This window comes from Grampus griseus (genome assembly GCF_964374135.1).
Source record: "Grampus griseus genome assembly, chromosome: 9".
Lineage (NCBI taxonomy): Eukaryota > Metazoa > Chordata > Mammalia > Artiodactyla > Delphinidae > Grampus > Grampus griseus.
The window spans coordinates 50779771-50914776 of record NC_139003.1 but is presented as its reverse complement, the minus strand read 5'-3'; the positions used below and the strand labels follow the sequence as shown (position 1 = coordinate 50914776).

The 135006-nt window shown below is 37.0% G+C and overlaps 1 protein-coding gene across 2 annotated transcripts; it reads left to right on the top strand.

The window, feature by feature from the left end:
- Positions 1-22538: 22538 nt before the first annotated feature.
- PALS2 (protein associated with LIN7 2, MAGUK p55 family member) lies at positions 22539-131440 on the top strand. Of its 2 annotated transcripts, XM_082661519.1 has the most exons (13): positions 22539-22771; positions 76003-76121; positions 91187-91339; positions 95051-95203; positions 96232-96459; positions 106097-106138; positions 107616-107747; positions 109615-109714; positions 110051-110119; positions 112052-112213; positions 117467-117669; positions 118631-118759; positions 125054-131440. In XM_082661519.1, the coding sequence occupies exons 2-13, from the start codon at positions 76005-76007 to the stop codon at positions 125228-125230; spliced, it is 1665 nt and encodes a 554-aa protein (XP_082517645.1). In that variant the 5' UTR covers positions 22539-22771; positions 76003-76004; the 3' UTR covers positions 125231-131440. The 2 variants fall into 2 exon arrangements, with proteins under 2 accessions (XP_082517645.1, XP_082517644.1); XM_082661518.1 differs by lacking the exon at positions 106097-106138 and having other exon boundaries at positions 22659-22771.
- Positions 131441-135006: the final 3566 nt, after the last annotated feature.

Sequence of the window (135006 nt, the reverse complement as noted above, 5' to 3'; positions counted from 1 at the left end):
TTCATTCAGATGATCTTTATCTGAATACCTACTCTGTGCCAGGTATCAGGTATATGATCATTTGGATCATTTTCTCCTTCAAATAAAATGTATTAGAATCAAATACGTATTTTCATTTTTTGAGTAAGAATTAATATTCGTATGTCAAATCATATCATTAGCCTGTCTAGTACTACAGTCTGCCCCCAGCAGTATCTTCTAGCTGGGATTCTTGTAAGAAAGTTGAATCTCCCCATCCCAAAGCTTATTTAGCCCATTATGCAAGGCTGCACGCAACCATGAGGTCCTCGACTGACTTTCTACCTCAGGCTGTGGGTTAATGCTCTGTTTCATGAGATTTGACTACCCTTGTTATGGTGGTTTATATAACCACGGATGTTCCCTGGTAACTGCAAAGGAATCCGGCTCATTCAAAATTGCTATAATGTTAATTCCATGGACAGCTCACTAAATTCCATGGTAAGCATAAAATAGAATGTTTCTGTTTACCATTGTTATTTACGGCATGTGCCCTTTGATGTCATTACTTTTTTCTTTTATCCATCTTCCCTTTTTAATTTGATAAGTATTCATCCCTGTCCAGTTTCCACCTTTCAAAGATCAGATAGCCTAATTTAACACTTTATCATCATACATATTCTTGCTTATAATAACACAGTTTTTATTTCAAACATTATTAAATACTTTTCATTTGGCATTGTAGCGTTTCATACTGCATCCTTGTGAGATTACCACAAGCAAAGAGATTTTATACTTCTTTGCCCTGAGTCATATGGTTCATTTAGGTTAACTTGCTATATCAAAGATAGCTTAAAACATTATAAAAAAGAATTCTATGTCTGTCAAGATGACATTAATCACTACACTTTTATTCCCTGTTAACCAGTAGTTCCCAAACTCATGAGAATCACCTAGAGGGCTTGTTAAAACACAGATTGTTAAGTGGAAGCCACCCAGTGTCCATTGATGGATGAATGAATTAAAAAAATGTGGTACACCCATACAATGGAATATTATTCAGCCTTAAAAAGGAAGGAAATTCTGACACATAATACAACATGGATAAACCTTGAGGAAATTATGCTAAGTTAACTAAGCCAGTCACAAAAAGACAAATACTGTGTGATTCACTTATTTGAGGTACCTGGAGTAGCCCAATTCACAGAGACAGAAAGTAGGATGGTGGTTGCCAGGGGCTAAGGGAGGTGAAATGGAAAGTTGTTGTCTAATGAGTATAGAGCTTCTGTTTTTCAAGATGAAAAGAGTTCTGGAAATGGATGGTGGTGATGGTTGCACAACAACGTGAATGTATTTAACACTAGTGAATGGTACACTTAAAAATGGTTAAGATGGTAAGTTTAATATTATGCATATTTTATCCCAGTTAAAACACACACACACACAGTCCCAGATTGCCAGACTTTTGCAGAGATACTGATATCATAGGTTCAAGGTGGGGCCTGAGAGTCTGAATTTCTAACAAATCCTCAGGTGATTCTGATGCTACTGGTTTGGGGTCTATAACCTGAGAACTGCTGAGATACACAAAGTTAGTGACAGCTCTAGAAGTTCTATATAAAAAGGGTTTATGGGTAATAATCTGTTGTAAGAAAGATGAGGGGATTTGCCTTTCCAGTTTTCATAGTGAGCACACTGCCTTCAGATTGCATGTTTATTTGGAGAAGCTTTAATGGGAGAGCTGAAGAAAAAGAAACCTGCTGCCCACACCTCTGAGCCACCTCTTGATGACACAGCTGTACCTAGCTAATTGCTCAGGTCATCTCATAAATCCTAAGAGTAAAGGGGAAAATTAAAGAACTTGACATTTTTGCACTTAACAGATACGATCTCTTTCTTTAATTTTACAGTTTTTCTTTTAAATTGGAAAAGAGCAAGTAGGCATTTTTTAAAAGAATAGGAAAATATGAAACATTAATCAAGTGAAGAGCTATATGTTGAGTACCTGGGCAAATTAAGCATGAAGCAATGTGATAAGCTCTATCGAATTAAAATTCCTAATACTCCCTGGGGTGTGGTAGAACAGCAGTCTCATCAACTGCTATAGAAAGTGTATACCACAAATACCCTGGAAAGATTTGACCATATATGTCGAATATCCATATCCTTCCACCCAGTAATCCCACTTACAGAAATATATCCTAAAGAAATAAAAATGTAGAATATCAGAATACTTACCACAACATACCACTTGTGGGAGTATAAAATGTCTTAATTCTGATGGAAGGAAATTTGGCAATATCTAACAAAATTACACATGCATTTACCTTTGACACAGCAAGTTCTAAGTCCTATCTCAAAGGTACAGCAGCAAAAATATTAAAAGACATATGCACAACACAAGCCTATTAATTTCAGTATATTTACAACAGGAAATGTTTGGAAACAACCTAACTGTCCATCAATGGGGGACTGGTTAAAGAAACTAAGGAACATTCACACAATTGAATACTATGCAGAAGTAAAAAGAAATGAGGACTGTCTTGATATAGTATATTACATGGGGATCTCCAGGATATATAATATAAGTGAAAAAAGTAATATGCAAAACAAAAACAGAGTGCTACCCTTTGTGAGATAAAGGGGTGTGTGTATATATATTTCCCCCTTTTTTTGCAAAAATTAATAGAAGAATAAACCAAACACTAGTACAAATGATTAGTCATCAGGGAAAAACAAAAGTACAGTGGGATACCTACAAGAACAGATAATATTACTAAGACAGAAATTATCAGTGTTGGCAAAGATGAAGAACAAATAAAACTCATACACTGCTGGATGAAGTGTAAATTGGAACATCCACTTTTAGAAACTCTTTGGCAATATATACAAAAACCTGAACACACACATACCACGTGACCCAGGAATTCTACTATTGGGAATGTACCCATCAGAAATACATATGTGCACTAAGATGCATATATAGTATACCGTAATTTATTTATCCATTTTGCTGTTGATGGAGAAAAGGGTTTCTAGGTTTTAGCTCTAACAAATAATGCTTCTTGAACATTCTTGTATGTGTCTTTTAATATAATAGAATATGTTAACAGCAATGAAAAAGTGAATACTTCTACTGCACACAGCAACATGGATGGATCTCATAAATAAATATATTGTTGCATTATCTTATTTATATATAGTTCTACATATGGCAAAACTAACCTAGTATCTGAAGTCAGGAGAGTGGTCGTCTCTGGAGAGAAGAGTAACATAGGAGTGGAAAGGGCATAAGGGCAATTTCTGGGGTGCTAGAAATATTCTACACAGTGGGTGCATGGGTATATTCAGTTTATGAAAAATCATCAAGCTGTATGATCATGATGTGAATATTTCACTGTATGTATAGTACACTTTTTAAATGGTTTAAAAGCATAAAATTATTAAATCTAAAGGGAGGGAGGAAGCAGGGTGGAGGAGATGGCTGGAAAGCAAGACCTTTCTGAATCTATCTTGTTGTATAGTTTTGCCTTTGGAATCAAGGACATGTTTTACATATTCAAAAAATAAATTCAATGAAATAAGAAAAATGTATAGATGCATGTATTAAATGGAGGTAATTTAAACTATGTTTTCTCAGAGGTTAAATAAATTCTGAGATAGAAAGATATAGATAGATGATAGATGTAAATAGATATAGATATATTTTTAAGGGTACTCTATAGCAAGCTATTCTTTTAGGATTTAACGTAAGTCTGAAAATGGACAAAGCCAAGTCCTCTGAAATGCTAGAATGATAATTCTAGATTTGGTCTAACAGCTTGAAAAAAAGTGATGAATGCTAAAAGCTCAAAAGCTCAAGCTGTAGGGAAACAAAGAAGGAAGAGAGAAAAATGAACAGCTGGGAAAGCACTGGTTACTATCCAAAACAAAGAGATGTACTGCGGTTAGGCACATACTAACCTAATGGCCTTTGGAATTGACAAAAATGTGTTTGAGAAGCTGTAACATCAAGGCAGGTGGCTCTGTGAGCTAAGCAGTAAACTAAATGCCCAGACAGAGCCCCCATTCGCCTGGCCCTGGCTGAGTCAGTTCAGAACATTTAATACTGACAGCTGCAGCGCTGTGCAAAATGGTGAGTAAAAAACAAACAAACAAAATGGTCAAGTGGTTCATAACTGTTTTTTATTATGAACTTTAGCAGCTCCTTCCAACTACTTCATGCCCAAGATTTTCCCAAATGGTCCTAAGCTAATGGAGGTGGGAGAATAATTGGAGGAAGCCTAGAATCCTCATCTTGGGGAGAGGCAAGAAATATAATTGTGTATGCAGTAAGCAATCTGATTTTAATCTGTAAAGAATTCTGACCCCCAGTGGATCTTATGCCATAAATGGGGTCAGAAGTTTGAACATCTTTCTAGTTTGGGGGTTCACATATCGCTCTGTACCTTACTAATTTTGTGACCTCAGCCATCTCTTTAATCTTTTTGGACTTCAACTTTCCTCATCTGTAAAACGATAAGGAACCCTGTTGGGTTGTTCTAATATTAGATCAGATAAGGTACATGATGTATTCAGCACAGTGTCAGTATTTAAAACCAGCTAACATTACCATGTTACCACACTCTATCTTTTCCTCACGCATTACTAACTAGAAAAAAAGTGAGTGGAATGGATTAACGTTTGTTCACCACCTATTATGTGCTAGATGCCTCACTAAGCATTTAAATAGTATAGTATAATTTTTGTTTATTTTATTTAATCTTTGCAAAACTCTCAGGAGGTTACAAATAAGGCAGTGATGTTCACAGCTCCTATGTGGCAGCACAAGGATTTGAGTCCATAGTTCTCTGACTCCAGAAATTACTTCTCTGTGTCTACAAGAAAGTAACCATCAGGATGAAAAGAGAACCATATCAGGGGGATAGTCTGTGACTGCCAGGAAAGCATTGATTAGTCATTCATAAAATAGCTCAAACACACACTAAGAACTAAGCAAGGGGCTTACTCCCTCTTGGAATAGACAGAGACAGTTCTCTTTGGAAGATGGAGGCAGGCTGAACTGGACAAAGTGTGGGCAAGTTGAAGTTGGTGACCTACAGAACAGTGCCTGGTACAATAAGTGAGTGAATGAGGACATTTAATATGGAGAAAAGGTTCCTCAGTCACTATACGTCCTCTGGATGAAGCTGAGGTCAGAATTTAGGGGGCCAGGGAAAACAAGAGGACTTAGACCCATGAACATATATTCTAAACCAAAGCCAGGGATCATAGAATAAAATATTAAAATTGTCCTGAAAAGTCCAAGCAAGACTAACAGTTGCTGTAATTATAAAAAGTCAGTGAGCTCATGTTGATGTTGAGAGCTCAAGGCTGGACAGGGGTCATAGGTGGAGGAGGAGAATATGAGTAAGGCATAGACCGAGGAAGTTCAGACTGTGCAATGGAATGAACAGAGAGGGAGGAAAATATAGACTAAGCAGGAAAGCACAATTAGTTTTCATCTATGGATCCCAGGACAGTGGCTGTTGGCCTATAATTCTGGCTTTAGGTAATTAATGTAATAAGAGTAGGTATTGTTTCATGAAACTTTCAATGTATGTTCCGGATCACATTATAAAATGTATTTTTTACTATGGGCCATGAAATCTCCTGCTTTAGGGAATTTGGGACCTACTTGAAAATTATACTCCTGTTAACAGTAGTTAGGGAAATAAGCTACAACTGTTGATTAGGAAAGACCCATGGTCCAGATATGCCTCAAGGGGCAGCCTTACCTTGATAAAATCACCACGTTCCAAGGTCTATTTCACCATTCCATGGGCAAAGGAATTTGATTGTGCTGCCCATGAAGAGATGTCCAGTATCTTAGGACTGACTCATGTATAAATATGCAAAGAGAAATATGGCTACATGAAGCTATTTTGATTATCCCCTCCTGGTGGGAAAAATCTGCCTGGGTAGTTACATGAGAATGTGGCTTGGTGCACGTTGAATCAGAGTAACAGTAATTAGATTGATCATGTAAGTGGTAGTGATATCTGGGTGTGAAACTCTCTCTGGTAATAATAATTAAGAACAGCTAGCGTTTATTGAGAGCTTACTGCATGTCAGACATTGTACTCAATACTTTATATCTCATTTAATCCTCACCCTGAGATTTTTCACTGGGGAGATATACCTGCCAAGCAGATGGCATGTTGATGTCAATTAGTCAACCTACCCTTCTTCTGAACACTTGCTAACAAATTGTCTCTTTGACTCCACCTTACCAGACTGCTAATCTTGCTGGATAACACTGTTCCCACACTTGCCTAAACAACACTCCTGAAGTCCCTGCAAGGAGCACCAGTGGGCACACAAGCCCTAGAATAACATGGAGAATTTTCCAGAGAATCAATCTTCCTTGATTGTAAACAATTTCAAATATTTTATATGAAACAAACTGGGTATATTATGAAGCACAATACAAAATTTGAATGAATTTTAATTTCATCCTTAAAGTAAAAATCTTGAGATCTCTCTTTTAGGGTACTTGGTGGAAAAGTTTTAAAATCATAGTCCAAGGGCAGCACAAAGCAGCTGAATGGGCCTAAATTTCCTGAATTATAATCGCATATTTGCCACATTTCCTACTGCACTACCCAGCTCACCTTGACTGAATTGGGTGGTTTAAATTTCATGAGCCCCATATTGACAATTAGCTCTTAGTTTCTGTCTAATAGATAGCTAATTTTATCCAGTAATATTTTTTTCAAAATTAGAATGTATTTTCTTTCTCTGACTTAAAAAGGAATACAAATTTCTTGTAGAAAGTTTTGAAGATATAGAGACACATAAAGAGCAAATCTTTAAGTGCCTTGAACTCACCAATATGAAGGAAATAAGATTGTTAACATTTTAACAAACAAATATTTTTGAGTATCTGCTATGTGTCCAGCAACTCTTGTAAACTTTGGGGCTACACTGTGAATTAGACAAAGTCCTTGCCTTCAAAGACATTCTACTTCTTCATTCTTATAGATATAGATGATAGAGATAGAGATATAGAAATATACAAGTATATTTTTATAAGGCTGGGATACTACTCACATTCTTTTATTAGGTGATATTTTATTTAACAGTATGTTATAAACATGATTTTATTTTATTACACTTTCTACACCATAGTTGTTAAAAGCTGCCCAGTAACTTAGGGACACAAAATTTATTGTCTAATAAACCTCCAACTTATCGTTAGAGTTTAGGTTGTTTTCAATTTTTCTTTCTTATAAATATACAAAGATGAATATTTTTACAGACAAATTTTTGTGTATATCTATGATTATTTCCTTTGGATGAATTCTTTTCAGATCAACATGATCTTCTTTTTGGGTCAAAGATCATGCATGTTTTCATGACTTTTAATGCATTATCAGAAAGAGTTCTATCAGCCTATATGTTCAAAAGCAGTTTATGATAATGTCTATTTTCTCATACCTCAACAACATTATGTATTTATTGTTAAAATTTTTAAACCAATTTGTAGGTGAAAATTGGTTTCTTGTTTTAATATATATATTTTTTAAATTTCTCATGAGATCAAAAACTCATTGGCTTCTGCAGTTCATCTTTTGTGAATTGCCTTCTCCTGTCTATGCTTTGGCCATTTTTTTATTGGGGGTGGCTATTTTTTTTCCTCTCTTATTTGTAAGGTTTTTCGTTTTAAATAAAGTAGATAATGACTTTTTGTCTGCCACATATGGCACAGCTATTTTTCAGTTTATAACTTGCATTTTAATTTATTTACTGAGTTTTGATGTTGAAGAGTTTTAAAGTTTTATGTGGTCGATAATTTCATTTTATAACTTCTGGTTTGTAGCTTAGAAAGGCCTCTCCCACCTCAACACCTACTACCTTTTTAATTCTTTCTAATTCCAAAGGATAACATCACAAAATGTGTTGGACACATTCTGAATATCTCTCAGATTTGAGGGAAGAAATATGATCCTTCAATTTTCAGGAAAAAAAACTGGGGGGAAAGAAGGGTCATAGAGAGAGAAGAGGGGTAGGTAGTGCTTTGAGACATGCATGTTACTGTACCATTTTCTTCCCAGAAAGCAACTAGACTCTAATCCAGTGGTCTTGGGTAGGGCCCAAGAATTTGCATTTCTAACAAGTTCCAAGGTGAAGCTCATGGCTGCTCTAGTCTATAAAAATAGGTGAGAACACTGGAATTCCTTAATGTAACAACCAATTTGAATTGATTTACTTCATCCATTTTCTAATCTAATAACTTTCACTAATATGACACAATAAGATAAATTTAAGAGTCTAGAGAGCAAATTTTCTCTAGTGTACCTGTCCCCACTCAGCAGTCCCCACTCAAGACCTGGCCAAATGAGAAAGACTGTGTCCAGACATTGAATTTCCAGAAGGTCTCCATGGCTCCCTGAACACCTGAAATTCTCCTGAGGTCACTGGCCCACATCTGGTTCTGACTGAGCACTGGGAGAGGGTCCATTCTTTTCTGCCTCGGTAACTACTTTGTAAAAATCTCTGTGGTGGCAGGGGCTTCCCTGGTGGCACAGTGGTTGAGAGTCCGCCTGCCGATGCAGGGGACACGGGTTCATGCCCCGGTCCGGGAAGATCCCACGTGCCGCGGAGCGGCTGGGCCTGTGCGCCATGGCCGCTGAGCCTGCGCGTCCGGATCCTGTGCTCCGCAACGGGAGAGGCCACAGCAGTGAGAGACCCGTGTACTGCAAAAAAAAAAAAAAAAAAAAAAAAATCTCTGTGGTGAATGGGATGTCAAACTCTTCTCTGAGTTAAGAAAGTGGAGTTTTTTCCTTTTTAAGTAGCAAACCAAATTCCCATTTCTGAGATTTATATTTGTTTTAAAACAAAAATATTTTGCAAGTCAGACCTCAAAGCCGGCTAATACCACCATGCCTCTCATCCTCATCATCCTTGTATAAATGCAAGCTCCCGGGGGCTTAATCTTCAATCCTCCCTTCTCTGTGCTTCCTCTCCAAAGACTGCTTTGCCAGGGCTGCTCACTTTCCCCATCATTTCCACTATGTTTTTCTGAAATCCTTTGTTCTACCCCCAGATAAGCTCTTCTACATCCTTCCATGTTTTTCCCACAGCTGGGAGTCATCCCAGACCCATTCCTCATTCTCCACATCCAGACACAAAATCTAGAAGACCATGTCATCTCAACATCTCTCAAACCTGTCCATTCTTCTAATCCCTGTTGTTATTGCCTTAATTCAAACCCTTAGGATCTGTCCCCTGGAAAGGCTGCGTGGTACAGAAATGAATACACAAATGACTTGGTATCAGAGAGACTTGTTCTTGACTCACATCCACTGCTTATTAACGGCCTGACGCTGGAACAATAACTTGACATTTCTGAGGCTTCCTCCTCTTTAAGATGGGAATCGGCTCCGTCTCACAGGCATGCCTTGTGGGTTAATAAGATAGCGTATGTGAGAGTCTTAACATGCTGCTCCACCCACTAGGTCTTCAACAAACATGGGTTTCCTTCCCTACTCAATCTTTAGTTCTTTGATTTTGATCAGTGTTTGTTCATGGGTCCCCTGTTCTCCAAAAGAACATCCGCACTATCACCAGAGAAGCCTTCCTGAACCAGAAATCTGATTTTTTTTTTTTAAAGCAATTAGGGTCTTAGCATTGCTGGCAGGACAAAGCCACAGCAGAGGTGCTCCAGACACGGTCCTCCATCTGCCTTTACAGGCTCATCTCCTTTGTTTCCCCCTCTAGATGCTTCCTGAAGTGGGCACACTCTTCATAACACACCCAGCAGTTTCCTGACTTCCCAAGTCTGGTCCCCGTGGCAAGTATCCTTCTCTTTCCCCAACCCTGTTCACCTGACAGCTCCTTGCTATTTATTCCTTAAGCCCCACCTTAAGCATCTTAAGAAATTTTCTCTGAATTATTTACATAATTGATCTTACCTCCTTTTTTTAAATCACTACTATACTTCGTATAAAACGTGATTACACCCTTTATAACATGGTAGTATGTTAATTATTTGTATGTCCATTTTTCTTCCAGACTCTGAGGTCATTGAGAATTGAGATCACATACTAGGTATATTTATAGAGCCAACACCTAACAAATAGAACCATTAACTTCAACTCTTCTAGACCTCCTCACACTTTATATTGCATATATTAAAATGAACTCACATCACACAATTAATATAACTCTTTTGCTATGATATTTTGAAAGGATTTTATAATTTTGCTTTTAAAATTATTTAGCTACAGATGAGTGGTTTAATTCTCAAAGGGCAATGATTTCTAGGCAATCATTAAGCATAATCATAATTCTCCCAAAATGGGAAATCTGACCTAGAAATTACTTTTAAATATAATGAAATACTAAATTAATAATAATATTTTGCAGATATTTAATAAAATACTTATTTTACATTTTGTCATGTTTTTTCTTTTCATTTTTTTGGAACCAGTAGTGAACTTTTTCAGATCTCAAATATTTCCATACTGCTGAAAAATTTGTGGGCCAAAAGAACTGTTCTTATGCTACGTAATCAACACAGTACTTCTGCCAATACATACTAGGTATTAAATAAAGAGTAAGTATTTTGGTGAATTAATAAATAGCTCTGTGGCCTTTTTTGCTACCATTTAGTTAGCCTTTGCCATATGCCTGGCCCTGTGCTGTTATTCATATATATATTAACTCAATTGATGCTCACCATTATCTCCATTTTTATAGATGGAACCACCTGATCCCTAAGGATATCAAGGAACTTATCTACTCAGTGCCTTGATGGCAGAGCCAAGATTCACTCTAAGGCCATGTCTCAACCACTACACTGTATCATCTAAGGCCATGTTTCAACCACTATACTATATCAATCTGACTTACAGCTTCCTTGCCCATAAACTAAAGATAATTATATATTTCTCAAAATACACATATATTTTGAAAATGAAATGAAAAGCGAGTAGCATAGTACTTAGAACATAGTTACTATACAATAAATAATTTAAATAGTTTGCTAGGGACTGAAAATAATTCTCCTGAGATAACAGTAGGAGTGCTCAGAACTCCTATTATGTGCTCCCATAGCAGCTGGACTTTTCCTAAGGAGCACCTGTGTTGAATCTAATATATTTGCTTAATTGTCTCCCTGTCTAGACTATGAGCTCCATGAGGACAAGAACCACGCCTTCTTAGTCACCTTCATACTCAAGTTCCCAGCATATTATCTGACAGAAATATTAGCTACTTGAAATAAATATTAATTGAATTGGTTAATTTAGTAAGCACCTACTTGGTGCAGATAACTACCAGGAAAGGAGTAGAAATAGAGTTTTTTGCCAACAAGTAGCCTATACTCTAGTTGGGTTAAAAAAAATCATAGCACAGTATTTTCAAAGCAATATGTACTCATAATTTGTATAGTAGCATCTCATAAGACCTTGCTGCTTTTTCTATTCACAGAATCCCATAAAGGATGTAATATGAAAAACATTGTCATAATTCTGCTAATATTCTTGCTAATATTCTTTTAGCATACTAAGATATCGTTAAGATGTAAGAAGAGAACAAAAACACATGAAGCCCATAATGATATGCAAATGATATTGATCTAATCAGTCATGTTTGCTGTCATAAAGAAGTCCACATGATTACAAAATATTTCACATACTGTGTGAACATTATTATAGACTACATCATCATCATTAAACACCCATCTGTGTGAAACACCCTGCTAGGTACCATGTAAAATGCTTTAATTAAACAAGTACAATCTCTACACTTTGAGAATCAAATTTACTCAAATAATCCTCTCTTAAAAAAAGTTCTCTGATACTTTTAAAGTATTAAATTTAAGGAATAATTTAAGCAACTGGATCCTATTTTATTGACACTTTCATTAATTTTCATAAATTATCAAGGGTACAAGGTAAATCCTAAAGAATATGGATTCAATCAAGCTTTCATTTGTCATTTATTAATTTAAACTAGGTCTGGTTATTTATATTTATACTGATTTTTATATAGTCTTTATATATGAGGACTCAAGACTTTGTCATGGCTTTCAATTTTATTTCTAAATTTATCATTTGATTTTCAACTTATTTTATGGCATCCTTTTCTCCAAATAATGTCACGCAGTCACAGTTTTTAGTCTTTTGATACAGTTTCTGTCTTGCTGTAATGGTGTATTTTATTTTCATTCCTCATATGGTTTACTCTGTTAGATTTAAATCTTCAGTTCATCTGGAATTTATTTTTTGGAAGGTATTTTTTAAATGTTTTGCCAATTATCTTCACACCATTTTTTTTCAAACTTTATCAATTATAAGTAATAACTTTTGCATTCCCAAATTTCTATATATACGTGGATCTATTTCTTGACTCTTGGTTCCATTCATCTATCTATTCTTTCTCCAATGCTGTATGTTTAAATTACCATGGTCTTATATCTCAGTTTCTGGTATGACACATTTTTGATGCTATCATGAACAGGACATGCCCTTTTTCAGTTTAATTTTCTATCTTGTTATTATATCTGTGGAAAACCAATTGCATTTTATAAGTTTTGATCAGATTTGACTATCTTTCAAGCCTTTCCTTTTAGTTCTGTTAGCTCTTTTGTTGAATCTTTGGTCATTTTTTTTTAAATTAATTAATTTATTTATTTATTTTTGGCTGTGTTGGGTCTTCGTTTGTGCGAGGGCTTTCTCTAGTTGCAGCAAGTGGGGGCCACTCTTAATCGCGGTGCGCGGACCTCTCACTGTCGCGGCCTCTCTTGCTGCGGAGCACAGGCTCCAGACGTGCAGGCTCCGTAGTTATGGCTCACGGGCCTAGTTGTTCCGCGGCATGTGGGATCTTCCCAGACCAGGGCTCGAACCCGTGTACCCTGCATTGGCAGGCAGATTCTCAACCACTGTGCCACCAGGGAAGCCCTATCTTTGGTCATTTAAAGAGACAATTTCATCATCTGTAAATAATGATAACTTTGTGTCTCTCTTCCTGTATTAATACCAGATCTCTTTTCTTTTTTTTTTTCTCATCGCACTGGCTAGAACTTCCAGATAAATGTTTGACAATAGTAGATACAATGGAAAATTTATCTTCTTTGAGAGGAAAGATAATCTAATTAAAAGCATTCTTGGGCTTCCCTGGTGGCGCAGTGGTTGAGAGTCCGCCTGCCGATGCAGGGGACACGGGTTCGTGCCCCGGTCCGGGAAGATCCCACATGCCGCGGAGTGGCTGGGCCTGTGAGCCACGGCTGCTGAGCCTTTGCGTCCGGAGCCTGTGCTCCGCAACGGGAGAGGCTACAACAGTGAGAAGCCTGCGTAAAGCAAAAAAAAAAAAAAAAAAAGCATTCTTAGCTCTTAATTATGCACTAAAGATAATTAGCAAATGGCCATGTGCTCTTCTACAACTATTGTGAAAATAATAGTAGTCATAATACTCTCTAATACTCTAATACATAATACTCTCTTCTCTGAGCAAGCAACTGTATCAGGCATTTCATAGGTTTAATTCATAATCCTTAAAACATCCTGCAAGTTAGGCCTATTACACCCATTTTGCAGAAGAGGAAAGGAGAGTTCTCATCTACTGAATACCTTACCCAAGGTTACCCAGCTCATAAGTAGTGAATTCAGAAATATAACATAGAGCTTTCTGTTTCTAAACTCTTCTTTTGTACCATATTATCTGCATTATATAAATAGCATAATGACTTAATTTGAAATATGTAAATGGAAATATTTGATTGGGCAATTGGTGTAGGTTGCAATGATACACTTCAATATATTTTAAGTAAGTATTCAAGTTGTGAGAATTATATATTGACTTAGAATGAGATAAATTATAATCATCACTTCTTAGTTTTAAAAAAATTGAAATGAGTTAATCTGATAAGTGTTAAGTACACACAATTAATCAGTATCTTCATAATTATTTACCTAACTGTACCATATAAGCATATATTGATTGTATTGTGCCTTAACATTTAATAGATGCATAACTTCTCCCACAAACAGATTATGTATGTCAGAACTCTCAATAGAAACCCAACTCAAAAAGTGTCTTATGGATTTATGTAACCAGAAACACCCAGAAGTAAGGCTGACCTCAGGCATGACTAAATCTTCCTTTTCTGAGTTTCTCCAAGTGTTGATTTGAGGAAAGAAAAAAAATTATCTTTCTCTTTGCTGTAATCTATATTTTTTTAAATCCAAAATTTTCTTGATTTAGGTAATATGCCTACTTCTTGGACCAATCACTGAGAGGATGAAGTCCTCTGATTGGCCAGGCTTGGGTCACATGGCCACTCCTATGATTTGAGAGTGTGGGAAGCGTACCATGATTAGCAGCCCCACCAGAATCCAGTGCAATGAGTAGTGAGGGAGACATTTTCCCAAAGGAAGAGAGAGGAAGGAATACTGGTTAGATAAAAATAATAGGCATCCATCATCAATTGTAAGCTCTTCTAAATCAACCAAGTCTCTTTCACCTAGTTGTATTCCCTCATAGCAACATGCAAAGTGGTTATCCATGTAGATAGAAGACATTCATACAATGTAAATACAGACAGACAAAATACACATGCAAATTATTGAATAGATTCAGAGTCAGCCATGAACCTCTGCCAAAACAATTGCATTAGCATATATGACTTGATTATGTTTTCTCCCTAAGGTAAAGAAACATATGGTGTATGAATCAAAGCCTTTCCTGTGTCACCTGGTGGGTTCTCTGAAAGGTGGACTCTGAGACAGTTCAGTGTGTTCAGTACAGTAGGTATACTTGGATGAACACCTGTGAAAGGAAGGCAAGTAAGATTTGGCAGAGGGAGAAATCAATGTGGGACACAGGCCTGAATAACAGCCTCAGCTGTCCCCACGGTGGACTCTGGAGCTAAAATGGCCTCTCCGACTTGCTACCTGGGCTGAAGTGGCTGGGCCTTTACATGTCCCTGCTCCATCTGTCATTTAATGTGGACCAACCTGTGAAGGGTTTGGGGCACATCTTTGGGCATGTGGGTTTTCTGCAGCTGACGTGATCCCCAAAGGACTGACAGCTGGAGTTCTTCTGACAGCTCTCCTGCAGCTGGGGCAACAAGTCTTTCCTTAAAAGCAGATTTAGGGAGTGCATCTCTACAGCCATCATGTTTTCTAAGGAAATTGAAGTTAACTGACAATGAGGGAAAAAAACTAGAGTAATAATTTTTGCAATGCTCTACTGTAGATAATTTATATAAGTTGTCTTTTAAAAGTATTTCATTGACTCTTAATGTTATTCTTTCCTGGTAGGGAAGTGGATTTACACATAGTGAAGCTGAACTGATGCTCTCTATTCCTTTTTCACTTAGTAAGTCCCCGTGCTACAAAACTACGTCACTGCAATGTGCTGACAGCTAAATAATGACCGTGTGCTACTAAATGAGTAAAAGAAACTCTTTTCTTACTCTTTTAAAATGTATTTTTTATTTACTATTTTGTTTATCACTTTTTTATTTCTTGAAAGACAAGTTCAGAAAAAATGTGCACTTTTCTATAATATAGTTCTACTGTAACAAAAACTACAAACATAGCTTTTCCACAAATCCTACATTGTTAAAATATGCAGTAAGTTTGAAAATCATGGTGATGAGTCTGAGTTAAATAACATGTTATGGAGAACCCTTAATTGTGGTGACTTGCACTATAATTCATTCCGGTTGAATTGACCTGGGAGTTACAAAGCACTCTGTGGATGAAGTGTGGGAATGAGCAGGAGCTTTGCACTTGAACTGACTTGAACACTTCATAGTTCCGGAGCCTTGGGCAGGTTAATTTAACCCCTCTTCACTTGTTTCCTCATTTGTAAAGTGGCTATGAAAATAATGACTCAAATAGGATTTAAAGGACATAAAACACTGCCACATAGGCATGAGCGCAATAGATAATTGTTATTATTCATTATTATTACCAAAGCAGGATTTTTAAAAGACCTGGTCTTTCATATTTATAAACAGCTGATATTTTAAAGAGGAATGAAGTCCCTTTGCTCCGTACCATGAAGATGGCATCACTTTAGAATGGACCGTCAAGTTCTTGGATTTTTTTTTTTTAACAGAACAGTTTGCCCTGACTATCCCCGACACACACACACACACACACACACACACACACACACACACACACACACACACACACACACACACACACACCCTACTTCATCTTTATTCCCAGTCCCCTGATCATGTTTCATTCATTTGTGTAACAAAAGTGTCTTAAGGGCCTACTATGCACTCTCTCTTCACTTGGTTTTGCCCTCAAGTCTGCCCTCCAGTATTCTGGAGGAGCATCAGACTCAGAGAGTTTTACCCCTTGCTTCTGTGCTTAATGGCTATTCAGACACTCTTTTTTACTATAATGCCATAAGACTCCTCATAAAGACCTCTGCCCTCCAGGACTTCATGCCTCTCTGCCTATCCAATGAACCTAGATACCATATTGACACCATATATATTCACAATCTTTAAATTTTTTTCTGTTTTCATATATTTTATTTATTTTTTACATCTTTATTGGAGTATAATTGCTTTACAATGGTGTGTTAGTTTCTGCTTTGTAACAAAGTGAATCAGTTATACACATACGTATGTTCCCATCTCTCTTCCCTCTTGCGTCTCCCTCCCTCCCACCCTCCCTATCCCACCCCTCCAGGCAGTCACAAAGCACCTAGCTGATCTTCCTGTGCTATGCGGCTGCTTCCCACTAGCTATCTGTTTTACATTTGGTAGTGTATATATGTCCATGCCTCTCTCGCGCTTTGTCCCAGCTTACCCTTCCCCCTCCCCATTGTTTTCATATATTTTAAAATCTACTTTTGACGCCTGAGTAGAACTATTATTTTTTTTAGCTCGTATATAAATAGGAGAGCTGGAATTTGGAAGGCAGTTTGAAATGAGACTCCCAAAGGGTTAATTAGATATAGCAGCTGGCTGCTGTCTGTTAAACTCAAGTAGCTCAATTAGGGTCCCTGCCTGAAATCTGATTGCCCTTGGAAGAGCTTCTCAGCTGTAGCTTGTATATTCAAGAGCAAGAGTTCACTTCTAATTAGCAACATTTTTTTCCACTTAATTATCTTTAATTTTAGAAGTCCACCAACTAACAACTTTATCTGTTTCAATAAATGAGCCCCCACTATGAGTAGTATTTTGCCAAGCATTCCTGTACACAGCACCCTGGATTCATATCTGCAAGTAAGTAGGAGATGGGGCTGGCAGTTGTGGTGAAAAGAGTGTTAAGATAAATATTCAAAAACAAATGATGCTATTGTGAAGCAGAATAGATAAAGGACTGTAAGAGATAAAATGTTACCGGAATTCAAATGAAAACAGTTGCCTCTGTTTAAGGTGGAGCAGATAAATTGTAGTGGAAAAGGAGGATGTGAGATGGGCATAAAAGCTTGGATTTGGGCCAGCAGAGATAGGAAAGGCATTCCTGCCAAAACAGAGGGGGTGGAAATGTAAAGGTACAAGATATGACTGATGTGTAATATCCCCACATGGGGGCAGGGGAGTCTTGAAAATTGTTGTGCATGACCTTGTGAATAGAGTCCCATAGGCAGTGAGGAGGCAGGGATGATATGACTGACATCTGGCATTCAGATGCACATGGGACTGGGCAAGGAGACTTTCTGTAGGGCCAGAGGAAATGCACAAGAGAACCCACTCCTATGAATGACATTGAAAAGGCAAATTTCAAGGGACCTGGGTGCAGGCTGTATCTGCTAGGGAGAGGGTAAAAGAGGCACAAGGGAAACCTGCAGGAGGGATAGAGCAGGGGGGTAGAAGTAATACATTTTATTTTAGACGTTAATTTGAGCTGTGAATGGGTTATCCAGATGGAGATATTCAACAGGAAGTTGAAAACATGCCTCAGGGGAGAGTAGAACTGTAGATACAGATGTGGAAGCACTGAAGATAGAACCCTAAGGGTCCATGAGATTCTTGAGAGAAACAGTGGTCTCTTCTCTGTCTACACTTTCTCCCTCAAAAATCTCTTCCATTCTTAAGTGGAACATTTTCATTTAGGAAGTAGGAGAAGATGACACAAGTTAAGAGGGCAGAGAAGGAATAAACAGAGAAGTAGAAGGCGGTCCTGGGTCGTAAAGTGTCAGGGAAATAGAAGGAAAGGAGAGGTTTAAAAGGTGGAGAGGCTAACCTTCTCAGACGCTGCAGAGAAGTTGGATTGCTTGAACACTAAGCAAAGACGCACCCCACCACGATTCCATCATGACTGGTTAAGACTCCTGACATAGCATTTATCATGTGATAATTTAATTGTTTATTATTCTCCACCATTAGGTAAGAGTAATTTGGTATTGTTAATTATTTTATTACCAGCATTTACCACTGATAAATGAGTGAATGAATGAACAAACACAGGAATGAAAATGTCAGTTGTGGCAGCAGTAAAGCGTAGTTTCAGTTGAGAGGTGGGTGTGGAAGCCACATTCCAATGTCTAAAGTAAATGAATGGTGGAAAGGACAGGGAGATCAATCAAGATATACAGGCTGTTTTTAATTTTTGTAAGAAACAACAACAAGAAAAAAACCCCAAACATGCAAATTCTTACAACTGTTGGCTTTAATTGTGGTGACTGAAAAAAAATGAACTGCCCTTGTGTCAGGGAATGTTCTTTCTGGTGGGTAGGAGAAAGTGCTGCTAAGAATAACATTTCTGTTTATTTTGAGATTGTCTGTTAACCTAGTGGGACTTCAGAGAGATTTAGATTACAAGTAAGCCTCTGACAGATATCTATGAAAGCTAGATTAAAACAATAATACACAATCAACTGTGGTCCAAGGGCTTGTCAACCAGTGCCAGTTGGAATGCTCAGATAATTGGAAACAGTGCTCTTTAGGCAGCCAGGTGAGACTAATCTGGGGAAGCTTTAGGAAGGAGATAAATTTAAGTTGTTTTGAAAGGGGACTATCCTAGTCAATTGGCAAAGAGTCTTATAACACAGGATTAGGTATTTTAATTTGATTACTTGAGGTAATTTGGAGCCACCCCAATATTCTGAGAAGACTTGGTATAAAATATTGTTTTGAAGATGACTCATTTCAGTAGTTTTTAACTCTGGCTGTATATTAGAATTACCTGGAGAGCTTTGAAAAATCCTGGTGCCTAGCCTATGGGGCAGAACGGTGAAACCTAGAGTTGGGACCTGGATGTCAGTGTTTTTTTTAATGTTTTCTATTTTTTTTGTTTTGTTTGTTTAAATTCTCTGGATGATTCCAATAAACAGCCCAAAGTGAGAAGTACTGCTCTAAGTGTAGAGAAAACTGCAAGCAAGCAAGAGAGAGACTAGAATTAGAAAGGTTAGCAAGGAGGCTGGAAATTGGTATCTGACCTAGCTTTGTGAACGGAGATAAAAGGGGTGAAGCTAAATAAAGTATTCTGGAGGAAAGCTTGGTTGGACTTTGTGGTGTATGTCAGTTGCAATTTTTCATAAAGCTATATTCCAGGAACATCGCCGATCTTATTATGATGGATTAGTTGAAAAACAAACAGGTAGGACCTGCTAAGATTTGGGGCTTTTATTATTAGCAAAATTCTCAATTTCTGAAATGCCAAAGCAACTCAGAAGAGAGAGAGAGAAAAAAAAATCGTATTGAAAGGATAGAAGATTTTGTTTATATTTGAAGGCAGAAATAAAGCCAATGATAGATGCTCTGGAATTAAGAATCAAAATTCAGACTTTAAATTGAGTTACAGTTAGTAGAGAAATTGGTCTGTGGCAAAATTATGATCCTTTTAGAGTAACCTTGAAGAAAATGAAAAGCCAAACCATTAAGGACACTAAAAGAAGGATTCCCCATCGTTTTCAATCATAACATTCCACTTTCTTGGAACAAAGAATTTGTAAGAGGTATGGGAAATGGATGGGTAGTGTCTCAGAAATGATGACCTCTCAGAAAGGTGGGCTGGCAAGCAATGATGAGAATTCCAAAGTTCATATTAGATCCCTTTAAATTTATTCTGACATGTCCCACCTTTAAAGTTTAGAGGAAGGGCAGAATGTCATAAAGTGGCACTATTGTTTATAAAAGGTAGTGTTTTATAATATATTGTATTTGATAAAATATAGGCACTGAAAGAGAAACTTCACTGCCAAGAGCATCCTGAAAACAAGCAATTGAAGGCAGGTGTGGAGCAAAACCATTTTTTTCTGGCTCTGAGGATGAGTCTGAGTCTTACAAGCATGGTAAGTCTCCATGTAATAGCTGTCATTAATTAAAGAACAGACTTGGAACTGTAAATGAAAGGTAATTGTTCCTATATTCCTGCTCCCAAATGCTGGGTCCCTGGTACATACAGGGATAAGGGAGTTGGCTAGGACTGGTCCCAGCTGTAAGTCAGGGAGGACTACGTGTTGTGATTTGAGGGGCAGAGACTCCCCTATCTCTCCCTCCCCAAAGCTTCCTCAGTAAACTTCATCCTATTTTCAGGGACTGGGGGTGGAGTAGAAGGTTAGTACCTTGCTTCCAGAAGACCCTCGAGAAAATAAAAGTGTACTGTGAGGGATCAGGAACACACCAGAAATGACACTCATCCCCTCTCCTTCAGAGGAGCTCAGGGCATTCCCTGGGTAGGAGGGGGTGTCCTGAGGTTGACTGTCAGAAGGAAGAAGAGAATCGAAGTTGGCAGGTCTGGGTAGGGTGCAGCAGGGATGAGCCATCGGGTCTCCCGTGGGAAGCTAATGGGTCTGGGAAGCAAGGAGGAGGAAAAGGAAGACCTGAAAGTTTTGCTGATTCTCTGAGAGGAGAAACCTCATTCTTCCCTTCTGCATCCGCCTTGCCTCACTCTTGGGCATGGGGCACTCGCTACTTCATTTCATCCAGCTGGCCTGACTACAAGGTGGGGTGGGGCTCAACATGTGTCCACAGTTACTGTTTCCCTTAGTACATTCAGGTGTCCTTAAATGCTTCCAATTTCCCTTCCTCAGGTTTGCTGTTCCAGGAAAGAAGGTTCTAAATTAATAGGCTACAAACTCCCCCTGCATGTTGGTTTGCAAAATTAATGATCCTAACGGAAAAGTAAATTAATCTTTGATGCTTGGTTGAGGCTAAGAGAAAAATCACTGTTTTGGGGGCTGGGCCTTCTTAATACACCTCACCCAAAGTATTCTCTCCCTCCCTTCTGTGCTAACCACACTCACAGAGATTGGGTGGCCAGGGGCTGGGGGGGCCAGGGGGGCTGTGGGGGGGACGGACACAGTACAGCTTGAAACTCCGTCTCTGAATCCAAAGGGCCATGTTGCAAACATTTATCAAATGCCTGGTTTATGCAGAACAGTGCAACTGTGCCCAAGAGAAGCCAGGAAAGGCTGCATAGAGGAAGCCACCTGACGTGATGTTCCTCCCATGTCAAGTTTTACTTGCACTTTCTACATTCACGGTTTGAAAAGACTGCAGTATACATTTTGTAAAATGTAAAGAACATGTTCATAGTTTCTTCAGTTTTCGGAAGGACAGCTTTGCTAAGAGCCCCCATCACAGGTCTGAGGGGTCACAGATCTCTTGGGATTAGGTAGATGTTAAGGGAATCAGAAGTTCTCTGATTGTCTTGCTGTGTTCTAGCCAGAGCCTCTGCTGCACTGCATTGCTCAGTTTCTTTCAACTGAAAAATTAAATCTGCGCTCCTGTCAAAACGTATCATCTGTACACCTGGTCACTCATCCCAGGTCACCAAGCTCTCGGCAGAGTCGAGGTGGAAAGGATGGCAGTCCCCACTTCCGAAGTGTGGGAAGGCCAGATGTTTGGGAGGATCTGAACAACTGGTGTCCTGGGAGTGTCCAGCAAAGCCGGCCCCGGGAGTTCCACGGGAGACCCAGGGCTATGAAAAGAGCTAGTGTCCATCCATTTCCTAGCGTGTGAATCAGCCAGGTTGGGCCTTCGGGAGAAAATTCGTGAAGGACATCGTCAGAGCTATAGAACCTGCCAAATACACGTCAGAACCAGGGGTGTGAGTGTGAAGGGGGAGGGGGGAGATTTTCAGAGGCTTCTTTTCGAGGTCTATTTATCCTTTGTGCCCCACGACTAGTGGGCTCTTAGAACGTAACTCTTGGTAAGGGCCGGGAGGAGCCTCTTTCGAAAACGCCCAGGGGGGAGTATCTTGCTCATCAATAAATGCTGAATGACAACGGCAATTTCGGTCTGGAAGACCCGGCGCGGATTGGGTCTGGTGACCCTCTCGCGGGCGCGGCTCGGGGCCAGGACCGGGGAGACCCAGTAGAGGCGGCGGGGCGCGGGCGGCGAATCTGGCCGGGACGCCGCCGTCTGCGGGCGCTCGGAGGGGGCTCCACCTGGTCGCCGCGCCGCGGCCGGAGGGGCGGGGCCCGGCTTCCCCGAGGCGGCGGCGCCTCCTCGCTCCCGAGCGCGCACTCCCCGGCGTCCGGCGCACGCGCGAGGCCGGGAGAGAGCGCGCCGCGGCGGCGGCGGCGGCGGCGGCAGCGGGAGGGGGAGGAGGAGGAGGCGGAGGCGTTGGCGGAGGCGGAGGAGAAGGGCGGCTGAGGGGAGGCTGGCCGCGCGCGCGGTGGTGGCGGCGGCGCCGGCGACTTGAGCCGGGCGGAGTGGAGAGCGACAGAGGGGGCGGAGAGAGAGGGAGGCGGAGGGGAGTGAGAGCCGCATTTCCAGTTCCCAACTACGAGTCCGGAGTTTGTAGATGGGGCTGCTCGGCGGCGTCTGCGGCTGAGGAAGAGCAGCGGCGGCGGGAGGAGGGGAGCGACGGCGGCGCGGAGGAAGCCGAGGTGCGAGCCGGTGAGTTGCCGGGGCCCCCACGTCTCTCGGGTAACGGTCTAGCCGCGCGCCGAGCTGGCCGGGGGGCGCCCTGTTGCTTGCGGCTTCGCGCCACGCGGGGACCCCGGCCCGCCCCGCCTCCTCGGCACCTGGGCTCGGGCGGGCGGCGGGGGCTGTTCGGCTCGTCTCGCGCGGGAGGGGCGCGCTCTGCGGGGCCCCAGGTTCCCGGGCTGCGGGCGTGCGGGCTGGCCGGCCGAGCGCGGCAACGTGTCTGGCCCATGCTGCCGGCTGCCGCGCCCCGCTCTCCGCCCGCGCTCCCCGGCGCGGCCCGGGCGGGGGCAGGGCTGGGGCTGGGGGCGCGGGGCCCCCTCTGAGAGCCGGGCGCGGGCGCCTGCACCCTCTGCGGCGAGAGTGGCGTTAAAGCATGAATGGAGAGCCGCGCCGGGGACGGCGGTTGCCGTGACTGACACCTTCGGAGTCGGTGCCCAGTGGGGGCGACTCCGCCGGCCTCTGGCTGCCTCTCGAGCTCCGAGTTCTTGGGGGAGGAGGCTTTCGGCGAGTTCTGCTGCCACTTCCGAGGCACGAGACTCCAGTTGTTTGGCCAGAGTGGTTTTGGGCCGAGCACACGCTGCTCCGGAGGCGTTTGCGGCTGAGGCAGTGCTTTCCGATTCTGAGTACGTTGGTCTGGAACCAGAAAGGTGCTGGCTTTTTTTGTTTGTGGCTTTTTGGGTTTTTTTTTTTTTTTTTTTGGCTTTTTTGGCGGGGTGGAGGGCCAGGAGCGAGTCGATGGAGGGATCTGACGGTCGGCGTGATGACAGGATGTGGATTGGTTGGTGGGTGTTTTGGCAGAAGGACTTTTTAACACTTTCTTGGGAGTTTAGTCTCAATCTCCCCAGTTCCTTGGATTACGGCTCGAGATTACATCCATTCAACTTCCATCCGTTGGGGCACGTAAAAGGGGGGTGGGGGCAGGCAAGGAAGGTAATTGAAGGCTGATGGGGAAGCTCAGAAAATTCTCCGCATTACTTATAAACAGCTGGTTAAGGTCAAGCTAATCACGTTTTACTCTTTTTCCATGCCTTTGGGGATGGTTGGAATTTTACTTTGTGCTTCCTGTCTTGGTCTTCTTGTTATATGGCTCGGAACAGTGGAGGTGCGTTAAAATCGCTCTTCAATGGGAGTATGGTTTAGCAGCCATTCCTTCCAGTGAAATCTTTCAGATGGTCGTTGGGAAACTTCCGTATGCCGAATATTTTAGGAGAGGTAACACGCTGTTAACCAATGCGGAGATAGTTGCAGTACGCAGGTGTAACAACAGACCTCACGGTATTATTGTATCAGGCCTGATTATAGTCATGTCTTCTGAGGCCTGATTACAGTAAACAAAGAACTTTTGTGGATTGTGTCATTTTTGAGGTCATCTGTATCTGAAATCTATCATGTATTTAAATTCATGTTTAAATAGACGTTTGCACAATGTATTACTCTTTAAGGTCTATGCTGCTTTTAGTTTAGACTAGGGTTACATAATATACAAGTGGCAACATTTTTAATAGCTCTGTTTTTGTCCTATAGAGATTGCACACTCAATATCTTTATGCAAAAAAAAAAAAAAACGATTCCGGGATGTCTGTGTGTGTCATTTTCTAATTGATGCCACTCAGTTGCTTTTCCACTTGGAATTTCAAAATGAATTTTTTCTTTTTTTACATTCTAAATTATATGAACACTAGAAAAATTAGGGGCTTAAGCAAGTCTGGTAGCTCTATATAAGACAGCGTCATTTTTTGTTGTTCTGTAGGCCAACTGTTGGATTTTTTTTTTAAACGAATCATATTTTTCTTAAACATTCATGGGAGCAGTTTGCATTTTTCCTGAGTCTCATTTAAGGCTGAAATTGTTCCAGAAGACTACACAGCCTGCTCTCTTCCTCCTCCCCCCACCCCTCCTTTTTAGCTTGGGATAACCAAGAAAATCATAATTGTGAGACTCCATGTATGTTATCTATATTCTGCTTTTAAAACTGAAGTTGTTTGAGCATTTACCATCCCTTTATATACTTTACCATTTAATAATAGATGGTGAGCAGAAGACAACTGAGATTTTAATTAAATGCCCTTCACTTTTTTGACATCCAAGCTTTGTTAAAAGTAACATCAGAAAATTATTGCAAGTTACAAATAATACAGGGTTAGTGCCGGTCAAAGGCTACCTAATTATAAAAACACCAAGAAAATAAATATTAAAAGAGGCAAGAGGAGCCATTTGTACTTTTTATGTCACTCGCTGTATTATAAATTACCTAGTCCTAGGTGGTTTTTTAAAAAGAGTGTCTTGCAAATTAGACATTAGGTTTTTAGCACTGGTTATAATTTTCTTTAACAAGGTGGTTCATTTGGTAAGTGACTAAATTTGTATCAGAACATCACTTCAGGTAGACGTAGTTAACTTGCAAGGGATGTGCTCGTATTTATTTCTGGAGGATTGAACGCCTGCCCATTAGATAAAACAAATACTGGGCTGGGCTGAGGATATCATTAAATTATTCCTAAAAAATTATACTGAGAAAAAAGAACCTATAGATTCTTTCCTTCCAAAAATAGTGTTCACATTTATGATACCATAAGAGCAGAAAAGCATACGAGGTCTCTTCACTGATATGGTGCTAGTATTGAATTAAAGATTTGATTTCTTCATTGTAGTTACCGGATTCTGCATAGATTACTTTTGGTCAGTCTCACAGAAGCTGCGATCATTTCCCAACTCTTCCTGTTATTTGTATGTGAGACCACTGGGGGGAGACTTTACAATTTAGGTTGACCGTATCCCTCCCTCCCATACACCGCTACTAATAATCCCTGAGCACTTTGCCAAACTGCTGCAAATGCGTTGAGGAGGATGCCCTCAGAATCAAGTCTTGATCAAGGTGTCTAAATGACTTTTATTTCTTTAACTCACACCACACTCAAAAAGTACCTCTCTTTATAGATTGTGTTATTAACAGTCTACTTTTTGGTTACGTGGGCTAACTAAATACCTAACATAGTGAAAGATGAGATTCATGAATACGTTAGAGCTTTCAAAGATCTGACTTTACTGATATTAATCTTAGAAGCAGTGCAGGTTTAATTACTTGCTTTGCGTATATAGATATTAGTTGTCCGGAAAGATCTGGAGAGAACACCATCTTATGTGAGCTGTACTGTATCCAAACCTCTTAAAGCTGATTGTTCTCCTAATTTAAAAAGCTTTCAGAGGAAAGATATTGAAGCATCCTTTGTACCTAATTTTTATCACATAGGGGAAGTTCTTCCTTTATCTTAGTAATAGAGATAAGATCGAAACCCACAACTTTGTTGACTATTAAGCTGTAGCTATTCTCAAGAGGTACAATAAAGTCAAAGAAGTCTAGTTTCCAGTTTTCTCTTCTGACAATATTTAACTTCGTTAACGTCCAATTCAATAATAGTGAACTTAGCAAAGGATGTTATTTTTATAGTAGTTTAGAAAGGACTTAAGTTTTTAAGTTCTTCTTTAAGACCTTTGTGCAGCCTTGATCATAGTATATAGATTCATTCACAGTATAAGTAGTACAGAATTTGAAGTAGTTTCTACCATCTTTCCTAGTTTCTTCTTTTTTAAGATGGCTTTGCATTTTTTTCTTAAAACATTTCATAATCCTCCAGAAGAGATATTTTCTGCTTAGGAAATGCTCATTCCTAGCTAACCTCAACATTGTGTTTAATACTTGGGAAGTAATTTCTAAAGGTCTGTAAAGTTATCACTGATGCAAAGCAAAATGAGAATTAAAGACAATGTAGTGAGTTTTTCATAAAGCTGAAGTTATTTTCAAATCCTTTCCTCTACCTACTAGTTCCTATACATGGTCTGATTCCTACTTACTTTACCAACTTACGCTTTTTCCTCTTAGATCAATTACTCCATTACCACTTCTTTATCATTCCCCCTTGTTCACTATATTCCACCTACACTGCCCTTCTTTTTTTCCCTCAGAAATGTCATGGCTTGTTCCTGACTTAGGTCTGTTCCCTCTGCCTGGAATTCTCATCCTAAAGCATGACACAACTGGCTCCTCATCATTTCAGGTTTCAGTTCAATTACATTCTCAGATGAGCATTATTATCTAACCACCCTGTCAGAATGGCACCATCCTCATTTCCCTGTATCCCATTACTTAAATTTTTTTCTGCAAACTGTTTATCATATCTGAAATTGTATTTTTATTTTATTATCTGTATACTCTCACTATAATGCAAGGTCCATTATAACAGTGATTTTTTTCTCTTGTTTAACAGTATATGCCAAGAACTTAGACTTGTTCCTGGCACACAGCTGTCATTAAACATAAACCTTTTTTTAAAATTTGAGGTTCTATCCCTCCTGAGGCTTTGGTGTTAAAATGTTCCTTTATGAAATGATTTGAGTAGATGATAGTTGTAGTAAGTAGGCCACTTTTGGCTGTAAGTAATAGAAATCCATTCTAACTGGTATGAACAAAAAGTGAGATATACTGTAAAGATGCAGGAGTGCCTAAAGGAATCCAAGGGTTCGGACTCTGGGACTCCAGTGCCAGCTGGATACACTTCATCTCTTCTCTTTACTCTTCACTGTGCATTTGCTTCACGTCTTCTAATGCTGTAGAGGACCACTTCCTAGTCCTCGTAATAGATGGCCACCAGCAGCTCCTAAATGTTCCCTGCACCAGCCCAGACAACAGGAAACAGATTCATCCAGCACCCATCCCTCCCCTGTTCAGCAAACTATACCATGTTATTAGAACTTGCTTGTACTTGCCGTAATCATGTGAAATAGGATTGGGCAGTCAACCCAAATAGGTGCTGCAGTAATAATTCATTTTCACCCTTGACTACCCCCCCCAAAAGGCTGGTTTCCCCTCTTTTAAATTTTGCTGCTATATGTAGTTGGAAGATTTGAAAAGCACTGTCCTGGGTTTATATAAAAGAAATGTCCTTTTATGGAAGGAATTTACCATTTGGTTGAGGATAATATATACATGAAGGAAAGAAAGTGGCATGAACTGAGGAAAATATTTGCAACTTGTATAACAGACAAAAAGCTAACTTCCTTAATATATGAAGAGTACCTGCAAATTGATAAGAAAAAGACCAACCATAAAGTGGGCAAAGATCATGAACAGATAATTCACAGAAAAGGAAATTCAGATCGTTCTTAAACATATATATCAAGATATTCAACCTCACACACAATATAAATATCAAAAATTTAAACTCTGAGATACTATTTTCACCTATTAGATTGACAGATCAAAAAAGTTTGATAGTACATTTAAAAATTTTTTATTTTATGTCAGAGTATAGTTGATTAACAATGTTGTGTTAGTTTCAGGTGTACACAGATTCAGTTATACATATACATGTATCCCTTTTCAAATTCTTTTCCCATTTAGATTATTACAGAGTATTGAGCAGAGTTCCCTGTGCTATACAGTAGGTCCTTGGTTATCTGATAGTACTTTTTTTTTTTTTTTTTTTTTTTGCTGTACGCGGGCCTCTCACTGTTGTGGCCTCTCCCTTTGCGGAGCACAGGCTCCGGACACGCAGGCTCAGCGGCCATGGCTCACGGGCCCAGCCGCTCCGCTGCATGTGGAATCTTCCCGGACCGGGGCACGAACCCATGTCCCCTGCATCGGCAGGCGGACTCTCAACCACTGCGCCACCAGGGAAGCCCCTCTGATAGTACTTTTGAAGAGGAGAGAGACTAACAGATGTTCTCACGCATTGCTGGTGGAAGTATATACCAATAGAATTTGATGTGATTGAAATTTCTGAAGATTACTGAGGTAAAAAGAACTACCTGGGAATATGTATAAATTGGTGTAGCTTATGGGAGAGGAAAGAACTAACTTATTTACCTGAACACTAACTTGTGTTGCTTTATTTTTGGCTTTAATCATGAAATAAACCCAGGCTAAGGTAAAGCCAGCAAGATTCTAAAAAACAAGGGCTTCCCTGGATGCAGGGGACACGGATTTGTGCCCCGGTCCGGGAAGATCCCACATGCCGCGCAGCGGCTGGGCCCGTGAGCCATGGCCGCTGAGCCTGCGCATCCGGAGCCTCTGCTCCACAACCGGAGAGGCCATAACAGTGAGAGGCCCGTGTACCGCAAAAAAAAAAAAAAAAAAAAAGATTCCACACACACACACACCCCGCCCCCCAACACACACACAAAGGAGATTTTTTTTTAAGGATCATATTCAGTTCCCCTTCCCAGATCTCCTTTTCTTCTACTCTAGTACTGGTGAAGTTTGTGTCTAAATCACTGAGATTTCCATATACTTTGTATCTTTTCAGAGCCTTGTACTTTGTTAGCTACTTAGTAACACTTAAGTAAAGATTGAAGTGAACAGGGCTTAGCTTATTGGCTTTTTATAGCCACTTTATAATTTTATGCTTTTGGAAATCTTTTGTAAAAAATGATTTATAATTTCACTTAATATATGTACTTCAGATTTTATTACAATAAATGGTCATAGAACACTTTTATAAGTTTATTATATAATATATTAATGGAACTTTTACATGGTTACTTTGTTCTATGAAATATTGTTAGATCTTAGTTGGGTGGGAAAAATGTTGTGGAAAGATGGGGGAGGGCAGCTGAAATTCATGGACCTTTCTAGAAAAATTTGTGAGAAAGCGTGAGGAAGATGATTGAGCAGATCAGGGCCACATGCTTAGGAAAGGAAAAGTAAAGAGTGAGGGATTTATAGAAAGTCTGTGGTGGAACCCAGAGGGGCTACATCTTGGGAGAAGTTTTAACCTAGGAAAGTGCTGTTGATTTAGTTGATTGCATACTTTGAGGATACATTATATCCTTCATGAGACTTTAATTCTGTGGGTCTTTTGCCACGAATTGGCTCTGATACAGGGATTCTCTACCTGAGTGGGTATCAGAATCCTTTAGAGTTATCTCACACCAAAGGATTCTAACTTAGTAGGTCTGGAGTGGGGCCAGAGCATGTTTATATTTTTTAAACCCCCAAGAGCCAATATTTGTAAAATAATACATCCTATAAAATATTCTTTTTAACGACTGAATCAGTCAGCATAGCTTTTATGGTCCTTTACCATTTAGGTAACTAACCTCAGAAGGTCTGTCTCACCTTGGTCTCTACTTTAGCCAGATTGATAGCTCTACAAGCATCTAATTGATTTCAATTGCTTTGCTCACTTTCATGCTTTCCCCTTCTTTGCCCCCTTGTTTCTTCTCTGCTAATAAATGTTTAAGCTTGCCTCCCCCAAGAAGCTGTCTTTGGCTGGCCTCATCCACCATTTATCTTTTCAGTATAGGACAAATTATAACGTAACACTGACATAGCTGGTAGGTACACATTATATGAAGGGCTGATTCATGTGTTTTCACTCCTGAGTCTTGTGTATGTATTCCCCTGTTTTACTGTTTGAACATCCTTATTTTTTCCTCTTGCTACCAAGAGCTTGGAGCTTAGACAGAGTTGGCTTAGTATCGATAATGGCATCGACAATATATTTGAATCCTTACTATGTTTCAGGAGCTATGCTAAGTGTTCTCCACACATTATCTCATTTGCTTATCAACAGTTTTTTAAAAATCAAAAACCCTTTTCTGATTGAGTTAGTTTCCTGTGGCTGCTGTAACAAATTGCCACAAACTTGGTGGCTCAAAACAAAAGAAGTTTATTCTCTCACAGTTTTGGAGGCCAGACATCTGAAATCAGTATCATTGGGCCAAAACAGGGTGCTCCCTGCAAAAGCTCAAGAAAAGACTATGTCCCTTGCTTCTTCTACAGTTGCTGGTGGTGCCAGAATTCCTTGGCTTGTGGGTGCATCACTCCAGTCTTCAAGGGCAGAATTGCAAATCTCTCTCAGCTCTGTTCTTATCACATTTTCCTGTGTGGGAGAGAAGGAGAACTCTCTCCTTGCCTCTCTCTTATAAGGACACATATGAGGCCCCCCCTATTGTTCCAGGATAATCTCCCCATCACAGGATCCTTAATCACAGCTACAAAGATCCCTTTTGCAAATAATGTAACATTCACAGGTTCCAAGGACTAAGACATGGATATCTTTTGACTGGAACTCTGGGTCAACATTCTTATATAAACTTGTGTATTATCAGTGATCCTAACTTAGGAGCAAAAACTTAAAAGTTTGTGAAGGAATCTGAGTGTAGGATCCTTGTAGTGTTTTGTGACTCCTGGATTGTTTACAGCTGTCTTGCTTACACTTAATTATACAACAATTTGGATTTTTTGTTTTCTTGTTTTGTCACTTGCTTTCTTTGGGTTTTTCCAAAGCATTCAACTTGGTTTTCATATGAAGAATAATATAACTCTCATGGTCTTGTATCAAATACAACATATATATATATATATGATGTGTGTGTGCGCGCGCATGTGTATGTGTATAAAGAAATCCAATTTCGTACAGAAAAGAATGGCTCTCTAAGATATTGCAAGTTCATCTTCCAGTTGTAGCTCATTTAAATAGCTTCTCATCTGGTGATACGGTGAGAGCTATTGTCACAGTTACTTCCAGATTTTTGGAAGTTTTAGAAAATTTTAATACTATAATGACAGTTTATAAATTACTTTATTGCTGTTACCATCTTAATGCTTGAGTTACTTTTCATTAACTGTAACAAATATTATTTGGGGTTTTGCTTACTAGCAAAACATTTTCACTGTTTCTTATATAGTGAAATGATACAGTTTCTTGAAACTGGGTACTTTATTATTTTTTTACTCAGCAAGGCAAGATAGTTAGCGATATGGGTTGTAATTCCAGTTTTTCCAACTTCCAGCTCTTTTACTTTGTTCAGGACACAGAGCTCTGTGTGGTATAAACAATACGCTTGCTGGCAGAGATTCTGGTGTTACTACTAAACTCAATATACCTTATCTCTAAAATAGGGATTATAACATCTACTTTATAGGGTTGGTGTAAGATTTTAATTGGATAATATATGTAAAGTGTCTAGCACAGAGTCTGGTACAGTAAATATCAGTATCCTTTTCTTCTCTTACTGTTTGGTACAGTGTTACATGTACAGTGGATAATATTTGTTGAACAAATATGTCTTCAGTGCCTTTGCTTGATTCATACTTTCACTTTTTTCTTTCCAGTGTAAGAGCTATGTCTGTTAGTAAATATTTTTTAAAAGAACTTTGCTTTTAAAGTAGTCCAGTAAGTTATGTGCTGTTGACTAAAGTTAATAAGTCTTATTTTTATATGACATTTCAGTGTGTTTACAAAGGCAAGTTAAATATTGGGTGGAAAGATGACTATGTAACCTCAAAAATTCCTTCCAACGTAATCTAAAATTTTTATAAAATTCACACAATCCTGAGTTTTCCTCCTGCTTTCCCCCTAAAATCTAAAGAAGTAAGTAGTGTTTGAAAATGTAGCACTTTGTTTGGAATGAAGAAAATGACCATACTTATAATATGTTCATAATGGTCCATTTATCATATAATAGGAATTCTTTAGTATTTGGAATGAATGTTGCTGTCTTCAAGTGGATTTGTCTTTATTTTACCTTGAATATGTATTTTTATATACATACAATAAAATGTTTTACAGGAAGTTTCATTTTACATAAAACTATTTGCCTTTTTATTCATCTATTAAATATCCTGTCTGGGACTTTGGTATAAGAAACTTGGGTAGCTGAGTTAAAGAAATTTAATTCATTGAAGTTGCTTATTTTAGAAAGTAAATGATGGTCATGCGTAATTTTATATAAGTTGATTCAGATGGGTTTTTTTTTTGTTTGTTTGTTTTTGTTTTTTTGCGGTACGCAGGCCTTTCACTGCTGTGGCCTCTCCCGTTGCGGAGCACAGGCTCCAGACGCGCAGGCTCAGCGGCCATGGCTCACGGGCCTAGCCGCTCCGCGGCATGTGGGATCTTCCCGGACTGGGTCACGAACCCGTGTTCCCTGCATCGGCAGGCGGACTCTCAATCACTGCGTCACCAGGGAAGCCCTAAACCACGTTTTTAAGAAGGTTGGAACACTCTGGGAGGCACATGGGCAAAGCCATCACAGTATGTGCTTGCCATCCTTAGCACTGGGTTCTTGAGAAACCCAAGGTAGAGAAATTTTCCCTGAAGGAATTTAAACTGTTGTGGGGGAAATAGGATTAAGGAGTCTGAGATTGTGAATGAACCCTTAAAAACCTTATAAACTTTTAATGTCCTCCCAGTTAAAACATTAAATATATCAAACAAATTATCGATGACATTTTATGCAATTCCGTTTGGAGATCCCGGGTACTATACAACTAGTTTCCATTTACCACTACTTCCTTGAAAGAAATGTTTCAGGATTTCCAGTCTTGGGGTAGCGGGGGACAGGAAATGCTTCATAAATCCTAAGAAGCATTTTTTAGAAAATCTTATTCAGAGCCTTTCTTATTTTCACTTAAAGGTTACTAACTTCAACTTGTGTTTCTAACTGTTGTTTTAGAGATAGCATAACTTGGATATTTGAGGTAAAAGAATAAGCTTTTAGTAACCTTTATTTAACTCAGCTCGCTATAGCCAAGTGGGTATTTATAGTTCCTTTCGGTCCGTGGTAACTTCATGCCAGTTCATGTCAGAACGTGACATAGTGGGACACTGACTTGGCTCTGATTGTCCTTCCATTCTCATCTCTGTTCTCTCCTTCCCAACAGACTGTGATTCTAGATCAAAGGCTGGAAATTTGTTTTGTCTCTGTTTCTATCTCTTTTAGGAGTGCCCAGCAAATATCTTCTACTCTGCCATCTCTTTATTTCCCTTCCAAACCTGCAGTTCCCTCTCTTCCAAAATATCTCCAGAAACAACAGCTTAGAATTTGTTACACTCAAGTAGAAATCTTTACCAAAAGTAAATCTGTGTATATATGTATATACTGGAATTTCACATAATATGAAGGTTACTTTATATCGCTGTTTGAGGGAAGAAATGGTCTTTGTGTCCCCTCAGCCAAGCATTGTCCCATGATTTTAGGCAATGCTTGATATTTATTATTAAGCAAATTAGGAAACCTCAGAAATTAGCATATAAGTAGTGGTTTATCCTGTGCAGCAGACTGTAAGTTTTGAGATAGTTTAAGAAAAGAAATTCTTATCTGTAGGGAGGGACTTGCTGCTCATTTGATTGGATTAATTTTTGAGATATGTCCTAAGATGCTTTTAACTCTAAAACTTTGATTGTAAAAAAGCAAGAAGTGGGGGCTTCCCTGGTGGCGCAGTGGTTGAGAGTTCGCCTGCCAATGCAGGGCACACGGGTTTGTGCCCCGGTCCGGGAGGATCCCACATGCCGCGGAGCGGCTGGGCCCGTGATCCGCAACGGGAGAAGCCACAACAGTGAGAGGCCCGTGTACCAAAAAAAAAAAAAAAAGCAAGAAGGGGGCCATCAATTGATTAGGTATTGAATAGCCAAGAAAAAAAGAATATTGTTGGGTGAGGTAACATGAATGAAGGCATTTGGGGGGGAATGAGATAATGTGGTTGTAGGTATAGGAAGTAAAAAGATCAATGTAGTCAGGACAGAGTTTGTATTAGAGAGTAGAGGAGTTCAGTTGAATAGATGGAAGGCTAGATTTTTTTTTTTTTTTTTGCGGTATGCAGGCCTCTCACTGTTGTGGTGGTCTCTCCTGTTGCGGAGCACAGGCTCCGGACGCGCAGGTTCAGCGGCCATGGGTCACGGGCCCAGCCGCTCCGCGGCATGTGGGATCTTCCCAGACCTGGGCACGAACCCGCGTCCCCTGCATCGGCAGGCGGACTCTCAACCACAGCGCCACCAGGGAAGCGCCAGGCTAGATTTTTAAAAGAGAAATTTAAGCATTTCCAGATGGCAGAAAGCTCTCTTTTTCTAATACAGTATTGTCATTAAAATGATGTTTTAACGTGATCTGTGTGATAGTCTTATGCTGAGTGGATTACAGCAAAGAGGAGAATAGTAGTAGAAGACTTGGCAGTGGTAATTTAAAGGTGAAGCAACGAGAGCTTGGAAGACAGGTGGCAGAGAGAACGGGGAGTATAAGATGAATACAGGGAAATTGTGAATTCACTGTGGCTGATCAAATGGAATATAGAGGTATTTTTCAAGGTAGTTTTCAAAGGATTCCTAGGCAAAGGACAGTCCCTGGATTTTCAGGGTTTAGGGATCTTTTCCCAAGATAAGCCCTGTTCTTGTTTTAAAGGTTCATTTAGGTTCTTATTTTTAAGTAAGTTGTTACATTCCTTAGATTTAAACAGGCTGTTCTCAACTATATTTGACCCTTTTTATTATTATTAAAGGATAAAAAAGTTCTTTTGAGACCACTTACCTGGGTATTAACTAGTAAGTCAAATTATATTTGGACCAGCATGATATACTGTTAACTTTCAAAGGAAGGGTATTTACCATAATGATGATGGAGACGCTGTGTGCGTGTTGTCCTGGAGGGGAGGGACAGAGAAACTAAAAATTAGGAAAAAGGGAAACTTAGAAAAGCAAGACGCTGATAGTACTGATGAAGATGATAAGAATATTACACCAGGAATATTAAATTTTAAAAGCATTCAAATGCCTGAAAAACAATTAAAACAGTGTTAGAAGTTGTGGGGAAATATGAGAAGTATGTGATTTCAATTTTATTATCAGAAGGCATATATAAAGAATGGTCATGGGCCTTTCTCTCTGACATTTTCTTTTTTTTAATTTATCAAAAAACCATATAGTAAATACCTCTTGCAACCATGATGATACTTTCTCTAGAAAGCCAAATTATTATGAGACATTTACTGGGTGATCAAGAAAAGTGAGGTGATTTTGATGCTAGAAACGTCAAACTTTATTAGCTTGGTTTGCATTGTATTTCAGTGTATATTGTGTAATTGTGTATATTGTATTTCAGTGTGATCAAGGTATATTCTAAAATATACCACTGATTCTTTAAGGGGGGCAGTTTTGCTTCCCATGGGATATTTGGTAATATCTGAAGATTTTTGGTTGTCACAGTTTGGATAAAGGTGCTTATTAGCATCTAGTGCTTGGAGGCCAAGGATGCTACTAAACAATTCATAGGATGGTCCCCCATAACAAGGGACCAAAATGCCAGTAATGCCAAGATTGAGAAACCCTGGAATATGGAGTAGGCAAGTTCTTCCCGGGGAATTTTAGAGACCTGGTCAATTTATTATTTCCTTTTTTCTAGATTTGACCAGGTATTGCCTTCTGTTAACACACTTTCTTCCCACAGCTTACAATACACTTGATTGTCACTGTTTTCTTTATTGTGTTCTTATCCTACGGCTATATCTTGGATACTTTGATTAGACAAATATTTCCAAATACTTCGATCTGTCTTCTCTTAGGGTGACATTTTTCTGCTAGGACTATGTATCTTGTGTTTCCTTTTACTAATTTAATTCTTGAGGGATCACCCTATTTTCAAATTCTGAGGGCCTCGTGATGCGATTTCTTAAGTACTTTCTTTTGTAAGAAGGCTTTTTCATGTGCTTCAAGTCCCAGGTCTGGGTTGAGCTAGTTCTTAGAGTCCAGGTTTTTTTTTTTCTGATGATATTTGTATCCATTCTAATATTTTCGTGCAAGGTAATTTTTTTTCTGACAATATTTGAAACTGTTGTAATCTTCTATTATACAAGTTCATTTAAATGAAATGTTTAACTCCTAGAAAAACCATCTAGGAGTTATTTCTTTTAGAATAATTTTATCCCTGCTTATAGATAAAGATTACCCTACATAAAACAGTTGCATATGAAAAGGTATTTTAAAAGGTATTAGAATGGTTTCATAATGATAAGTGAAAAACATTAGGAACCGGTTTATTTTTTTCCTTAACATACCTCAATTTGATGTTCATCTAAACATATTGGCCATTACTGCACTTAAAATATAAGTGCAGTATGCCTGTGTGTACAGTTGACCGTTGAATAACATGGTGGGTGGTGGGGTGTAGGGGCTGATAGTCTGGATATTTATCATTGGTCCTCAGCACCTGTGGATTCAACCAACCATGGATCGTGTAGTACTGTAGTATTTACTATTGAAAAATATCCACGTGTAAGTGGACCCACACAGTTCAAACCCCCATTGCTCAAGGGTCAGCTGTACTAGCACTCTGTGTACAGGAAAGGAATAGGGAGGGAAAGCAAAAGTATAAAGAAATTATGTAGTAGTCAGGATGTGATGGATCCGTATTGTGTGTGTGTGTGTGTGTTGAAAATTTGTCATCTTTGAGAAGCGAAGTTCTGGAGTAAGTGCAGGGGGGTTTTTTTGTAGTAAATATTTTCTGTCTACTTGTAGTACACATCACTTATATCTTAATCTTCCATTTTCATCTGTGCAAATGTTTCATTAATTGACCTTCCGTCAGTCTAAAACTGATCTGCCTCACTGATAGATCACTTGTTAAAAAGAGGCTTTCATTGGCTTGTTAAGCGACATATTCTGGAACTGCACAACAGAACCATCCTACCCCACCACTTCAAATGTGCGTAGTTATTGTTTTGAGTCTTGACTCCTTCCTTGGGCTTCTTTCAGCCGTGGAGAGCACTGCAGTTGCAGCTGCTGCCTCACAAAAGAGGTTTCGGATCCTCACTGCATGAGCATACAACCAGCGTCAGTAAGTCTGTTTTAATTCAGGAGATACTTTGGCTAAGAAATATTTAAATGCTGGAAGGACTGCTCTTCTGAGTCTAGGAATTGTAGGGTAGTCTGATGCACTGCTTTTATCCTTGGTGTGCTGAGCAACCTAGTTTATCTAAAAGGAGAGATCTATGTTGACTGATGAGCAGGACAGCTGTCCCTCCCATTACTTGTTTATATAAATTTATTTTTAATTTTTTAAAAATATTAATGATAAAATAGTACAGAAGGATGAATGTACAATGAAAGTTTCAAATTTTCTGTTCCCAGTTTTACTTCATAGCGTTATTCGTTGATAATAGCTTCAGATTTAGTCATATCAGTAAAGTGTTTCTCAACAATTGCTCTTTGGCATCTTTGGCAGTACTGTGCTTTGTCTTGTGGGGTTGTGCTGAGCACCACTTAAAGTTTAGCGCCCCTGTTCTCTACCACAGCCATTGGAGCATCCAAGATGCCCTCACACATTTCCATGTGCTCCTGGGGAGGGGAGCGGTACTTACCCTGGGTGAGAGTTTTGTAAATTTTAAAATTATGCTGTGTGTCTTAGAAAACATGTGTCTATTTTTTCAACTTTACCCAGTAACTATTGACTCTACTATAAAAGAAGAATATTTGAGCAAACATGCACTTCTCAAGGGAGGCCCAGAAAAAAATCCACTTGGGAAGAACTGCGCTTACCTCTGATGGCTTAGATTACAACATTTATTCAATCTTACCTGCATTCCTTTATGATAGTATTACTCTTGTGTTTTCAATTACCTATCTCTTTTTTTTTTTTTCTCATGAGCTTTTTTTGTTATTTTCGAATTGTGAGCTCATGCTTGGCAGGGTTTTATTCAAGGGATTCTGTGCAGCCTGGTTAGGGGACACATTCCTCCAGGGAAGATTTGCTAAAGGTTTTCTTTGGCACCTGTGTAATTTCTCAGCTTGGGGTTTTCTGAACTAGGTAGGTATGTTGGAACCCTGAATCCTTGAGAGTAGGCTGTGGTTACAAATTCTCAGGTGGTATTTGCCCCCGAATACAGAGTTCAAGCTGAAAAAGGTTCATTTCCTCGTTGTCTTCCTTGGCCAACAGGGACAGCTTTGCTAGGCCACTCTTTTACCAGGTGGGGCTTAGTCCTGTAACATCCCTGATCTATATGGAGGGGTCTAATTGGCAGTTCTTCTTTTTGAACAGACCAAGGCCTAAACTGCTGCTTCTGAACTAGGTACTGAAATCTGCAAACACTCCATGCAGCCATGACTCAAGCACATGCTTACCAGTTTGTTTTTATCCTCTTCATGTTGGCGCATGAGGAGTTTCTTGAGGACTTACTCTTGTACTTGAGAGGATGTTTTTGGTACTTTGGTTAGCATTTCTAGGCATTTTGTGAGAGAATTACTTTAGATTTTCAAGTCCATCTTTTTGCTAGACATGCAAGCCTCTTCACCAGCTTTCTGACTTCTAGTATTTCCTAAAATTTCTGGTTTCTAATCTTTCATTTCTCTCCCATCTCACCTCTAGTACTGTTGGCGTTCTGTTCTTTTTAAAAAGCATGGATTCTGTCATGTCAGTGGGACCTCAGAAGGGAGACAGTGTAGGCATGTGTGCTCAGCCTTCCATTGTGTCTGGAAGCTTGTCACATAGTTTCTAGCTCTAAGCCCATCGATGCTAACTGACGTGAAGAAAAATAAATATCTGTAAATGCCTTTTCATTTAACTGTGACTTTTTTTTTTTTTTTTTTAAGTTTGAACTTAAAGAGCTTGATGTTTGGCTATAAAAGAGGTGAAAGGACCGGGATGGAGGATGAAGTTCAGGCCATTAACTGTGCAGTTGAGCAAGGCCTTCCTGGTGTGGGGATCTTACCATGAAGTGTAAATATATAGGGCAAAATTACATTACAACAATGAGAAACTACAATTTTTTTAATTACATGCAATAAATGTTAACTGCAGTATGTTTGGCATAATAATAAAAATTAGAGTTCAAAGATAAATAAGATGACATTTCTGCCCTCAGAGGACCCACTAATTTTGTGGTAGAGATAGACATGTAAATGCAAATACAGTCACTTCTCATTATTCATTTTTTGTGGTAGTTTTGTTCTGTAAGTTGTCTGTGAACACTGAATTAGGCAGTACTGAGTCATTGTTTCTAGGCTAAAAGAGGGTTAGGTTCCTACAAGCCTCTGATCACATTTTCATTAACTGGTCAATACATAACCTTGCTTTGTGTGTGTTTCTGTTTAAAGACACCTTGATATATATGTGTGTCTATATATATATATATATATATATATATATATATATATATAGTTGATTCATTAACATTGAATGCCCAACAGCACTATAATTTCATGCCTGAAGGAAGCTCATCAGACACTTGTATTTTCTCTGTAAGGCACATCACCCTACTTTGTGCTTAGGAACAATGGACAGCAGGTAAGCACTATGCTTGGGGGACATTTCAGACAGTGAAATCACCATGAAAAAGCACAAAAATTTGAAAAATGTGACACTCAATAGACTATGAAAAGGATACTTATTTTTGGTGTGAGAGCTGAAACAACAAGGCGCAGTGTTGCCTAATTGGACCTAAGCTGGGGATGCACACACTGGGCATATTGTTTTTGCTGCTCTGTGTCTGCCTATGACAACAAAAGCACTGTGAGTATTGACTTTGAGGCTTAAGGTAAATTTTAACAAGTGGGTGAATTCATAAATACAGAATCCGTAAATAATGAGGATCAACTGTACTATTCAATAAGTGCTGTATGTTCTATATCTTCTAGGATGGGTCAGGAAAGGCTTCATTTGAGACCATTAAGATAAAGTCACAGCAGTATGAAGCAATAAGTTTATGGATAGCAAATGGCTTGGTGTGGCTGGAATTAAAAGGGCCCCTTAAGGGGGAGCAAGAGAGGATGTTTGAACAGTTAAAGGGGGGAATATAAGGTCCTTATGCCTCATATGGCCCTTATGCCATGTTAAGTAATTGGAATTTTATAGGTGGTGGGGAGCCAGTGAATGATTTTAACCAGGAGGAAACATGGTCATATTTGTATTTTGGAAAGCTCACTCTGATGGTGGTATTGGGGGTAGATAAAGTAAGAAAAATAAGTAGAAGGTGTTAGAAGTTAAGGTGAGAGAGGATGAGAGTATGAACTAAGGAAGTGACAGTGGAGATAAAGAAAAAGGGGTGTGTTTGTAAGATATGCAAGACAACAGATTGAAAGGTCTTGGTGGCAGATTAGGTAGCAGGAATAAAGGAAATTGAACAGGTATACCTGGGCACCATTAATTGAGATAGGGAATACTGGAAGGTGACCAGCTTTAAGAAGTAATTTGATGAGTTTTGGGCATGTTGAGTTCATTGTGTCCGTGGGATATCTTTACAGAGATTAGGCAAGAAAATATCATCTTATTTGATAGAGCTTTGAGAAACATTAGCATATATTTGTTAATTGGTTGATGAATATCTGAATGCCTTCTGTGTGTCAAGGCACTGTCCAGTGCTGGAGGAGACAGAACAATGAGTGAATTTCTAGCAAGGGAGACAGACAGCAAGCAAAGATACTTTCAGATGAGCCCTAGGATGAAAACAAAACTGATAGGAGGGAGAATGACTGAGGATGTGTGTGAGGGAGAGGAGCTTCCTTAGACTGGGTGTTAGGGTTCACTTTCTGGGGCGGTGACATTTATACTGAAGCAAAAATAAAGAGATTAAGGATATGCATGTGGGTATCTGGGAAGATCATTTCAAGCAGAGAGAACAGAAGATGGTAAAGATGGGAGATGAGAAATGGGAAATAAACTGGGCATGTTTGAAGAACAGAAGGAAGGCCAGTGTGACTAGAGCGGACCACGGGGAGAGAGTTGTAGCAGATGAACTCAGAGGGACGCACAGGGTGCCAAGTCACGAAGGCTCTGTAGGTCATGGTCAGGAGTTCGGATGTTTTTCTAAGTGCAGTGGGAAGCCTTTGGACGGTTTTAGCGCAAGAGTAACAAAATCTGTTTATGTTTTAAATGATGGTTCTAGCCAATCTGGAGAATATTGTTGAGAACTAGAGTGAAAGCAGGGGAGCAGTTGAGTGACTACTGAAGTAAATGAGCAAGAGATGGTGGTGGCTTAGAGTAAAATGATAGCCGCCAGGGGTACAAGAGTTGGATTTTGAGTCAGTTACTTAAGATTATGTACTTTTCTTCTATTACCACCATCATGGCTGAATTTAAAAACCACTTTACCATTGGATCTGTTTTGAATTCTACGTATTTTTCTAAGTGCATGTAAAAAAATAAGTGTTATCTTGAAAAAACTACCAATGAAATTTACTCTAAAATAATCTAGTTTGGGGGATACTAAAAAAGATTCAGATTTGCATATTTAATACAATCTGGCAGTGATGCTATAGTTATATTTCATGTTTATTAGTGCTTATTGTATAAAAACACTTTCAGACAATTCTGTTGGTTCAATTATAATACTACATATTTTCTTATTAAAAAACCAATGGAGCCTTAAACTGCTTTATTAATTAGTGCTTAGGTCAGTAAAAATGTACTAAAAGCAGGGCTACTGCATTGTGAGAGCAAATTAGGAACAGCACTATTTGAGCTGTTTAAAAAAAAAAAAAACCTCTGTAGATCTAGCTTTTCTCAGGATGAGCTCTGTACTTTAACAAGGATGCTTCTGGACACAGCATGGAGCCAGGACCAGGGTGGAGAAAGATTAGAGATCAGTAGACCAGGTAAGAGGCTTTTAAAATAGTCTAGACAAGAGAAGATAAAAACTCTAAACCAAAGGTCAGAGCCTGGAAATTGTGATGAGGATGAATTTTTGAGACTTTTCTGTAGTAGAATGAGAAGGATTTGGAGGAGAATTTGATGTCTAGGTTAGGGAGAATTTTAAAAAATCAGATGATTCTGAGATTTTAAGCTTTGGAGAAAGGGTGGATGGTGATGTCGTGATAACAAGAGCTAGAATCTCTAGTTAGGGTGAGTGACTAGTTTTGAAAATGGTAAATTAAAGCACCATATTTGGGGTTCCCGGGGAAAGTACAATACATTAAGAAGGCAGTTGGGGAAAAGTGACTGCTATAACTAAGATTTGAAAATCATATTCAGATAGAAACTGGTTGAAGCCCTAGAAGTAAATATCATTCAAGGAAAGAGTGAAGATCTGAGGAACACCAACAGGAGTGACAGCCTGCCCTCAGGCAGAACGTGGACAGAATATGTGCTTGATTTTTCAGTTAGCTTGTTCCTAAACATAGTTAGGAAGTTTGAGGAGAGTGGTGGCTAGGGAAGCCAGATAGCGGAGGCTGAATGGGAAGGTGGAGAACTGAAGAAAAGATGCCCAGGGTGAACTACTCTTTAAAGAAGCTTAGTAGCTGTGATGGGCAAAAGGAGAGAGAGGAGGGTGTGACTTAAAAGTGAAATGGGGGGCTTCCCTGGTGGCACAAGTGGTTAAGAATCCCCCTGGCAGTGCAGGGGACATGGGGTTCTAGCCCTGGTCCGGGAAGATCCCACATGCCACCGAGCAACTAAGCCCGTGCGCCACAACTACCGAGCCTGAGCTCTAGAGCTCATGAGCCACAACTACTGAAGCCCACACACCTAGAGCCCGTGCTCCGCAACAAGAGAAGCCACCGCAATGAGAAGCCCGCGCACCGCAATGAAGAGTAGCCCCCGCTCGCCACAACTAGAGAAAAGCCTGCGTGCAGCAACGAAGACCCAATGCAGCCAAAAATAAATAAACTAAATAAATTTAAAAAAGTGAAATGGGGTTCAAAATGGAGATTTAAAATATCATTACTGAAAGATGAGGAAGATATTAAAACTTAAAAATGTGGGAGTTACAAATGAAAAAATACTGAAGTTACAGGAGAGGGATAACCCATGGGTCATGGTCCTACAGTGGGTGGGAGGGACTTGATTCATCACACAGACAGCAGCTTTGTAGAGGACTAGGGGCATATTTTCTTGTGAGATTTGAGGAAAAAAAGGTAAGGAACGGTGCTGATACAGTTGATTCTACAAGTGGAGGGGAATTTCAGTAAATCATAAATGATAGCCTCTTTTTCTTTCCCTTCTGACAAAATCATCTGCTGACTAGGGTAGTAAATGTTTGAAATAGAGAATGTGAGAGAACCAAGGGGCAAGTAATAGAAGTGTGAAGCAATATTTAGGACTTTGCTGATTTGGGGGGAAAATAAGGAAGTTTGAGCATATTGAAAAGCTGGGGATAAGAATAGGAAGGAGGGCACTGAAAGGAAGGAAAGAACTGTGGAAATCAGAAGTGAGGGGAGATGAAGACAAACTTGATTCCCAGATAATTTTGTCTAGGGCTATATTTATTGTAATGAGTGCAGATGAGCTGTAGCCAGGCTAGTGGGTGAATCTTTTCACTAAGTCTTACTGTAACTACACCATTAATGCAATTTTATCAAACCAAAGCATATGAAGGAAATTCTGTTAAAGCAGAAAACTGTCATTACAGAAAAGGACTTGTAAAAACTTTCTGCAATATTTGAAACAATATTTTTATGTAACCTTTTAAACATTTATGAGAGACACAAATTACCATATTTCTAGTTCATTTTGTTACCAGTGTTCTCAAAACATGGTATCCAGCTCCTTAACTGCTAGAACTGAAGGGCTGGCAAGGATATCCAGTTGTGTCTAGTGTTTATGCTTGCCATAAGGAAAATTGCAATGAGAAAAAGACTAAAATAGTACCAGGATTCAGTTGTCATTTTATGTAATTAGAATGTTCTTTCACCACTTTGAACATATTGCGTGTTCCTCAAGTTTCTTACAACCAGAAAGTCTTCCAAATAAGAAATGTGAGGTTAAAGCCTAAAATAATCTCTTCATTTTGGATAGGATATAGCTGCTCTCACCGAGGCAGGACTTCTTTGGGCTTTCTAAATTTCTAAAACTTTTAAAATAATTAGTAAGGCTATTCTATGCAGGGTTTCCATCTGGATATATAGAATGAAGTTTTCTAATATTGTAGATTATGTTTGACATTCCATACATGGACTTCCTATGTGGGGAGACTGTGTTCCCTGTCTTCTTAACCTGAGCATTGCTGCCCAGGAGACCTAGTTGAGTGGCATTATACCTTGGAGAAGAGAATGTTTCCTTCTTTTTCACTGTCAGTAATATATTATTGTGCTTATTTTTAATGCAGTGTCTTGTACTTACTTTTACATAATGTTTTGCTCAGTGCTTTAAAGGCTGATATAAGTAGAAGTGAACAACAGCCTGAGAGTGTTGAGTGAAATAAGAATATTGGAAATTGATAGCTAATTCTAGTAGCTTATAAAATGTTTTTACATTGAGAGATCTGTGTCATTTTAGTATAACAGTACTATAATCTGAATTGTATTTGATTACAAATCAGTGATTTTTGAGCCCCAGTTCCTAGTTGGAGTGGAATTAGTGGTATGTGAATTAAGGAAAATGATTTGGGTTAAAACTAGATAAACATGCCAGTAAATAGAAGAAGCAGTTTTATGATGAATTAAGTAAGATTGATTAAAAAGTTTCCTTTTGTTAAAGTTATATCTGTACACTTATGAATGCAGAGAAAATACATATCTTTTGAAAATTAAAAATATTCTTTATAGGTTTTTTAAATATTGATTTTAAATGTTATATTTTAATGGAATGTTTTACTAAAATACATTTCATATCATAATATATACAAAGAAGAATTTAATGAAGCATATCATCCAAAGATGACTTGGTGTTTCCAGGCTTTTTCACCTTCAAAGAAGAAGTCCTGTTTGTTTTTAACTCTGCAAGAACAGTTGTAATTCTGATATTTCTGTGTTCAAATTGGTTACTCTTTATACACAAGAGGCATATTTTTTGGTAGGTTTTCATATTAAAATTGTTAATGCATGTACAGATCAAAGACTGTTTTGCTCTTTATCTCTGTTTCTTGATGCCTAGAGGCTACAACTTTGAACTTTTTAGCTGATGCTTTTGTCACTGAGCTCCATATCATTTATGGTATGCTTATGTGGCTGATTTCTTGATTGTTCAGTTTTAACCGTTATGGAAGATGAGGATTTAGCTCTTTTTTCCACTCTACCCCTACTTTCTCTCTCTCTGTATATATATACACACACTTTTGATCCCTCAATTCTCCCAACATAATTATATTAATATTTTTATTAAATCAGTATTTATTAATTGACCCATTAGTAAATTGTAGTTACCTTTTCCATTCCTCTGTTTTTATTTTCTTGGAGTTAATAATTGTTTGCTGAGTTTTCCATATATACTGCTTATCAATAATTCAACCCCCAAAGTCTCTACTAGTTTTTTAATTCACCTTTCAGTATGTTTATCCAAGTTTATCAACTTGATTTTCTTGAAGAGGTTGCTCCTGGGACCTTCTCACTGTCCAGGATAGACTCATAATTCTCCGTACCTGATACACACTTGTCACCATCTTCCTGAGAGTCACTTTTACCTTTCTCATGGATTGCGTCTTCTAGTTCCTTTATCTCATATCTTCCCCTTTTCTATTTTGCCCCTTTGTTACATGCTCAGAGGGCAGCATGTCTTTTTTTTTTTTTTAATCTTTCTAAGAAAAAGTGTTTGTGGTAGATTAGTTTTATGAAACCTTATAAACAGGTCTGAAAATTAATTTTAACTGTCCTCACACGTGATTGATAGTTTGGCAGGGTAAAGAATTTTAGGGTGGAAATGTTTTTAGATGCATCAATTCATCGTCTTTTATTTTTAGATGTCATCATTGAAAAGTTCAAAAGGACTTTGATTCCTAATTCTTGACATGTGATTGTGGTTTTTTTCCTTTGTCTCTAGTGTTCTGAAATTTCACAATGATGTATCTTAGTATACCTCTGTTTTCATCTGTTTCACTGCGTGCTGTATGCCCCATTTAGTCTAGCAACTTACTGCTTTCAGTTCTGGAAAATATTAAGTGTTTCATTAATGTTTTTCTCCCTTCTGTTTTGTATATTCTTCTTTCTAAATAATTCCACTTATTTAGATGCCCTCTATTAGTCCTCTGACTTTTTTCTCTTCTTTCTTTCTACCTCTGTACTTTTCTACTTTTTTTGGTATTTCCCCAAATTTATCTTCCATGACTTATATTGCATTTTTTATTTCTACTTTTGCATTTTTATTTTAGAAGCTCTTTTGTTTCCCCTGGATGTTCCCCTCCTACAGCAGTCTTGTTCTAGTTTGATGAATACAATGTTTTCATATTCCTTTGAGGATTTTAATGATTGTTTCCTTCAGCCTTAAATAGTTTTATTATTACAAGTAGATTTTACCTGTTTATTCTGGTTTCTGTCACTCAGCGTCTGAGATCCCAAGGTTAATATCAGTAACTCATTCTTTTTTTTTTTTTTTTAATAAGCATGACTTTTAATGCATTTAACATTTATGTACCCTTAGGAACATAAAGAATCAGGTTTGTTTTTTTCCTTTCCTTAAAAAAATTTTAACCAAAAAAAAAAAAACCCAGTTAAAAACAAGTAAGAGTAGAAAGAGATATATAATGAGAAGTCAAATTTTCTACTTCAGATCTGTTTCCCACGTCAAGCACTATTAGTACTTTCTTATATGTTCTTACATAAATATAAACACACAAAAGCATATACAAATATGTAAGTGTGTGTATTACTCCTTCCCCACCTTCTTTTCTTAAACAAATGGGAGCCCGGTATACTCACTTTTTTTTTTTTTTAACTGTAGATGTTTCATTTCTGTAAACATGAATACAGCCCATTCTTTCCACAGGTATATATATTATAACTGAGCATACATACTATGAGTATATATATTATGACTTATTTAACCAGATTATTTCTCGTCTTTTGCTTTTATAAACAATGTGGCATTGAAAATCCTTGAAGATACATACTTTTTAATTTATGTAGAAGCTGCCCCAGTGTGTACCCCCAACTCTGTTACCAAACAGAGTTTTTGACCTCTGCATTTCTCCTGGGTTAACATTAGTATTTCACTTTTATTTTGATTAGCCATCCTCTATTTAGTTCCACTGATCTTCCCATTTCTACCTGAATGAGTACTACCCTGTTTTAATTAACACAGCTTTAAAATATATTTTAATGTCTGATAGGTTCAGTCTCCTTATACCTCTCTATAAAAGGGTCATTTAAAAAATATTTTTAGGACTTCCCTGGTGGCACAGTGGTTAAGAATCCACCTGCCAATGCAGGTGACACGGGTTCGAGCCCTGCTCCGGGAAGATCCCACATGCCGTGGAGCAGCTAAGCCTGTGCGCCACAACCACTGAGCCCGTGCTCTAGAGCCCATGAGCCATAACTACTGAGCCTGCGTGCCACAACCACTGAAGCCCACACGCCTAGAGCCCGTGCTCTGCAACAAGAGAAGCCACAACAATGAGAAGCCTGCGCACCACCACAAAGAGTAGCCCCCGCTACCTGCAACTAGAGAAAGCCCGTGTGCAGCAACGAAGACCCAATGTGGCTGAAAATAAATAATATAAATAAAAAATAAATTTTTAGGACATTTCACATTGCCTTAATGACAGATTGACCAGCACAATATAGTTATGCTCTCAGTATATAAATCCATCACAGACCTTGGAGATATTGCGGGTTTGGTTCCAGATCATCACAATAAAGCAAATACCACAAGGTGAGTCACATGGATTTTTTGGTTTCCCAGTGCATATAAAAGTTAGGTTTATACTATACTGCAGTCTAGTAAATGTGCAATGGCATTATGCCTGCATATCTTAATAAAGAAATACTTTATTGCTAAAACATGCTAACCATCATCTGAGCCTTCAGCAAGGTGTAATTTTCTTGCTGGTGGAGAGTCTTGCCTCGATGTTGATGGCTGCTGACTGATCACGGTGGCCGTGGCAGTTTCTTAAAATAAGACAGCCATGAAGTTTGCCCCATTGATGGACTCTGCCTTTCATGAACCATTTCTCTGTAGCGTGCAGTGCATTTGACAGCAGTTTACCCACAGTAGAAGTGCTTTCACAATTGGAGTCAGTCCTCTCAATCCCTGCCGCTGCTTTATCAACTAAGTTTATATAATATTTTAAATCCTTTGTTGTCATTTCAACAGCCTTCACAGAATCTTCACCGGGAGCAGATTCCATCTTAAGAAACCACTTTCTTTGCTCATCCTTAAGGAGCAACTCCTCATCCATTAAAGTTTTATATTTGTAACAGATAATGAAAAAGTTTGAAATTTTGCAGTTACCAAAATGCAACACAAAGTGCAGTAGCTCATTCTTTTTTTTTTTTTTTTTAATTTTATTTATTTATTTTTGGCTGCATTGGGTCTTCCTTGTTGTGCTCAGGCTTTATCTAGTTGCGGCGAGCGGGGGCTGCTCTTCGTTGTGGTGTGCAGGCTTCTCATTGCTGTGGCTTCTCTTGTTGCAGAGCACAGGCTCCAGTGGTTGCAGTACGCGGGCTCAGTAGTTGTGGCGCACGGGCTTAGTTGCTCCGCAGCATATGGGATCTTCCCGGACCAGGGCTCGAACCCGTGTCCCCTGCATTGGCAGGCGGATTCTTAACCACTGCGCCACCAGGGAAGTCCCAGTAGCTCATTCTTAACAGCAGAGAACTAAAACCATGGAACTCTGTTTGCATGTATGAGCTTCACTGTAGCCATTCTGTGACTGGATTGTTTGGGGGTAATGCCTGATCTTGATGTCTATGTCTTTCCACTTAGGCTGGTCATATTCTCTAGAGAAGACTCTTCATATCTGCCTGGAAGGTAAAGATGTGAAGGGTAAAGGCTTTTGATAGTCAAGAGGGAGAAGCAGGTGGAAGGTTTGTCTCATCATTCAGTAATCCTGTTTTCCATATGATTTCATTGTCCTTTGTCCAGTGACATTTCTTACGTTACTCTCTCCAGATCAACCCCTAGTTTTCAGTCCTGCATGGGTGAGGGTGAGGGGCAGCAAGTACCCTGCAAGGAGGGTGGGGTTGAATTATTGATAAGTAGTATATATGAAAAACTAAGCAAATAAATATTAACTTCAAGAAAATAAAAATACAGGAATGGAGAAAGGTAACTACGGTTTACTAAGGGATCAGCTAATGAATGCTGACCTAATATTATCTGAGTCTCCTCATTGTAGTTCCCCTCACTTCATGTACCTTGGGCTGCTAATTCCTCAGTCTTTGGAAGATTTTGTTTTGTAAATGAAATGATTTTCTGCTTTTCCTGTAGCTTGTTTAGAGTTTGACCTTTTGGGTCTGCTAAATCAGTTAATCCTTTATCCCTGTGTTTTTACAGCTTCCAAAGTCAATTTATCTCTAATTCTCCACATCTTTGTGCCTTTAAAAATAAAATAAAATTACACACACACATCTTTGTTATTACATTTTAGAGAGATTTTAGGTGAGAGCAAAAATAGATTAATTCAGTTTATTTTAACCTGGAAATACTGATATTTGTCCTCTTGAATAAAAATATTTGTTCATTTTACTTTTGTTTTTGTATTTAATATTCTTTCAAGCTTGACACTTAAATTTGTCAAATCCAAATATGCCAAAATGTTGGAGCCTGTCAGAGAGAAGGGTTTCTGCTTTCTAACCATGTTTATTTTTAATTTTTAATTATACCTTGGGTAAAAGGATCTGTGATGAACACCCTTCAGCTTTCCCTTCCGAAAGAAGATTGTTTGCTCTAAGAGCCACTACAGCCATCCATGCTTTGCTTCAATTTGAATTTTTCTTTAGACCTCTTCATTGTTAACACAAGAAATTAACAAGAGTTGGTTCCTTTGGCATACTGGTGCTATTTCAAACTCAAACTAATCCCCAGGTGACTTTGTATTTTACTTTGGTATGTGTCAAGTTGTTGATTATACAAACTTTTATCCCCAATCAGAGCTGAAAGCCAGATAATATAAAGGAAAAATAATTCAGAGCATTAGTTAAACACTTATTAAACATTTGTTGAGTACCTATTGTATACAAGGCTCTCTACTGGGAGCTATAAGGGAAGAGAAAGCTCTTGTTCTTGGAGAGGTTATCATTTAGCAAGGAGAAACAGGGAACAAGTATGAAATACTTAATGAATGCTGGAAAACCATTCTTTCTGCTTGTTTAACCAGATGTTAGTATTTAAAAATAATTAGGAAAATTAATTATGAATGTATGTATTCCCTTTGGATCTTGACTTCGTTTGTTAGACATTATAATCTTTTTTGGAATTACATAATGTAGAGTGACATAATTAAAATCTGTACCTGTTATCACTCTTCCTTCAGCATTTCTTGAATTCTTGATAAGATTACTTTAAGCAAAGAATATGAGAGAAAAAAGAAGGTCGGCAATTTGCAAAAAAAGGAAATGTTTTATATTTAATGTATTTTTTTTCTTCAGATTTCAATACATACATTTGATTCCATGACTGTTTGATCTTTCACAGTTCAGGGAGAAAGAGAGAATAAAATAGAGTGGTGAGAGAAGTATCTTAACCCACCGTTGATCTGTAGCATCCAGCATCCCTGACTTCAAAGAGTTTCTAATGGCCATTTCTGACTATTAATCTGGAGTTTGATTTCAGTCGTCTTTTGTTCTTGCAGGCATTTATTTTAGGCATTTATTTTAGTCATCTGCTGCTCCTGAGCATGTTAGTACTGGCAACTCATTTTCTTCCATCTTCCTGAACTTTGCAACTGCTTCCAAGTTTCACAAGGATATTTCTGATTCCATCACCGTGTCTGAACACTTGGCATGGCAGTAGAAATGATGAGAGATGGCTGGTGTTGACCAGTAGAAATTTGTGGCTACTCTTTCAGGGCTAAAATCATAATAAAGTCATACTGCATAGTGGCAAGACTGGGACTAGGAACTGCGTTTTCTCATGCCCAGTGTTCTCTCCAGTGACCAAACAGAATCGTTTCATGAGTTTTCTTCATATCTGCCGCTTGTTGAAATGCAAGCTCTCGGTGACAGAACTCATGTCTTCATATCCCTGTGCTTTTGGCCAGTCCCTTACAAAATGTTCTGATTTGTTACCCTTTCAGTCGCTTGGACATTTTCCTTCTTTCTGTTTAGGGAAAATATTGAGAGTGTTTTGTAGAGGGATCATATATGGGAAATAATCTGTGATTACAGCTGGGAAAGATGAGCATGGTTTGGAGCCAATCATTTACATTTACTATATGTAAATATGATGTACATATTTTTTTAAACTATTGACTTACCACTGGTCAGTCTCTTAAACTTTGGGGCCTCATTTTTTCTCATCTTTAAGATGTATAAAAGGGTATAAAACTTATACCCTCCAGCTTATGGCAATTTTTTAACACTGAAATGGGATAGAAAATGTAGGAAAATGTAATAACAGTGGTATGCAGGCTTGATTCAATGATGGAGGAGTTGTAAAGAGTAAGGGATTTAAGACTTTTATACTGACACCACTTGATGGCTTTGATTAAATTAGCATGTGTGGGTGTGTTATGAGCAGAAAAGCCTAAAAGAGCTTTTACAAAAGGGGCTCCTTAAAGCAGCAATAGTAAGAAATTCTTGCTCAGTCACTTAGTACAAATAGAAAAGATGGTCTATTTTGTTATTTTACAGTTGTGAGAGTAATACAGTATTATAAGAGAGAAGAGTCCTCTAGCCTGATAAATATTTATCAAGAATCAATGTAGAAATTCTTAGTCATCTTATACCAAATACCCTGGAGCTACATGCAGAAACTACAATTTTCATTGTGTGTGTGCATGGCTAACAGTGGAAGGTAAATTGTTTTCATTTATTCCCCCAGTGGCTTGGAGGCTTTGTTTTGAAATTTATAAAGGTCGTGATTAAGGTAAAAATGGGAAAAAAATATCCGATTTGTAGAATGAACATGTAAAAAATTAAGAGCAACTGTTAGTGAGTTTCATTCATTGTAATGCTTAACTCTAGGCATTAAAATAGTCTCATCACTTAAAGTGCTCTTGTTAAAATTATGAAAAGGTATTATTTAATGTGACATGGACTGAAATGGCTTACTAGGAAAGAAATCCATGATAAAAAATACAAACTAATACATAAGGCATGAGGTATTCAAGGGATGAAGTGTTCTATATAAGGAGCTTATCTTTGGAGAGACAAATCCATGACTTGAGAAATGAGGCTAAGCATTTTTGCCTAATAAAATCTTGTATATAAGCCTACTTAATTTTATTAGGTAAGGTGGTTTTCTTTAATCCTTATAAGTCTGTACAGAAACCTCTAGGAACCTTCATGATATTGACTTTCCAGATATACAGTTCATAGTTTGAGCAGTTCATTTGTTCAGTCATTGTTTTGTTACACAGGTATGCATAAATATATTAATTTGGTAACAACTTTAAGATATTACCAGATAGAGCCAAGAGCCCTTTTAACTAACCCTTCTTTCAATCTCTGCTCATTCCCCAGGGGTAATACCTGTTATACTTTGCTTTATATCTTTCCAGACCGATTCCTGTATATTTGCATATTTGTACCTGTGGAAAGTTTTGTGTGCTTCATTTCTCTCTATATGACACAATACTATCTTTATGACACTTGCTGTTTTCCACAGAAAAACGTGTTTTGGAGGGTTTTACATGTTAGTACATATAAAATCACACTCTTTTTTTTTTTTTTTTTTCGGTACGTGCGCCTCTCACTGTTGTGGCCTCTCCCGTTGCGGAGCACAGGCTCCGGACGTGCAGGCTCAGCGGCCATGGCTCACGGGCCCAGTGGCTCCGCGGCATGTGGGATCTTCCCAGACCCGGGCACGAACCCGTGTCCCCTGCATCGGCAGGCAGACTCTCAACCACTGCGCCACCAGGGAAGCCCAAAATCATGCTCTTTTAACGGTTGCAGATTATTCATAGGATGGGGATTTAGGCATTCCCCTGATGAGGAACATTGAGGCTATTTCTGTTTTGCCCATGTTTTCCAGTAACATGACAATGAGCATCCTAAAAAGTTGCCTCATTAGAAGCAATATTACCAATTATCGTGACGACCTTTCACTTGATGATAAGTTGTGATGATGAAGGTTTAGTAGAGTTAAAACTTTGATTTTTCTTTTTAATTAGAAACATTACTTGAATTCTGGTAATGGTGGCATGAAGAGGCTGGCAGTTCCCCTCTGCAGAAAGTAAATAGAAAACCGGACCGAATTGTCAAAAACATCCATTTAGGGGTATTGGAAATTGACCAAAGGTAGTTAAAAAAAACTTGATCTTGCACAACTGTTAGGGCTTGGGGTGAGAACAGTGTGAGTCTGTGGCCTTCTGGCCCGGGCCCTTCCCAGATACCTCCTCAGGCGTGCCCTGCTGTCCCCACCCGCCTCAGCTGATGAAAACTGAAGCTTTACCAGCTTGGGACTAGCTGAGAAACCCAGCAGCTTTGCTGCCAAAGAGGTGGCCGTGGGGGAGTAACTTGATTCAGGAAAGGGATGAGTGAGAGGGGACACAAAAACCTGTGGCTTTGCAAGTACAGAGTGGTGGGTTCGGATGGAAAGAGAGGGAGAAAACCTGCTGCCTTGCTAGCTCAACGCTGTGGACCTGGTTTAGGGTGAGCAGTGGACCAGAAGAAATTTAATACAGAAATCCCAGAAATGAGAGAACCATAGAAGGGCTGAGGTAAGTTCTCCATACAGCTCTGGTTGACTGGAAGCTACATGTGTGAAGGGGAGACCCAAAAAGTTCAACCCAAAGGAGACTAGAGAACTGGCTGCAGTGTTGAGTGCATTCCCCAGTCTATACACAAATCAACTGGCAGAGGCTGGACGTCTTACAGGCTTAAGATGTTTGAGCACAACCATTGCCCAGGTCATTGGCTGACCATTAAGCTATACAGACATAGGCACACCCACTGGGAAGCCAGGCTAAAATATAAAAGTAAGAATTAAAAAACTGAACAGAGATGTCCCAACTGCATACCATGTAGGGAAACTGATTCTTCAGTTCAAGTCCAGATAAATTACAAAAAAGACCCAGCATCTCTGAAAAATAAAATAAATTGAATTACCATAATATATTAAAGGTTCAATTTTCAAACAGAAATTGCTGGCCGTGGGAAAAAAAAAGAAAAAAGAAAACCTAGGAAAACGTGACATAATCATGAGAGTCGGTGGAAACTGACTGTGAGTGGGCTTGATGTAGGATTTAACAGAGACTTTGAATTGGCTGTTTTTAATATGTTCAAAGAATTAAAGGACAGTATATTAGCAACACTTAATAGAGAGTCCCAATAGAGAAACAAATTAGAAAAGAAGAATGAAATAGAAATTTAAAATTTCAAAGTACAATAATTGAAATGAATAGGATAGGATTTATTTATCCAATAAATCTGTTATTGGGTAGGCTCAATAACAGATTTGAGATGTCAGAGAAAACTTGAAGATCAATGAAAAGTACTCACTCCAAAGAAGAGAGAGAGAAAAAAAATATTGTGAAAAGTGGACAGAGCCTCAGAGACCTGTGGGACAATGTCAGACATTTCAACATAGATGTAATGAGAGTTCCAGAGAGAAAGGAAGGAGAGAAGGGACAGAAAAAATATTTGAAGAAATAGTGGCACCACACCCCCCACCCCCAGATTTGGTGGAAAATAATAAAAAGGGTTCCAGTAAGATGGAGTAAGCACACAATACCCCGTCTCTTCCACTGAATGCGGCCATAAACTGGACAGCATACAGGAGTAGCTATTTGCAGACTCTGAAAAGTCAGTAGTATCAGGCGGGTTAGAGAAGACAACCAGAAATTTAAGTACCATTGAATCAACGGTGAGTTTACTGTTCTTTTGTTTTGTTTTGCTTTGTTATCCTTGGACCTAACCCCAAACCTAGAGCATCAGAATGGACAGCTAGAACTCCAAAAACCTGTTGGTTCTGGTTTAAAGAGCAAGATGCTCAACAGGAGTGCAGAGATCAATCAGTCTGTGTCTGTCTCTGTCTGTCTCTCTCTCTCTCTCTCCCTCTCCCCCTCTCTCCCCTCTCCCCCTCTCCTCCCTACCCAGCCCCCAGGAAGTCCTTTGGCAGCAGTGTTGAAGCAGCTACAAGAGCTAACAGGAGCATAACTAAAACTCCAAAACAAGAAACCTTCCTCTTCAATTGGAGGATTGTAGTTCCTGTCGTTTTTTTGTGGGTTTTTTTTTTTTTCCCCTCTGTTCTCTGGGTGCCTGAACCAGGTCATGAGACCATTTATAGAAAGTACACTGCAGAATGGGTTAAATTATGCCCCAGATTTCTGGAGGGTCAGTAAAGAACATCCCAGAGAACCCAAAATGCCAGGCAGATTGCAGAGGAGCTTTGGAAAGAGACTTCTTAAAGTTGTTACGCACTCCTAGGCTCATCCTTGAGAGGTGCATATGTGGATCTGACCCTAAAGAACACATATCGATGTTTAGTACTGAAATACCAATAGACCACCAACTAAGTCCCAGACTGGCTAGTGGGTGATACATATATGGGACTGATCCAAATAACACTGTGGAAATTTTGAAGTTTACTGGTTTCTTATAAAGTTAAATATACACTTACCATGTGATCTAGCAATCCCATTCCTAGGTATTTACCTAAGAGAAATGAAAACAAGTTCACAAATAAGGGTGCAGATAAGCATGGACAACTAAACTAAAATGACATTGGTACCTTAGAGGGTCAGAATTTAGCTGAGTCAATTGCTTGCTGAAACAAAAATATCAACACTCTCCCTAAGATTTCAGCAAGACAGTCTTTGTTTGTTTGTTTATATATTTATTTATTTGGCTGCATTGGGTCTTCATTGCTGTGCGCGGGCTTTCTCTAGTTGCGGTGAGCGGGGGCTACTCTTCGTTGCGGTGCATGGGCTTCTCATTGTGGTGACTTCTCTTGTCGTGGAGCACGGGCTCTAGGCTCGCGGGCTTCAGTAGTTGTGCCCCATGGGCTCTAGAGCGCAGGCTCAGTAGTTGTGGCGCACGGGCTTAGTTGCTCCGTGGTATGTGGGATCTTCCTGGCCCAGGGCTTGAACCCACGTCCCCTGCATCGGCAGACGGATTCTTAACCACTGCGCCACCAGGGAAGTCCAGCAGAGTCTTATATTATTAAAAATGTACAACACACAGTCCAAAATTCCTTGGCGTATGGAGAACCTGGGAAACCTTAACTCAGATGGGCAGAGATAATCATGAGACACCAATACTGAGATGACAGAGATGTGGGAATCATCTGAGAAAGATTTAAAGCAGGTTTTATAAATATGCTACAACAATTAAGGGTGAGCTGTCTTGAAACAAATGGAAATATAGAATGTCTCAGTAAAGAAAGAGGAAAAAGAAAAACCAAATGGGAAATTTGGAACTGAAAAATATGGTACCAGAAAACTCACTCGACAAGCACAATAGCAGGATGGAGATGACAGTCCGTGAACTTCAAAGAAGATCAGTAGAAATTTATCCGAATTGAAAAACAAAGAAAAAATAGTTGAAAAAAAAATAATGAGAAGAGCTCGAGGGACCTATGGGATGATACCAGGTCTAACATTATGTTTCATCAGACGCCGAGAAGGAAAAAAGAAAGAATATGGTACAGAAACAAGTGTTTGAAGAAGTAGTGGCTGAAAACTTCCCAAACTTAGTGCAAGACATAAATTTGTCTTGTAGACTCAAGAGGTTCATTGAACCTTAAGTGGCATAAGTCCAGTGAAATCATGCCCAGAAACAACATAATGGAATTGCTGAAAACAAGACAAAGAAAAAAATACAGAAAACTAGTAATAGAGTAACTATTTGAATGAATGTGGATGTCTCATCAGAGACCATAGAGGCCAGAAGGAAGTGAAACAATATTTTAAACATACCAGGGGTGGGTGTAAATCCACTGAAACTATTCTCCAAGAACCTGCTGCTTTTTTTTTTTTTTTTTTTTTGGAGAGGACTTCTCTCTGAAAGCATTGCACATAATAGAAAATTGTTTCTAAGTAAGAGTGCCAGGAAGTTACACTAGCTGCTTTTGCAAGGCATTTACTTAGTTCATAGTAGGAAGATTGATAAGTTCATTTAAAATGGTAGTTCACTTTCCTTTCTGAATTAAACTTGTCATCAGAGGATGACAGTACAGAGTGGGTCAGTTAACATGATTAAATTAGGGGGAAAACCCAACTATGTTCATTAAAAAAAACCATTGTTTTTTAAGGTGGGAAAATTGTAATAAATTGCTGTTTTCAAGATTCATTTTTCACTGACACTTTAAATAATTAACAGTAGTCACGATGAGAGATGGTTGAAGAGATTGAATTGCAGAATGTTAGGTAAAGCAGAATATTTAGCATTTATATGTTTTTAGTAGATCAGTCATTTAAATTTATTGTATAACCTCATGAGTTATATCAATCTCATTTCTTTTTTACAGATAAGGAAATAAGTGTGTAGTTAAATTTTTCTTTAATGCTATACTGGAGAAAAAGATTAAAATTCAGAATTTAGCTCTGTTTTAATCACTTTTTGCTGCACATGTTCTCAGCATTTATATTGATATGTCTTTATGAGGCAATTCATTATTATTATAACAAATAATGAAGTGAGGACCTCTTAATGGAGATGTAATTGATACAACCTGTTTATAAAGGACAGTTTGACACTATCTGACAATTGAAAAATCACATATCCTTTGATCTAGCAGTTCTCCTCTTAGTATTTACTTACTTAGTCTGCTGTTCGATTTTTTTTAAATTTGACAATATTGTTTTTAACTGTCAGTAACTTTTTCTTCTCTGGTTGCTCCATTATCTCCCTCTTAGCGACCTGTTCCTTTATGAATTCAGTAGCCTCTCACATATCTTTGAGAATGCTAATAAAAATTAAAAATTTAAGTTCTATTCTCAGCACCATCTGTTTCCCCCGTAGTTTAGTTTGTTCAACTTTGTCCCTTGTCACTGATGTTTTCTTCAGATGTCTGGCAATCAGTAATGGTTGGTTTATATTTATAAATGAAGGACTAGGTTGATTAATCCAGAATATACCTCTGTGGAGGACTTCCTCTGTAGTTGTATAGGCTGTCCTCCCACCCCCCCCCCAGCCCTCTGTCTGAAATGGCGGGCTTCTCCTTCAGATACTCTAGGCAGAGAACTAGTGAGCAAGTTGGGAACCCTCAAATAGCTAAATTAAGAGGGAGGAGGAATCTACCCTGGCATTGGAACATATTGGTACAAGGCTGTAAGTTGCAAGAACAGAAGGGGAGAAGGCGGGGCCACCCCTAGAAGTGTTAGGCAGTGTGGTGAGGGGAATTTTTTGGTTATCAGAATACCTGAGGAACACTGCAGGCATTTGGTGGAGAACAATCCTATGCAAGAAGGATTATGCCAATAGTCTCCTGTTTGAGAAACACTGCTTTAGAGCATTCACTGTGGGATAGTCTCCCTTCCCTCTCCCCTCCTCATCTAGTGTCTGTTGTGAAGAACCAGATGCACCTCAGCCTCTCTGCTCTTTGTTTAGGCGCCACATCCATGTAAGGAACCCTTCCCATGCAAGACATGCGCCCCCTGTCTCTGGAAAGAAGTCTGTGGTACTTAGGCCAAAAAGTGTGCCCTTGTGTATGGGGTTCCTTAATTGCTATGAGTGGCTGCCCATCCACTCACTGTGCCTGCCCTTTTCTTTTTTTGGCTCCAGGCTTAGATTTTCTCTAGGAATGCTTTGGGAAATACAGCTCCATGTTTTGTTTCAAGGTTTTAAACATTGATCATAAATTCAAGATTTTCAGTAGGGTGAACTGTTTGGTTCTTTGCACTGGGTTGCCTTCCACTGGGTGTCTCCCATTTTATCGTCCCACCACTCCCATCAAAGAAACAGTTAACCTTTTACTCCTTTCCAGTATTCACTCAGTGTTAATAATGCACTAGAAGGTATTGTTGCAGGAGTTGCCATGTATTCTTTAGATGCAACAACCCTGTAAGAATAGGTAACTATTGCCGTTCCCCATTTAACAGATGAAGGAAACTGAATTGGAGAGGTTAAGTCACATACTCAGGCATTCAGGACTAGTTAAGTGGTAGTGTCCATGCTTTTAACCACTATGCTATGTCACTTAATTCTCTGATTCCTTCATAGTGTTCTTATCATCATGCTTTATTCATTTGTTTACACATTTTGGTCTACTCTGCTAGATGTAGTTTTTGGAGGAAAGATAGTGTGTCTCTATTTTCTTCCACATCAACCATCATGTCTGGCTTATAAGCACTCGGCTAATGTTGAGTAAGTTAGCTGAGCACATTTAAAGTTTAACTTTCTTCTTTGATTCAATATAACTAAACTAGAATTTCGAGATACTATTTTGAGAACTAAGGTATTGACTGCATATTGTCATTTTATAGAAAACAAGTGTTTTTATTGACCTAACGATTTAGATGAACTCTTGCTGTCAAATCAGTCGCGCGAGTCATGTGTCAAAATTTAATCATAGGGCTTTCCTGGTGGCGCAGTGGTTGAGAGTCCGCCTGCCGATGCAGGGGACATGGGTTCGTGCCCCGGTCCGGGAAGATCCCACATGCCGTGGAGTGGCTAGGCCCGTGAACCATGGCCGCTGAGCCTGCGCATCTGGAGCCTGTGCTCCGCAATGGGAGAGGCCACAACAGTGAAAGGCCCGTGTACCGCAAAAAAAAAAAGAAAAAAATTATAAAAAAACCTAACTTGATCCAAATTTTTTTTTATTTTTTATTTTATATTGAAGCATAGTTGATTAACAGTGTTGTGTTAGTTTCAGGCATACAGCAAAGTGATTCAGTTATACATATACATATATCTATGTCAAATTCTTTTCCCATTTAGGTTATTACAGAATATTGAGCAGAGTTCCCTGTGCTATTCAGTAGGTCCTTGTTGGTTATTTTAAATACAATAGTGTGTACATGTCAATCCTAAACTCCCAGTCTCACCCTTCTGCCCTGGTAACCATAAATTTGTTCTCTAAGTCTATGAGTCTGTTTGTTTTGTAAATAAATTCACTTGTATCATTTTTTTTAAGATTTCGCATATAAGTGATATCATATGATATTTGTCTTTCTCTGTCTGACTTACTTCACTTAGTAAAATAATCTCCAGGTCTACCCACGTTGCTGCAAATGGCATTATTTCATTCTTTTTAGTGGCTGAGTAATATTCCATAGTATATGTGTACCACATCTTCTTTATCCATTCATCTGTCAGTGGACAGTTAGATTGCTTCCATGTCTTGGCTGTTGTAAACAGTGCTGCAATAAACATTGGGGTGCATGTATCCTTTCAAAACAGTTTTCCTCTGCATATATGCCCAGGAGTGGGATTGCTGGATCATATGGTAGTTCTATTTTTAGTTTTTTAAGGAATCTTCATACTGTTCTCCATAGCAGCTGTACCAATTTGCATTCCCACCGACAGTGCAAGAGGATTCCCTTTTCTCCACACCCTCTCCAGCATTTATTGTTTGTAGACTTTTTGATGATGGCCGGTGTGACTGGTGTGAGGTGATAACCTCATTGTAGTTTTGATTTGCTTTTCTCTGATAATTAGTGATGTTGAGCATCTTTTCATGTGCCTGTTGGCCATCTGTATGTCATCTTTGGAGAAATATCTGTTTAGGTCTTCTGCCCATCTTTTGATTGGGTTGTTTGTTTTTTTGATATAGAGCTGCATGAGCTGTTTGTAAATTTTGAAGACTTATCTCTTGTTGGTAGCATTGTTGACAAATATTTTCTCCCATTCTGAGGGTGGTCTATTTGTCTTGTTTATAGTTTCCTTTGCTGTGTAAAAGCTTTTGAGCTTAATTAGGTCCCATTTGTTTATTTTTATTTCCATTACTTTAAGAGACAGCTCACAAAAGATATTGCTGTGATTTACATCGAAGAGTGTTTTGCCTGTGTTTTTCTCTAAGAGGGTTATAGTATCCAGTCTTACATTTAGGTCTAATCCATTTTGAGTTTATTTTTGTGTATGGTGTTAAAGAATGTTCTAATTTCATTTTTTTACATGTAGCTGTCCAGTTTTCCCAGCACCATCTATTGAAGAGACTGTCCTCTGTTGTATAGTCTTGCCTCCTTTGTCGTACGTTAATTGACCATAGGTGCATGGGTTTATTTCTGGGCTTTCTATCCAGTTCCATTGATTTATATTTCTGTTTTTGTGCCAGTACCATACTGTCTTGATTACTGTAGCTTTGTGGTATAGTCTGACATTACGGAGCCTAATTCCTCCAACTCCGTTTTTCTTACTCAAGATTGCTTTGGCTGTGCGGGGACTTTTGTGTCTCCATACAAATTAAAAAATTTTTTGTTCTAGTTCTGTGAAAAATGCCATTGGTAATTTGATAGGTGTTGCATTGAATCTGTAGATTGCCTTGGGTAATACAGTTATTTGGACGATATTGATTCTTCCAATCCAAGAACATAGTATCTCTTTCCATCTGTTTGTGTCATCTTTGATTACATCAGTGTCTTACAGTTTTCAGAGTATAGGTCTTCTGCCTCCTTAGGTCAGTTTATTCCTAGGTATTTTATTGTTTTTGATGCGATGGTAAATGGGAGTGTTTCTTTAATTTCTCTTTCTGATCTTTTGATGTTAGTGCATAGAAATGTAAGAGATTTCTGTGTATTAATTTTGTATCCTGCCACTTTACTGAATTCATTGATGAGCTCTAGTAGTTTTCTGGTACCGTCTTTAGGATTTTCTACGTATAATATCATGTCATCTGCAGACAGTGATGGTTTTACTTCTTCTTTTCCAATTTGGATTCCTTTTATTTTCCTTCTCTGATTGCTCTGGCTAGGACTTCCAAAGCAATGTTGAATAAAAGTGGTGAGAGTGGACATCCTTGTCTTGTTCCTGACCTTAGAGGAAATGCTTTCAGCTTTTCACCATTGAGTATAATGTTAGCTATAGGTTTGTTATATATGGCCTTTTATTATGTTTAGGTAAGTTCCCTCTATGCCCACTTTCTAGAGAGTTTTTATCATAAATGGGTGTTGAATTTTATCAAAAGCTTTTTCTACATCTATTGAGATGATCAGATGGTTTTTATTCTTTAATTTGTTAATGTGGTGTATCACACTGATTGATTTGTGGATACTGAAAAATCCTTGCATCCCTAGTATAAATCGCACTTGATCATGGTGTATGATCCTTTTAATCTATTGTTGGATTCTATTTGCTAGTAGTTTGTTGAGGATTTTTGCATCTATGTTCATCAGTGATATTGGCCTGTAATTTTCTTTTTTTTGTGGTATCTTTGTCTGGTTTTGGTATTAGGGTGATGGTGGCCTCATAGAATGAGTTTAGGAGTATTCCTTCCTCTGCAATATTTTGGAATAGGTTTGGAAGGATAGGTGGTAATTCTTCTTCTCTAAATATTTGGTAGAATTTGCCTATGAAGCCATCTGGTCCTGAACTTTTGTTTGTTGGGAGTTTTTTAATCACAGTTTCAATTTCAGTACTTGTGATTGGTCTGTTCATATTTTCTATTTATTCCTGGTTCAGTATTGGGAGATTACACCTTTCTAAGAATTTGTCCATTTCTTCCAGGTTGTCCATTTTATTGGCATATAGTTGCTTGTAGTAGTCTCTTATGATCCTTTGTATTTCTGTGGTGTCTGTTGTAACTTCTTTTTTTTCATTTCTAATTTTATCGATTTGAGGCTTCTCCCTTTTTTTTTTTGATGAGTCTGGTTAAAAGTTTATCAATTTTGTTTATCTTTTCAAAGAACCAGCTTTCAGTTTCACTGATCTTTTCTATTGTTTTTGTCTCTATTTCACTTATTTCTGCTCTGATTTTTATGATTTCTTTCCTTCTACTACCTTTGGTTTTGTTTGTTCTTTTTTCTCTAGTTGCTTTAGGTATAAGATTAGGTTGTTTATGTGTGATTTTTCTTGTTTCCTGAGGTAAGGTTGTACTGCTGTTAAGTTCCCTCTCAGAACTGGTTTTGCCGCATCCTATAGGTTTTTGGATCGTTGTGCTTTTGTTTTCATTTGTCTCCAGGTATTTTTTTATTTTTCTCTTTGATTTCTCTTTGATTTCTTCAGTGATCTATTAGTTGTTTAGTAGCATATTGTTTAGCCTCCACGTGTTTGTGTTTTTTACAGTTTTTTTCTTGTAGTTGATTTCTAATCTTACAGTATTTTGTTGGGAAAAGATGCTTGAACTGATTTCAGTTTTCTTAAATTTACTGAGGCTTGCTTTGTGGCCCAGCATATGATCAATCCAGGAGAATGTTCCATGTGCACTTGAGAAGAAGGTGTATACTGCTGATTTTGGATGGAATGCTGTTAAATATCAGTTAAGTCCATCTGGTCTAATGTGTCATTTCAGGCCTGTGTTTCCTTATTGATCTTCTGTCTGGATGATCTGTCCATTGATGAAAGTGGGGTGTTAAAGTCCCCCAGTGTTACTGTCGATTTCTCCCTTTATGGCTGTTAGCATTTGCCTTATATATTGAGGTGCTCCTATGTTGGGTGCATATATATTTACAATTGTTATATCTTCTTCTTGGATTGATCCGTTGCTAATTATGTAGCATCCTTCTTTGTCTCTTGTAACAGTCTTTATTTTAAAGTCTATTTTGTCTGATATGAGTATTGCTACTCCAGCTTTCTTCTGATTTCCATTTGTATGGATTACCTTTTTCCAACCCCTCACTTTCAGTCTGTATGTGTCCCTAGATCCGAAGTGGGTCTCTTGTAGACAGCCTGTATATGGGTCTTGTTTTTGTATCCATTCCATCAGTCTGTGTCTTTTGGTTGGAGCATTTAATTCATTTACATTTAAGGTATTTATCGATGTGTATGTTCCTGTTTCCATTTTCTTAATTGTTTTGGATTTGTTTTTGTAGGTCTCTTTTGTTCTCTTGTGATTTGATGACTAACTTTAGTGTTGTGTTTGGATTCCTTTTTTGTGTGTGTGTATCCATTGTAGATTTTTGGTTTGCAGTTACCATGATGTATTGATATAGCAGTCTATATATAAAAAAGATTCTTTTAAGTTGCTCATCTTTTAATTTCAAGTGCATTTCCAGTAGTCTGCATTTGTGCTCTCCTCTTCTCACAATTACTGGTTTTGATGGCATATTTGTGTTCAAATGTTTTCCTACCTTTACTTGATATTGCCTTTACTGGTGAGCTTTTCCATTTAATTTTATTGTTTCTAGTAGTGGCCTTTTCTTTTCTGATTAGCTAAGTTCCTTTAGCATTTGTTGCAAAGCTGGTTTGGTGGTGCTGAATTCTCTTAGCTTTTACTTGTCTGTAAAGCTTTTGATTTCTCCATCAAAACTGAATGAGAGCCTTGCTGTGTAGAGTATTCTTCATTATAGCTTCTTCCCTTGCATCACTTTAATATATTGTGCCTTGTTCTTTTGGTCTGCAGAGTTTCTGCTGAGAAATCAACTGATAACCTTATGGGAGTTCCCTTGTATGTTACTTGTTGGCTTTCCCTTATTGCTTTTAATATTTTCTCTCTGCTTTTACTTTTTGTCAGTGTGATTACTATGTGTGTTGGCATGTTCGTTGTTGGGTCTGTTGCCTGGGACCCTGCATTTCTTGGACTTGGATGACTTTTATTTCCCATGTTATGGAAGTTTTCAGCTATTATTTCTTCAAATATTTTCTTAGGTCCTTTCTCTCTCTCTTCTCATTCTGGGACCCCTATAATGTGAATGTTGGTGCATTCATTGTTTTCCCAAAGGTCTCCTATACTGTCTTCCTTTCTTTTCATTGTTTTTTCTTTATTTTGTTCCATGGCAGTGATTTCCATCATTCTGTCTTCCAGCTCACTTACCTGTTCTTCTGCCTCAGTCACTCTGCTATTGATTCCTTCTAGTGTATTTTTCATTTCAGTTATTGTATTGTTCATCTCTGTTTGTTTTTTAGTTCTTCTAGGTCTTGTTAAACATTTCTCGTATCTTCTCAATCTGTGCCTTCATTCTTTTCCCAAGATCTTGGATCGTCTTCACTGTCATTACTCTGAATTCTTTTTTTTGGTGGATTGTCTATCTCTACTTCACTTAATTGTTCTTCTGGGGTTTTAGCTTATTCCATCATCTGGGACATATTCCCCTGCTGTCTAATTTTGTCTAACTTCTTGTGCTTGCAGTTTCCGTTCTGCAGCCTGCCGGATTGTAGTTCTTCTTGCTTCTGCTGTCTGCCTTCATCTAGTGGATGAGGCTTCTTCTCTCTTGTTGCCAGTACCCCAGGCTGTGAAGACTGACATGGGGCTCAAGACTTTCACTCCTGTAGGAGAACTTCCCTGGTATAATTATTTTCCAGTTCACGTGTTGCCCACCCGGTGGGTGGCCTGCCATCTTGTTGTTGCTTTGTCTTTGGATGTAGGGTATCTTTTTTGGTAGGTTCCAGAGGTTTTTTTTGTTTTTGTTTTTGTCAATGGTTGTTCAGCAGTTAGTTGTGATTTTGGTGTTTTTGTAAGAAGGGGTGAGCCTTCTACTCTGCTGTCTTGCTGGCAAGTCAATCCAAATTTCAATTTCAATCCAGTTTTCTGTACCATTTCCTGGAAATGTATTTAAAAAATTTTTTTCTGCTGTATTGAAAATACATTAGAAGTAGTCCAAATGACTTAGATAATTCCTTTAAGTTTTTGCTTAAATATTTCCAAATGCACACAGAATAAGGTTTTGTTTTTCATTTTCTGAATCTGCAAATTATGCAGTATGGTTCTGTCAAAATAACTGTTATTCTATCTACAAAGTATAAGAGCAGAAATAATTTTTAACGTCTTATGAAAACTTAATTTACCTGTCATATTTTCATTGGGGATTTTAGTTCGTTGAATTAAATGGGAGTGAATATACCACACATGTGATTACAAAAGGATTTTTAATACTGAAATAGACTCTAGTCCTATATTAAAAACAGTTCATTTAAGTACTTATAGTTCTAAAACTGGGGAGAAATGCTTTTGTAAAACAACTCTAGAAAGCTTTTGGAACAGAATATATGTGAGTAAATACCATTCATTTTATTAAATTTGTCTTCTTACTGATCTATATTGTAGAAAGTTAGAAATGTATTTATATGTAAGAAATTCTGTAAAAGCTTGCCATTTTAGTAGACTAAGCATTGAAAGATACCACTTCTATCTTTGTTGCTTGTTATACAATTTGTGGAAAGTTAATAGCTTTAAGATTACTGCTTTGTAAACCATACCACATTTCACTGATTCCAAGTATTATACAGACATTTTATTTATAAATAACAATATATAATTTGAAAACTATTCTTCATTTTAGTAACAGAAATATGTTACATTTTTGTGACTGAAACTCTATTATTGAGGACTTGTGATGTACCAGACTGTGGGCTAGTTGCTGGGAATATAAGTTTGAACAAGACAGATAAGATTTCTGCACTCATCAGACCTAAGAGTTTAGAAAGAAAATCATACATTAAATAAATAACAAAATATTTAATTACAGGTTGATCAGAGTTATAAAGCATAGACTACTACAAAAGTGTATATTAGGAGAATTTATCCTAATTGGTGCTGCTAAGGACATAGAAATTCTGCTCCTGAAGGATGCGTATGAATTAGGTACACCAATGTGGTGGTAAGTTGCGGGGAGGACTTTGCATCAGGACAGGGGAAGGATTGGTGTGGCTAAAGCTACAAAGGGTAGTGCAGATTGTTTAACCTAGTAGTGCATTTTAAAGGCTCACTGGCCATAAAATTTACATTTTAATTAATTCCTTGTAGGTGAGATACATATCACTCATAAGAAATCTGTATATATGTAGGAGGCTCTTGTATAGTCTGGGCAAGAAATGATGATGACTAGGACTCATCTTATTTGATTCCAGAAATATTTAGGAGGTAGAATCTACTGCTTCTTTGCTCCAAGTTAGTTTCTATTCCTACCACTTACATACTTACAAATATTTTTGCTATTTTTTGGTCTGTTTTTCTTCCTCTTTCGCCATTCTCTTTATGCTTGTGGGTTTTCTTTTTTTAACCTTTATTAATACTTTGCTGCTGTTTTAATAGAGATTCTAAAGGGAAAGACTGTAAACTCAAGTAGTCAATCTACCATATTTAACTGAACCCTACCTCCCACTGATTTGAAATGTCACCTTTCGCATATATTAACTCCTATTTAGTTATTCAAGATTTCTCTGTTGCTGTGCCAGTACTGCATCAGTTTAATTTATAGTGTTTTTATACTTAATAGCACAGGCACCTCCTCTACAGTTACGCTTTTTTCCAGACGTATTGGTTGGTTTTACGTATTTTCTCTTTCAAGTAAATTTTAGAAAAACATTACCCCAAAATCCTGTTGGGATTTCTTTTTTTTTTTCTTTCTTTTTTAATTTATATTTATTTTTGCCTGCATTGGGTCTTCATTACTGTGCACAGGCTTTCTCTAGTTGCAGTGAGTGGGGCTACTGTTCATTGCAGCGCCCGGGCTTCTCATTGTGGTGGCCTCTCTTGTTGCAGAGCATGGGCTCTAGGCCCACAGGCTTCAGTAGTTGTGGCTTGCAGGCTCAGTAGTTGTTGCTTGCAGGCTCTAGAGTGCAGGCTCAGTAGTTGTGGCGCACCGGCTTAGTTGCTCTGTGGCATGTGGGTTTTTCCTGGACCAGGGATCGAACCTATGTCCCCTGCATTGGCAGGCAGAATCTGAACCACTGTGCCACCAGGGAAGTCCCCACCCATTTTTTGATTGGGTGTTTTTTGGGTTTTTTTAATATATTGAGCTGCATGAGCTGTTTGTATATTTTGGAGATTAATCCTTTGTCAGTTGCTTCGTTTGCAAATATTTTCTCCCATTCTGAGGGTTGTCTTTTCATCGTGTTTATGGTTTCCTTTGCTGTGCAAAAGCTTTTAAGTTTAATTAGGTCCCTTTTTTTTTTCGTTACTCTAGGAGGTGGGTCAAAAAAGATCTTGCTGTGATTCATGTCATAGAGTGTTCTGGCTATGTTTTCTGCTAAGAGTTTTATAGTGTCTGGTCTCACATTTAGGTCTTTAATCCATTTTGAGTTTATTTTTGTGTATGGTGTTAGGAAGTGTTCTAATTTCATTCTTTTACATGTAGCTGTCCAGTTTTCCCAGCACCACTTATTGAAGAGACTGTCTTTTCTCCATTGTATATCCTTGCCTCCTTTGTCATAGATTAGTTGACCATAGGTGCGTGGGTTTATCTCTGGGCTTTCCATTGATCTGTTCCGTTGATCTATATTTCTGTTTTTGTGCCAGTATCATATTGTCTTGATTACTGTAGTTTTGTAGTATAGTCTGAAGTCAGCGAGTCTGATTCCTCTAGCTCCATTTTTTTCCCTCAAGATTGCTTTGGCTCTTCAGGGTCTTTTGTGTCTCCATACAAATTTTAAGATTTTTTTGTTCTAGTTCTATAAAAAATGCCATTACTAATTTGATAAGGATTGCATTGAATCTGTAGATTGCTTTGGGGAGTATAGTCATTTTCACAATATTGATTCTTTTAATCCAAGAATATGGTATATTTCTCCATTTGTGTCATCTTTGATTTCTTCCATTAGAATCTTATAGGTTTCTGCATGCAGGTCTTTTTCCTCCTTAGTTAGGTTTATTCCTAGGTATTTTATTCTTTTTGTTGCAGTGGTAAATGGGATTGTTTCCTTAACTTCTCTTTCTGATCTTTCATTGTTAGTATATAGGAATGCAAGAGATTTCTGTGTATTAATTTTGTATTCTGTGACTTCACTAAGTTCATTGATTAGCTCTAGTAGTTTTCTGGTGGCATCTTTAGGATTTTCTATGTATAGTATCATGTCATGTGCAAACAGTGATAGTTTTACTTCTTCTTTTCCAATTTGGATTCCTTTGATTTCTTTTTCTTCTGATTGCAATGGCTAAGACTTTCAAAACTGTGTTGTATGATAGTGGTGAGAGTGGGCATCCTTGTCTTGTTCCTGATCTTAGAGGAAATGCTTTCAGTTTTTCACTATTGAGAATAATGTTTGCTGTGGGTTTGTCATACATGAGGCCTAATGTCTTTTTAAAATAGTAGATTTTTGAAAGCCTTTTTAATTTCTTCTATTATGATCTGTTTTAATTTCTACCTCTTCTTCCTAAATTTCAGTAATTGACATTTTCCTAGAAAATCTCTGCTCGACTGGATTTTACAATAACGTTGTTCACTGTGTTTTCTTTTGAATCTTCTTCATGCCTGCAGTTATTTTCTCATTGCATTCCTAAGGTTATTTGTGTCTTCTCTTTTCTTAATCAGACTAGCCAAGTATCAGTCTCTTTTTATTGGACCTTTGAAACAGCCAGCAGGGATTGATTAAATCTATGGGTTTTTTTCTTTTTTCTTCTTGGATTAATTTCTGCTTTCTGTTTTAATTCTTTCTATTTTTGAATTTCCCATTACCTTGTAAATTTTGTTCTTTCATGATCCATAGCATGTTTCTCATACTTTGCCCTTTTCTAGTGGGAAAATTCTTTAGTTTGATCCCTGATATTCCCACCCCCAACCCACCCTATGATTTAATCTTTTTCTTTCTTTTGCTCTTTCTTTTCTTTTGTTTTATTCCCCTGGTAAATAGTAAGTCTGTTTCTTTGGCAGTTAATATTTATTTGTTGAATTTGGTGAGTTGCATTCACGCTTTTAGTATTCATGTGTAGTGATCCTTGATGTGTAGTGATCATATTTGTAATTGAAGGGCCTAGATTAAATATATTAAATTTTCTTCAGTTTAAATAGGAACCCCATTTGTATGTCATTGAATCTGGCTTCTGATTAAAGAGTCCATCCTCCTGTAATTAAGGAGGAGGAGTGAAACTTGTAGGAAACTTACCTTCTGAGTTTTGGGACTTTCCTTTCTTCCTGGAATCTCTTGAGTAAATTGGGACACTTCCCTGCTTCTCTGGCTCCAGCTCAACTTTGCAAGGTTCCCACTACAGAGAGCTTCCTGTTTCATATATTAAGCTTTCACATACAAGAGTTGCCTTGTGGTAATCCGTGTCTGAGTGGTTATTATAGATTTAGTTAATGTTTTTTTAATTAATTTATTTTTTTGGCTACATTGGGTTTTCGCTGCTGCGCACGGGCTTTCTCTAGTTGCAGTGAGTGGGGCTACTTTTTACTGCAGTACGCGGGCTTATTGTTGTGGTGGCTTCTCTTGTTGCAGAGCATGGGCTCTAGGCACACGGGCTTCAGTAGTTGTGGTTTGTGGGCTCAGTAGTTGTGGCTCGCAGGCTCTAGAGTGCAGGCTCAGTAGTTGTGGTACATGGGCTTTGTTGCTCCATGGCATGTGGGATCTTCCTGGACCCAGGCTCGAACCCGTGTCCCCTGCATTGGCAGGCGGATTCTTAAACACTGCGCCCAGGCAAGTCCCAGATTTAGTTTATGTTTTAATATTTTATGACGTTAATTCTCTCTCACTGCTCTTTGTTGTAATTTTCTCATATTTACTTTTTTCAAATGCTTTTAGGATAATTTAGTTAAAAAGAACTGTTGTATTTTTTTTGATAGTTAATGTTATTAGATAACTAATTTATAAGCCAGTGAGTTGGCCTGTGAGGGGCAATTATTTCTTCACCCTGTCCGATAACATCCCAATAAACGAGGGAGATTGGGATTATGCCAGGTGTTCGAACGTTATTAATTTTATTCATGACAGAGTATGGAGTAAAGGTGTTAGGGCAGATCCTTGCATGTCTGGGAAGTTATGCTGATGTTTGACATCCTGGTGTAACCGGAGCACCAGGGTGGGTTGTTCCACACTCACCCACCCCCTCACCTAACCTCCTCACCAGTTCCTGTCTGCTTTTCCCACCTGTCAACTCTGCGACTCCCTAAATCCAAATAGTTTCCATTCAAAAGGGGAAGATATGGAAAATAGCAAGTCCCTTCACCCCAACTCTCACCTTTGGAATTAAATAGCCTGGAACGGGGCAAGTGAACTAAGTGAGGACTTTTTGACAGTAAACATTAAGAATAACATCTGAAATCAACTCCAGAAGAGTGCCACCAGGGGAAAATCAAGTCTTAGCACATGTTCTGAAACTGCCCGTAAGAAAGGGCTAGGGAATGATCCTCTAGGTATGAGCTCTAAGAGCTCTGGACTCAAAGGGGCTTCAGCTAGCCCACTCTGGGCCTGCAGAACCAGATGACCTGTGGGCTGCCTGGCAAGCACACTGCAGTCTGTCTGTCTCTGTCTCCCATGAGGTCCTTCAGTTCCATCGCAGAGTACTCCCCAGTGTGTTATACAGTTGAACCTTGAACAGCAGCACCCACCCTCCACACAGTGGAAAATCCCCTTATGGTGTCTCCCCAGTTCCATGTTGGTAAATTCAGCCAACAGCAGATGATTAGTACTGTAGTACATGTTTACTGACAATAGTCCACACATACGTGGACCTGAGTAGTTCATATCCATGCTGTTCGAGGATCCACTGTAGTTGTCCTTAAAGCTCTTTGGTTTGAGGAAGTGATTGGCATGTTTACTCTTCTGACTGTAGAGGAGGTGTGTCACCTGATGGCTGTTGGGAGACGTCAGGAGACTGGGTTAGGTCTTTGGCTGCTGACGGAGGTGTTGCTGACAGCTCCCACTTTGAACTTTGACCACAGGGCCAGCTCAGTCAGGGCCCCCTGTTAGCACAGGTACTCTCTCTGGACACAGACCCATGTCCCATGGCAGGCTGTCTCAGCCATCCAGCAGGGTATCGGTGAAGGGCTTGCAGACACCCTTGAAAGGATTACTAGTGTTTCGGAAGATCTAGCAGATAGGAGCCGAAAATCTTGCCCATTAAGGAATAGGGATGCCAGCCTTCAGCTCGAAGTGGGTTTTCAGAGGCGTAGATGGTGTCCATAAGTTTCATCCTATGCAGATAGTTGTAGCAATTCTGACTTCCTTGGGTTTCCAGCTGTTGCAGTCTTGGACCATCCTCCACAAGGAGTCAAGGTTTGTACTTGATATCCCAAAGTCTGGACAGTAGAATATCAGTCTCCTGTTTGAAGATTTTGGGGGCATGTGCCCCTCGGGGACATGAGGTCCCCTTTAAGATTTCATTGCAAAGCTCATGATTTACTTCTTCACAAAAATAAATGGCAGTAAAAATACCAGATTCCCGTGACCTTTACCAGCACAACATTCACTCCAGACTGGCCTCCCTAGCCTGTGTAGAGCTGTATCAGTTTACCCCACTGCCCTGCCTCCTCAGCCCAAGTTCCCTGGAGCTCCCCAGCCAGGCCATTTCCTTAGTGGAGGGAAGACCAAGCCAGACTTGGCCTGAAAACATGGTTATATAGGGGGTCTACTGTTTTTATTAAAACTCCATTAAGTATACCAATTAGTTTGGGAATGTTTGGCAACTTAATAATCTGGATTCGCTTTTCAGGACATGGAATATTGACAGACTTACTAGTTTATAATTAAATTTCATATACTAAAGAATCAGTAACAACTTACAGAGGTCTTCAAAATAACCAAGGGTATATTTCACAGTCTCTGCCACTTTTCTTCCCACTTAATTAAGCAGAGATATAAAAATTCAAACGCCACAAGAACCAATATAGAAGATACATTTAAAAAAAAATCTTCAGTACAACTGGAAATTTGAACACCAGCTATATATTTAATGATACTAAGGAATTACTGTTACTTTGTTAGGTGTGCTAACAGTGTTGTTACATTGTTTAAAAAGAGTCCTGATCTTGTAGACATAAACACTGAAATACGACCTCTGGGATTTGCCTCAAAGCTCTGTAGGTTAGAAAGTATATGGGGGTATGAAACAAAATTGGCCGTGAGTTGCTAATTGTTAGAGCTGATAATTGTTGGGTGTGTTATTGTCTCCGTTTGTGTATGTTTGGAATTTTCCGAAATAAAAATAAAGACATACATAGAATGTCAAAGGAAAGAAAAAAGTACTTATGAAAAGTAGAGTTAACTACGTTTATAGCCACAGGGTAAGAATACTTCTACAGATTGTTGATTCTGTTGTTCCCTGCCCAGAGTACACTTTGGACTTCAAGCAAAATTATGAAGTAAACTTTGCTTATATTCTTTATTTTCTAGTGTCTTCTTTCTTCATCTTACCTCAATATCAGTTTTCCTTCTGCTTGTTGTAAATGCACATTTTTCTCCTGTTTACCTCTTTACTTCCAAAATTGTCACTCATTTATACATACTGAGAAGGAGACCTAAAGATGAACCTGTTCCAATTAAAGTGCGAGAGAAAAATACTTGGGAGAGAGTTCAGGGTTAGAAGTCAGGGAATAGTTCTGATATTTGAGCATTTGGAAAAACTGATAGAAATGGGAGAAGTTTGTTGGAACATTTGGGAAAAAACTTGTAGGAGTCCTATATGAAAAGCACTAACTGTTGATTTTATTTTAAAAATTGCCAGTCTGGGGGCTTCCCTGGCTGTCCATTGGTTAAGACTGTGCACTTCCAGTGCAGGGGGTGCAGGTTCAATCCCTGGTCAGGGAGCTAAGATCCCATATGCTGCATGGGGTAGCCAAAACAAATAAAAATAAATAAAAATTGCCAGTGTGGAGATAGGGGGAACTAAAAGCATCACACTAGTACTATTCTAACAAAAATAAATAATATATAAAATGGGTAAATTAAAAAGTAGCAATATTAGCACATTACCCAGAAATACAGCTGTGATTAAAAGAAACAACAAATTCAAAGTAGTTGCTTCTGTAGAATAGGATAAGTTGGGAAGGAGGCTGACGGCATGGAACAGAGAACTGCTGTATTTCATTATAAGCCACTTAGTAATACAATCTGACTTTTGACAGTGTTTTATTTTAATAAAAAATAAAAATATTAAAAACAAACTGCACTATTAGTAGACTTATTCTAAAGAAGCATCAAGGGAAAATAAAATTAATAAAACTAATCTGAATAAAATTAAGGCTATGATACTGAATGAAGTAGGGGTCTGGCTGTACCTTCTTCATATGCATATCCAGTTGTCCCAAATTCATTTTTGAAAAGACTGTTCTTTCTTCCTTTGAATTGTCTTGCCACTCTTGTTGAAAATCTAATGACCGTAAAGTGGATTTATTTATGGACTCTCAGTTATATGTCTTTATGCTAGTACCACACAGTCTTGATTACTGTTGCTTTTTAGTCAGTTTTGAAGTAAGTGTGAGTCTTCCAGCTTTGTTCTTTTTGAAGATTGTTTGGCTATACTGGGTTCATTGCATTTCCCACATGAATTTTTGTATCAGCTTATATAACAGTTTCTACCAGAAAGGGCGAGGGGAGCTGAGATTTTAATAGGGATTGCATTAAACCTGTAGGTCAATTTGAGAAATATTGCCATCTTAACAACAGTAAGTCTTCTATAGAATCCATGAATATGGGTATCTTTTTATTTATTTAAGTCTTCTTTAATTCTTTCAATGATGTTTTATAGTTTCACTGTAAAAATCTTACAGTTCTTTTGTTACATTTATTTCTAATGATTTTTATTGTTTTAATGCTATTGTAAAAGGAATGGTTTTCTTAATTTCATTTTCAGATTGTTCATTGCTAGTGTATAGAAATACAATTCATTTTTGTATTTTGATCTTCTATCTTGCAACCCTACTGAACTCATTTATTTAGTTCTAATAAATCTTTTGTATATATTCCTTAGGATTTTCTATATAGGAGGTCATGTCATCTGCAAAAAGAGATAGTTTTACTTATTCATTTTTCATCTGGATGCCTTTTATTTCTTTTTGTTGCCTAACTGCCATGGCTAGACCCTCCAGTACAGTGTTGAGGAGAAATGGCAAGAGTAGAAATCCTTGCCTTGTTCCTGATCTATGGGAAAGCATCCAGTCTTTCACCATTAAGTATGATGTTAGCTATGGGTTTTTCATAGATGCCCTTGAGGAAATGGAAATTTCCTTCTATTCCTAGTTGAATGTTTTTTTATCATGAAAGGTATTCGATTTTGTCAAATGCTTTCTCTGTGCCTATTGAGATACCATGTGGTTTTGTTTTATTAATACAGTGTATTACACTGATTGATTATCATATGTTGATAAACCACCCTTGCACTCCTGGGATAAATTGTACTTGGTCATTGTGTACAATCCTTTTCATTTGTTGCTGGATTCAGTTTGCTAGTGTTTTATTAAAGATTTTTGCCTCTGTACTTGTAAAAGATATTGGCTGTAGTCTTCTTGTGATGTCTTCGTCTGGATTTAGTATCAGGATCTCACAGAATGGTTGGGAAGCGTTCCTTCCTCTTCTACTTTTTTTTGGAAGACTTTGTGAAGTAATGGTTTTAGTTCTTGAATTCACTGGTGAAGTCATCTGGTTCTGGGCTTCCTGGAAGTTTCTTGATTAATCTTTTTTTTATTGCTCTATTACAATTTTATATTTCTTCTTGAGTAATGTTTTTAAATTTGAAAAATAAAAAACAAGTATAAGGTTCTAAGTATGCCTTATATAGTCTGGTAAACCCCAAATTGCATGTAAAAACCTATCCTCCTGCTAATTCATGGAAAGTGCATTTGAAATTTCTACTATTCAACCATTCAGTTCTTTAAATGTGACTTTTCAAAAGAGTGTTAATTGATAATGTCTTTTTACTTGAATTATTTTATAGTTGTATTTCGTAATAGCTTGGAATTTAAGGTTTGCTTTTTTTTTTTTTTTTTACTATTGCTTTTATCTCAGCAGCAATGCAGCAAGTGTTGGATAACCTTACGGAGCTGCCCTCATCTACAGGAGCAGAAGAAATAGACCTAATTTTCCTCAAGGGGATAATGGAGAATCCTATTGTAAAATCACTTGCTAAGGTATATTGGTTTATTCATAAGATAACTAAATTATTTTTTTAATTGTTTTTACAGAGGTCTTTTCAGATTACTGTTTTAGAACCTGGTTAATATACCTTAGGCTTTGTTAGCAAATAATAACAGTTAACAGCTAATGAGATCTTACTGTACACAGAAGTTAGACCACTTTTGCCTTTTCTATGCTGACTTTAAAGTTTTAGGGAAATAATAACTGAACAGTCATATTATAACGGAGGTCTGTGGAAAAAATTCTCATCGTGTCTCCGTTTTCAACAACAAGGTACTGACTTTCTTCTTTTACATTGGACCATGTACCTGTTTTTTCATTTCAGTTCTTGACTTCCTATATATAGTACTTTTTGAAATCTTGTTTTTTCTTGGTAACCCTGACATTTTGAGTCTGTTTCCATAATCAACTCTTTAGTAATCTTTTTAACTCATCCATAAATATACTTTCACAACCATTTTTTGGCCCAGTTTATTTCAATTATACTATTTCCCCGTAATAATTTTTGTAAATGTCACTAAAGCATAGTGTATTAACTATTTCACAACCGTGCTCTTCCATTCTTCAGATGATTCTTGCTTTCAAGAACCTGTGCCATATACCCTCTCTGACTTTTTCTTTTCTTCCCTTTTATTTCTCTTACAAGACTCAATATAGTTCCCTTTGCTATACAGTAGGACCTTATCGTTTATGTCTCTGACCTTTTCTTCATGTAACCATCTTGTCATTCCTAAAATGTTGATTTCACCCTCTCCTGTGATCATTTTTTAGCCATAGTCTCTTACTTGTCTTCTTCTAAGAGTTCTGAAAAATCATACTTTTTACAAAGTGTTCTATTAGTAGGAGTGAGTTAATGATGCAGATTCTTCATTTTATTCATCAGTGTAATCATTCTAAGGTCATATGACATAAAAGCTTTGGTTTCTAAGTAGAAACTTATCCACTTGCAGATCACCCAACTAGAATTTTTATTTTAGTCATTTTTGATTGTAGTCTTTCAAAATTTTGTTAGATATTCCTTTAATAATAATATATAGGATATGATTTTCCTTCAGGTACAAGCTTCTTGTCACAAATATCAGTCACTATACTGTGTTGAGATAAAGTAATAGTTTCAGGGTCTGTTGAAATAAGTAAGGGCTGTTTAACCCTGTTAATTAAATTGCTCGCCCTGAGCTCTTATTGCTACTTTAAAAGTAGTGTTTACTTCTCCCTTTATGTCATACTTACTGTTGGTTGTCAGTTTTTATTGCCAGTGTATCTATTACACCCCATCCCCATGTTTATTTAATTTACAGCTTTTAGATGTAGATTTCAAAACTAGATAATATTATGTAAGGCATCTTACAATGTGCTTATTGTTTATAAGGGTTTTTAAAATATACTGTTTCATCTTTGCAACAACTTTATGAATTGAAAACTAAGTTTTAAAAATAGAAAAATTATTTGCCTAGGGTCACTTAGCTAGTAAATGACAAAAATATTTAGGCCAGATCTTGCTTCTTCAAATTCTGTGCTCTTTCTACCACAGCACAAGCTGTGTTTGTGTGTCTGTGTGTGTGTGTGTGTATTCTTAAGAATTTCTGTGCATAAAAAATGATTCACTTTTGTGTCACTGATATTGGCCTTTCAGAAGATTATCTTGTTCACTGTTCTTAACAAGTGAAATGGCTGGATGACTTTTGAGCAGCTGAAGTGCTACTGTAATCTTTTGATGATAAAATTGAAATTAGGAAGAGAATGACCCAGTAGTATCCAACATTCAAGCAGCTTCTCAAAAAATAAAAGCAATAATAGTTGGGTATTCCTTAAATTGAAGGCACAGAAATCCCAGGAGGAAGGGAGGACCTTCTTCCAGGAAAGAGATAATAAGTCACAGCAGGCCAACACTCCCAGCACAAGTAGGGAGAAAAATGGATAAAATTGCTGAGGAGACAGTGAGCCAAACACTGCTAGACCTGTGGAAAGGCAGGAGCATGTGACTAATAATCATGAAAAAAACAACAGAAGCAGTCTCATAGATGACCCTTTTATTAAAGTTTATAGACAAAGATTTTTAAATAACATTTTTTTTAAGTGATACCTTGTTTTTGGAGGCTTGAAAAAATATTTTATTTATTTATTTGGCTGCACTGGGTCTTAGTTGCTGTGTGTGGGATCTTTAGTTGTGGCATGTGAACTCTTAGTTGCAGCTTGTGGAATCTAGTTCCCTGACCAGGGATCAAACCCCCGGCCCCCTGCATTGGGAACTTGGAGTCTTAGCCACTGGACCACCAGGGAAGTCCCTAAATAGCATATTTTTAATAGAAGAAAAAAGTGGGAAAAAATGAAGACATTTAAAATATTACTAGAAAATAAGAATTAAAAACAAATGGTTATTCAGGGACTCAAAAATACAATATCTGGTTAAGAGCTCATTTGATGGGTTTAATATTGGGTTGGCAAAAAAGTTCATTCGGTTTTAAGTAAAAATAAAAGACACATTTTTCATCTTCACCAGGAATTTTATTGAAAACATATTTGTTAACCGAATGAACTTTTTGGCCAAGCCAGTAGAAGACTAAACACAGCAGAAAAGAAGATTAGTGAATTTGAAGACAGGTCAACAGAAAATATCTAAACCGAAATTCATAGAAAAGTATGTCTGGAAAAGACAATATGTGAGGCATTCTCAAAAAGATCAAATACACATGTAATTAATATCCCGGAAAGAGGGAGAGGGGGAATGGGACAGAAGAAATAGTTCAAGACACAATGGCTGAGAATTTTCAAACCTAATGAACAACAACATCAACTGATAGATTCAAGAAGACAAGTGAACCCCCTGTCAGGGAAAATACAAAGCAAAACATTCCTCAGAATATCACAAACTCCTGAAAATCAAAGATAAAGTGAAATTTTGTAAAGCAACTGGAGAAGAAAGACATATTAAGGAGAAACACTAATACTAATGGTTAGCAATAAAACAGGAACTATGGAAGGCATAACAGAGTGGATTGAGATCCTTAAAGTGCTCAAAGAAAAACACTGCCAACCTCAAATTCTCTTTTCAGGGCTTCCCTGGTGGCTCAGTGGTTGAGAGTCTGCCTGCCGATGCAGGGGACACGGCTTCATGCCCCGGTCCAGGAAGATCCCACATGCCGCAGAGTGGCTGGGCCCGTGAGCCATGGCCGCTGAGCCTGCACGTCCGGAGCCTGTGCTCCACAACAGGAGAGGCCACAACAGTGAGAGGCCCGCGTACTGCAAAAAAAAAAAAAAAAAAAATTCAGCAAAAGCAACTTTCAGAAATTAAAGCAAAATGAGGATTTTCTTTTCAGACAAACAAAATCTGAGAAAAATTGTCTCTATTTACTCAACAGTAACTGCAAAAGGAAGTTCTTCAGGCAGAAAGAATGACAAAATAAAGGGAACATTAGTGGGTAAATATAAAATAATACTGATTTTTAAGATGAAATAATAGTAGTGTCTTGTGGCATTTACAGCATGTGTATAAATGAAATATGTGCAGATGATAGCCCAAAAGGAAGGACTTAGTGATTCATACAATTGTAAGATACTCTCATTATTCAGGAAGTGGTAAAAGTAATGTCTTAAGGTTGTATAAAAAGTCAGGGATGCGGGGCTTCCCTGGTGGCGCAGTGGTTAAGAATCCACCTACCAATGCAGGGGACATGGGTTTGAGCCCTGGTCTGGGAAGATCCCGCATGCCACAGAGCAACTAAGCCCACGCACCACAACTACTGAGCCTGTGTGCCACAACTACTGAAGCCCATGCACCTGCAGCCTGTGCTCTGCAGCGAGAAGCTGCCACAATGGGAAGCCTGCGCACTGCAACCAGGATTAGCCCCCGCTCGCTGCAACGAGAGAAAGCCCACGTGCAGCAACGAAGACCCAACACAGCCAAAAATAAAATAAATTAAAAAAAAAAAGTCAGGGATGCATATTGAGATCTCTAGGGTAGCCACCAAAAGTAAAATTATAAGAATTGAATAAATTCCACCCAAGCTGTAAGGGAGAGAAAATAGACTTGAATTTACCCTCACTCCAGAAACTAGAAAAGTTAGCACAAAGGTGTAGGAGGGTGACCATCTTCAGACATGGGACAACAGGCAGCACAGGATTGTGATGCCTGAAAGGAAAGAAAGGAGGTGAGCATTATGAAACTGTCTGAGGGTAGTTTCCATGCTGCAGTGCAGAAAGAAGCACAAACAGCCCAGCAGTCTTAGTAGAGCTTGGCATTTGGGGAGGTGGAGGTGACTGGCATTTGTGTAGCAGAGTATCAGGGAAGAGGAAGCTAAAGAGATTTTCTTAGGGGTGCCCTCAAATCTCTGGCTGAGTGCTGATTGTGCATATGTGAAGCTCAGCTCTAGAGTCCAAGGAAAGACCCACTGGAAAGCACAGTAGGCCAGACAATTTCCAGGGCTCAGAAGGGATGGGGAGTAGCTTAGTTGGCATTCCCACCACCCTGAGTGGAAAGTCCTCATAACATGCGGGACATTGGGCAGAGCTCACACTCAGTTTGTTATAACAGACCTAGGAAACTAGTGCAGATTACAGCAAAATCAAACTAAGAGTTATTCCCCAAATCCATAAATATATGGAATATATATAAATATATGGAATATATTCCATAAATATATGGAAATTAAACAGCATACTTTGAAACAGCCATGGGTCAAAGGAGAAATCACAAAGAAACATAAAAAATATTTTGAATTGAATGAAATGAAAATACATGTCAGAACTTGTGGGGTGCAGCAAAGCAGCACTTAGAGGGAAATGCCTATATTAGAAAAGAACAATATTTAAATCAATGATCATGTGTACACCTTGAGCAAATAGAAAAAGAACAAATTAAACTCAAAATAAGCAGAAAGTAGTAAATTATAAAGTTGAGTAAATATAAAGAAGACAAATAGAAAAAAATCAATATAACTCTTAGTATATTAATACAATTGGTAAGCCTCTAGCTAGACACAAATTATCAGTATCAGAAATGAAGGAGAAGACGTTGCTACAAATCCAACAGACATTGCAAGGATAATAAGAAATAATGTGAAGAACTTTATGGCAATAAATATGGTAACTAGATGAAGCTAATTTCTTGACAGATGCAAATGACTAAAACCTAGATAAGAGTAGATAACCTGACTAGCACTATATCTGTTTTTTATAATTGAATATTTGCAGTTTAAAACTTGAAGCTCCACGGGCTTCCCTGGTGGCGCAGTGGTTAAGAATCTGCCTGCCAATACAGGGGACGTGGGTTCGAGCCCTGGTCTGGGAAGATCCCACATGCCGCGGAGCAACTAGGCCCATGAGCCACAACTACGGAGCCTGCGCCTCTGGAGCTTGTGCTCCGCAACAAGAGAGGCCGCAACAGTGAGAGGCCTGCACACCGCGATGAAGAGTGGCCCCTGCTCCCCGCAACTAGAGAAAGCCCTCGCACGGCAACGAAGACCCAACACAGCCAAAAATAAATAAATTAATTAATTAAAAAAAAAAAAAAACCTGAAGCTCCAGCCTAGATGGCCTCAAAAGAAAATTCTATCAAACATTTAAGGAAGAAATAATACCAATTTTACATGATTTCTTCTAGAAAAAAGAAAGAGAAGGGAACATTTCCAATTTTGTTTTACTAGTCTTGGTGTTACCCTGATAACAAAACCAGCTAAAAACAGTTCAGTTAAAGAGAACTACAGGATAGTATCCCTCATGAACATAGACTTCAAGTTCTTAAGAAAATATTAGCAAATCAAATCTTGCAACATACAAAAAGGATAATACCTCATTACCAAGTGAGTTTTGTCTTAAATATACAAGCTTCTTAATATTTGAAAACCAATAAATCTTTGTCACCATTTTAATGACATGATAAGCAAAATCATTTGATGATGTTCATAGTTGTGGGAAAAGCATTTTACAAATGAATATCCATTCCTGCTAAAAACTCAGCAAACTAAGAATAGAAGAAAATTGCCTCAACCTAATGAAGGGCATCTATAAAAACCCTACAGTTAACATTGTAATTCATGGTGGAAGATAATGCTTTCTAAGATCACTTCTGTTCAACTGTTATCACTTCTTTTCGACTTTGTACTGGGAGTCTTTGCTATAGCAAAAAGGCGAGGAAAAAAAAAGGCATACAGATTGAAGAGGAAATAATTAACTGTCTTTATTCAAGGATGACATTATCATCTATGCCAAAAATCCTAAGAATCTACCAGAAGGAAGAAAAAAAAACCCTCTAGAGCTAATTAGTGAGTTTAGCAAGGACACAAGATAAAAGATTAATCTATGTAAATCCGTTGTATTTTTATATACTAGCAATGAACAATTGGAAATTGTAATTTACCAAAAAAGAAATAAATTTTTAAAAATATGTGCAAGACATGTACACTGAAAACTACAAAACATTGCTGAAATTAAAGGCATACATACATACATACTTACATAAGTGAAGGAATTGGAAGGCTCAATAATCTTAAAATGTTAATTCTCTGTAAACCAAGCTAAAGATTCAGTATAATCCCAGCCAAAATTTCAGACTGACAAAATGATGAAGGACCTAGACCAGACAAACAATTTTGAAAAAGAACAAAATATGATCTCTTCCACAACCTGATTTCAAGGATTACTATTGTCCTACAGTAATGAAGACAATACAGTATCAGCATACAGATCAATGGCACAGAATAGAGTCCAGAAAGAGACTACCACTTACATGGTCAACTGATTTTTGTTAATAGCGCTATGATAATTCAATGAAGAAATGATAGTCTTTTCAATATATGTTCCTGAAACAATTGAATATTCATATGCAAAAAAATGAACATTATCTTTTTCCCCACTCTATATGCAAAAATTAGCTAAAAATAGATCATAGATCTAAATGTAAGAGCTAAGGCTAAAAAAATTCTAAAAAGACGCATAAGGGAAAAACTCCTTGTGACTTTGGATTAGAGAAAGTCTTCTTAGATAAGACATAAAGAGCATAAGGCTTAATGAAAATTTTGGTTAATTAGATTTCCTCTGCAAAAGACACCATTAAGAAAATGAAAAGGTGAGCTACAGACTGGAAGAAAACATTTGCAGAACATATATCCTAAAAGGGAAGCCGCTCATTTATTGGTAGTAGCAGTGCAAAATGGTACAACTACTTTAGAAGACAGTCTGGCAATTTCTTGCAAAGCTAAATATAGTGTTACCATACAATCCAGTGATTGTGCTCCTTGACATTTACCCAAGTGAATTGATAATTTGTGTCCATACAGAAACAAACACATGAATGTTTATCATAGCTTTATTCATAATTGCCAAAACTTGTATGCAACCAAGATGTCCTTCAATAGGTGCATGGATAAACAAAGTGCGGTACATCCATAAAATGGAATATCATTCAGCAATAAGAAGAAATAAGCTATAAAGCCATGAAAAGAGATGGAGTAACCTTAAATGCTTATTGCTAAGTGAAAGAAGCCTGTCTGAAAAGGCTACACATTGTATGATTCCAACTATATGACATTCTGGAAAAAGCAAAAGCTATAGAGATAGTATCAAAAAAGTCAGTAGTTGACAGTTTGGGGAGTATAACGGAGGCATGACTAGGTGGGTCACAGGACATTTTTAGGGCAGTGAAACTATTCTGTATGATACTTTTAAAGTGTATGAGTGACATTATGCATCTGTCAAAACCATTGGAACTGTACAACATAAAAGTCAAAATCCATGGAAATGTGAACTATAGGCTTTAGTTAATAAGGGTGTATCAATATTGGCTCATTAATTATAACATTTATCACATTAATACAAGATACGAATAAGGGAAACCTGGGGTAGGGGAGCAGATATATGGGAATTCTCTGTATTTTCTGCTGAGTTTTTCTATAAATCTAAAGCCTTATTGGCTAAAGTCCATAGTTTATGTTAGGGTTCACTCTTTGTGTTGTACATTTGATGGGTTTTGATGCATGTATAATAACATGTAATGTCTTTTTTCTGGTTTTGGTATTAGAGTAATGCTGGCCTTTATAGATTGAGTTAGGAAGTGTTTCCTTTGCCTTCTAGAAGAGACTGTAAAGAAATGATATAATTTCTTCTTTAAATGTTTGGTAGAATTTACCAGTGAACCCATCTGGACCTGGTGCTTTCTGTTTTGGAAGGTTATTAATTATTGATGTAATGTCTTTAACAGATATAGGGCTACTCAGATTATCTGTATCTCCTTTTATGAGTTTTGGTGGATTGTGTTTTTCAAGGAATTGGTCCATTTCGTCTAGGTTATCAAATTTATGTGCATGGAATTGTTCATACCATTCCTTTATTATCCAGGACATCAGTAGTGATGGCCTCTTTCATTTCTGATATTAGTAAATTCATGTCTTATCCCTTTTTTCTTAGTTAACCTGGTAAGAAGTTTATCAATTTTATTGATCTTTTCAAAGAACCTGCTTTTGGTTCTTTGATTTCATGTTTTCAGTTTCATTAATTTCTGCTCTAAATTTTATTATTTTATTTAATTTGGATTTAATTTAATCTTCTATCTTGAGTTTCCTAAGCTGAAAGTTTAGATTATTGATTTTAGATCTTTCTTCTTTTCTAAATATGCATTCAGTGCTATAAATTTCCCTTTAAATACTGCATTCACTGCATCCCACAAAATTTCGTAAGTTGTATTTTCATTTTCATTTAGTTCAGATATTTTCAAAATTTCTCTTGAGATTTCTTCTTTGACTCATGTCTTATTTAGAAGTGTGTTGATTTGTCTCCAACAAATGTAGCTGGGATTTTTATTATACTGTTTATAATCTTTATTCTTATAAACTTGTTAAGGTGTGTTTTATAGCCCATACTGTGGTTAATCTCGGTGAATGTTCCATGTGAGCTTAAGAAGAATGTGCACCCTACTGTTGTTGGATGAAGTTGATTGATGGTGCTGTTCAGTTTAACTCTGTCCTTACTGATTTTTCTGCCTGCTGGATCTGTCAGTTGCTGATAGAGGAGTGTTGAGGCCTCCAACTACAATAGTGGATTAATCTGTCTCTCTTTGAAGTTCTATGAAATTTTTCTTCCCATATTTATATGCTCTGTTGTTAGGATCATTTACATTATAGATTGTTATGTCTTCTTTATTATGTGATGTTTCTCTTTGTTCCTGATAATTTTCCTTGCTCTGAAGACTGCTCTGTGTGAAATTAATATAGCTACTCCAGCTTTATTTTGATTAATGTTAGCATGGTATGTCTTCCTCATTATCTTTACTTTTAATCTACCTGTGTCTTTATTTTTAAAGTGGGTTTTTTGTAGACAACATGTACTTGTGTCTTATTTTCTTATTGTTTGGTCTTCTATTCATTTTCTGCCATCTCTGTTTTAATTGAGCATTTTATATGACTTCATTTTTTTCTCCTCTTTTAACTTATATCAGTTATATTTATTTTTTTTTAAAGATTTTAGTGGTTTCCCCTTGACTTTGCAGTGCACATTTACAGCTAATCTAAGTCCACTTTCAAATAACACTATATTATTTCACTGTAGTATAACAATACAGTAGTTACTTGAAGTAACTACCTCATAACAGAGTATTTCCAATCTCTCCGTTAGAGCAGGCTGTCAGTCATTTCATTTATCCATAAGCTGTAATCATCAAATACACTGTTGCTGTTATTTTTGAAGAGTTAATATACTAGATTAATTAAGAATTTTAAAAAAGATTTTACTTTCATTTATTTTTTCTCTAATGCTCTTTTCTTTATGAAGATCTGAGTTTTGAACCTATATTCCTCTCTCTGAAGAACCTCTTCTAACATTGTTTTCAAGGCAGGTCTACTAGCAACAAATTCCCTCAATTTTTGTTTGTCTGACAAAAAGTCTTTATTTCTCTTTTGGAGGATAATTTGACTGTATAGATATAATTCTAGGTTGGTAAGTTTTCTTCTTTCTACACTTCTTTCCTATCTGAATGCCTTTTATTTATTTATTTATATTTTTCTTTGAAACTTTCTGCATTGGTTCTTTTTTATTTATTTTAATTGAAGTATAGTTGATTTACAATTTTGTGTTAATTTCTGCTGTATAGCAAAGAGACTCAGTTGTACATATACATTCTTTTTTATATTATTCGTTTTTTTCTTGACTAATTGTCCTGGCTAGAAGATTCAGTACAAATGTTCAACAGAATGATGAGAGCAGACATCCCTATCTTGTTCATAATCTTAGGGGAAAAGCATGTGTTAAATATAATATTATTCACTACTAAATATAATAGTAGCTGTGGGTTTATACTTTCTGTTCTAAATTCTGATTTTTTTTGCATGTGATTCCATATCAGTACCTACAGAGAACCTTCGTTCTCTGTAAAAGTGGCATAATATTCCATTGCATGAATATAACAAAAATCTTTTAGTCAAACTTCTGATTGATATTTAGGTGACTTTTTCACTTACAAGTCATGCTGTAATATGCAGTCTTGCTACATGTTATTTTGCATATGTATGTATATCTCTAGGATAAATCTTAAAAGAATCGTTGTAATTTTGGTAGATATAGTCGAACTGCTCACTAGTGTGTTCCCACCAGAAAAGAATGTGCGAGAATGCCTGTCTTCTGCCATATTCTCACCAACATGGTATGTTACCAGAATTTTATCCTTGCCAATCTCATTAAAAAAAAAAAAAAGTATTTCAGTGTAGTTTTAGTTTGCACTTCTCTTATCATGAAGGAGGTTGTATATCTTTTCATACGTTTAAGAAGTATTTGAATTTCCTTTTTTGTGAATTTTTCATATTCTTTGCCCATTTTTCTTAATGTGTTGCTGATTTTTTTCTTACTGGTTCATAGAAATCCTCCCTCTCTCTGAGCTCTCTCTCTCTGTGTGTGTGTGTGTGTGTGTGTGTGTGTGTGTGTGTGTGTGTGTGTGTGTGTGTGTGTGTGTGTGTGTGTGTGTGTGTGTAGGGAAATTAACCTTTGGTCTGCAATATGATTTGTAAGTATTTTGACCTTGCTGGTTTTTGACAAGCAGAAATTTTAAATGTTCAATTTTAAATGTTCAATGCCATTTATTTTATTGGGCTTGTTTTTGTTTGTTTAAATTATAGCTTCCGGATTTGGCATCATAGTTATGTCTTTCCCACTCAATGATTATAAAAACATTCTTTTATATTTTCTCTGAATACTATTAAAGCCAAGCTTTTTAAAAAGCCCTTTCTCCTTTTAAAAAGTATAAGATTCCCATTTTTAGTTTTTTGACATCTGTGTGGGTCTCCTAATTCTACAGGTATCTCTAAGAGTGGCTCAGCTCCCTGAATGCCTTGAGACATATTTTATCTAATCTAAGAATTTGAACTTTTTTTGGTTAACTAGATGACAAGTTCTTTACTCATTAGAGAATTCAGTTCTAATTTAGTTACACTTATTTCATCCATTTTTTTCAACAGAACAGATCTCATCCTTTTTTTTTTTCATCCTTTTTTATATCATGTATGCAGAAGCAAAATAAAAATTGAATTCTCCATTCTCTCTGTCTCATTTCTACTTTCTGCTCAAATTCTTATTTTTTGGTTACTTGTGAACTTCTCTTTATCTTTTTTGTTCAAAAGTCTCTAGAATAAAAGAAGAGGATGTCTCTTGACCACAGTCAATCTTATCTCCTATTTACTTAGCTTTTTCAAGAAATACTTAATGAGCAACTACAATATACTTGGCCATGTTCTAAGAAGACAGAAACAAAATTTATGATATTTTTGTTTTTAAGGGAGAAAGATAAGGTTACTACACATAATCGCAATACCATTATCATTACGAGGTATTTGTCACTTATAGTGCATAACTTTTGTTAAAATTTTTTGTTTGTTTGCAAGCATAGATGGACTGTGCTTGGGTAAAATACCCAGAAGTTTTGAAAGAACTTTTCTTCTCTGCAGTTCATTTTTCTAAAGTGCTGTGGTGAAGGATTCTCAGAACTGAACATACAAGAGGGCTTAGGCTATATTTGTATCAACTCCAAGTCTACAAAGCCAGTCATGGCATGTTCTTCCAAGCACTTGTGGCAGGTGACACATATTTTTATTGAGTTATGCTAGCTTTCTAATAATGCTTTTTCTTAAAGGAAGCAAGACCCATTTATTCAGATAGCATGTGATTCATATCTGTTTCTCTGGTCCGTTTTCAGTATTTCCTTTGTCTTTTTTGTTTGTTTGTTTGGTTAGTTAAATTCAACTTGGTACTTGCCTCCTGAGAGCTACTAAAGAAATTCTGACTTTAAAGTGAATAAAGGTCTCAACTTCTTTCACATTATCCTGGAACTTAAAAAGTTACATATTAACAAATATGGACCTGTATTTGCTTTCTTGGAAAAACTAAAATTGATCTTGATTGAACTCAACTATATCTCAGAAATTAATTTTCTGTATTAATATAATTATAGCTGCAGTTTCACTTAAAAACTTTCTCTTCCTCTGAGAATTTATGTATTGTGTAGTGAGATTTTTTTTCCTACCATAAAACCAGCCTGTACCAGGTTTTTGATGTGCAAAAACCTTCAGGTATATTTGTTTTTATAGCATAATTCTGCCCTCCACTTGACTTCCTCTTTCTCTCTTGCCATCAGTCTTTCCACATTCCCTCCTGTCCTCTCCGAATTTGGGAGCAATAAGGTAAGTGAACATAGAAAGGAGGGGAAGTGTATTAGAGTTTTCAAGTCAATGATCGTTTCTGTTCCTTTACTTTTCCCAAAGACTTGAATTTAATCAAAGTCTACCAATATGTAAAGTAACATAGGATATTGTAGAAACTATATTGGCTTAGTACCTGAAAATTTTAAGCCAGTCATTATCTGTTCCGTGGAGAAACAGGTGATCTTTATAGCTCTTTGAGCAAACAGGTGAAGGTTGAAAGAGTGGGTGGTATTCTTGAACCATAAGAGTATAACTTAACACATCTAGACTGGAAGAGCCATGTTAAGAAGCAACAACTCAACTAGCAGTCAATGAGAGCATATATCACACATTTAAATGAGTGAGAGTAATGCATAATGTTTTAGATTAAATAATTAACTGCAAGATGTTGATAGAGTAGCTGGCTGTATAGTGATAAAAGTCGAATAAGCTTTAGTATGTAAGAGCTGAAGCCTTGATGTTGGACTACCTGACTTAGCCACTTGCTAGTAGTGTGAACTCAAGCAATCACTGTATCTCATTTTGCATCATCAGTGTCTGTGTCTATAAGGTGAAGATGATAATAACACACCTACCTTTGCTGAGTACCCACACACAATCTCATAATGTGCTGAGAATATAGTTCCTGGCACAAAACAAAAGCCCTCAATAAATGTTAAAGTTCTTTTCTTCCTTTTTTTTAAGATCTCTTATGCTACCATAAGAGTATTAAAGGTACTTGCAAGGTTAACAATGCTACATTAGATTTATTAACAACGAATATTTGTATTAAAACAATTAGCAATTCTAGCTTGTTTTATAAGAGTTAAGTAATTGTGTACATTACTTTTTTTCCCAATGGTGATAATCATTCCGTGATATATGTTGAATGTCTTCATCATCCTGTCTTTATTAGGCTTGTATTACACTTTAAGAAAATTATAAATTTACCTTTTCTCACTCTTTGTGGCATTCTCTAGTCTTCTTAATTTTTTTTCTTATCTAAATCTAATAGAAACTCATTCCTCTGTTTAAATTATATTTGGTCTTTTGACATTTTTCTTTGTTTTATAACAGTTATAATTTCTTCTGTATCAGTTTATTTCATATGACTTAAAATTTCTTCTTCAGATGTGTTTCTTTAAAATGTTGCTAATGTATAGCCCCTCTCTTCTACTTAAACTTATTTCAATCTTGTGAATTACCTGGAAAAATACATTTAAATGTAAAAATGCATTTTTAAAATTAGAAAGTATATCATTTAGAAGATGACATACAAAAACCAAGATTGTTAGACAGCTCATTAACAATTTTACATTGATACATGTGAAATGATATTTTTGTTTAAATAAAATATAATTTTAAAATAAAAAAATTAGAAGATGTGTTAGAACTCTGAAGGATCTACTCCGTATGGTAGAAATAACATCTAAAGTATTATAGGGGTAAGTTAAAGTTTGATACTGTTGCCGCTTGAAATTTGGATTTTTCGTCACTTACAGAATTGAATCTTAAAATGTTAAGTGTGAGATTTGTCATCTTGCATGTTTTCATTTATAAGCTAAATCTTTATAGTTATGCTCTACCTGTCTTCAAAATCGGACAGCAACCATTTATCAGAAAAACAACACTTAAAAGATAGAGACTGCTTAGTGTTCATTCTAAGTTTGAATTTAAAACTCTGCTTTACTCCCACTATTAAAGGATAGTTAGGACTACGTATTTCCTGTGACAGTATGATTCATGGTTTATTTTCTGTGGAAAAGGTTGTGAGATTAAGAAAAACAGATCAGCTTAAGATATGAAGACATAAGGGGATCATTCCCCTAATGAGATCATATGGTCCTTCAAGGCTCAGTTCAAGACTTGCCTTTCCTGAATTGCCTTTTTCTGCTGAATTTTCAAAATTGGAAAATGGTAGCTTTAGCCTTATCATTTGGGGTTCTCAAAATGATTTTCATTATTTTTTAATGACAATCCATATAACGATTACATTCCTATTTTTTATTTTTATTATGCTTAATCATTTAATAAAGCATAAACGGTATCATTTAGAGTTTGAGTCTAGACTAGAAAGTCATTAGGAAATTCTGTCAGGTAGGAAATGTAATACATTTTTAAAATTATCATTGGCCTATTCAGTTTTTTCATGGTTTAGTTATAAAAATGAGTTTTCCATTACTTTTAGGGTAGGAATAGAGGCCAAGATTTATTATATTGCATGATAACATTTACTCTGAAATCTATATATTACCTCTCATTGAAAGATTTGGTTGCAATGAATCAAACTTTCAAGTAATATCTTTTAAAACTTTCTTTATAAAAAGGAAACAAATCAAGAAGAAAACCGCGGTCTGGAGCAAAACAGTGTGTGTTATTATTTTAATGTACTGTTGTCTTTTCAGGCTCACGAGAGGCTAGAAGATTCAAAACTAGAAGCTGTCAGTGATAATAACTTGGAATTAGTCAACGAAATTCTTGAAGATATCACTCCTCTAATAAATGTGGATGAAAATGTGGCAGAACTGGTTGGTATACTCAAAGAGCCTCACTTCCAGGTAAACTTTCCCTATTGCTCTTCTTTCCAAGTCCCCTATATTCCCAAAATATTCTCCTTTAGTAGTTAAGTTTCAGTTTAAGATGATGTTTTTTTAAAGATTATTTAGGGCCATATTTTGCAAATTCCAGCTTAGATATTTTAATATCCCATTCTGCTGGGACTACATAAACAGACACACATACTATACAGATGTATAGGGTCTGTCACAGAAATACATCAGAATGGATTTTTCTTTGTGTAATTAAAAAAAACCAACAACAACAGCCCTGCTTCACCATCACACCACATGCTGGGGACGTTTTTCTCCCTGTGATAGTGCATTTTTCTTCCTCACTACCACTGTTTCCCAGCCCTCCTTGTGACCAGCTGTATACATTTTCAGTATTGCTTCTAAGACTGGGGTGCAGTTGATGACCTTGGAACAAAAGAGAGCTGTATGATGATAGAAACTATGACATAGCATACTTTCCATGGGTAAAAAAAAAAATAAAATAAATGCAATTTAAGCATTTGTCTATGTAGGTGAAGAGTTAATCAGTTTACCAAAGAAGAATCAGTTTCAGAAGAAAAGGAGGTCGAGGAGACTTCTTATAAACCTGTAATTAAGACAGTGTGGTATTGGGGCAGTATTAGAAAAATAGAAACCCCAGAAATACATCCACAGACAAATGGCAACTTGATTTATGACCGAGATAGTACATTTTAGTGGAGAAAGAATGGACTGTTCAATAAATGGTCCTGGGATAAAGTGTCACCTGCTTGCCATTTCAAATCTTAGCATTAAAAATCAAATGGCAAAACCCCTTTGCTTTTTCTCAGAGACTTTCTGTGACTCTCTTAACAATGTTACTGCAAAAATTATGTACATTTATAGTGAGATGGTTCCTACGTAAATCTGTATCTTAGGTACAAAAAATACAAACACATGTCAAAGACAGCTTTGTGAAGAGGCCAGTTAGTTGAGGCCTTATAAGGCATACTAAGTTATTTGGACTTTATCCTGAGGACATTGGGAAGCTTTGGCTCAGGATTGCGGGGGTGGGTGGGTGGTGGTGGTTATTAAACAGGGAGAGGTCAGATTGTGGAGCCAGATGGTTTTGTACCAAGGCAAGAAGTTGTGACAGCAGTACAGATAGTGGGAAATGTGAGGATTTTCAAGTTCTAAGCAGCAAAATCAATAGGGCTTAGTGAGTGGTTACATGTGACAGCTGCAGAAGAGAAATGTGGGAAGTTGATAAGGACAGGATTTCTGACAGACAATTGATGGCATCCACTCTAGGAGAACTGTTTTGGACATGTTAATGTTAAGGTAACTGGCCATATTAAGTTTGCAATACCTTAGAAGCATCTGGTAGAGCTTTTCAAGCACGCTGTATTTTTTATATAAGTATATAAAATTTAATGCATGAATTTATATGAAGTTTAATAAGTACATAAAATTATGAAATGGCAACAAGTAAAAATTAAGACATTGCATTTTTACTACCCAATCCACTACTGTACTACCATAGCGCATATTCCTCCATACTTTTTCTAGGCATAAATGTACATACATATTTTTTTCCTCTACTGATTGCAGTCATTTTGCACAAGCTATTTTGTAACTTACCCTTTTTTTCAGTTGTTGATTTCCACTTTTTCATTTCAGTGGACCTCTGTCTCATGTAGTACACATTCTGTATTCACACATCTCCATTTCCCCCAAAATATTCTTTATAGCTGCTTTGTGCATATGAGTTTTCAACCTAGGTCCATGTGAGGCATCTGGGTGGACCATCCCTTTTTCCCTTGATTATGATGTTGACCCATGGAAGAGACCAGGCCATTTTCCTGCAGAATCCACTCCCTGGATTTATCTGGTTGCTTTCCTGCTGTGTTGTTTATTTATCCCTTCTATTTCTTATAAACAGAAGTTTTACCTAAAAGATGGTTCAAATTAATTATTTGGAACTAGAATGCATCTTAAGTAAGGTGATACAACATAAATTAATCTACATCAGACAACGTATAATACCTGGTTGGTCCATCACTCTTGTTGCTGAGATTAGTCCTTGATTAAGAGCAATGACAACCTGATTCTACCCTTGAAAGCCTTTCCACTAGGAAGTAATCTAGTATGTTATTATTCTAGCATTATACAAATGCTGTTTCCTTTCAACCATTTACCTACTGACAAACATAAATTAATAATCCTTGCCTGAATCAATATTTTCATTAGAGGTTGCAACATGACATTTTTCAAATTCTCTCATTCTACATTTATTAGCTGGTGTTCTTATATAAAGTAGAGCTTTTCCTCATCAACTGAGCTGTTTAGTTAACCTGTAATGCATTTCCTACTGAAAAGTTAGGGAAATGCTAGATTCTTTTCTTTACCAACTTTCAAAGTAAAGAATTGTTTAAAATAGCAATCTCAAATGGTAACAAAGGAGGTTTTTTCAGTCCTGTTTTTTAAATAGCATTGTGGACTTACGGAGTTTTCATTAATTCAGTATGTTTCAATCCTCTACAATCCTTAGTTTTGTTTTGATTTGTCAAATTATCATGACTTTGGCCAGTTGTGGGCAGATTTTTAGTATATGAATCTGAAGCTCATGAGAGTTCTGGACCAAGGGAGTTCTCAGTGTATAAGCAGTGGTTCAAGTCACAGGAGTAGATAATATTACCTAAGAAGAGTATATACGGTAAAAACTAAGCAGCCCAGATTAGTGATTTGAGTAACTTCCAGCATGTATAGGAATAATACTTATATATGGATTTGTGAATATTTTTCTTCAGTCTCTGATACTATTTTCATGAAATGACCAAAAATGACCAATTAAACCCGTATACTGATTGCTTCTGTTCTGAACCTGTTGACATTTTCCCCCTTTTATTTTGATCTTTTTTTTGTTTGAATTTGCACTCCCACCATTCAAAAAAAAATTTTTATTTTAGGTTTAAGCTGAGTATACACAATTACAGTATAAATAAAAATAAATATAACCCCCCAAATTATAAGAAATTCCTAGAAAGCTAGAGCAAAGTCATCCATGAAGATAGCACATATACAGTAAATGTAGGAGGTAAAAGTGTACTATATTCAGGACCATTACTGGCTCTTTTTTCCCCCCAAAAATGTAAATTTTATACCTTTATTAGTAATATGAAATTTCTTATCACTGATATAAGATGCTAATTTTTATTCACTGGATATCTTTTTAAGATATCCAGACATTTTGTACATGTGAAAAATATGTGGTGTTGCTAACAACAGGCTTAGGATAAAACTTACGGTCCTTGCCATTTGAATTTGTGTGATAGCTAACAAATAGGAATTGATAAATATTGAGTGACGGTGATGACAGTGGTGGCAATGAAATTCATTGCCTCTATGGCATCACACTTGGACATCTAGGTTCAGTTTCCATTAAACATAAGGCTTTAAAAAAAAGTCACAAAACTATCAGTCTCTTAAAAAGTCACAAAACTATTAGTCTCTTCAGATCTTTTAAAACAAGGAATACAATATTGTTTGATAATAAGTAAAATGATACATGCTTATATGTCATAAAAAGATTCTGTATATACTTGATTTAACTTATATTTGGGAATTTAATAATTGTGCCTTGGAAATTTTTAGTACTCTACTGGGATAATGAACTAAGTTATTTTTAATAACTTATTCCATCTGTAATTAATAACCACAGGCTGTTTTGAATCCTTCTAGTCACTCTTGGAGGCCCATGATATTGTGGCATCAAAGTGTTATGAGTCACCTCCATCAAGCCCAGAAATGAATAATTCTTCTATCAATAATCAGTTATTACCAGTAGATGCCATTCGTATTCTTGGTATTCACAAAAGAGCTGGGGAACCACTGGTGAGTTGATAAGTCAGTACCCTCTTAAATCTGAAATCTGACATACTTGTGGCTGAGTCACTACTCTATCTCATTTTTTTTCTCTTTCATAATTTGTATCATTATGAAAACTTCATTCATGTTTGTTTTATCAGTCTTTTTTGGCCTGTGTATAAAATACACAGCTGATGCTCTCTCAACTTGATTTAGCATGCAAAATTAAACCAAAATTAAAAGTTAAACTGAATTAGAGGCGAGAAGAAGTTTGCCAATGAGTAGCAAAAATTTCAAAAGATAACTATTTTTTTCCTATACCCTTTGAAGAAATAAACTCAGGTTGCTTGCTAATTATAGTATCAAAACACAGAAGAAAGTTGTTATGAAAAATTGAAGTGACTATACTATACTCCAATAAAAATTAATTAACAAAAATTGAAAACATTGGTAGGACTCTATAAGTAATGAAGTTTACAATTTCCTGTTGACATGCTTATTTCTGGGCTCTGACTATAAGAACAGTGAAGTGGAAAAATGAGAAAAGCCGGGAACAAGGCCATCAGAATGCACAAATACGTTTTCTCGCTCCTTCAAGCTTCCTTTTATCCTGTGGAATGCAAGCTATGTTTCATTTTCAGTTACCCTTACCATGGAAGTCCTTTTTTAAGGGATGGTATGTCAGCGGTCCCCAACCACTGGGGCACCAGGGACCGGTTTTGTGGAAGACAGTGTTTCCATGGGGTTGGGGGGGATGGTTCAGGTGGTAATGGGAGTGATGGGGAGCGGCAGATGAAACTTTGCTCCCTCACCCGCCACTCACCTCCTGCTGAGCGGCCTGGTTCCTAACAGGCCACGGTCCCCTGGTATATGTTATCACAGTTGCACATGGTTTAATGAGATTAGAGTATTGAGTCAGGAGAGAACGTGGGAAAAGTAGGAATGATTCACTTACCTACTTTTGGAATTATCTTCTTATACATACATGTTCATGACTATTTAAGATTTCTTCCTAACAACCTAAAATCAATAATTCCATTCCTTATTTCCTTTAGGGTGTAACATTTAGGGTTGAAAATAATGATCTGGTAATTGCCCGAATCCTTCATGGAGGGATGATAGATCGACAGGGTCTGCTTCATGTGGGAGATATCATTAAAGAAGTCAATGGCCATGAGGTTGGAAACAATCCAAAGGAATTACAAGAATTACTGAAAAATATTAGTGGAAGTGTCACCCTGAAAATTTTACCAAGCTATAGAGATACCATTATTCCTCAACAGGTTAGTAATAAAGTTCTTGGTAATATTAAGAATGCTTTTATTTAATCACACTGTTGGGTAGAGCCACCAGTTGCTACTTTTTTGCTAAAGAGAAGAGAAGAGAAAAAACTACTGGTTTAATTGTTCTGAAGTGCCTTATTTCATCATGGGTGAATTTTTGGATTTTTAAACAATATCATCTTACTATTCAAAAGGAATTAGGAAAGAGATCTCTTTGTGAACACCATGAACCCTAGCATTTCAGTACCCTACAGCTAGGTATGAGAAAAACCATAAAGCCTTTTAGTCATTAATCTAGCAAATGTTTTTAACACCTGTTATGTTCCACGCTGTGTGAGAAAACAAGCATGTAGTCCTGATCACTTCTAGCTTAGTGTTCCTCTGATGGGCTAAATAGAGAATGAGGCCAGAGAGAGAGGATGGGTCCAAAATGAAAAGAATCTTGAACACCTGATTTGTACGCATTTGGTCTACATTTTGTAACTAATTTTTAGGTAAAATAGATTATTAAGCAGAGGAGTGTTTTAATGACAGTGATCATCTAACCTCATTATGTTGAGTGAATTTCAGAAAGGAGAGAGATGAGATCGTGTAGTCAGGAAGCAGATTTTTGAAGGTGTGGGGTAATTTGTGAAAGGCAACTCTAATGGAAGGCTGTGACGACTGCTTTGGTTCAGATACCTGTGCCACCGCTTACTAGATTATTCTCTCTGTGCTTTTGTTTTCTCATCTGTATAGTTGGGATATTTCTTTTCTTAAAAGATTGTTGTAAGGATCAAATGAGTTAATTCACATTAAGCTCTCACAGCAGCACCTGGCACATCCTGAGTGCTCAGCAAGTAGTTGCTGCTATTGTTGTGATAGTAGCGATGAGGTGGTGGTGTTGTGATTGTAAAGAAGTGGTAAAGAAGGAAAAAGTAATAAAGTAATGGCAAAGGAACAGTTGACAATTATGGTAAGCATGTTGGAACTGAGGAGAGAGAGGGTTGTTGAATCTAGATACTGAAGACATAGGAAATATCTATCAGTGTTTTAGATGCCTTTAATTATTCAGGTTTATTCCATAAATTTATTGTTTCATGTGTGAATAAAATTTTAGGTCTTTTACATAAGATACTGCCAGTATATTTTAATATTGATAATATAATTTAAAAGACTAGTGTTTATATTTACATACAATTCTTTGAAATAATGTGTGTTGAATACCTGCTTTATATTCTTTGGAGGATAAGAATAGTCAGTCATGGGGCTTCCCCGGTGGTGCAGTGGTTGAGAGTCCGCCTGCCGATGAGGGGACACGGGTTCGAGCCCCGGTCCGGGAAGATCCCACATGTCGCGGAGCGGCTGAGCCCGTGAGCCATGGCCGCTGAGCCTGCGCATCTGGAGCCTGTGCTCTGCAACGGGAGAGGCCACAACAGTGAGAGGCCCGCGTACCACAAAAAAAAAAAAAAAATAGTCAGTCATGAATTTTAGTATGTAAATTGGATTTCTGAAAATACAGAGGCTTATAGTGAACTTTGGTTCAAATGAAGGGTAGAAACCTTGTCTTCAAGGAAAAGAATCATGAAAGAACTGGTGTTAGAAATTAGACATTTTAAATAACTAGTACCTCTCAGACTACTTTTTTCCTCAGTTGACACCTGAGTAGATTGGAAAAGTAGAACTTAAGATTTATGTATTTATTTTTAAATTATATGCTAGTTGTGATAGTTAGAAAGATTTTCTTTTTCCCCTGTGGTTCACACTTCAGAATTCCTACCAGCTCACCATGGCTGTGATGGACTTTTATGGGAAAAAGTAATTTTTGTGATGTTAGTAGCTAGGGCTTTGGCCCACATTCCTTTGTAGATTCTGCACCTGGTGAATGGTCTGAATGATGTGAAGTGCAAGGGTATTTAGCCCTATCTTAGGCATACATTTTTGTCCATCCTGTGCCTTCTCAAACTCTGCTTTTTATTTAGCCTTCAGAACTGGGAGAGGGCATTGAAATGGGGAAAGGAGAGGCCTTCCATCCAAGCCTGAGGCAGTCTCAGACCTATCTTACCATAAAAAAGAAGACTCTAACATGGAGCCTTCCAACAGGAGAGAGAAAACACAGCCAAACTGGGACATTTTTAAAGTGAGAGGGGGAATGATTACTAATTATGCTGGAATACGACTGTCCTGGGCACACTGTGGTCCTCTTACTAAGAGACACTAATGGGAATCAAGGGCTTTCAGCCTTTCCAACTCTGCCCCTCTTTCACTCACTGGAAGCTCCACCATGTAGTCCTGTTGGGCCTGTCTTAACTCTTTCTCTTATTGCCGTGAGAGCAGATGGAAGCCAGGAAGTCTCCATACCAGGGTGCTGTTTTTCAAAGCACGGTCAGTGGGTCATCTTTATCAGTGACATTTGAGGCGCTTACTAAAACTCCAAAATCTTTCATGAGGCCTAAGAATCTATATTTTTAATTTGAAGATCAGGATGGATTAGAAGTTGCAGCTAATTCTGAAGTTCTCCAACTTACATGTATGTTGGGTTTCCAAAGCTGTTTAAAATTCCATTTCTTTAAGGCCAAATTGATGGGAATTCTCTTTGAGGCCATTATGACCCAGGTGCCAAAAATGTTATGAAAAGAAATTACAGTTTTATTTCACTCAAGGATATACATGTAAGAATTCTCAGTAATGTATTAGCAAATGAAATTTAACAATATATAAAAAAGATACTACAACATGTCCAAGTTGGATTTATGTATGCTAGGATGGTTTCATGTTAGAAAATCCATATATGTAACCAAACACATTAACAGATTAAAGGAGAAAAATATCAGTAGAGAATTTGATAAAATTCAATACTTATTTATGATGTTTTTAAAAAAGATTAGTAAATTCGGAACAGGAAAGAACCTCCTTAATCTTATTTTTTTTTTTATTAAAAAACCTAAAACATTCTCAATAGTTGACTGTTAGAAGTATTTCTCTTTAAAATCAGGAACTGGAGTCTAAGCTGGTCTGCCTGAGACTACTTGAGTGCAAACCCCAGGCCCCTGTGAAGCCCAGTTTCCACCCTAAGATGAGAAAAACCCACCATAAACCAAGAGAAACCTTGCCAAACTTCAGGCATAATTGTGAGGATAAAAAGGAACCACCCTCAGATGATATATAGAGTAACAGATGATATTACAAATATCTGTTACCACAGATGATAAACAATCTTCAGTTCTCCTTAAAGAAACTAGGAATAAACAGTATCTCTGACTTTTAAATAGGTAAATGTATTTGCAAACCAGGGGGTGATGATCCACCTTAACAGTCCTAACTCTCAGAGGTCTCTGGCAGCAAACACTTTCACCATTACCAGCCATGCTGAGACAAAGCCTTTGACAGAAAGGTCACCCCAATCTTAGACCAGCTTGGTGTCAACAAGCTTTCAAGATCCTGGCATAAGCTGGATGGAAAAACTCCACTTGCTATTGGAGAGGAGGGTGATTTTGTTCAGAATTTTGATGAGGCTTCCAACAGTGAAGCAAAAGGGAATTGACCACTTCTTTAAAAAAAAACAAAAACAAAAACGAAACTTCAAGAATTTTGACTCCTAAAAAATTTTGTTTAGGATATAGTGAAATATCGAAACCTGTAATATTTTAAATTCTGAGGCTCTTGGACACTGCTGCTTTTTAAATTATTGTTTATACAGTTATTTATTTGCAGTTAGTTAAGCCAAAGAAGCCAGAACATAAAGTTTTAAAACAAGGATTAATAAAGTAATTGCATCGTTAAAAAAATTCAGAACTAGAGAAGGATGTTCATTAGCGCCACTTATGTTCAATATTTTATGGAAAGTTCCATAAGCGCATGAAGACAAAAATAAATTAATTATGGAAGCAAAAGACTTGGAAAGGAGAAAATAAAATATTATTTTCAAATAGTAAGATTTTTTATTTGAAACCCCTCCAAAGTATAAATTTTTAGAAATCATTTAGCAAGATACTTGAAAATAAGATTAATATACAAAAGTCAGTTGCATTTCTTTATGCCATAAGTAAACATCTAGAAATTAACTAGGACATTTATAATAGAGTCAGAGAATGTCACATTTATGTCTAGGAATAAATCTGACAAAAATATTCAAGACCTCCATGCACAAAAAATTAGTAAGATCTAAGTAAACAGATATATCATGTTCATGGACAGGAAGACAGTATTATGAAGATATCAGTTTTCCTTAAATTGACTTGTAGATTCAGTTAAATTCCAGTGAAAATTTCAATAAGTTTTTTCATGGTATTTGATAAGATGCATAGCCAAGACACTTTTGAGGCAGAAAAGCAGGAAGAGGAGCTTATTATTAATGTGTAGGAATTAAGATATGTGGTATTATTGGCTTAGGACTAGACAGAATGAACAATGGAAGAGAGAGTTCAGAAAGAGACCTACACACATACATTTCTTTGATATCTGACAAAGATGATATGTCTTTCAGTGAGAAAGACTATTCAGTGAATGAAATTGGTTATTCACAGGGATAATATATGAAACTCTACGTACACAAATCAAGTAAAAGGGGATACATGATCAGTAAACATATGAAGAGATATTAAAAGTCACAATGTGAGATACCATTTTATAACATTCAGTTGGCAAAAAATGTAGCTGTGAGTATAGAGTATTTCTTCTACATTGCTGGTGGCAGTGCAAATTGGTATAACCACGTTGGGAGGAAAAAGGTTTAGCATTATTAGGGTTGAATGTTTACATATACTAAGACACATAATTTCTTAGAGCAATATGTACAGCTAGAAACATGTTAACAAGCATGTCAGTTCCCCAAAAGAGTACATGCACAGAGCATGATACTATCTATTTTACGTTTTAAATAACTAGGTATATATACTTCAACAGATTACATATAGGTTTAATAAAACTATACAAAAAGGAAAGCAAGGAGTTTGTGGACACAGGATTCAGGATGAGGGTTACCTTCATTGTTGGGGAAGCGAGGGTGGTGGGATGGAATGGAATGTGGGCAGGAGGACCATGTAGGTTTCTAACTTCTGCTTTGAGTGGCAAGTTCATGGCTTTTATTGTTAAAACTAACAAAATAAAAAAATAAAAGCAGGCCTTGCATGAACTAATGACTCAAGTGTAATGTAAATTAAGAATTATTAGTAGTATGATTTCAGAGCAGCCAGGTTAATAAATTTTAAAAAAATATATTTTTTTAACTAACAGAAGCTTAAATTTGTGGCCCACGTATGGTTATTTACCACACAGAAGTGTGAACTGCCCCTGATAGCTTTTTAAACCAAATATATAATCTAGTTTCCTTGCTGATCTCAAAATATGTTGTTTGTGTGTGTGCATTTGAATAGGCTGAGTTCATACACTTTGAAAATCTTTAGAAAAATAACATTCTCCCTTAATTATCTGTTATTATTGTAGAGAACTTCTTAGCAACTCTGATCACTGTATTCACTACCTTGTCACTTAACTCTGATGTGTAAACTCAGGTGGACCTGAAACTATGGTTTGAGACTGAGAGTGTGTACGGAGCACTTGTGCCATGTTCAGCCAGCACATTCCCAAACGAATTACCAGCCTCCTTCTGATTTACGACAGAGGTCATGATTGGAGATGTTTCTCCAGCCTTTTATCCATTTGATGATTTTTCTTCTGCTGCTAATTATTATCCTTTGCATAGGCACAGCATACTCCTGTGCAATATTTTATTTTGTCAGTACTTTGACTATTTTTAGCTTTACTTTTTAAAGGTATATTTGAGGTAAAGTTTGTATAAATAGCATATACTTAAAGCATACAGTTAATAAATGTGGACATACCTATTATGTACCCATGAAACCCTCAACACAGTCATGACAGTGACCGTATCTATCACCCCCAGAAGTTTTCTTGGGTCCGCGGTAATCCTCCCCGCCTGCTCCTTACCCCCAGCCCAACCTTCATGCCAGGCAAGTACTGCTCTGCTTTCTGTCACTATAAATTAGCTTACATTTTCTATATTTTTATATAAATGGATTCGTACAACATGAATCCTTTGATTTTGCTTTTTTTTAAATCTGACTTCTTTCACTCAGCATAATTATTTGGGGATTTATCCATGTTTTTATGTGTATCAGTAGTTGATTCCTTTTTATTAACAAGTAGTATTCCATTGCATGGCTGTACCACAGTTTGATTATCCATTAACTGGCTAATGAACATTTTTGTTGTTTCCAGTGTGGGGCTATTATAAATAAAGATGCTATGGACATTTACATGTAAGTCCCTCAGGTAAATACCTAAGAGTTGAAGTACTGGGTCATTTGGTAGGTATATGTTGAACTTGTAAAGAAATGGCCATACTGTTTTCAAAAGTGGTTGTACTAATTACATTCCCACCAGCACTATAGGAAAGTTGCAATTACTGTACATCTTCACCAGCATTTGGTATGGTCAGTCTTTATAATTTTAGCCATTCTAATAGGTGTGTCATGGTGTCTCATCATGATTTTAATTTGCATTTCCCTAATGACTGCTAATATTGAGCATCTTTTCATGTGCTTATTTGCCATGCTTATGACTACTTTGGTGATGTCTTCAAATCTTTCATCCATTTTTTATTGAGTTGTTTTTTTCCTTATTATTTAGCTTTGAGAGTTCTTTATGTCTTTATACAAGTACTTTATCGAAATTATGATTTACAAAGATTTTCTCCAAGTGAGAAGGGGCTTGTCTTCATTCTTTTAACACTGTAATACACAGAGCAGACATTCTTAATTTTGATGAAGTCTGATTTGTCCATTTTTTTTTAATGGATCATGCTTTTGTTCTGTGTGAAAAAATCTTTGTACAACACATGGTTATAAAGATTTTTTCCTATGTTTTCTTTTAAAAGTTTTATAATTGTACACTCTACATCTGGCTCTGTGATCCATTTACACTGCGTTTTTATATAGGTTATAAGATATGGATCAAAGCGTTGGTTTGGGGTTTTTGTTTTTGCATGTAGGTATCCAATTTTTCCAGTTTCTTTTCAGTTGTAAAAAAGACTATTTCATTAGATTTGGAAATTTTTTGATTGTTATTACTTGGAATATTTTTTCTGTTCCTCTGTTACTCCTGTCCTTTGGTGACACCAGTTATACGTGTTAGGCTCCTTGAAGATGTCCCATAGCTCACTGACACTCTTTTCATTTATTCAGTCTTGTTTTCTCCCACTTTTTCATGTTGGACAGTTTCTATTGCTTTGTCTTCAAATTTATTATTATTTTTTTCTAAAATGTCTAATCTTTTTATCATATCCAGTGTACTTTTCATCTCAGATATTTTTGTTTTCATCTCTAGAAATTTGAATGGAACCTTTTTATATCTGCCGTGTTTCTACCTAACATGCCGAATCCTTCCTCCAGCTTCTTGAACATATGACTACAATATGTAAAGTTAAAAATAACTATATTAATGTCCTTGCCTACTAAATCAGTCCCATTTGTTATTTCCCGGTCACTCTTAATTGGTTCATTTTTCTCCATATTTTAGGTTGTATTTTCCTGCTTATTTGCATGTCTGGTTATTTTTGATTGGCTGCCAGATATGAATTTTACCTTGCTGAGTGCTCGATATTTTTGTATTCTTAGAAATATTCTCAGGTTTTGTTCTAGGATAGTTACATTATATGGGAGCAGTTAGATCCTTTCAGATTGTGCTTTTTTAAGCTTTGTTAGGTGCAACCAGAGTAGGATTAAGTCTAGGGCAAAACCCTTCTGAATACTGAATGCTTCATGAATTATGAGGTTTTTCTACTCACACTGGTGATAACAGAAACTATTTCTGACCCTGCATGACCTCTTGATATTGTTCCCCATAATGCTGATTCTTTACCTGATCGTACTCATGACATGCACTGACCAGTATTCAGCTGAACGCTGGAGGGAGTCCTCTAGTTCTTGAGCCCTTTCTCTGTGTAACCCTTTCCACACTGTCACTCTGTTCTGTGCACTGTAACCCCCATGATCTCCCTGTCTCTCAGCTCATCTCCTCAACTTGTAGACCACCAGGCTCTACCTAGCGTCCCCCTTCCTGGGTTACAACCTGGAAACTTTTTCTGTGCAGTTAATTGGGGCAATTGTATAGTTCATCTTGTTTATTTCCAGTTTTTAGGGATCACTGTCTTCATTGTCTGATGTCTTGACAAACATTTCATATGTTTTGCAGTATTTTAGTTGTTTCAGTTTAGAGGGTGGGTCCTTGTTACTTCTCTTAGTCAGAAGTGGGAGTCATTTTATCTCTACTTTCATTACCATAAGAATTTAATTTTTGAATAGATGAATCATTCCCATGGTTCTAGAAGTCAAGAAATAGGAATATGTACTCAGCTGAAATCTCTCTCCTAATCTACTACCAGTCTAGTCGTCACTCCCTATTGTTAAACAGTTAAGATTGCGTCCAATCTTTTGTGATTAGGACATATTCAATCGTTAATAGTCTTCTACGTAAGTCATTTTGCATATATCTAAGTAACACTGCTGTTGAACACATTCCCAGAGGTTACTAGATTACTAGGTCAGAGGTTTTTTGCATTTATAATTTTGATAGCTTTGCTGAACTGTCCTCCCAAGGGATTAAACCAGTTCTTCCACCAACCTGTTAGGACTATGGGCCAATAGGCATTTTCCTATCTACAGAATGTTATCAAATATTTGGTTTCCTGCTAATATGACAGGAAGGAAATGTTATTATAATATAGTTTTAATTTGTATTTCTACTCTGAGTGAGGTTAACATCTCCTCCTGTGTTTAAAAGCCATTTGTACTTTCTTTTTTCTCTTCCTTCTACTTTAGATTGTTGGTTATTCAGTTCTGTTAGAGATAAGAAGAATATGAGATTGAAATATATTAGCCGGTTGTATTTAGTAACTTCTTAATAACCAATGAACAGTTAACATCCATAGCCTATTAATGAAACACTTTAAAATGTACTTAATAAAATACAATTATACTAAATCTAGTCAAAACTCTGTGATTTAAAGGTCATTACAAAATGTTTAGATCAAAGGTTGGGTTCATTGATTTTTCAGACAAATTTTCAAAGTTCAGAGTAAAACTAGTTTAATCTGAGTTTTTGAGCTTGAGAGTAATGTTCCAATGTTCTAATTTGGTTAATGAAAAAATAGAATTGCTTCTTCCAGAAATCTTTTATATTGGAGAGATGTGGTTTGTTTGACAAGTAATGACATTTCCAGAACAATTTGATGAGAGTAGGGAAATGAATATTTGAAACTTGGACTAACTCAGAAAGTCTGAGCCTTTTGTTATAAAATATATTCTGTCCCACAGATAAGAATAATAAACACGTTCATGATTAGATGACAGGATCCTCTTACTATTAATTCAGTGCAGCTTTCTTGAGAAGTAAGGAGTATCCAGGTATCTTTACAACTTTGCATATCCATATCCTTCTTCTCTGCCTCATCTCAAACACCTCTAACTTTTGCTTGTATCATTTTCAGGTGTTATAGCCTGTGGACAATTAATTAGGGAAGTAGTTGCTTTACCAAAATGAGTGAAGTAAAAATGGGCCAGTAGTTTGTTTGTATTTTGTTAATTTATTATCAGTGTAAAGTCTGGCTTTATTTATGCAATGAAAAATGTATTTTTAGAGTTGCATCCATATGGAGAGGCATCCATCACACGTCCGTCAGGTATGATGTCATTCCAGGAGATTCTCTGGTACTCTGTTTTTCTGTCTTATCAGCCAGCTAAATTTACCTTAATTACACTTAATCATTTTGGGTATTTTCCATTGCCAAAACATCGAGCTGCATGCCATTGTCAAGTTAGCCAGTTGTCACATTTTAGCAATCTTAATACTGTTTGTATGCTTGCCTTTGAGATATTTCTAAAATTGTATATCAGGAAAAAAATTATTGGCTTACTGATTTTTTTAAGCATTAATATTTAGCCTTTCAAAAGTTATTGAAAATATTCTGAATGCTTTGTGTCAAAATCATCTAATTGTAAGTAACTAAAATTTTGTCATGTTCCCAAATTGTTATTTTTAAATTATTTTAATGTGCATCCATCACATTACATTTTAGTACACTAATAATGTAATACATCTGCTTGTGTTACTTGAATATCTTGTTTGGTTATATTTGTAGAAGTATGATAAATAGAAAAATAACATTGTTATTTGACTAATTATGTGCTTTCCTGCTTGTTAGTTTACCTGCTGATTAATACTAAGTCAGTTCCTTAGCAGATAAAATTTGAATTTATATAAATATGCCTGAAAAAAGTCTGTATTAAGAAAGTAATTGCTCTGAACTTGCCATCAAATACTGAAAATGCTTAACTTAATTAGAATTCAAATTAAAATTAATAAACTAAATATTTTGGATATTGGAGATCATAACTAATAGTGGTAATTGACATACTTTTATTAATAAAACAGATTTAAAGGAAATTTGTGTGGTTAAATGAATTTAAATTGGAAAATAGTTTCAAGGCTTTTTCAGTATTTGTCTTACAATTAATTTAATGCTGATCGTTTACATCAAAGCAAGATGATTCCAGAAAAGTATTTTCCACACTAATTTTGGCTAGTGTGAATCTGTGTGATTAAAAATATATGTTATTACCAGGGATGAAAGTGGGTTATATTTTGTTTTTTAAGTTTAATATATTTCAGGTCTGATTTCAATATGAACTTTTAGTATTTAATTTTTGCTTCAGGAAACTTTTAAGAAGTCAGTCCTGTTATATCTGAAATACATGCCTTAAATCAGCTGCATATATTAATTCAGAATGTTAATTAGAAAGTAGCATTTACTTGCGTAAAAATTACGCAGTGTTGGTTGGAAAATCACGTGAAAAGATTGGGAGAAAGTGTAAGAATGGTGAAAGAAAACAATTGTCAAACTCCGTTGATTTACAATTAGAAGTTAAAAATAGAAACAAAAACTTAATGTAGTACTAACGTTTATTTCTTATTTTCTTCTCTGATATCAAATTATTAATGTTCTAATAATTATATACTTATTTAAGGAAAACAAGTTCCTTAGTTGAAGTACTAAATACATTGTCAGTTACAATTAAATCACAGTGCTTTGAAAAAGATTTCAGAAATCCCGTGACAAATGATACATCTCTAGTATTTTTAATTGTGCTGTGTTTTAGGTATTTGTGAAATGTCATTTTGATTATAATCCATACAATGATAACCTGATACCCTGCAAAGAAGCAGGATTGAAGTTTTCAAAAGGAGAAATTCTTCAGATTGTAAACAGAGAAGACCCAAACTGGTGGCAGGTCAGTATGCTTCTGAAAATCTCTTCAACTGCCTTTTTATTTTTAATCTTAGATCTGGCCAATATCTGAATATTCAGGAAGAAGGTATTAGCATTTGTTCCAATGATTTTTCCTGCATGAACAGCTCCTGCTTCATGGCTGCTAATTTTGTGGACAGAAGACCAAATTGAGAGGGAATTTGTGAGTAGCTGTTAATAAATGCAGAATTAACTAGCCTGTGGTTCTCTTCCTTTGGTTTAGAGACTAGACCAATCAGTTCTTCCACATGTGATTGCAGTAAAATATAGTATTGGGTAGGAACAACTCACTTGGGGGTCATCCCTTTTTAGTGTTTGTTCCTCTTAACTAGGAGTCTTTTACTGTAGGTAGAGTAATCTTCCTCTTGTCTCCTCTATGTATACATTCGTGATAAATAAAACGTAATTTCTTAAGGTCTTAAATCCATTTGCCCACCTCTTCTCAGTAATTGAGAAATGAAGGCTTGCTTTATCATCCGTGTTGTTTGGTCTTGGATTGAAATCTGTGTGTATGGAAAGGGATGTGTGTTATCACTGTCTTTCCCCCCTCCATTTTCCAGAAGATGTGTGCGATGGTCTTCCTTTTCCTTTCCACTAATACAGTTTTCAGAAAACTCTAGCATAAGTAATAAGTCCAGTTTTGTACTTGTTTACATTGACTAGCAACCACAGTATTCAGAACTGTAGAAACAAAGTCTAAAATCTCTTAAACTGTAAAAGCAAAAGAGAGTCTCATTAAGGAACAAAGTGTGAAAGAAAAGGACCTGGTACCTAGCACTAAGTTCTGAATTAAATGGAGATATTAGTAACTCACATTACCTCTAATAAGTTATATTGACTTCTAAGGGGGAATGAATTACAAGAATAAGAACAGTCTTGCTAATATGTCCTTAAATTTAAATTAAGACATTGTGATGTATAAGGGCACAGTGTGGTGAGAGAACTAAGAAATGAGTAGTTTAAATGGAATCCATGATTTCAAGAGGTTTCCACTGAATTTCTTAGAACTCATCTAAAAAAAATCTGCTTTCTGTGACAGTGTCCTTTTTGAAGCTTTCCCAGTTTTCTCTTTTTTCCCTTCTCTGTGAATGCCATCTCTCAGTTTTCTCTATCACCTGTCACCATTATCTATCTCAATCTCTTCCTGCATGTTTGTCATCTATTACTCTAATTGTATTTTTCAGGATTTTAATTGCTAAAAATGATACTGGATTTTTCTGTGCTAGCTGTAAGGATAAAGTCACTAATGTTGTGGGATAAGCCGTTAGTAGCCAGTTCTCCAGCCGCTATTTTGAAATAGCGCTTCTTTGGGTTTCATTTTAAGTTAGTTTGTTGACAGTAGGTGAGGTTTTACCTATTTTAAACTTACTCCCCCTCAGGACATTCAGATTCCTGGTAGCATGAACTAAACTCTCCACTCTGTTCTCCCAGTGCTGTCTCTCTCTTTTTTTTTTTTTTTTCCCATTGATTTGGCCTCAGGAAATACCAGCGTAGTAGGATTATTGGATAACAAACACCTAACTAGGTGCCAACACATAACAGCATTTATTCCTTTCCATTCTCACTAGTTTAGTATTATAAATAAAAAGTTTTAGTAATTTAAAGAGCCTTATACCTTTGTATTTTGGTCTAAAAATTCACTACCAAATAGCACACTGGTTAGGTACCCATTGATTCCTCAGTACTAAAGTGTTTCAATATCCTGACAATGCCATGGATTTAAATATCAAGGTCAGTTTCTTAAGATCAAATGTGATTTTTTTTTTAACTGACTATTGCTTGTCCTACTTATTAGAATGTGGTCTCAAATTTTGATCACTGAGATATACAATTCATTAATTTGATTCTAGGCTAGCCATGTAAAAGAGGGAGGAAGCGCTGGTCTCATTCCAAGCCAGTTCCTGGAAGAGAAGAGAAAGGCATTTGTTAGAAGAGACTGGGACAATTCAGGTGATGAACTCGATACAATAAGTAACAAGTAGTCCTTTGTGCGCACCTTTCTTTGCCTCTTTCATCTGAATTAGCTGATGAATTTATTTAAAATATATCTGGAATTAATCCCTCTCATCTGCTTTAGTGTACTGCTCTCAAAAGTAAACTTTTTGTTCCCTTTCTGCCACCTGCTGGTACTGTATCAGAATTCAGTGGCTCAACTCACCCCTGCCTGCTTCTGCTTTGTAGGATACAACACTGGGAAGATAATTCTCCCACCCCTATAGAACACCACAGGGCAGTGTATATAGTCTGACATACTGTTTAAGTTATATTTGCCTTGTCATCCTTCAGGACCTTTTTGTGGAACCATAAGTAGCAAAAAAAAGAAAAAGATGATGTATCTCACAACCAGAAATGCAGGTATGTTTTAAATACATTTTTGAGAAATCCAAGCGAAGTATGAAATAGCTGTATATCATTCTCAATGTGGCATACACTCTAAATGTATAATTTTAAATGAATTAATTCAGATTAGTACCCAGCTGCAAGGGACTGCCATGTGAACACTTGGTACAATAATATACAGGCATTATTTAAATCCTGATATATATACTTGCACTATCACTAGTGTGCTTTATTTTATACTCATAGTTTATAAGAAAGTGAATTGGTTAGGATTTATGCTTGTATTAATGAAGGAACAATGTGACAACCGAAACTATTTGTTCAAGAACTTTGATAGAAACTTGTGTCATTTCTACAGAATAGAATGCCTTTTTAAAGATAATAAAAGAGTTATGATTAAGGGCAACCATATTCTGCCATAACATTGTCCATGATACTTTTGGAAAAATAATACTGGACCAAACAAATCTTAGCCTGATCTAGTAGGATTCTTTCTTAAATCTTTTAGACTTAAATAAAGATAAATATGACACCTACCACAGTTATTCTTTTCAGTTATAAAGGCTGATAGGAGTGAAATGCAGCTCTTAGAATCAGAAGGCTCTGGAGGCTTACTCAAAAGAATTGATAATTTTAAAGTGCTTTCTTGACTTCGGAGCTACCTCTATATTGGTAATAAACTAAATAGCACATTAGAAAGGAAATAATCTAATAATGTACTATAATAATAATATTATAATAAGGGGAAATTAGACTCTCCCTTAATCTATTGTGGAGAAATTGTGCAAAGAAAGTGTTGCTGTTAAGATAATAACCTAAGGAAGAAGTGTTATTACTATAGATTGAAAGTTATAGCCATAATAATAGGTAATATAATATTTCAAATCCTCTGGCTTTATTAAATATATATTCTTAAAGCTTTCTTGCAAAACGGAAAATTTCTAATTTTCCCATTGATCATAATTTTGGAATGTGTTTCTACTGAAAATAGTTAAGATCCAACATTTTATTTTATACATAAATTTAGAATCTTAATATTTAAATGTTAGTATGTTGTCTGTATGCATTTTATTAATCAAACTAATATTTGCAGAGTTCACCATACAGTATTTATTCATTTATATCATTGGAAGGGGATACTTATTCTATGAAACTTATTTAAGCAGCCACTCTAAGTGTACTGCTATCCTCCATATGTGATACTCACTTTTTAGTGGAATAGATTACATAAACTAATTTGCAATTTGATTATATTAAGTAATTATTTCTACTGATGAATTAATAAGAAACAGGTTTTAAGGGATAGATTATCTGATAAGGATAAAGTAAGGGTATTTTTCTAGTTTTGTTAGACAATTTTTTAAGGCAAAAGAACAGAAGCAGGTGTTTAAATCAGGGTACAAAATAATTTATTGTACTTTACCAAATTTATTTTTAAAAATCTGTACTAAGTCAGTACAATTAAAGTGATACTTAACTGTCAAGACAACTAAGCCATTACTGAACAGAATAGCAGAGGTTTTTCATCCATATAAAAGATAACTGAGGGACTTCCCATGTGGCACAGTGGTTAAGAATCCACCTGCCAATGCAGGGGACACGGGTTCGAGCCTTGGTCCAGGAAGGTCCCACATGCTGCAAAGCAACTAAGCCCGTGTGCCACAACTACTGAGCCTGTGCTCTAGAGCCCGCGAGTCACAACTACTGAGCCCACGTGCCACAACTACTGAAACCCGCACACCTAGAGACCGTGCTTCGCAACAAAAGAAGAGACTACAGTGAGAAGCCCGTGCAGCGCAACAAAGAGTAGTCCCCTCTCGCCTCAACTAGAGAAAGCCTGTGCACAGCAACGAAGACCAAACGCAGCCAAAAATTAATTAATTTTAAAATAATAATAAAAAATAAAAGATAACTGAATATGATGTTTTCCCATTTCCTTACTTTTAGAATTTGATCGTCATGAAATCCAGATATATGAGGAGGTAGCCAAAATGCCTCCCTTCCAGAGAAAGACATTAGTATTGATAGGAGCTCAAGGTGTGGGACGAAGAAGCTTGAAAAACAGGTTCATAGTGTTGAATCCCACTAGATTTGGAACCACAGTGCCATGTAAGTTTTCCGTTTCCTTTACTATTTAATTGGAAAGAAGGAGTGGGGGTGGGGCAGATTATTATTATTTTATTCCCAAGTAATTTCTAATTATGCCAATGAAAATGAACAAGCAGATGATACTGAAAAACTTGGCAACGCTACAGCTGTCTTGAAATAGCATTGTGGGCCCTGTCAGCTGGCTGCCTGGTGGCAATCGCTTCTCCAAATTCTTCAATCCAGAAGTGTTCGTTAAATGCAAGTATTAAGAGTTGTGGCAAAATCAGCATTAACCTTGCATTTTCTTGTACAGTTGATGTGTATCTGAAAAGTTGTATTTTCACCCATTTTCATCCAGCAGGGGAAACCTGCTGGATCCTCTGACGCTCGTGATCTGGCTTGTCTCTTTCAGTCCTGTAAGGTCCTAAACCTGATTTTTGATAGCACATCAAGAGAGATTCCTCTTCCAGAGCAGGCAGGATTAGTGAAGGTCACATTTATTTATATACAAAATACAATAATACTGATGGGAAATATAACCATTAGATGAACCAGACACCCATTTTATGATCTTTGTGTTCTTTCTCTATTTGCACATTTACAAGGAAAGTTAAATAATGTCAGAAGCATGCTTGATGAGAATGGAGTTAGAGCAAGGAGTTAAATACAAAGGTGTATTAGTCCTTATAATAAGGCAGTGATAGCATTCATTTTGGAGATATATGAGCCTTTACTTGTGGGAACTTACATGCGCTCTCCCCTGAACACAAGTCAGTGTTGCCTTTATTAAGTCCCCTTTCTGTGCTTCCATTGCTGACCAAACCCCCTTTTGATTAACACAGAATTTCTGTAGGTATTTTAATGCCTTTAAGCTTTCCATGTCAAATCTTAGCCTAACATCACTCCATCTCTTTTGGATGAGTTTTAGAGTTTCTCTGCTTTCATCCAGTATGCTTTGACATTTAGTTCTCACTGAGTAATCTTATTGCTAACATGTTTAGGGGTGTATTGGGGCAACAACGCTGTCATTGTCCTCATGTGCTGTTTGTAATCCCTTCAGGGTAAGACTTTGAGTTCCATTGTAGGCACGGTAAATCACTAAATCAAACAAATCATAGTTAAGTAGTTAACAAAATAAAAATCTCACTGTGATCAAAGTATTTTAAAGTATTTAATTTTTATCAAATTAATACATGTAGCATATTTTAATCAAGTAGTTCTTAAAAATACGTAATGAAAAATAACTCCATTTTCCTCTACCCCACCTCTGGCCTACTTACCAGAAACAGTCACTTTTCAATCTTTCTGCTATTTATTTTGTTAGTCTTCCATATTTCTTAATAATGTCTTCATTCTGCTATTTCTTGTTCTGTCCAGTGTAGGCCTTACCTCCTGACTTCCTGAGTATCCTCCCAGCATAAAGATAGCTCTAGTTTCAGTTAATTCAGTTTCACTTTCTTGAGCAGCCTCTTCCTCTCCCCCAACCCAGCAATTTCTAGAGTTCGTTTTTTTCTTCCCCTCTTTATCTTATGTGTTCATGCGTATAGTTTTGTATTAAACCAAAAAACCTCTTATTTAGTAAGTCATGCTTTTTTCTTGGAGACCTCTGTCCCACAACGCTCAGCCTTCCTGCTTCAGTGAGGGCTACACACTCTCCACTCTGGCTGCTGCACGTTCACATAGGGATGTTTCCCTTTGTTGCTGTCCTGGGTTGAAGCTATTGTTCCTGGGTCCCATTCTTTTTCTTTCTTGGTTTATTGCCTTGTTTTGCTACGGCACATGCCTTGTAACTTGACAAAAAAAATGCTGTATGGGATGTAATTTCTGCATCTTTGTATTTGAAGTTGTGTATTTTTTTGTCTTCTATTTGATTGATTATCTGAGAATAGAAAGTCTAGATTGTAAAACCCAAAAGATGTTACTCTTTAACCCAGTTTTGTTAAGAAGTCTAATGTCATTCTAATTTTTGTCCTGTCATACATGACCTGATGTTTCCTTCAGTCTTTTTATTTCGTTGGTTTTCATTATTTTACAATTTAATAATGATGTGCCTTTGTGCGCATCTATTTTTATTTATTGTGCTGATGATTAGTGAGCTCTTCAGACTAGAGATGCATGTCATTCAATTCTGGGGAATTACTATTTCTTGGATGATTTCTCCCTGTTTTCTCTATTCACTTTTTCTAGAATTTCTGTTAGCTGGATGTTGAACATCCTGGATTCATCTCCTCAGTCTCTTACTTCTTTAAATCATGTTGTCTAACCCTCTCTCTTTTTATTCTACTCTTTAAAAGATTACCTTGAGTTCTTCACCTTCTATCTCATCAATGTTTTATCATAAGTAGTCATATTTTTCATTTTAGGATTATTTTCTGTTTCCTGTTTTTTCCCACAGCATCATCTGCTTGTGGGCGCTATCTCTTCTGTATCTCTAAGAATATTAAGCAGTGAGTGTAATTTTTTATTTTCTATAGGATGATAAAAAGGTTCTGGAGATGAATAATGGTGATGGTTGCACAACAGTGTTACTGTACTTAATGCCACTGAATTGTGCACTTAATAATGGTTAAAATGATAAAGTTTATGTTATGTATATTTTATCATGATTAAAAACACTAAAAAAGTTAATTGTGTTAGCTTCTTAATATTCCAGCATATAAGTACACCATGCTTTACTGTTATCACCCACTTATATGGTTTGGGTGGCTTTTTTGTTATAAATAAAGAGATGATAAAATGTGTATACATAAATCTCAGATGTAAAATTATTAGACCAAAGGATGTATAGAGAGATTTATAAATACAGAAGTATTACATATATTTATTTCAACTTCTTGATTTCTTCATGCCAAATTAATTTCCAGAAGATGTACTATTTTACCTTTCAAGACTTATTTTTAGTAAAGATTCAAGTCTGAATTTTTATATATAAAAGATTTATGTATATCCATACATCGTCAAGTATCACTTCTTCATATTATGTAGGTGGTGTTTTACTTTTCTTTAAATCATTCATGTTTATATAGTGTTTAGTTTGTTTGTTTGTTTTAAGCCTCAGAATCAACACACACAAAAATAATAGTGATGAAATGTGACAAGTTTGCCTAATTTTTGATACACAGTCTTGTGCTACACATTGTCTGGTGGGCTGGTTGGGGAAGTCTCATAGGGAAGGAAGTAAATGCTGGTGTTGGATTAAATTGACTTAGTTTTCTCTTTATATTGTGAAATGGCCCTAAAATAAAATATAAAAAATTATTAATCCGGGTGGACAAGCTACCTTATGAATCATGTTTTCCCTTTAATACATCTTGGGATAGTTAAATAAAATGTTACTTTGTTGATTATTTCCTAACTATTTGAAGAGCTACTAAAGATTAGAATTTTGCCTGTCAGTCACAGAACTTAAATTCTAAGCAATCGCATTACTTAGTTGCTTAGCATTATAAGCCTAAGGAATCAGCTGTAGTCAATCCACCCTGTTCTAATTTCTCTGTTCTAGAAATGGAAAGGGGCTTAATTATGTGCCAATGTAGATTTCTTTTCTGAGTCTTCACTAGAGAATGGTATTGTCGTTAAAATTCGCTTGTAAACTAAAAACATTTCACCAAGAATTTAAGATTCCCTCCACATGTTGGAGGTAGTGTTGGGGGGGCAGTGTGTGTGCCTGTACATATTTATTTCAAGCAGCATGTTTCCATAAATGGTTTCACTGTAGTGCCTCCCCAAAAGTCGTACTCTTCTAAAATTATCTTTACGGATATTAAGCCAAGTCCTAGTATGTATGTATTTGGGGAGTTTAAAATTGCCTTAGGAGTTTTATCATACCACCTTCGGTGAATAATCCCAGAAACCTTGAGATCACACATTTTTGAATATGAAAAGCCATCATAGCATCTTGAAGCTCTTTAAGTGACTTTATAAATCTCTCCACAGTGGTCTGGAATGAGCCAGAAAACAGCAGGGGAAAAAGGGAATCCTCTTGTACATAATAATCTTATTTATGAATTAGACCCTTATTATTGAGCTTGAACTTAAAGTTTTTTTCTTATAAAAGTTTTCTTGATGTGTTGTGCTTACTTCAAATAGTCAAAATTCTGTCAGTTTTTCATCTGATTACTTTGTAACTTTAATTGCGTGTGGTTAATGATTTGGGCAGATATTCTGCATGTATAAGTGCTTGATTAATAGAAGTAGAATACTGTTTTATATCTGATCTAGGCAAACTCAGATTAAGTTGCTAAACTTGAAAATAACACACACACATACACAAATTACTTTTCTTCCTAGGGAGTGCTAGCAAGTTGGCAGAGAATACCTAACTCTGCACCTTTGCAACAGTTTGAAAAGTGATAATCGTCCATTCCTAGCACAGCCAAGTTGCAAAGGAGTTGTATGTCTCTAAAATACCTGACAAAAGGATGTTTTAAGTTTTTGACTTGGTCTCTTCTCTCTCATTCTCTCAGAATACTTCAGGTCAGAGTAGAGAAAGTTACTAGACCGTAATAACATCCAGGTGGCTAGATCCACCGAGGTGCAACACAAAACAATTAGCATTTGGGAATGTTAATTAGAAGGAAGCTAGAAGAAAAGTTTGGTGCTGGGGCAAGATAAAGGATAGATAATTTATGGGTAAAACTACACTTCAGAAAATTGATAATACCAACTAAGAATAGAATTTTGCTCATCTGTTGGACACTCAATTAGGAAATGTTCAAAGAAGTGTGAAGAAAGGCTGTAATTGATATTCCTTAAGGAGAAGGGGAGTGCTGGTCAGCTGGAAAAGATGTTCACTTGCAATATACCTCACACTTATTAGCTCTCACCATAGTTAAGAATTTAACTTTAGGGCTCTGCTTCTAGGTAAATAAATATATTTTGAGTTTCAAACTGACTTTATAAAGCACATTTTTTGGATATAAATTGTATATTGGAGACTACCTCTTAAAACATTACTAATCAGGGGTCTGCAAACATTTTTATTCAAGGGCCACGTATAGTAAATATTTTAGGCTTTGCAGGCCATCTAGTCTGTGTCACAACTATTCCGCCATTGTAAAACGAATGAAACCATAGGCCATAAAATGAATGAACATGGCTGTGGTCCATAAAACTTTATTTACAAAAATAGGAAGCAGGCCAGGTTTGGTCATAGGCCATAGTTTGCCAACCCCTGCACTAAATGGAAAAGACTTAGGCTACCCTGTGCCTTTTAGTTTGTTTTTTAATACCCTGCACTGTCTCTGTACAAATTCTCAACGCTATTTTATTTAGTTACTTCACGGAAACCAAGGGAAGATGAAAAAGATGGCCAGGCATATAAATTTGTGTCACGATCTGAGATGGAAGCAGATATTAAAGCTGGAAAATATTTGGAACATGGGGAATATGAAGGAAATCTCTATGGAACCAAGATTGACTCTATTCTTGAAGTTGTCCAAACTGGACGAACTTGCATCTTGGATGTCAACCCACAAGTAAGCTGCATGATTCCAAAGATATTTTTTAAGTTTTATTTCCTGTGGAGTTTTTGTTTCTTCTTCAGATTATGAGGGTGGCTCTTTCCCTCTATTACTTGTGACAATAGAGAACCTTATTATGCATCAACAACTAGTTAAATAAATCTCTGATCTGTTAGCCAACAGAGGCATGGATAGCTATAGAAGCTTGATAGAAGTTTAGTATTTATTTACATGCTTAAGTAACATATAAATGCATGTGTTAGGAAATTTAAAATTTGAACAAGGCTGAAACATAAGGAATAAAAATTAAAGTCACACCCCTTCCACCCAGCACACACCCACCCACTCACCATTCATTTCATTCTCATTCCATGTCTCCCTTATTGACCCCTTCTCACCATTCTACACTCAACCCAGTGGGTTTTCTATTTTTGTTGTTGTTTCTCTTATACATAAATGGAAAAATTTTATACAGATTCTTTAACCTTTTTTCATTAAACAGTATTTCTTGAAGATCTTTTCATGTTAGGTACTGTAGAGATTTTTTTCTTTGTAATTGCTGCATGGTATTTCATAGTGCAGATATATATTTATTTATATAACCACTCCAATTAATGGACACTGAAATTACTTCTGCTTTTTCAATATTAACAGAATTCTACAATTAACATGGAAAGCATTTACATCATTCTTGATGATTTGGGGATCATTAAGTTTAATACTTTCCTTGGTTCAGGGGTACCAGAAAGTAGTGAGATTGAGGTCAGAACAAAATTTAATGGATCACCATTTTAGGAAAGTACTGTATGGAATCAAAAGGATAGAAGGGAGGGGGGGCAGATAGCAAGTATTAAATTATGTCCTTTATCTTGAGGAAGAGGGCAGATGGACGTTGATTATTTAGTATAAACTAAAGGGTAACATAATTCAAATTCTAATCCTGTATAAATTGGTTTGTAATTGTTCTTCTACACAGGCCCTGAAAGTGCTGAGGACATCCGAGTTCATGCCCTATGTTGTGTTTATTGCTGCTCCCGAACTAGAGACGTTACGTGCCATGCACAAGGCTGTAGTGGATGCTGGTATCACTACTAAGCTTTTGACGGTAAGCAGTTCTTTTCAGGCTAACAGTACTATTTTCCTCCTAAAATTTTTCCTTTTTCTTTTGGGCATGTTTAATTCTATCCATATTTATGAAATAAACACACTGTATAAGGTATTGGAGAATAAAAATTTGTTCCCTAGATGTAGTTAGGATTTGGAACCGTATTGCTTTTACTTAGAAACCATTGTTCACTCTATTTTAAATCAAGTTTACTCCCCCTATGTAAATGAAATGGACCAATGTTAAAAAGTGCATATTAACCTAACTCCCTCATTTTACTAATGTGGAAACTGGTCCCGAAGACCAATAACAAGTATGTTCATCATAAGGTTTACTATTGGTAGAGTTAGGTGTTCTTTTAGTTGTTACATGTCTTTTTCTCTTGTTCTTCCTCTCTTTTCTCATGTTACGGAAAATTTTAAATATGTACAAAAGAGGGAAGAAATGAACTCCCAAGTACCCATCACTTAGCTTCAATAACACATGGCCATTTTTGTTTCACTTAGACCTCTCTTCACTTCCTCCCTTACCATGAATTATTTTGAAGTAAATCTTTGATATTATATCAACCATAAGTACTTTAGTATTTATCTCTAAAAGATAGACTTTTTGGATATAACCATAACACCATTAGCATATCAAACATTAGGAAGAGCAACTTTTTCTCAATATCATCAATATACAGTCTGTATTTGAATTTCCTCAGTATTTATCTTTTTTTTTTGACAGTTTGTTCAAATCAGGATCCAAGCAAGATTAACATGTTGCATTTACCTGATGTCTTCTAAATCTCTTTTTTTCCCCCAGCTTGAGGTATAATTGATATACAGTAAACTGTACACGTTGAAAGTATACAACTTGGTAAGCTTGGGCGTATGTATACACGCATGAAGCTACTGCAGTCAAGATAACAGGCATGTCCCTTGTCTTCATAAGTTTCCTTGTGCCCCTTCAGAGTCCCTCCCTCCTCCTTCTACCTCTTCCACACTATAGGTGATAAGCCTTGAGATCAGGTAGTTTTAATCCTCTTTGTTCTTTTGCAGGTTGCTCCATGTGTCTACTGAACTTTATGAATATCTGAAATATAGTTATCAATGTTTTTATATCACTGTCAACGAATTCTAACGTTTGCATCACTTCTGGATTGGTTTTGACTGAATGACTTTGCTCCTCATGGGTCTTATTTTCTTGCTTCTTTGCAATCCTGGTAATTTTTTATTGGATACCAGACATTGTGAGCTTTGTCCTGGGATGCAGTAATGTGGAAACAGTTTGTTCCTTTCAGATCTTGCTTTAAAATTTTGTTAGGTAGAACCAGAGCAGTTCTCATTCTAGGGGCAATTATTCTTCACTACTGAGGCAAGACCCATTTGAGCACTCTCCCAGATGGCCCATGAGACGTGAGGTTTTCTGTTCTGCCTGGTGGGCATGGGTACTATTTCTGGCTCAGAAAGAATACCTCTCATCCTTTCTGGTGGTTCTTTGGCGACCCTGGGTCGTGGTAACGTGCACAGATTGGTATTCAGCTGAATGCTGGAGGGGGACCTTTACCAATCTCCAGAGTGCTCTCTCCATACTGCTATTCTATCCAGTATTCTGTCCTGCAAACTCCTGCTACTTTGTTCTCCCTGGGCTCTCAGCTCTGTCCCAACTTAGAGTCCAGTAGTGTCCTCCTGGGCTCCACCTCACTGTGTTGCAGCTTGGAAACTCTTTCAAGCCAGTAACCTGGGGTAATCGTAGGGCTCACCTCATTTGCTTCCTGTCTCTCTGGAGTCCCTGTCTTCCATTACCTGATGTACAGTGTCTTAAAAAGTGTTCCATACATTTGGTCTGTCTTAGTTGTCAGGCAGGAAGGTTAGTCTGATATCTGTGATTGCATATTAGCTGGAAGCAGACCTCTCCCTTTAGACTGTTTTAATCTATAAATCTTCACTGCCTCCCTCCCCTCTCTTTTCACCTTCTAACTTAGTTGTTTAAAAAAACTGGGTCATAGAAAAACTGGGGCCTGATCTGTAAAGTTCCTCAGTAGCTCTTCACCTAATGATTTTAGCAATTTTTATTGATCTTTGCCTGGCTCAGTTAATTTTTTAGGAATTGTGAAGTGGTGGTATTCCAAGTTTGTCATTTGTTCTGCATTTATAAACTAGAATTCTTCTAAATAATAACTTTTCCTTATCAACTAGTTGATGACTCTGAAGTAGAGTATATATAGGAAAGTCAGAACATAATGCTTGATACTTCCCCTTTAAGGGTCAGTTTTCAGAATAATGGGTTTGTTCAGTAACAGTCTCCAGAGGCGACAGGTGACCAAATAAGGTTTGTGGTTTTTTTAGTTTCATCATGAGCACATGGATTTAAACTTACTTGATGTGTTTTACTCTTTTGCAATTATTATTCTTATTGATGTTCAAATCGCCCCACCTTTGACCAACAGGGGCTTATTTAAGTTGGCCCTTGAGACCTATTTCATGAGCCTAATCGTCTGAGATAGCTTCCTTGCTATATGACAAATGCTCCAGGCTCATCTTGTACATTTTCTATGCCAGGCCAGGAATCAGTTACTTCTCCAAGAAGCTCTGGTTCCTTTTAGAGTAAATGGTATTTTAGGACCGTAATACTAGGGGTGCACATTGTCCCAAGATGGATCATTGTTTCTAGCTAAATGCACCTTTTAGGTAGACAGAACTAGTTTGGTTATGTGCTTTTCTGTTTGTATGTTTGAAGGAAACTAAATCATGAATATATATTGATACTTCCCAATCAAATTCAGGATTACAGGGTTTTATTTAACCTCTTTCATATATATAACTCCATTCTCCTAGGCTGAGTATCCCAGTTCTCAAAAACACCGGGAGTGTTAGAATATAGCACATAATTGCTCATTTGATTCATCTCACAGTACACGTACAACAGTCTGAAAATAAGTGTACAAGTACTACCAGGTATGATTACTGTGAACTGTCTCTTTCTCCTTTATCCTTAGGGTTTATCCCACTAAGCGTATACAGTCAAATCAAATCGCTGTGTTTTAAAGTCACTTGGAATACTCTCTGTGTACTTAGGTCAGCTATTACTCTCTGATGTTTAAATTGTCCTGTCTTCAGCTAAGAAGAGCCTATTCATCTTGTTTTCTGAGTCTTTTTAACACAACCCCATGAACTTTGATGTGCTTCCTGGTATGACGAGCTGCTCCAGGTTATCCTTACACATTTCTTGGCCCAGATCTGGAACCAGCCTTCCAAAAGCCCTGGTTCCTTTTAGTGGGAAATGGTATTTAGAGATAATACAGAAGCTAAAGGTGTGCATTCAACTTAGTTTGTCATTGTTTCTAGGTCTTCTCAGTGGCCAGATGAAGGAAATATATTTTCCCCTTTTGGAAAATATACATCATTAATTCAGTTGGATAGTTTCAACTCACATTTTACATTTTTACTTCCTGGACTATGTTTATCTTTTTTTCCTCCTATGCTGAAAGTGTTGGTTCCTGATGACATTAACATAATTTCTGACTTTACATGTGTAAACTAAACACATACTATATATATAATTTCTGAGTAACAATATTAACATTAACAGTATGATTATTGAAAAGTTTTAAGTTTCAGACTTAAACTTTTTAAAAAAATTGTTCTTATGATATATCCCTTGAGTATTATTTTAAAGTCGCTAAAATAATTCTTTTCTGTGGTTAAGGCATCAACTTGAAACACAGATTTGTTTCATTTTGCTTTTGCTTTTTAGGTATTGCTCTTTTTATTTTTATTTGAATTTGATTTTGTTGTAATATAATTCTATACATTTTCATAGTTTCAAAGTAAATCTTAAAAACAAACAAACAGGGGCTTCCCTGTTTGTGGCGCAGTGGTTGAAAGTCTGCCTGCCGATGAAGGGGACACGGGTTCGTGCCCCGGTTCGGGAAGATCCCACATGCCGCGGAGCGGCTGGGCCCGTGAGCCATGGCCGCTGAGCCTGCGCATCCGGAGCCTGTGCTCCGCAACGGGAGAGGCCACAGCAGTGGGAGGCCCTCGTACAGCAAAAAACAAACAAACAAACAAAAATCTAGCCTTTCCCTATCCTCTCTACTCTATTACCTCCTACCCACATAGTCATTTTTACAATTTTTTTTTAATATAAGCAAGTATGTATGTGTATCCTCCCTCCCTCATTTCTTACATAAAAGGTAACTTACTACATACAGTAGTCTGCCCGCGTTTTTCACTTACTAATATATTCTGGAGATCATTCTAGAGCCATACATAGAGATTTTTTAATTCATTTTTCCATCTATATGGTATACTCCATTATTGTTACAGGATTGTTATTGTCAAAAAAGAATTTTTTTTTTTTTATTAACGACAAATTGCTAATGACTATTAGGTAAGATTTGTTTACAAGTTGAATTGTGGCCTGTTTATACATCTATAATAAAAGATATTTTAGTTGTTTCAAATTGATTTCGAAATCTTAGTGAAAATATTAACTATAGTACTAGTATCCCTCAGGCTTAGTTGGGAACCCAGTTCTCTCTATATACTTTCCTTTAGGTGTTTTCACCAAATCCACTAACTTACATATCATTGTTATGCTGATGATTCCTAATTTATATGTAGATAACCCAGACCTCAGAGCTCCAATTTATATAACCATTACCTACTTAACGTTACATCTGCACTTGAATGTCTCACAGACATGTTAAACTTAACATGTACAAACAAAGTAGAATGTTTTGTTTCCTCTCACCAATATCGTGTTTTTCACACTCCCACCCCCTCAACTCTGCATCTTCTGCAACCACCCATTTATTCAAGCTAGAAACTCTAGCTATTTTTTTTTTTTTTGCCGTATGCGGGCCTCTCACTGTTGTGGCCTCTCCCGTTGCGGAGCACAGGCTCCGGACATGCAGGCTCAGTGGCCATGGCTCATGGGCCCAGCCGCTCCGCAGCATGTGGGATCTTCCTGGACCGGGGCACGAACCTGTGTCCCCTGCATCGGCAGGCGGACTCTCAACCACTGCGCCACCAGGGAAGCCCCTTGAGCTATTTTTGATTCATTCATATTCCTCACTTTTCATATCCAGCCCATCAGTTAATCCTGATGATTTTATCACCAAAATATATTTCTAGTCTGGTGTCATTTCCATCTCCTCTGCCACCATCATAATCCAGAGATGTCTTTCCATTGCATCTAGGTCCTCCATGACCTAGCCTGGGCTATCTCAACTTACTACCCACCCTCCCTAAGCCTCCATCCATCTTGGTCTTTCAGTATCTTAAACACATCTGGGTGATTTTCCTCCTGAACTTTACATTCCTATTTCCTCTGCCTGGAATGGTCTTTCTCCCACTGTAGTTCTCAGTTTAAATGTCATTTACTCAGTTTAAATATCATTTATTCATTTGTAGAGTATTTGTAAGCACTGTGTCTAAAGTAGATCTCTTAAAATTCTTTGTTCCTGGTTGGTTTCTTTCATAGTACTTATTACAACTTGCAGGTTTTTGTTTATTTGACCTTTATTTGTCTCCTCCACTGGAGGGTAGGAGCCCATTCTCTCTCATTCATTTTTATATCCACAAATTATGAAATATAGTAGACGCTTTAATAGGAGCTCAGTATTTGAAGAACATGTAGAAGCATTATGAAATTTCATAACACTTGCAATTTAATGAAAAGCTTTACTTGCTCATGCAAAACCCATTACTTATTTATTCCCCCACATTGTTCCAAAATGACTAGAAATATTTTATGAAATATAAACAGTACTAGCTAAAAAAATAGATAAAAGTGTGTGTGTGTGGTTGGGGGTGGGGAGCATGGACAGGCAGCCTTCAAAATACATTTCTGAGGTTCTTTTTCTTAGAGAAAGGCAGCAAATTTGGCTTTGAGCTTAACAGCCGCTGCAGATTGGGTTCCATGAGTTACAGAATCCATACGATAAAAATGTTTTGAGAAGGGTGATGCAGTTGGGCTAGAGACCAGTCACCTACAAGAATTCTTTTATTACTTTGGGTTTCACCCCAAGATATTGTCAGCAGTCTTTTAATCAGGAATCTTACCTTAGTATCAGTGAAACAGAAGATACAGAATACTCATAAATTCAAACATGAGTGCCAGCTGGAAAGACTAGGATATGAACAGATGGTAATGTCTTTTTTAACAATCTATATAGATTAGATTTTGAGGATTAGTATCAGAATCACAACAAACAAATATCCAACCTACTTATTTCATTTTGAGTTCGTTTTGAGCAATTAAATATACATTATGTAAACTTGTCCTTTTAAAACTCTTTGACAGGACTCTGACTTGAAGAAAACAGTGGATGAAAGTGCACGGATTCAAAGAGCATACAACCACTATTTTGATCTGATCATTGTAAATGACAATCTAGACAAAGCCTTTGAGAAACTACAAACTGCCATAGAGAAACTGAGAATGGAGCCACAGTGGGTCCCAATCAGCTGGGTTTACTGATGATTCAGTAAGGTTCACAATTAAAATAAAACTTTCAAAAAGTGACTGCAACAAATAAACCTTCTACTGAGAAAATACATGCACAGATAGAAGATATCTGCCAAGTCCAGGCATTTTTATTGTGTAGATTGAAGTACCAGTACACTATTCTGGATTTTTATAGAAAATGTGGTTGGGAAGGTGTACTAATATATAATTTATCTTAATTTTTCTAACTTTTTATGAATAATCTTTCTATTCATATCACATAAAGAAATGCGTTGAAGCATTTTGTATATGTTTTGGTTTAGTACCCTTGCCTTTTTCATCAAAGGAATTTTCAAATCATTCACTCTAACATTGGTCTCATATTTTCACTGTGATAATGAATACTTGAAATAGTTTTGTAAAGCTGTCATTTAGTTCAGTATTTAGTGAAGGGTCAGCTACTCTTATTAGGAGAAAATAATGGTTTATTGGCCTTCTTTCCTAATATGTATAATTTCTTACAGAAGCAGAATTTTAATGTCAGTGCTACAGCTAGTCTACTACCATCCAATACTGACATCAGAAGTCTGCTCAATGCTACATAGTTTCATTATTACAGAGATGTATGGCTATCCACTTTAATTTACGCAGCTATATTAGTTTTTTCCCTTCATTCTCTCTCGTGAAAATATGAAGAGCAATACTTTGCACTCTCATTTGTTGCAGTGACAGGCTGATGCTTCGTTAACATGTACACAACAAGCAAGGCCGTGCCAGCTGAGAGGGTGCCTTATCCTGCAAAACCTTACAGCAAAATGACTCTGAAAGTTGATTTATTTGTACATGTAAAAATTTAACTAACAAAAATGAACCTATTGCTTTATACAGTTTTTTTATTAGGATATGGTCAGCAAATGTATCACACCTCTGAAAATTTCTGTGATGCTGAAAAATGCCTCCAAGTTTGCAATTGGGGGGTTTTGTGAACAATCAGTGTGCTTTTGAAGTGTGATGTGATCATTAGGGTATTTTTTCGGTTTGTTATGTTGTGAACTAAATCCATTGAACGATTTATGAAATTTGGAAATAATTGTCAGCTGTTTTATCTCAATATAATATATACATTATATAATATGTACATTGTATGTATTATATAATATATATTAAATAATGTATTATATATATTTTTTACATTTCTGTTAGGAAATGTACTTTTTTGTTTAATGATTAGGAAAACAGTTCTCCGTCTTTAGATGCATTAACATATACAAATTTCCAAAATTAATCTCAGTTAATATATTCTTTTAGGGTTCTTAGATGGTATAAATTCTTCCTAAAACATATTCAGAGATGCAGGTCATCATTAAACTAAGTTAGCCATATTTTATATTGCTGCTAGCTTTTCACATAAACAGTATTTACACTTAAAGGGTTAGGTGCTTAAATACTGGTGGTCATCTTTGTCTGGTGCTAGGCACCAGACACCTGGCTGCTGAATTTGTTTTCCTCTCACCAAAGCTGTCACACGGAATGCGGCCAGGAGGACTCAGAGGGAAGAGAAAATACATGGCATTAAGCAGCATGCACACACTGTTCTTCACAATGAGACCGAACACTCAAGTTGCTGTATGGTTAAGATTGGAAATCCATAGGTGTTTTTTTTCATCCAGCATTTCATATCCAGAACACAAATTCATGTTCTTTGTCCTAGGATAGGAAATTGGTGGCAGAATGGATCACACCCTTTTAATAACTTTGGTAACTTTTAAACCACATATATTTACATCAAATTCTTGGCTTCTCAAAGCAACATGAATCAAAGCACAGTGTCGAGATGATGTCCCATGACTTAGTGTCTCAACACACTGTAAGCTTTAAGAGAAATTTTATTTCCACATTCTCAGGAAATGTGCTGTCTTCTGCGGTGTGCCTTCATGCTGCTGTGTGGAGCCTCTTTGGAATCATTGTAGCAGCTCAAGAAGTTTATACACAAAATATTTTACCCATCTTGACACAACAGAGATGATTTTTACATCATATATATCTTAAGCCTTATCATATGGTATAAAATGCACGTTATTTAGAAAACAGACTACACTTAAAGGAATTATTTCTATTATAAATGGTATTCATGACTAACTACTTAGTTAATACGAGATGCCTCCTAATATAAAATGGAACAGTGCAGTTGATTTCATTTCAGTCGAGATGCCAGAGCTGAAGAGAATAAATTTAGAAAAGTTTGTTTATCTCAGTAAAGAGTCATTGAACTTGAAATTCAAGTCCCATCTGGGTCTGCAGGAACCAGCAGAGCTCTGCTGGGGCAAGGAGTCCCAGAGGCTCTGGGATTCTCCCGAGGCAATGAGAGTATAGTTGTGATCAACGAAATGTGAACCTCTCTTGTAGGAAAGGTCTAAGATAATTAGCTTTACTAATGAGAAAATAGTTTAAAGTGATGTTGAACAATTGGTAATAGTTAAAATATACATGCACGTGCATATGCTTTTGGGAAACAATGTGCCAGTACACTAATGCACCTGAGGATTCCTTGTGGACAGGTGAGTATCCACATTCAGCATTCAGGGCATGACTGTTTATATACAGCTAAATATTATATATATTTTTTATTTTTAAATATACAAGTACCCCATATCCATAGAGTTGATGTCCCTGGATGAATCATTTAACCGTAAGTAGTAGAATATATGTGATGCACTCAAGTAGAATTTGACTTTTATTACAGCCATGCCTCGATTATGCAGTCTCAATTTCTGTTTGATATTCGGATAGTATCAAATAAAATACTATCCAGTACATCAGAACTTTGTTTACTTTTGCCAAGTCTAACCATACCATTGCTGAAGATAGCTTTCTAAAGTAGAAATCGTATCATAAACCCAGTACAGCAATAGTAGCCTGAACCCTAGATTCTAGAATCTAGTAAATTTAATATAATAGCTTATAAGGACAAGTTTTCTTTAAAAGAGCAAATTGGATATTAACACAAATTTAGAAAATAATGCAAATTAGCAATAAAATACGTTAGTGTAGCATTATAGACTGGCCAGATACTAACTGCTTTGACCGTAATATCCCAGTGACAGTAGAGGATGATCGTTGCTTTAAAGATTCATTTAAATTTGTACTTATTTCTATGGATAACAGTAAGTGTCATGATCCAGTAATTGGGGTTGATTTTTATGATGGATAGCCATGGAGTTAGGTACAATTATTTTAAATTTGTAAACACTGAACATAAAAGTTTTGAAAATTGGTCAAAATAATGATCTGCTTAACATTGTACTTACACGGCTTCTGAAACAACACCCCGTTTTCCAGAAATCACAGGCTAGGGAGCCAATAATTTTATAGTAATGAATCTTTATACTAAGAATGGAAAAAGCAATCCTGAAGTTTTATGTATATAGATAGCAGGTCATTTTTTAAACGTTTGAGTCACCATATATAATATATATATTATATATATATATTATATATATATATGCACACAGCTATGTGTATAATATGTAAAAATTCTCCCAAGATACATGAATAGTAAAATTAAATCTGTTCACCCACGTAATTATAACTAGTGCTTTTACATTTTTAATTACTCCCTATTCTTAGACATTATGAAACTGTTTTCGCATTGTTTTCATAGGCTCTGGCTTTACCTTGAGGCAGATACTAATCCCCTTTCTGAAAAATATATTTGGAATTAAGCTCAGAAAATTATTATAACTTAGTTTCCTTAGGGAAAAAGGACAGAGTCCTAGATGGAAGCCTCTTGGGAAATACTTATTTAAACCTTCAAGTGAGTTTGTGATATGGTTCCGGCTTAGAGATTATGGTACCTGCCCTCCTCTTGTTTCATTGGATTTGTTGTGAGAATTCATGTAATAACATCTGTAATAGATTTGGAGTTCTTGGGAGAAATTCAGAATTTTAAATAATAGGATTATTGTATATAGTACAAGTTAATATTATTCACAGACTTTTAAGAATACAGTCGACTAATAATTCATGAGTTTTTACGTATACATTGTGTATCTGCGGAAGATAACAATTATATAATTTTTTTAAGGTAAGATTATTTTTTAACTGCATTTTTGTTAGCTTCAAGTTTTATTCATTTTTAATATTTCCCATAATTTGTCATGTTACTTTGTGTGTTCCTGGAATGATTTAATGCACAGAATCAAAAATGAGTCCTTAAAAACACTAAAAAGTGAAGGAATGATATCTCATTTCTAAGGTAAGAATTTAAAAGCACGTTTGCACTACTTCTGCAATACACTGTACTGCTTTCTTTAAAATAGTCTCTCTTGATAAAAATAGAGCTGGTGTACTTCTACTGGTTGAGATCCTAATTCTGACTCCTGACCATGTGACCTTTGATAAAATTTCTATCTCCCTTTAGTTTTAATATTACACTTGTTAAATAAGGCTAACTTATATTTGTCTTCACCTTAAATTACAAGAAGTAATTTATAACTCTGATGTGATACATGCTAAATTGGAAAATCCTTATTAAGCTACTTTATCTGTTTATTCACTTACCCTGAGGTTGCTTATCTTTTAGTTCTTTTAAAATGTACCTCTTTTGGAGGTAACATAGTGATTGGTGCACACCATTCAGAAATTCTACCTTCAGTTTTAAAACAGCTCTGAGGATGCATTGATAGTTCCAGCCTGGAAGAGGATGTGTTCTGCTCTCTTAGTGGTCCTGGTCAGGAGGTCGTGAGTTCAGAATCCTACTCTAAGTCCAAACCTTTAGCAAATCCTTGCTACCTTGACCACTCACAAGTCAAACAAAATTTAAGTAGGCAATCCACAATTTAAGTAAGCATCCAAAGACACTCTGATGTTTGCCCCTTAAAGCTGCCCTACCTTATGCCTGAAGTTTATCACTGCAGCCCTATTGTTTAGTGTAAGTTTAAAAGGCATCTGTTTCTTTAAAAGGGGAAACACATTCAGTTAGGTCCAGTTAGGGGACCTTGAATCCAACGTAATATGAATGCATTTTAGATTTGTTCTCTAATTGCTTCAGGGCCATTGGCTGATACTGTAGTGCTATGATAAATCTGACTTGCCTCCACGTGCCAAAGTCGGTCAGAAGTGACAATTTTTTTTTTCCCTACCAGCTTTTACTGTTTCTAATCTCTGGCACAAACTGAATGAACACATCTACAGGTAATGTAAATGCCACTTACAACTTGGCAGATTAAATGCCTCAATGCTTGCAATGTCTTGCAACTCAAGACAATGGGACTTGTCTTGAGTCCCATTGAACAGGTATTGTCACTACCACAGAGTAGAAGCCAAAAGGTCTTATTTTAAAAGTTGGAAATAGATGTCTTTACTGCACTTCAGCAATAGCATGCCAGGGGTAGAAACATACAAATATGACAAGCCATGCCTGAAATTTGACCTTCCTTGACTTCCTCAGTCAAGGTGGCCTGGGAGCTTGGAGGAAGAGGGAAACTCCTCTGCTATGTATTACTAACCCAGAAGTCATTACCAGTTAAAATGTGTGGTTCTCATCTTACTCTTAAATAGGAGAGGCAGGCAGTGGTATGAGTAACCTTACTTTGGAGACATAAACCTTGTTCTGGTAAACATGGTCCAACTGAGAGATGCCTTAAGTCTTTTCAGTAAAACCTGATTTGAGGAATAGCTGATCTCCATCTGTAACTGAAATACAAGGTGAATATTTCCTTTGGCTGTGTGTCCACTTTAAAAAACAGCTGCTGACTCCTGTTTTTTCAGTAACATTGATTTTTAAGAAAGTGGTGTCTTGGATTTTGCTATAGAAGAAGGAGCACTGGGGTTCAGCAGCTGGTATAATTTCCACGTTGTTAGCTCTGTTAGAGCCCATGATAAGAAATTGATGTGAAGACCTTGGGGGACTTTTTTTCCATCTCTCTTGGTATATATTTATTTTGAACACATATGCATGCTCCTTTTAACCTCTGGTCTTTGAAATGATTGTAGAAGAGACCTTTTTGTTTTTGTTTGTTTTTTAATGGAGGGCAAAATGCTTGTTAGCAACCAAAAAATCAAAGCTGAACAAGCTGCCAAAGTAAGTTTCTGGTGAAAAAAGTTTAAAAATAAAATTGCTACTGCTTTCCAAGTAACTGTATTACTAGTTCCTGTATAAAAGAAACATTATTGCTGTCCTTGTATAAATAAAATTTTCCTGCAGTACAATTAAGTATTGATTTCTCAGAAACTGTCCCTATAAATTTTTCTTTTCACATTATTTCCATATGTTGTCCAAAATGAAAGTTACTGAAATGTCCAATCTGTGAGATTGCATACTCCTGGTAAAATATTTTTGTATATGTAAAGAAATAAATATTTAATATTGGGAAAATGTAGTGTTTCATTTATAGGTAGAACCAAGGCTTGGAGATAATAAAATACAGAGAGTATCAGATTAGCTTCACCAGTTTCTTTTAAATGCTAATAGTCTTTGTTAAAAGCCTCTAATGTTATTTTAGATTTTCCCACCAAAATAGATCAATTTTTCACTTGCCTCCCTTTTTTCACAAGGAAATCCTAATTATTGTTTCGTCTATCCCAGCCCAAAGATTCCGTGGCTTTCAAAGATGACTTCTTCAAGGAAAGATTTCCAGAGACAGGGAAGGTTAAAATACAGGATCAAGAAAAGACCTCTAAGCTTAGATGGCATGGAATACTAGGACCATTTCCCAGCTAGCCAAGAAAGAGAAACCCTGGTGGGAAAGACAATGCCTGCTGTGGCACACAGCTCAGCCCTGAAGCCTGCGGTGAGAAAGGGAGGTGGACCCACCAGACTGGCCAAGGGATGGAGGCGTGAATGTGGGTGAGTGCAGGAAGCCTGTTTCCAGAAAAGGTACTTTGGCAACTCTTTCCCAAGCTAGTTTCCAGGATTCTATACCTCATACTTCAGAAATTGCTAGTCTAGTGTATTTCTGGTATTTCTGAAAGAATTAGTCTTTTAATTGAAATATAGCTGCTTTACAATATTGTTAGTTTCAAGTGTACAGCATAGTGATTCTGTATTTTTACAAATTATATTCCATTATAGGTTATTACAAGATCATGGGTATAAATTCACTATGCCACACAGTAAATCCTCACTGCTTATCTATTTTCCATATAGTGGTTTGTATCTGTTAATCTCATATCCCTAATTTGTCCCTCGCCCCTCCCCCTTTTAGTCACCACAAATTTGTTTTCTATGTCTGTGAGCCTGTTTCTGTTTTGTATATACATTCATTGGTATTATTTTTTAGATTCCACATGTAAGTGATATCATATAGCATTTGTCTTTATTTCACTAGGCATAGTACTCTCTAGGTCCATCCACATTGTTGCAAATGGCAGTATTTCATTCTTTTTTATAGCTGAGTAATATTCCATTACATATATATATATATATATATATACACACACATCTTTTTTTTGAATTTTATTTTTTTATACAGCAGGTTTTTATTATCTATTTTATACACATCAACATATACATGTCAATCCCAACCTCCCAATTCATCACACCACCGCCACCACCGCCCACCACTTTCCCTCCTTGATGTCTGTATGTTTGTTCTCTACATCTGTGTCTCTGCAAACTGGTTCATCTGGACCATTTTTCTAGGTTCCATATATATGCATTAATATATGGTATTTGTTTTTCTCTGACTTACTTCACTCTGTATGACAGTCTCTAGATCCATCCACATCTCTACAAGTGACCCAACTTCATTCCTTTTATGGCCGAGTAATATTCCATTGTATATATGTACCACTTCTTCTTTATCCATTCGTCTGTTGATGGGCATTTAGGTGGCTTTCATGAACTGGCTATTGTAAATAGTGCTGCAGTGAACATTGGGGTGCATGTGTCTTTTTTTTTTTTTTTTTTTTTTACAGCTTTTCAATATTTTTTTTTAACATCTTTATTGGAGTATAATTGCTTTACAATGGTATGTTAGTTTCAGCTTCACAACAAAATGAATCAGTTATATATACACATATATTCCCATATCTCTTCCCGCTTGCGTCTCCCTCCCTCCCACCCTCCCTATCCCACCCCTCCAGGCGGTCACAAAGCACCGAGCTGATCTCCCTGTGCTATGCGGCTGCTTCCCACTAGCTATCTACCTTACGTTTGGTAGTGTATATATGTCCATGCCTCTTTATCGCTTTGTCACCGTTTACCCTTCCCCCTCTCCATAGCCTCAAGTCCATTCTCTAGTAAGTCTGTGTCTTCTTTATTCCTGTTTCACCCCTAGGTTTTTCGTGACATTTTTTTTTCTTAAATTCCATATATATGTGTTAGCATACGGTATTTGTCTCTCTCTTTCTGACTTACGTCACTCTGTATGACAGACTCTAGGTCTATCCACCTCATTACAAATAGCTCAATTTCGTCTCTCTTTATGGCTGAGTAATATTCCATTGTATATATGTGCCACATCTTCTTTATCCATTCATCCGATGATGGACACTTAGGTTGTTTCCATCTCTGGGCTATTGTAAATAGAGCTGCAATGAACATTTTGGTACATGACTCTTTTTGAATTATGGTTTTCTCAGGGTATATGCCCAGTAGTGGGATTGCTGGGTCATATGGTAGTTCTATTTGTAGCTTTTTAAGGAACCTCCATACTGTTCTCCACAGTGGCTGTATCAATTTACATTCCCACCAACAGTGTAAGAGGGTTCCCTTTTCTCCACACCCTCTCCAGCATTTATTGTTTCTAGATTTTTTGATGATGGCCATTCTGACTGGTGTGAGATGATATCTCATTGTAGTTTTGATTTGCATTTCTCTAATGATTAGTGATGTTGAGTATCTTTTCATGTGTTTGTTGGCACTCTGTATATCTTCTTTGGAGAAATGTCTATTTAGGTCTTCTGCCCATTTTTGGATTGGGTTGTTTTTTTAATATTGAGGTGCATGAGCTGTTTATATACTTTGGAGATTAATCCTTTGTCCGTTTGCTTCGTTTGCAAATCTTTTCTCCCATTCTGAGGATTGTCTTTCCATCTTGTTTATGGTTTCCTTTGCTTTGCCAAAGCTTTTAAGTTTCATTAGGTCCCATTTGTTATTTTTGTTTTTATTTCCATTACTCTAGGAGGTGGGTCAAAAAGGATCTTGCTGTGATTTATGTCAAAGAGTGTTCTTCCTATGTTTTCCTCTAAGAGTTTTACAGTGTCTGGTCTTACATATAGGTCTCTAATCCATTTTGATGTTCTTTTTGTGTATGGTGTTAGGGAGTGTTCTAATTTCATTCTTTTACATGTGGCTGTCCAGTTTTCCTAGCACCACTTATTGAAGAGACTGTCTTTTCTCCATTGTATATCCTTGCCTCCTTTGTCATAGATTAGTTGACCATAGGAGCGTGGGTTTATTTCTGGGCTTTCTATCCTATTCCATTGATCTGTATTTCTGTTTTTGTGCCAGTACCATATTGTCTTGATTACTGTAGCTCTGTAGTATAGGCTGAAGTCAGGAAGTCTGATTCCTCCAGCTCCGTTTTTTCCCCTCCAGACTGCTTTGGCTGTTCGGGGTCTTTTGCGTCTCCATACAAATTTTAAGATTTTTTGTTCTAGTTCTGTAAAAAATGCCACTGGTAATTTGATAGGGATTGCATTGAATCTGTAGATTGCTTTGGGGAGTATAGTCATTTTCACAGTATTGATTCTTCCAATCCAAGAACATAGTATATCTCTCCATCTGTACACCACATCTTCTTAATGCAGTCATCTCTCGATGGGGACTCAGGTTGCTTCCATGTCTTTGCTATTGTAAGTAATGA

What these genes read in the sequence shown, in the direction of transcription:
- PALS2 (XM_082661519.1), top strand. Translation starts at nt 76,005, where the DNA reads ATGCAGCAAGTGTTGGATAACCTTACGGAGCTGCCCTCATCTACAGGA. An exon ending in TCAAAGAGCCTCACTTCCAG is followed by an intron (nt 91,340 to 95,050) that starts GTAAACTTTCCC and finishes GAATCCTTCTAG; the next exon opens with TCACTCTTGGAGGCCCATGA. An exon ending in AAGAGACTGGGACAATTCAG is followed by an intron (nt 109,715 to 110,050) that starts GTGATGAACTCG and finishes GTCATCCTTCAG; the next exon opens with GACCTTTTTGTGGAACCATA.